At 44.0% G+C, this 117,217-nt stretch overlaps 7 protein-coding genes across 8 annotated transcripts in view; 1 reads left to right on the top strand and 6 right to left on the bottom strand.

Moving 5' to 3' along the window:
• Positions 1–11,812: 11,812 nt before the first annotated feature.
• Positions 11,813–24,842, bottom strand: LOC120052285 (tripartite motif-containing protein 16-like). Its single transcript, XM_038999113.1, has 6 exons — positions 24,246–24,842; positions 21,041–21,136; positions 13,155–13,388; positions 12,815–12,974; positions 12,630–12,689; positions 11,813–12,397 (listed from the first exon to the last, which is right to left on the bottom strand). Exons 1-6 carry the CDS (start codon positions 24,840–24,842, stop codon positions 11,883–11,885), a joined length of 1,662 nt encoding a protein of 553 aa, XP_038855041.1. The 3' UTR covers positions 11,813–11,882.
• Positions 24,843–30,722: 5,880 nt separating this feature from the next.
• LOC120052292 (zinc finger protein 572-like) lies at positions 30,723–33,554 on the bottom strand. The gene is made up of 2 exons (XM_038999122.1): positions 33,102–33,554; positions 30,723–32,992 (listed from the first exon to the last, which is right to left on the bottom strand). The coding sequence occupies exons 1-2, from the start codon at positions 33,283–33,285 to the stop codon at positions 31,989–31,991; spliced, it is 1,188 nt and encodes a 395-aa protein (XP_038855050.1). The 5' UTR covers positions 33,286–33,554; the 3' UTR covers positions 30,723–31,988.
• A 4,731-nt stretch (positions 33,555–38,285) lies between these two features.
• Positions 38,286–42,302, bottom strand: LOC120052297 (kxDL motif-containing protein 1-like). The gene is made up of 5 exons (XM_038999126.1): positions 42,080–42,302; positions 41,512–41,619; positions 41,088–41,240; positions 39,581–39,627; positions 38,286–38,942 (listed from the first exon to the last, which is right to left on the bottom strand). The coding sequence occupies exons 2-5, from the start codon at positions 41,604–41,606 to the stop codon at positions 38,674–38,676; spliced, it is 564 nt and encodes a 187-aa protein (XP_038855054.1). The 5' UTR covers positions 41,607–41,619; positions 42,080–42,302; the 3' UTR covers positions 38,286–38,673.
• Positions 42,303–44,513: 2,211 nt separating this feature from the next.
• Positions 44,514–53,762, bottom strand: LOC120052295 (SIN3-HDAC complex-associated factor-like). The gene is made up of 6 exons (XM_038999125.1): positions 53,623–53,762; positions 51,501–51,628; positions 50,982–51,081; positions 50,709–50,832; positions 50,012–50,162; positions 44,514–47,340 (listed from the first exon to the last, which is right to left on the bottom strand). The coding sequence occupies exons 2-6, from the start codon at positions 51,626–51,628 to the stop codon at positions 47,046–47,048; spliced, it is 798 nt and encodes a 265-aa protein (XP_038855053.1). The 5' UTR covers positions 53,623–53,762; the 3' UTR covers positions 44,514–47,045.
• Positions 53,763–54,195: 433 nt separating this feature from the next.
• LOC120052282 (DENN domain-containing protein 5B-like) lies at positions 54,196–100,155 on the bottom strand. Its single transcript, XM_038999111.1, has 21 exons — positions 99,816–100,155; positions 90,784–90,893; positions 82,883–83,597; positions 82,137–82,324; positions 78,469–78,969; positions 78,040–78,271; positions 76,296–76,446; positions 76,110–76,185; positions 75,646–75,765; positions 67,952–68,104; positions 67,279–67,363; positions 66,936–67,011; positions 66,321–66,449; positions 65,945–66,066; positions 63,808–63,953; positions 63,537–63,655; positions 63,014–63,201; positions 62,639–62,721; positions 60,989–61,115; positions 60,564–60,726; positions 54,196–56,399 (listed from the first exon to the last, which is right to left on the bottom strand). Exons 1-21 carry the CDS (start codon positions 99,925–99,927, stop codon positions 56,216–56,218), a joined length of 3,780 nt encoding a protein of 1,259 aa, XP_038855039.1. The 5' UTR covers positions 99,928–100,155; the 3' UTR covers positions 54,196–56,215.
• An 8,732-nt stretch (positions 100,156–108,887) lies between these two features.
• LOC120052290 (zona pellucida sperm-binding protein 3-like) lies at positions 108,888–112,435 on the top strand. The gene is made up of 7 exons (XM_038999120.1): positions 108,888–109,631; positions 109,857–109,975; positions 110,097–110,200; positions 110,487–110,664; positions 111,235–111,474; positions 111,618–111,709; positions 112,011–112,435. Exons 1-7 carry the CDS (start codon positions 109,092–109,094, stop codon positions 112,058–112,060), a joined length of 1,323 nt encoding a protein of 440 aa, XP_038855048.1. The 5' UTR covers positions 108,888–109,091; the 3' UTR covers positions 112,061–112,435.
• A 4,359-nt stretch (positions 112,436–116,794) lies between these two features.
• LOC120052293 (palmitoyltransferase ZDHHC7-like) overlaps positions 116,795–117,217 on the bottom strand; it is a 5,776-nt gene continuing 5,353 nt past the window's right edge. For both annotated transcript variants that reach the window (XM_038999123.1, XM_038999124.1), the window contains one exon: positions 116,795–117,217. This exon is cut by the window's right edge and continues 1,390 nt beyond it. The gene's annotated coding sequence lies outside the window, so the exon portion shown is untranslated.

Below are 117,217 nucleotides of genomic sequence, written 5' to 3'. Positions count from 1 at the left end.
AGACGATCTGAAAAAGAGAGAGATCCGGAAGAAAGGGGGGGGGGGGGGGGTTGGTCTACACACTGTGAACAATTTGGACTAAGTATGTATTGAGATACTGATCTTTGATTACCAGGACACTCGTGACAGGAAAACAGGGGCAGAGGGGGGCTGTAATGAGAAGAGTTATTTCCGGCAATAAAAGGATGAAAATGAAGGAGAGGGCACGGAGACCAGCATAACTTGGGCATAGAATGTAACGGATGGACGGTTCCCCAGTTTTAGTCGCATCAAGGGTGGTGTGAAGTTATTAAACATGTTTTTCTCTTTCCTTTTCAAGTCAATATGTTTTAAGGTTTTGTGGAACATGAGACTGATCATTGTGTGTTATGGGTTAGATGGAATGATATATGTGCAAAAGTATATGTAGCAGGAGGCGAGGTGTTTCAGACAGAATGTTTACATAGGGCTGTTAAGTGATGGAATGTGACTGCAGTGGAGATCTGTGGGGGCTCATAAATTAAGGTTGTGCTGATAGAGGAATATCATTCCCAGAGACTGAATATTGTTACAGGAGATAGCTCATAGGAGAGGGAGGACGGCTAACTGTACACAATATAGGGACTATTATGATGTTAACATATATTTTCCCTTCTATGTGCAAAAATAAACAAATTACAAAGTACATTTGTATATTTACCCAAAGACCAGGACCCCAGGAAACTGGTAATTTTCCCTTCGAACACATGATTCACAACGTGATTCAAAAACAACATGTTAAATCAAAAATAAACACATTTGAATAACCAATCAACTTATCTCATAAAGCAATGGTTAAATAGAGTAGAAACTGGTGTTTCTCATTCATTTTATAACTAAATCCCACCTGTTTCTATCATTTCTAGTGAGATTGATCTGGTCTCACCAGAAAGCCAGGATACAGGGCATTCGACAACATTAAATATTTCCTTTCTTTCCCTGTCCTTCAGAAACCATTTCAAAACCTTCCAAACATTTACATCCTTCTTCATACACAATTTACAACTGAATTGAAAAGACCCCATCCAAAATAAATCCCACACTATCAACACAACTAAAGCATATTCATAACCAGTAAATAGTGTGTGCGTGCTGGTGAACCGTAGGTCAAAAACACACATGAACAGGCCTCACTTATCTGGAACTCCGTTTATGGCCTAATCCAGATACTTTTATACTTAAAACTGCCGAATATCCCTAACTGCTCTCCCCAAGACCACAGTCTCCAGGGACATTCCAACGAGAGATAATGAAACCCCCTTTTCTGGAAAAGAAAGTGTACATTTCGTTAGCATTCACTATGTTACATTTTAATCAGCAAGCCAAAAGTATTAATTATAAACCAAACATGATAATTGTAAATCCACTGTCCTTACTCTAATCATTAAATGTTTGTTTCAATCCACCAATGTTTATGTATCTTTAATTTAGCATGTCCTATTCTCCATAACCACCACACCACAATGTTCATGAACTAACTGAAACAATGTCAACAAGTTCATTTTAGGTTTAGTAACACCTCTGCTAATTCCTCGTTACCCCTCCACCCTTTCATACATTCTAGAAATCTATTTCAGAATAAAACCACATCAAATGTAAATCTATTTCAGAATGAAACTACATAAAATGTAAATCTATTTCAGAACAAAACCACATCAAATGTAAATCTATTTCAGAATGAAACTACATAAAATGTAAATCTATTTCAGAATAAAACCACATACAACATCTCATGAGATAAAACCCCCCAAGGCTTTCTGAGTCTGCAAGGAGTGTTTGGCCAGGTCATTTAAATGTGTTACCTTTAGAATCCATTCCCCTTTCATTTCGCCTAGATTCTTCAACCCAAAATATGTTTTCCTGTGGCAAATTTAGCCAATTTCTTATCATAAGGAAACCGCAATATTTGATCCCTGGCCTCTACTAAAAAGTTGGGTAAGACGTGATCACATACGTCTTCCTTCACATAGAAACTGTGATCTCTATGAACCACTATCGATGGAACTGAGGCTATACACCGATATGTGACATTTCCTCTCCTGCTGCTCTCAAAAGGATTTGTTGTTGCTCTTTTGTAAAAGATGCAAACGCATGTATAGCGTCATTTCCTTCGAATGCAGCAGGTTCCAGTCCCACTTTACACTCCCTTCTCCAATGACCAATAGCCCCACACCTAAAACAGGACTCTGTCTGCCTACGCTTTGATATTTTTCCACTACATTTCTTTGGTTTACCTTGGCCATTGAAACTATAGTTAGTGACTTTCCTGTGGCCCTGATAACCCCTCACACGTCTGTGAAGTGAGCAGAGTTATATTCCACTCTCAAAAAGCTCGTTAAGTCCTGGATGTCTTGACCTTCTCTTGTTCTTAGATTTCTCCCTCCTGGTCCAGGGCCAAACCTTCCTAACAGTCCGTTAACCTGGATGTCTTGACCTTCTCTTGTTCTTAGATTTCTCCCTCCTGGTCCAGGGCCAAACCTTCCTAACAGTCCGTTAACCTGGATGTCTTGACCACACCCTGTTCCCTCCTATTGATATCCACGTTATTTTCCTTTCTCTGATTATTGCACTATTGGTTATTGGTTATTACCCGTCTCTGGGTTTTTATAATTGTTCTCTCTTTTTGAGTATCTGCTTACTTCAAATGTTATTACTTCTATGTTTCTCTGTACTGTATATTCTTCTACCTTGCAGAACAGTATGCAATTTGTAATGGCCTTACTGGGCAATCGCTGATATCGTCATGACATTTATTACCATTTTATTTTGTGATGTTCATGTATTTTTAATTTATCCTGACTGTTCAAACTTCTAGCATTATATTACTTCAATGGTTATTCATGTACATTCTATTACGCTTTCCTAAACGACCTGCAAATTCAGCCTTTTTCTGATACACTTCCTCGTCACAGAAAAAAAGCGGTATTATACAGGGTTTTACCTGTCTGAGCAGTCCTTTGCTGATTCACTTCCTCAACACAGCCAAGCGGTAACCACAGGATATTTGCCTATCTGAGTAGTCTAAAATTGATTCACTTCCTCGGCACAATAGACGGTAAACATTGGACTTTTTGCCTGTCTGAGCAGTCCCCTATCGATACATTTCCTCAACACTATAGGGCAGTAACCACAGGTCTTTTATTTAATTCTATTCGACCATGCAGATGGACTGTTGACACTCCAAACTGGATGGAACAGAACAGTCAGCAGGACAGATGAATGAGAAGGAAAAATGATGAGCGACTGAGCGACCTGGATGAATTGAATGACCCACCTGACTCAGACTGATTCAATAAGATGAATGGGTTGGGTTAAACAGGTCTAAACAAACAAGTCTGGCCAAACTGAATCAGAAACACAATCCTAACTCAAACAGACTGAACAAACAAGTCTGGCAAAACTGAATCTGAAACACAATCCTAACTCAAACAGACTGAACAGACTGGTCAGATGAACCACCTGAACAAGACAGGTGAATAACCCCACTCAACTGAACCATCCAAAACAGATGAAACACACAACCCCCAATCTGCAGCGACCACACTAATATATATTTTATACTTTCACTGTTGCAACCCTTAAAGCGTTTTCATTTTTTAATGTTTCTTTTTTCATTATTTTGGATGCATTTATTAAATTCAAAAGCTCCCGATATCTTTAGTTCAATACATTTGGAGAGACCTACTTGGTGTTTCTATTGCTTAGGCAGGCTCTCGAAACGAATCACACAAACTTTAACTATATGTAAGAACTGGTGCGGCAGGTAGTCTAGTGGTTAGATTGTTGGACTAATAACTGAAAGGTTGCTGGATCAAATCCCCGAGCTGACAAGGCAAAAAACTGTCGTTCTGCCCCTGAACAAGGCAGTTAACCCACTGTTCCCCGGTAGGCTGTCATTGTAAATAATAATTTGTTCTTAACTGACATGCCTAGTTAAATAAAAACTTAGCTTACCTCTCATCTAGGTGGCCACCTGTTTGCGCAATTCGTCCAGAAAGACCAGTCTGCGGTCACAGAGTTTTTCACCATTTGCTGGTCCCTTGTAGCCACTCCTGGCTACAAGGGACCAGGAGTGCCATTTATGCCATTTATGTCGTGGAAATATTCGCTCAATTATATTTCTCAGATACTAGAACTTGTGAATTCAAATAGACCTTATTACAAAGTAACAAGCCGAGCTGGCCCATGGACCATCTTCCGGACTCAGTCTCAGACCACTCCTTTTATACAGTTTCATGCTTATAGAAGTGTCATAGTCCCTCCGCTTTATGCTAATAACCAGATCCCCTCGGCTTTACTTCACCATTGTTTCCAAATCGAAGTTCTTTCCTCTAGGTGGGGTTTCCCCTCTCCTCTAGGTGGGGTTCCCCTCTCCTCTAGGTGGGGTTCCCCTCTCCTCTAGGTGGGGTTCCCCTCCACTCTAGGTGGGGTTCCCCTCTCCTCTAGGTGGGGTTCCCCTCTCCTCTAGGTGGGGTTCCCCTCTCCTCTAGGTGGGGTTCCCCTCCACTCTAGGTGGGGTTCCCCTCTCCTCTAGGTGGGGTTCCCCTCTCCTCTAGGTGGGGTTCCCCTCCCCTCTAGGCGGGGTTCCCCTCTCCTCTAGGTGGGGTTCCCCTCTCCTCTAGGTGGGGTTCCCCTCTCCTCTAGGTGGGGTTCCCCTCTCCTCTAGGTGGGGTTCCCCTCTCCTCTAGGTGGGGTTCCCCTCCACTCTAGTTCCTTGGATCAATTATATTGGTACCTATACATTATTTCCAGAAAATAATAAGTACAGATTACTATAGGCAATTATAAGATACATGCCATTATCGGACTATAATATTACTACGAGCCATTATAGGATTTAGTACAGATAACTATAGGCCATTATAGAATTATACCAATAAGTACATGTAAATCCCAGGATTACACATAGTGCCTTTGCTTACTCCCTTTATTGATATTCAGCCTTTTAACAAGAAACACATTGTCTTAATAGAAAACACCCATACTATCAATTGCTGCAAAGAAACCACTACTAAAGGACACCAATAATAAGAAGAGACTTGCTTGGGCCAAGAAACCGGAGGACCGGTGGAAATCTGTCCTTTGGTCAGATGAGTCCAAATGTAAGATTTCTGGTTCCAACCGCCATGTCTTTGTGAGATAGGTGATAGGCAGAGTAGGTGAACAGATGATCTCTGCATGTGTATTTCCCAACGTGAAGCATAGAGGAGGAGGTGTGATGGTGCTTTGCTGGTGACACTGTCAGGAATTTATTAAGAATTCAAGGCACACTTAACCAGCATGGCTACCACAGCATTCTGCAGCGATACGCCATCCCATCTGGTTTGCGCTTAGTGGGACTATCATTTGTTTTTCAACAGGACAATGACCCAACACACACCTCCAGGCTGTGTAAGGGCTATTTGACCAAGAAGGAGAGTGATGGAGTGATGCATCAGATGACCTGGCCTCCACTTGATTTGTTTAACACGTTTTTGGTTGCTACATGATTCCATATGTGTTATTGCATAGTTTTGATGTCTTCACTATTATTCTACAATGTAGAAAATAGTAAAAATAATGAAAAACCCTTGAATGAGTAGGTGTGTCCAAACGTTTGACTGGTACTGTATGTTAAGAGGATTGTTCACCCCAATAGAAAGGTTCATACCTCTAAATACCATCTTATTAGATGGAGCCATTTCCCCCCATTAGTTTGGGATTCAGACCTGCAGTCATCTTGATTTCAGACCACTTTGGAGAAGTGTTCCACAGGCAGTAAATCTATTGTAGAATAAATGGAACCTGGATCCATTTCATTCTAGTAACATGGTTTATGTGTGTTATAGCAGTAATGGGGTTAAACTGATATTAAAATGACAACTCCATCGGTGGTACCAGGTCAGGGGAGTTCATCTCTGCTCCCAGCATCCCTAGGACAGTACTGATCAACATAGCTGACCTGATGCAGAGGTGGACCAGTGATGTTTTCCTCTCAGTGGTGAGACTTGCCCTTCCATTTGATACACCTTTACCTGATAAGATCATACAAGATGTTACAGGCTTATTGTATGTGAAAACAGACCTGCGTTCAAATACTATTTAAAATAATGTTGAATACTTAATAATCAGTGGTTGATTGAGTTTGTTGTAATGGAACCAATAGAAAAGTCCTAAAAGTACAAACAAACCCAACCCACCTGGAGGACTAAGGAAATGCTCAAAGTATTTGTAAGATCTCAAATAGTATTTACTCTGCATGCAGAATTCTGCCCAAAATATCCTCATCAGTGTACAACGTAAAACACCAAATAATGCATTCAGAGCAGAATTAGGCCGCAACCTGCTAATGATCAAAATCCAGAAAAATAGCTGTTAAATTCTACAACCACCTAAAAGGAAGCGATTCCCAAACCTTCCATAACAAAGCCATCACCTACAGAGAGATGAACCTGGAGAAGAGTCCCCTAGCAAGCTGGTCCTGGGGCTCTGTCCACAAACAGACCACACAGAGCCCCAGGACAGCAACACAATTAGACCCAACCAAATCATGAGAAAACAAAAAGATAATTACTTGACACATTGGAAAGAATTAGCAAAAAAACAGAGCAAACTAGAATGCTATTTGGCCCTAAACAGAGAGTACACAGTGGCAGAATACCTGACAACTGTGACTGACCCAAACTTAAGGAAAGCTTTGACTATGTACAGACTCAGTGAGCATAGCTTTGCTATTGAGAAAGGCCGCCGTTGGCAGACCTGGCTCTCAAGAGAAGACATGCTATGTGCACACTGCCCACAAAATGAGGTGGAAACTGAGCTGCGCTTCCTAACCTCCTGCCCAATGTATGACCGTATTAGAGACATATATTTTCCTCATATTACACAGATCCACAAAGAATTCGAAAACAAACCCGATTTTGATAAACTCCCATATCTACTGCGTGAAATACCACAGTGTGTCATCACAGCAGCAAGATTTGTGACCTGTTGCCACAAGAAAAGGGCAACCAATGAAGAACAAACACCATTGTAAATACAACCCATATTTATGCTTATTTATTTTCCCTTTTGTATTTTAACCATTTGTACATCGTTACAACACTGTATATAAATATGACATTTGAAATGTCTTTATTCTTTTGGAACTTGTGAGTGTAATGTTTACTGTTCCTTTCTAATTGTTTATTATCCATTTCAATTGAGTTGGCAATGTAAACATACCAATAAATGCCAATAAAGCCTTTAAATTGAAATTGAGACAGAGACAGAGAGGGGACATCAGGTAAAGTTGTGGAGATGAGGGAATATGTGATCAGAACCCCTCCAGTCTGGTTAACCACAGTTAGGTCCAGTATGGACTATCAATACAAGTCACCACTTAGAATGTGACCCAGTTCAATGGGTCTGAACAGAACTAGGGGGTGTCAGCCATGAAGTTGTCTAAACACAACTGGAATATCATTAGGTTGTGATTCATTGTTAATGGATTTTCAATTAGGAACACAGAGGAACAACCTGACAACACACATAACAAAATAACAATAACAACAAAGAGGAGGGAACCACTAAAGTCATTACCATATTGTCATGTTGTAATGACAGGGAGAAACAATCTAACATCTAGAACACTACTTTAGATCTGGTCTAAAGAAGCCTAGTGCACTACGCAGGGAATAGGGAGCTATTTGGAACAGAGACACTAACTCCTGTATGAAAATCTCTCTCTCCCTCATCTGTCTGATATATCTGCCCATTTCCCCTCCCATCCTCCCTTTTCATTCTATTCTATCAGCCACACCACTAGCTCACCTCCCCACAATCCATTTACAAGTTAAAGACACACCTTGGAATAAATAACAAAGGAAAACTATTACTAGATGAAGTTTAGTGTTGTATTTTTTATTTCCCATCACCATAAATCATATTTAATCACTGAACAGTAGCAGACCTAACTTCATCTGTTCCTGACTCTGGATAGTGGATTAAAAAGACCATCAATCTCCAATGATATTAAAGTACTATTCTGAACGGCAAGTCAAGATATCTGCTGGTTTTATTGTTTGGTCAATAACACCACCTGGTGGATAGAATTAGTGCTGGTGTATCTCCATTGAACATTCTCTTTAGGCTTAATCTGTGTCCAGGAATCCAGTCCATATAGTTTAGTTACTATCTGTTCCATGTCCAGGAAACCAGTCCATAAAGTTTAGTTACTATCTGTTCCATGTCCAGCAAACCAGTCCATATAGTTTAGTTACTATCTGTTCCATGTCCAGGAAACCAGTCCATATATTTTAGTTACTATCTGTTCCATGTCCACAAATCCAGTCCATATAGTTTAGTTACTATCTGTTCCATGTCCAGGAAACCAGTCCATATAGTTTAGTTACTATCTGTTCCATGTCCAGGAATCCAGTCCATATAGTTTAGTTACTATCTGTTCCATGTCCAGGAAACCAGTCCATAAAGTTTAGTTACTATCTGTTCCATGTCCAGCAAACCAGTCCATATAGTTTAGTTACTATCTGTTCCATGTCCAGGAAACCAGTCCATATATTTTAGTTACTATCTGTTCCATGTCCACAAATCCAGTCCATATAGTTTAGTTACTATCTGTTCCATGTCCAGGAAACCAGTCCATATAGTTTAGTTACTATCTGTTCCATGTCCAGGAAACCAGTCCATATAGTTTAGTTACTATCTGTTCCATGTCCAGGAAACCAGTCCATATAGTTTAGTTACTATCTGTTCCATGTCCAGGAAACCAGTCCATATAGTTTAGTTACTATCTGTTCCATGTCCAGGAAACCAGTCCATATAGTTTAGTTACTATCTGTTCCATGTCCAGAAAACCAGTCCATATAGTTTAGTTACTATCTGTTCCATGTCCAGGAAACCAGTCCATATAGTTTAGTTACTATCTGTTCCATGTCCAGGAAACCAGTCCATATAGTTTAGTTACTATCTGTTCCATGTCCAGGAAACCAGTCCATATAGTTTAGTTACTATCTGTTCCATGTCCAGGAAACCAGTCCATATATTTTAGTTACTATCTGTTCCATGTCCACAAATCCAGTCCATATAGTTTAGTTACTATCTGTTCCATGTCCAGGAAACCAGTCCATAAAGTTTAGTTACTATCTGTTCCATGTCCAGGAAACCAGTCCATAAAGTTTAGTTACTATCTGTTCCACTGAGGAAAATTACATAGAGACAGAGAACCAATTGAGAAAACATATCAATGGTTCTGAATGACAACCAATATACATCAACACCATAATTCATGGAAATGTACTAGATTAAAATATAGCATTTTATATAATATGAATACGAAGCATTTTAATGCATGACATCTCAGAAGATCAAATCAGTCAGGAAAATATATATTGTATAAAAAAAAGAGCAGAATGAATCATCACATCTGAGGACCATCACCAGTATGACTAGTAACTATGTGGACCCTACTACAGTTTAACCAGCTCAGCTATAGACTACACCAGCATGACTAGTAAATATGTGGACCCTACTACAGTTTAACCAGCTCTGATATAGACTACACCAGCATGACTAGTATCTATGTGGACCCTACTACAGTTTAACCAGCTCAGCTATAGACTACACCAGTATGACTAGTAACTATGTGGACCCTACTACAGTTTAACCAGCTCAGCTATAGACTACACCAGCATGACTAGTAACTATGTGGACCCTACTACAGTTTAACCAGCTCAGCTATAGACTACACCAGCATGACTAGTATCTATGTGGAACCTACTACAGTTTAACCAGCTCAGCTATAGACTACACCAGCATGACTAGTATCTATGTGGACCCTACTACAGTTTAACCAGCTCAGCTATAGACTACAGCAGCATGACTAGTATCTATGTGGACCCTACTACAGTTTAACCAGCTCAGCTATAGACTACACCAGCATGACTAGTATCTATGTGGACCCTACTACAGTTTAACCAGCTCAGCTATAGACTACACCAGCATGACTAGTAAATATGTGGACCCTACTACAGTTTAACCAGCTCTGATATAGACTACACCAGCATGACTAGTATCTATGTGGACCCTACTACAGTTTAACCAGCTCAGCTATAGACTACACCAGTATGACTAGTAACTATGTGGACCCTACTACAGTTTAACCAGCTCAGCTATAGACTACACCAGCATGACTAGTAACTATGTGGACCCTACTACAGTTTAACCAGCTCAGCTATAGACTACACCAGCATGACTAGTATCTATGTGGAACCTACTACAGTTTAACCAGCTCAGCTATAGACTACACCAGCATGACTAGTATCTATGTGGACCCTACTACAGTTTAACCAGCTCAGCTATAGACTACACCAGCATGACTAGTAAATATGTGGACCCTACTACAGTTTAACCAGCTCTGATATAGACTACACCAGCATGACTAGTATCTATGTGGACCCTACTACAGTTTAACCAGCTCAGCTATAGACTACACCAGTATGACTAGTAACTATGTGGACCCTACTACAGTTTAACCAGCTCAGCTATAGACTACACCAGCATGACTAGCAACTATGTGGACCCTACTACAGTTTAACCAGCTCAGCTATAGACTACACCAGCATGACTAGTATCTATGTGGAACCTACTACAGTTTAACCAGCTCAGCTATAGACTACACCAGCATGACTAGTATCTATGTGGACCCTACTACAGTTTAACCAGCTCAGCTATAGACTACAGCAGCATGACTAGTAACTATGTGGACCCTACTACAGTTTAACCAGCTCAGCTATAGACTACACCAGCATGACTAGTATCTATGTGGACCCTACTACAGTTTAACCAGCTCAGCTATAGACTACACCAGCATGACTAGTATCTATGTGGACCCTACTTCAGTTTAACCAACTCAGCTATAGACTACACCAGCATGACTAGTATCTATGTGGACCCTACTACAGTTCAACCAGCTCAGTTATAGACTACACCAGCATGACTAGTATCTATGTGAACCCTACTACAGTTTAACCAGCTCAGCTATAGACTACACCAGCATGACTAGTATCTATGTGGACCCTACTACAGTTTAACCAGCTCATCTATAGACTACACCAGCATGACTAGTATCTATGTGGACCCTACTACAGTTTAACCAGCTCAGCTATAGACTACACCAGCATGACTAGTATCTATGTGAACCCTACTACAGTTTAACCAGCTCAGCTATAGACTGCACCAGCATGACTAGTATCTATGTGAACCCTACTACAGTTTAACCAGCTCAGCTATAGACTCCACCAGCATGACTAGTATCTATGTGAACCCTACTACAGTTTAACCAGCTCAGCTACAGACTACACCAGCATGACTAGTATCTATGTGGACCCTACTACAGTTTAACCAGCTCAGCTATAGACTACACCAGCATGACTAGTATCTATGTGGACCCTACTACAGTTTAACCAGCTCAGCTATAGACTACACCAGCATGACTAGTATCTATGTGGACCCTACTACAGTTTAACCAGCTCAGCTATAGACTACACCAGCATGACTAGTATCTATGTGAACCCTACTACAGTTTAACCAGCTCAGCTATAGACTACACCAGCATAACTAGTATATATGTGGACCCTACTACAGTTTAACCAGCTCAGCTATAGACTACACCAGCATGACTTGTATCTATGTGAACCCTACTACAGTTTAACCAGCTCAGCTATAGACTACATCAGCATGACTAGTATCTATGTGGACCCTACTACAGTTTAACCAGCTCAGCTATAGACTACACCAGCATGACTAGTATCTATGTGAACCCTACTACAGTTTAACCAGCTCAGCTATAGACTACACCAGCATGACTAGTATCTATGTGGACCCTACTACAGTTTAACCAGCTCAGCAGTACTATAACAGAGATAAAACCCAGGATAGAGCGGCTGAGTGAATGTGGTCTGGACTCTGTGGAGGAGGGTCATTGTGTCAGAGACACTGTAGAAGGACAGAGTACCTGCCTTGTGATCCAGGTACACTCCTACTCTGGAGGACTGAGGGCTTGATACTTTAGTCTTAACATTATTGTGTCTGAAACAATAACCATCACTAAAGCACTGTAAACTCCAGGACTTGTTATTATATCCAAATACACCATCTGTCTCTGTTCTGCTGATGTCTTTATATGAGACTGCTGTAATAACCACATTACCAGTCCACTCCACCTCCCAGTAACAGCATCCAGACAGACCCTCTCTACACAGAACCTGGAAGTGGTTGGTGAATCTGTCTGGATGGTCAGGATATGGTTGGACTTGGCGTGTATAGGTCACCTTTCTGTTCCCTTCAGACAGAGAGAGGCGTGTACCTGCTGTGTTTGGGTCCAATGTGAGCTGACAGGAATCTGGGAGAAGAGCAGAGACCAATGAGGGGAGTCAGAACAATAAGTTAAGTCAGATACTGTTTCTGCCCTGTCTTTGATTAGAGCACAGCAGAGATCAAATCAGAGAAATATGAGGAGTCAGATAGATACCCAGTATTTGATTAGATCTACTATTGCTATATATTTCTAGAGGGATTGTTAGGAGTGTCAGTAAAAAGAGACTGTTAGTTACTTCACAAAAAAAGAGACTCACATTGTAACAACTCTTCTCTGGTCTTGGGCTCTGGAGGCAGTACAACATCCACTATATTCACTACAGACACACAAACACATTGGCAGAGAGAGGGAATGTTATCATCATACCATATTCCACATGTATGTGACTAGTAGGGAACTTTCAATGGTCTAAAGTTGATGTTCCTATTATTTTCAACACACCTGTAGTGGAGATCTTGGTCCATTCTCCTTTAAGGAAGTCTTCTAGTTTCTCTCTCAGTTCAGACACAGTCTTACTCACATCTCCAAAGTACTGAAGAGGACGGACAACGATGCTGGGTAAGTCTGAAGATACACTGATACTGGAGAGAGACTGATAACTCTGGAGAGAGAGAGAGAGAGAGAGAGACTGATAACTCTGGAGAGAGAGAGAGAGAGAGAGAGAGAGAGAGAGAGAGAGATGGACAGACAGAGACAGACAGACAGGACAACATAATGATTGAGATGAATAGTTTCACATTAAGATAATTTCATATCACATGTAACAAGGCAGTTTAGTTACCTGGAGGAAATGGATGTGATCCTCTGTGTGTGAGAGCTGCTCCAGCTCAGTGCTTCTCTTCCTCAGCTCAGTTATCTCCTGCTTCAGTTGCTCCATGAGTCCTTCAGCTTGACTCACTTGAGCCTTCTCTTGGGCTCTGATCAGCTCCTTCACCTCAGAGCTCCTTCTCTCAATGGAGCGGATCAGCTCAGTAAAGATCTGATCACTGTCCTCCACTGCTGCCTGTGTAGAGTGCTGTAGAGAGCAAGAGCGAGAGCGAGATGGAGAGAGAGACTGACTTGCCATCCTCATTACACTAACACCCCCCCTCCTAAAAACACATTCCGTGCCACCACAACCTCCACACAATCACATTATACAGCACCCAACACCACAGTACAATACACCATCCAGCACCACATTCCAACCGTACATCCAACCCCTCCTCTCCAGCCGTACAGACAGCCCCCCTGAGCCCCCATACCTCCTGAAACATCTCCACACTGTTGATCATTTTGTAAAACTCAAACTCAACCCTAAGGCGTCAACAGTAATGGCATTACCCTGGCAACACAGAAAAAACATGATGAACAGTCTGTCATTGCAGAAAACGGACACCCCTCCCCAACTCCCAGGTCAACCCGAGCCAACCAGCTATTGGTGTCCATGGCTCCATGTATTACCCTCCACTGGACGACCCCTGACCTTTCCAGCACTTGGAGCTTATAGAGCACCCTCCACCTATACCCTGCCATGCTCTCATTCCCCACAACCCCATGCCACTGATGCCCCTTCACTCCCACTAGGCCCACCTCCGTACGGTACAGTAGCCTCTGTGCTGCTTTGAGTCAGAACGCTGCCACCCTGCTCTCCAGGTCCACCAAACCCAGTGATCATGTTATGCTGGTGAATGAGGACCCAAAAGCGACGTAATAGTAACAGAGTCTTTATTCCAGTATTAAACAAATAATGATTCTCCTGGATATTATCAATGGTCAATCCAAAACAGGAAACTGAAATCCTCTCGTCAATAGAGAGGAACGACTGGAGACGCGACCACAGACTGCAGGTCGCTTCAGGAAGGCACTGGCCGTAGCTGACATAGACACCTGCTCACACGCAGCATCTGAAGAAGGCAAAGAACACGACAGGGCGGAACAAGGACACAGGAACAGCAAACATCAAACAAGAATCCGACAAGGACAGAAGCGGAAAACAGAGGGAGAAATAGGGACTCTAATCAGAGGGCAAAATAGGGGACAGGTGTGAAAGAGTAAATGAGGTCGTTAGGAGAATGAGAAACAGCTGGGAGCAGGAACGGAACGATAGAGAGAGAGAGCGGGAGAGGGAGAGAGGGAGGAGGAGAGAGAGAGAGAGAAAGAGGGAAAGAACCTAATAAGACCAGCAGAGGGAAGCACAGGGACAAGACATGATCAAAGACAAAACATGACAGTACCCCCCCACTCACCGAGCGCCTCCTGGCGCACTCGAGGAGGAACCCTGGCGGCAACGAAGGAAATCATCAATCAACGAACGGTCCAGCACGTCCCGAGATGGAACCCAACTCCTCTCCTCAGGACCGTAACCCTCCCAATCCACTAAGTACTGGTGACCACGTCCCCGAGAACGCATGTCCATGATCTTCCGTACCTTGTAAATAGGAGCGCCCTCGACAAGGACGGGGGGGGGGGGAGGGAAGACGAACGGGGGCGCGAAGAAAAGGCTTGACACAAGAGACATGGAAGACAGGGTGGACGCGACGAAGATGTTGCGGAAGAAGCAGTCGCACAGCGACAGGATTGACGACCTGAGAGACACGGAACGGACCAATGAACCGCGGAGTCAACTTGCGAGAAGCTGTCGTAAGGGGAAGGTTACGAGTGGAAAGCCACACTCTCTGACCGCGACAATACCTAGGACTCTTAATCCTACGTTTATTGGCGGCTCTCACAGTCTGCGCCCTGTAACGGCAAAGTGCAGACCTGACCCTCCTCCAGGTGCGCTCACAACGTTGGACAAAAGCCTGAGCGGAGGGAACGCTGGACTCGGCGAGCTGGGACGAGAACAGAGGAGGCTGGTACCCAAGACTACTCTGAAACGGAGATAGACCGGTAGCAGACGAAGGAAGCGAGTTGTGAGCGTACTCAGCCCAGGGGAGCTGTTCTGCCCAAGACGCAGGGTTTCGAAACGAAAGGCTGCGTAATATGCGACCAATCGACTGATTGGCCCTTTCTGCTTGACCGTTAGACTGGGGATGAAACCCGGAAGAGAGACTGACGGAAGCACCAATCAAACGACAGAACTCCCTCCAAAACTGTGACGTGAATTGCGGACCTCTGTCTGAAACGGCGTCTAACGGGAGGCCATGAATTCTGAACACATTCTCAATGATGATTTGTGCCGTCTCCTTAGCGGAAGGAAGCTTAGCGAGGGGAATGAAATGTGCCGCCTTAGAGAACCTATCGATAACCGTAAGAATCACAGTCTTCCCCGCAGACGAAGGCAGACCGGTAATAAAGTCTAAGGCGATGTGAGACCATGGTCGAGAAGGAATGGGAAGCGGTCTGAGACGACCGGCAGGAGGAGAGTTACCTGACTTAGTCTGCGCGCAGTCCGAACAAGCAGCCACGAAACGACGCGTGTCCCGCTCCTGAGTAGGCCACCAAAACCGCTGGCGAATAGAAGCAAGCGTACCCCGAACGCCGGGGTGGCCAGCTAACTTGGCAGAGTGAGCCCACTGAAGAACAGCCAGACGAGTAGAGACAGGAACGAACAGAAGGTTACTAGGACAAGCGCGCGGCGACGCAGTGTGAGTGAGTGCTTGCTTCACCTGTCTCTCAATTCCCCAGACAGTCAACCCGACAACACGCCCTTCAGGGAGAATCCCCTCGGGGTCGGTAGAAGCCACAGAAGAACTAAAGAGACGGGATAAGGCATCAGGCTTGGTGTTCTTATTTCCCGGGCGATAGGAAATCACGAACTCGAAACGAGCGAAAAACAACGCCCAACGAGCTTGACGTGCATTAAGTCGTTTGGCAGAACGGATGTACTCAAGGTTCTTATGGTCAGTCCAAACGACAAAAGGGACGGTCGCCCCCTCCAACCACTGTCGCCATTCGCCTATGGCTAAGCGGATGGCGAGCAGTTCGCGGTTACCCACATCATAGTTGCGCTCCGATGGCGACAGGCGATGAGAAAAGTAAGCGCAAGGATGAACCTTATCGTCAGAATGGAAGCGCTGAGACAGAATGGCTCCCACGCCCACCTCTGAAGCGTCAACCTCGACAATGAATTGTTTAGTGACGTCAGGAGTAACAAGGATAGGGGCGGATGTAAAACGCTTCTTGAGGAGATCAAAAGCTCCCTGGGCGGAACCGGACCACTTAAAGCAAGTCTTGACAGAAGTCAGAGCTGTGAGAGGGGCAGCCACTTGACCGAAATTACGAATGAAACGCCGATAGAAATTAGCGAAACCGAGAAAGCGCTGCAACTCGACACGTGACTTAGGGACGGGCCAATCGCTGACAGCCTGGACCTTAGCGGGATCCATCTGAATGCCTTCAGCGGAAATAACAGAACCGAGAAATGTGACAGAGGAGACATGAAAGGCGCACTTCTCAGCCTTCACGTAGAGACAATTCTCTAAAAGGCGCTGGAGTACACGTCGAACGTGCTGAACATGAATCTCGAGTGACGGTGAAAAAAAATCAGGATATCGTCAAGGTAAACGAAAACAAAAATGTTCAGCATGTCTCTCAGTACATCATTAACTAATGCCTGAAAGACAGCTGGAGCATTAGCGAGACCGAACGGCAGAACCCGGTATTCAAAATGCCCTAACGGAGTGTTAAACGCCGTTTTCCACTCGTCCCCCTCTCTGATGCGTACGAGATGGTAAGCGTTACGAAGGTCCAACTTAGTAAAGCACCTGGCTCCCTGCAAAATCTCGAAGGCTGACGACATAAGGGGAAGCGGATAACGATTCTTAACCGTTATGTCATTCAGCCCTCGATAATCCACGCAGGGGCGCAGAGTACCGTCCTTCTTCTTAACAAAGAAAAATCCCGCTCCGGCGGGAGAGGAAGAAGGCACCACGGTACCGGCGTCGAGAGAAACAGACAGATAATCCTCGAGAGCCTTACGTTCGGGAGCCGACAGAGAGTATAGTCTACCCCGAGGGGGAGTGGTCCCCGGAAGGAGATCAATACAACAATCATACGACCGGTGAGGAGGAAGGGAGCTGGCTCTGGACCGACTGAAGACCGTGCGCAGATCATGATATTCCTCCGGCACTCCTGTCAAATCACCAGGTTCCTCCTGAGTAGAGGGGACAGAAGACACAGGAGGGATAGCAGACATTAAACACTTCACATGACAAGAAACGTTCCAGGATAGGATAGAATTACTAGACCAATTAATAGAAGGATTATGACATACTAGCCAGGGATGACCCAAAACAACAGGTGTAAAAGGTGAACGAAAAATCAAAAAGGAAATGGTCTCACTGTGGTTACCAGATACTGTGAGGGTTAAAGGTAGTGTCTCACATCTGATACTGGGGAGAAGACTACCATCTAAGGCGAACATGGGCGTGGGCTTCCCTAACTGTCTGAGAGGAATGTCATGTTTCCGAGCCCATGCTTCGTCCATAAAACAACCCTCAGCCCCAGAGTCTATCAAGGCACTGCAGGAAGCAGCCGAACCGGTCCAGCGTAGATGGACCGACAAGGTAGTACAGGATCTTGATGGAGAGACCTGAGTAGTAGCGCTCACCAGTAGCCCTCCGCTTACTGATGAGCTCTGGCTTTTACTGGACATGACATGACAAAATGTCCAGCAGAACCGCAATAGAGGCAAAGGCGGTTGGTGATTCTCCGTTCCCTCTCCTTTGTCGAGATGCGAATACCTCCCAGCTGCATGGGCTCAGTCTCTGAGCCGGTGGGAGGAGATGGTTGAGATGCGGAGAGGGGAAACACCGTTAACGTGAGCTCTCTTCCACGAGCTCGGTGACGAAGATCTACCCGTCGTTCTATGCGGATGGCGAGTGCAATCAAAGAGTCCACGCTGGAAGGAACCTCCCGGGAGAGAATCTCATCCTTAACCTCAGCGTGGAGTCCCTCCAGAAAACGAGCGAGCAACGCCGGCTCGTTCCAGTCACTGGATGCAGCAAGAGTGCGAAACTCTATAGAGTAATCCGTTATGGATCGATCACCTTGACATAGGGAAGCCAGGGCCCTGGAAGCCTCCTTCCCAAAAACTGAACGATCAAAAACCCGTATCATCTCCTCTTTAAAGTTCTGATAATCGTTAGAACACTCAGCCCTTGCCTCCCAGATAGCTGTGCCCCACTCCCGAGCCCGACCAGTAAGGAGTGATATGACGTAAGCGATCCGAGCTCTCTCACTAGAGTACGTGTTGGGCTGGAGAGAGAACACAATATCACACTGGGTGAGAAAAGAGCGACACTCAGTGGGCTGCCCAGAGTAACATGGTGGGTTATTAACCCTAGGTTCCGGAGACTCGGAAGACCAGGAAGTAGCTGGTGGCACGAGACGAAGACTCTGAAACTGTCCAGAGAGATCGGAGACCTGAGCGGCCAGGGTCTCAACGGCATGACGAGCAGCAAACAATTCCTGCTCGTGTCTGCCGAGCATTGCTCCCTGGAACTCGACGGCAGTGTTGAGAGAATCCATAGTCGCTGGGTCCATCTTGGTCGGATTCTTCTGTTATGCTGGTGAATGAGGACCCAAAAGCGACGTAATAGTAACAGAGTCTTTATTCCAGTATTAAACAAATAATGATTCTCCTGGATATTATCAATGGTCAATCCAAAACAGGAAACTGAAATCCTCTCGTCAATAGAGAGGAACGACTGGAGACGCGACCACAGACTGCAGGTCGCTTCAGGAAGGCACTGGCCGTAGCTGACATAGACACCTGCTCACACGCAGCATCTGAAGAAGGCAAAGAACACGACAGGGCGGAACAAGGACACAGGAACAGCAAACATCAAACAAGAATCCGACAAGGACAGAAGCGGAAAACAGAGGGAGAAATAGGGACTCTAATCAGAGGGCAAAATAGGGGACAGGTGTGAAAGAGTAAATGAGGTCGTTAGGAGAATGAGAAACAGCTGGGAGCAGGAACGGAACGATAGAGAGAGAGAGCGGGAGAGGGAGAGAGGGAGGAGGAGAGAGAGAGAGAGAAAGAGGGAAAGAACCTAATAAGACCAGCAGAGGGAAGCACAGGGACAAGACATGATCAAAGACAAAACATGACAGATCAGTGGGTTGTGGAAGATGGTCTCCTCCCATACCCACGGCCCAGGCACCACACCCCCCTCTCGTGTGGGTCTCAGCAGCTGCCAGGCTCTCAGTACTGCAGCATAGAAATCAGAGACCCCTGCTGTATTGAGTCTCTCCGGCCGGTTGATGAAGAGCTGCTGATCCAGCCACAAACCCAATTCCATTTTCCCTAAATGGCACCAAAAAATGTCTACATTTTTATTTGACCACTAAAACCTGTTTTTATGACAAAACTGGGGAAAAAATATAATAATAATAATAATAACTGGTTTACGTTTTAACTACCAGCAATTGGTAACAGCATTGTACGCTGCCCAAACTTACATCATTAGAAATAATAGGTTATCCTGATTAAAATGGTGTCAAACTTCAAAGCATTAAAATAAATACATCTATTAGAGTTAATTGGAGAAAAAGACAGACATGTCCCTATTTCCCCAAAACAATGTCAGTCTGAAAGTTATAACAGCAGTCTTTTATTTAACCAGCTTACCATTTATCTACTACCATTTGACTTTTGTGTTTAACAGTTAGTGGTTTGTAATCTACCGGTTAAGAGCGTTAGGCAGTAACACAAAGGTGGCTGGTTCGAGTCCCCAAGCCGACTAGGTGTGAAATGTGTCGATGTTCCCTTGACAGATTTAGGCTCTTTACCCCTAGTCACTCTGGATAAGAGTGTCTCCTAAATGACTCACATGTAAATGTAAACTTGGCCTCTGTGAAGGCGTGGCTAAAACTTACAAACTTTTCATTATTCACAGACAGACTCCTCTGAAGGCAGGCAGGCAGCACACTCCTGAAAACTAACTGCTCAGCAAAGCAAAGTCTCTTCTGAGAGCTACCAGATTTATATTAAAAAAGCTCATTTTCAGTGTCTGTGTCCAGTGTCTGTGTTTATATGTTAAGGGGGTGTTACTTTGGCAGATAATGTCACCCATCTAGATAAATATACATATTTTTATATAATTAACTAAATGTTTGGCGTTTTTTGGTTTATGTCAGTTTCATTATGCTATACATTTTTATTTTATGGTTGTTAGTGATAAAGTGAACTACATTTTATATTTTGCAATTCTGAGTAATTACTACTTTAGTAAGGATATACACTTTATTCAGTACTGCTGCAGTTGATAAATAAATCAAATCAAATCAAATTTTATTTGTCACATACACATGGTTAGCAGATGTTAATGCGAGTGTAGCGAAATGCTTGTGCTTCTAGTTCCGACAATGCAGTAATAACCAACGAGTAATCTAACCTAACAATTCCACAACTACTACCTTATACACACAAGTGTAATGAGATAAAGAATATGTACATATATGAATGAGGTAATGTGATGAGGTAGCCCCGCCTGCAGCTTCAAAATCAGTCTTGGCCCAATAGGGAATGTGCTCTTGATGTAACGGTCAAGATGTTGGTTTCTCCTGCAGTAGACCTGGGTTCATATCCCGTCGGTTACATTAAGCAGTCTATTCTCTGAAAGGGGTCCAGACACCCTGTTCCCAACAGTGTAATTGGAGAGGAGCCCCTCTCCCTCTCTCTCTCTGACTGGAGGAGAGAAGTGAAATGGTGTGTCTCCTCTGGTCAACAATACTCACCTTGAGAGACTCCACAGCCTGTTGGAGCTCCTTCAGCTCCTTCTCTCTCTCCTGGAATCTCTGCTGGACCTTCTGCTGACTCATCCCCAGCTGTCTCTGTGGAGAATCACTCTTCAATGAGCTATCAAGCTATTTTTGTCCAGTAGATCAATAGTATAGTAATGGGACATAGGGCCCATAGAGAGGAAGGTCTACAATCTTGATGGTCCATTTTCTATATGATATGTATATGTTGCTATGTGAATGATTATAGTTTTTATGTTAGGTGTACATGTATCAAGGGGTTGAGACTGAACTTTGGACTCATAAAAGGGCATTTAGAATGATAATGGTATTTGACTTTAGAAAATGGTGATACATTTGGAGAATCTGGGTTAACATATCAATATACTCAAGGTGTAATGCTCAACTGATGAAGAAGGAGTGGACCAAGGTGCACCGTGGTATGTGTTCATGATAAATTTATTAAACCTGAACACTGAAAAAATAACAAAATAGAACAAAACGAAACAGTTCTGTCTGGTACAAACACAAACAGAAAACAACTACCCACAAAAACCATGTGGGAAAAAGATACCTAAGTATGGTTCTCAATCAGAGACAACAATAGACAGCTGCCTCTGATTGAGAACCACACCCGGCCAAACAACAAAGAAATACAAAACATAGAAAATGAAAATAGAATGCCCACCCAAATCACACCCTGACCAAACCAAAATAGAGACATAAAAAGATCTCTTCGGTCAGGGCGTGACAGTAGCCCCTCCCCCAATGGTGCGGACTCCGGCCGCAAAACCTGAACCTATAGGGGAGGGTCTGGGTGGGCATTTCTCCGCGGTGGCGCCTCTGGTGAGGGACGTAGACCTCGCCGCCGACCCTGGACTAGGGACCCTCGTAGTGGGCCCCGGACTGAGGACCCTCGTAGTAGGGTCCGGACTGGGCACCCTTGTAGCGGGCCCCGGACTGAAGGGCGCCTCTGGAAGCTCCGGACTGAAGTGCGCCTCTGGAAGCTCCGGACTGAAGGGCGCCTCTGGAAGCTCCGGACTGAAGGGCGCCTCTGGAAGCTCCGGACTGAAGGGCGCCTCTGGAAGCTCCGGACTGAAGGGCGCCTCTGGAAGCTCCGGACTGAAGGGCGCCTCTGGAAGCTCCGGACTGAAGGGCGCCTCTGGAAGCTCCGGACTGAAGGGCGCCTCTGGAAGCTCCGGACTGGAGACCGTCTCTGGAAGCTCCGGACTGGGGATCGTCACTGGAGGCTCCGGACTGGGGATCGTCACTGGAGGCTCCGGACTGGGGATCGTCGCTGGAGGCTCCGGACTGGAGACCGTCGCTGGAGGCTCCGGACTGGAGACCGTCTCTGGAGGCTCCGGACTGGAGACCGTCTCTGGAGTGGAGAGACACACAGGAGGCTTCGTGCCATGGATCATCACTGGAGGCTTCTTACCATGGATCATCACTGGAGGCTTCTTACCATGGATCATCACTGGAGGCTTCTTGCCATGGATCATCACTGGAGGCTTCGTGCCATGGATCATCACTGGAGGCTTCTTGCCATGGATCATCACTGTAGGCTTCGTGCCATGGAACATCACTGGAGGCTTCGTGCCATGGATCATCACTGGAGGCTTCTTACCATGGATCATCGCTGGAGGCTTCGTGCCATGGATCATCACTGGAGGCTTCGTGCCATGGAACATCACTGGAGGCTTCGTGCCATGGATCATCACTGGAGGCTTCGTGCTATGGATCATCACTGGAGGCTTCGTGCCATGGATCATCACTGGAGGCTTCTTGCCATGGATCATCACTGGAGGCTTCATGCCATGGATCATCACTGGAGGCTTCTTGCCATGTATCATCACTGGAGGCTTCGTGCCATGGATAACCACTGGAGGCTTCCTGACATGGATCATCACTGGAGTGGAGAGACACACAGGAGTCCTGGCTCTGGAAGCAGGCACAGGACTCACCAGGCTGGGGAGACATACAGGAGGGTTAGTTCTGGGCCGAGGTACAGGACCCCAGGCTGGGGAGATCTACAGGAGGCCTTGTCCTTGGCCGAGGCACCGGATACACTGGGCCGTGGAGACGCACTGGAGGTCTCGAGCTAAGAGCCTGCACAACCCGTCCTGGCTGGAGGGTGACTTTGGCCAGGCACGTGCGGGGCGCAGGCACAGGACGCACTGGGCTGTGCAGACGCACTGGAGACACAGTGCGCAGAGCCGGCGCAGGATATCCTGGGCCGTAGAGACGTCCTGGAGGTCTGGAGAGCAGGGCTGGCACACTCCGTCCTGGCTCGATGCCCACTCTAGCCCGGCCGATGCGAGATAGCGCACTGGGCTATGAGTGCGCACTGGGGACACCGTGCGCATCACCCCATAGCACGGGGCCTGACCAGACACATGCTCTCCACGGTAAGCACGAGGAGTTGGCTCAGGTCTCCAACCTGACTCTGCCACACACCCCGTGTGCCCCCCCCCCAAAAAAAAAATTGGGGGGCTGCCTCTCGGGCTTCCTTGCCAGCCGTGTTCCCTCATACCGCTGGTTCCCTTTTCCTGCTGCCTCCGCTCTCCTTGCTGCCTCCACCTGTCCCCATGGGAGGCGATCCCTTCCAGCCAGGATCTCCTCCCATGTGTAGGATCCCTTGCCGTCCAGGATGTCCTCCCATGTCCAGTCCTCTCTTCCACGCTGCTTGGTCCTTTGGTGGTGGGTAGTTCTGTAACGCTTGTCTGATGAAGAAGGAGTGGATCAAAGTGCACCGTGGTACATGTTCATGATAAATTTATTAAACCTGAACACTAAAAAAATAACAAAATAGAACAAAACGAAACAGTTCTGTCTGGTACAAACACAAACAGAAAACAACTACCCACAAAAACCATGTGGGAAAAAGCTACCTAAGTATGGTCCTCAATCAGAGACAACGATGGACAGCTGCCTGATTGAGAACCACACCCGGCCAAACAACAAAGAAATACAAAACATAGAAAATGAACATAGAATGCCCACCCAAATCACACCCTGACCAAACCAAAATAGAGACATAAAAAGATCTCTTCGGTCAGTGCGTGACACAAGGTTTGTATTCATCTTTGTTCTGCCATGGATCGATTTCATTTGAATTCTCATATTCAAACAGTCTTAGTTCCTACTGTATCTTTAATTCTTTGTTTATCAGACAGTCACCAACAAGTTGTTCTGGTCTTACCTGTTTCTCAGTCCTCTCTGCTGCAGCTGACACTGTATCATGGCCTTTATGTTCATCCATTGTACACTGATAACAGATACACTGCTGATCTGTACGACAGTAAACCTCCAGCAGCTTGTCATGATGAGAGCAGATCGTCTCCTGTAGTTGTGCGGTAGCTTTGACCAGCTTGTGCTTCTTGAAAGCAGGAGATTCATAATGAGGTTGGAGGTGACTCTCACAGTAAGAGGCCAGACACGCCAGACAGGACATGAGGGCTTTCTGCTTTCTGGTCCCAGTGCAGAAATCACATGCCACATCTCCAGGTCCAGCATAGCACAGAGCAGGAGGAGGAGCAGCCTGGAGTCCTGTCTTCTTCAGCTTCTCCACCATCTCAGCCAACATGTTATTTTTCCTCAGAGTGGGCCTTGGAGTGAAGGTCTCTCTGCACTGAGCACAGCTAAAGACCCCTTTCAGAACATCCTGATCCCAGCAGCCCTCAATACAGCTTCTACAGTAACTGTGTCCACAGGCAGTAGTGACCGGCTCCTTCAGTACATCCAGACAGACAGAACAACAGAACTGGTCCTGGTCCAGCAGAACTCCCTTCTGAGCCATTTGACGGTTGTTCACTCTCACACAGACAGACGACACACAGACTCAGATCAGTTTAATTTCCTCAGAAGTGAGTTTTTGGAAGGTATGGACTTTCTGGTTCTGCCAGATAGGTGAGTTTAGAGGGAGGGAAGGAGGGAGGGAGTGAAGGAGGGGTTAGAGAGAGAGGGGGGTTAGAGAGAGGGAGGGGTTAGAGAGAGGGAGGGGTTAGAGAGAGAGAGAGGGAGAACTGCATGCAACGTTGAGAGACATATTTTAGTTCCTAGATTAGGACCCTTAATGTGGAATATATTAGAGTGGTTAGAATACATAAAGGGTAACAGTTTCTATGAAGTACATATTATAATTATTTTAATAACCTTTATAATGCCTTATAATACACCTATGTGTTATAACACTGATTATAAGTGTCTATAATAATAATTCAGAAGTGGTTGTAATGAGGGGGGACTTGATATTGATACAATGTACTGTAGTAGAAATGAATACTGTATGTATTGACTGATCATTGAGAATGAGGTAATACTTTACATTACAGTGTGGTTATTACTGTTAGGTCTAGGGTCAGGGTTAGAGGTACTACATTCAGCAGTAACCCTAGACATATCTAGGACTAAACAGAGAAGACGTTTTACAATCAGAGTTCTTTGTTTCTCTTCTTAGTCATACAGATCCCCCCACATCTTATAGGTGGACGGGGTTATGAACATATTCAATACATTACTTCTGAAACCAGATGAAAACAAACTGTCTTTCAGCAGGACAAGCTTCTCTAATAATCCTAACCATGGCTGGCTGTCTTCAGAGACTGAGAGGTATAGAGACACACTGTCAAGTCAAAACATCTGGCTGTGATTTCATGTCAAAACCCTTATTCTATTCTAGTCATCATATTATATTGTATTATATTCTATGATAATACTGTATATGATATCCATAGGGTCCACTCAGTATAGTGTTAATGATGACTGTTTGTTGGGTACATTGACTGAATGGTTAGGACTATCTCTCTGTATTCACAGTTTAAATCCCAAGAGACCAGGAGACCTAAAGGAAGCCTTCAACACTGCATCCCTTCATCCAGTCATAGTAAACAACCTCTGTCTGTCTGTCTGTCTGTCCGTCTGTCTCTCTCTCTCAGCCTGTCTATTGTGACAGCTGTAAACACAGCCAACTTCTCTGTAGTGGTTGTTGTTGCTATCAGTGCTGCACAGCTATTTTCAGGTCTCTCCAGAGATGGTAGATCAGGTTCAACTCTGACTGGGCCACTCAAGGACATTCAGAGACTTGTCCCGAAGCCACTCCTGTGTTGTCTTGGCTGTGTGCTAAGGGTTGTTGTCCTGTTGGAAGGTTGAACCTTCGCCCAATATTCAGTGCAGTAAATTATTGTGTTTCTAGCACCAGCAGTACAGGAAATGATTGTGTTTCTAGCTCCAGCAGTACAGGAAATGATTGTGTTTCTAGCTCCAGCAGTACAGGAAATGATTGTGTTTCTAGCTCCAGCAGTACAGGAAATGATTGTGTTTCTAGCTCCAGCAGTACAGGAAATGATTGTGTTTCTAGCTCCAGCAGTACAGGAAATGATTGTGTTTCTAGCTCCAGCAGTACAGGAAATGATTGTGTTTCTAGCTCCAGCAGTACAGGAAATGATTGTGTTTCTAGCTCCAGCAGTGCAGGAAATGATTGTGTTTCTAGCTCCAGCAGTAGAGGAAAAGATTGTGTTTCTAGCTCCAGCAGTACAGGAAATGATTGTGTTTCTAGCTCTAGCAGTAAATGCTTGTGTTTCTAGCTCTAGCAGTACAGGAAATGATTGTGTTTCTAGCTCTAGCAGTACAGGAAATGCTTGTGTTTCTAGCTCCAGCAGTGCAGGAAAGGATTGTGTTTCTAGCTCCAGCAGTGCAGTAAATGATTGTGTTTCTAGCTCCAGCAGTGCAGGAAATGATTGTGCTTCTAGCTCCAGCAGTAAATGTCTAACAGTACAATACTAATGCGCAAATACACCCCACGTCGTTTAAGAGATTTTGGCAGTACGTCCAATCAGCCCCAAAACATGTATAAGAAGAAATATCAGAATATTTTTTATTTAACCTTAATTTAACTAGGCAAGTCAGTTAAGAGCTAATTCTAATTTACAATGACGGCCTACCCCGGACGGCAATGGGCCAATTGTGCGCCGCCCTATGAGACTCCCAATCACGGCCGGATGTGACACAGCCTGGATTCAAACCAGGGACTGTAGTGACGCATCTTGCACTGAAATAGCAGTGCCTTAGACTGCTGTGCCACCCGGGAGCCCAATATATAGGATGAGCAATAGGATGAGCTAAAGTATGTGGAGAAGACAGTATGTACAGCAGTAGTTATATAGAATGAGCTACAGTATGTTGAGAATACAGTATGTACAGCAGTAGTTATATAGAATGAACTACAGTATGTTGAGAATACAGTATGTACAGCAGTAGTTATATAGAATGAGCTACAGTATGTTGAGAATACAGTATGTACAGCAGTAGTTATATAGAATGAACTAAAGTATGTTGAGAATACAGTATGTGCAGCAGTAGTTATATAGAATGAACTACAGTATGTTGAGAATACAGTATGTACAGCAGTAGTTATATAGAATGAGCTACAGTATGTTGAGAATACAGTATGTACAGCAGTAGTTATATAGAATGAACTACAGTATGTTGAGAATACAGTCTGTACAGCAGTAGTTATATAGAATGAGCTACAGTATGTTGAGAATACAGTCTGTACAGCAGTAGTTATATAGAATGAACTACAGTATGTGGAGAATACAGTATGTACAGCAGTAGTTATATGAGATAAGCTACAGTATGTTGAGAATACAGTATGTACATATAAAAGTGAGTAATCAGTTAGCTTAATTTCTCAGAGATCAAATTAAATGTCAACAGAATAATGTTGCAGAATTGCTAATGTTATCTGTATCTAACAACAGAAACCATTTCAGAACCATAAACATTATGCAAACATTAACGTGGCCAGTGTTCAATGAGTCTATGTACCTAGGGCAGCAGTCTCTAAGGTGCAGGGTAGAGTACTGGGTGGTAGCCAGCTAGTGACAGTGTCTAAGGTACAGGTCAGGGTACCGGGCAGACGCCGGCTAGTGATGGCTGGTTAACAGTCTGAAGATAGAAGCTGTTTTTCATTCTCTCTGTCCCAGCTTTGATGCACCTGTACTGTCTCCGCCTACTAGATGGTAGGAGGGTGAACAGGCCGTGGCTTGGGTGGCTGAGGTCCTTGATGATCATTTTGGCCTTCCTGTGACACCGGGTGCTGTAGACGTCCTGGAGGGCAGTCAGTGTGCCCCCGGTGATGGGTTGGGCTGACCGCACCACCCTCTGGAGAGCCCTGCGGTTGCGGGCAGTGCAGTTGCCGTACCAGACGGTGAGACAGCCCGACAGAATGCTCTCGATGGTGCATTATGTAGAAGTTTGTGAGGGATTCAGGGGCCAAGCCCGGCTGTTGCGCCTTCTTCACCAGTGTCGGTGTGGAGGGACCATTTCAGGTCCTTAGTGATGTACACGCCAAGGAACCTGAAGCTTTTGACCCTCTCCACTGCGGGCCAGTCGATGTGGATGAGGGCGTGCTCTCTGCTGTGTCCTATAGTCCACGATCAGCTCCTTCATTTTGTTAACGATGAGGAAGAGGTTATTTTCCTAGAACCACTCCGCCAGGGCTCTTACCTCCTCCCTGTAGGCTGTCTCGTCGTTGTTGGTATTCAGGCCTACCACTGTTGTCATCAGCAAACTTGATTATTGAGTTAGAGATGTGAGTAGCCAATTGCTGGTCAAAACACTTAAAAAATACAATAAAATGTACTTTCCCTCATGAAGTGGAAACTGACATCAAGCCCATAGATATGATAAATCGGTGTGTATAGGATTGTCTCAGCTCCTGTGGACACTGGAGGGCACATAACCACAAAGTAACCCATATTGTTAACACTACTTTAGCGACATCAAAACAGATATAATGTGACACAGTTTAACATAGTGGCAAAATGTAAACCTTTAAAACAAACATGTTTTATGTATAAATGGAGGATGTGGGTTCAAATGGCTTAGTGTCATCCCATAACTAATGAGCAGACTCCTGTAGCTCAGAAATCCACTACCTGCTCTCTTATAGACGGCGATGGGGAGTTCTTAGGTTCAAGCAGTAACTCACAGTGGGGGAAAAAGTATCCAATTGTCATACTTGAGTAAAATAAAAGATACCTTAATAGAAAATGACTCAAATAAAAGTGAAAGTTACCCAGTAAAATACTGCTTGAGTAAAAGTATTTGGCTTTAAATATACTTATGTATAAAAAGTAAATGTAGTTGCTCAAATATACTTAAGTATCAAAAGTAAAATAATAAATGCTTTTAAATTCCTTATATATAGCAAACCAGACAGCACCATTATACATTTTTATTTACGGTTAGCCAGGGGCACACTCCAACACTCACACTGCAACACACAGACAATTTACAAACAAATAATTTGTGTTTAGTGAGTCCACCAGATCAGAGGCAGTAGAGACGACCAAGGATGTTCTCTGTTTAGTGAGTCCACCAGATCAGAGGCAGTAGAGATGACCTGGGATGTTCTCTGTTTAGTGAGTCCACCAGATCAGAGGCAGTAGAGACAGCCAGGGATGTTCTCTCTTTAGTGAGTCCACCAGATCAGAGGCAGTAGAGACGACCAGGGATGTTCTCTGTTTAGTGAGTCCACCAGATCAGAGGCAGTAGAGACAGCCAGGGATGTTCTCTGTTTAGTGAGTCCACCAGATCAGAGGCAGTAGAGATGACCAGGGATGTTCTCTGTTTAGTGAGTCCACCAGATCAGAGGCAGTAGAGACAGCCAGGGATGTTCTCTCTTTAGTGAGTCCACCAGATCAGAGGCAGTAGAGACGACCAGGGATGTTCTCTGTTTAGTGAGTCCACCAGATCAGAGGCAGTAGAGATGACCAGGGATGTTCTCTGTTTAGTGAGTCCACCAGATCAGAGGCAGTAGAGATGACCAGGGATGTTCTCTGTTTAGTGAGTCCACCAGATCAGAGGCAGTAGAGACGACCAGGGATGTTCTCTGTTTAGTGAGTCCACCAGATCAGAGGCAGTAGGGACGACCAGGGATGTTCTCTGTTTAGTGAGTCCACCAGATCAGAGGCAGTAGAGACGACCAGGGATGTTCTCTGTTTAGTGAGTCCACCAGACCAGAGGCAGTAGGGACGACCAGGGATGTTCTCTGTTTATTGAGTCCACCAGATCAGAGGCAGTAGAGACAGCCAGGGATGTTCTCTGTTTAGTGAGTCCACCAGATCAGAGGCAGTAGGGACGACCAGGGATGTTCTCTGTTTAGTGAGTCCACCAGATCAGAGGCAGTAGGGACGACCAGGGATGTTCTCTGTTTAGTGAGTCCACCAGATCAGAGGCAGTAGGGATGACCAGGGATGTTCTCTGTTTAGTGAGTCCACCAGATCAGAGGCAGTAGAGACAACCAGGGATGTTCTCTGTTTAGTGAGTCCACCAGATCAGAGGCAGTAGGGACGACCAGGGATGTTCTCTGTTTAGTGAGTCCACCAGATCAGAGGCAGTAGAGATGACCAGGGATGTTCTCTGTTTAGTGAGTCCACCAGATCAGAGGCAGTAGAGATGACCAGGGATGTTCTCTGTTTAGTGAGTCCACCAGATCAGAGGCAGTAGAGATGACCAGGGATGTTCTCTGTTTAGTGAGTCCACCAGATCAGAGGCAGTAGAGATGACCAGGGATGTTCTCTGTTTAGTGAGTCCACCAGATCAGAGGCAGTAGAGACAGCCAGGGATGTTCTCTGTTTAGTGAGTCCACCAGATCAGAGGCAGTAGAGACAGCCAGGGATGTTCTCTGTTTAGTGAGTCCACCAGATCAGAGGCAGTAGAGATGACCAGGGATGTTATTTTGATCAGCTTGTGAATAGGAACCTTTTGTTTTCCTGCTAAGCATTCAAAATGTAACGAGTGCTTTTAGGGGTCAGGGAAAATGTATGGCATAAAAAATACATTATTTTCTTTAGGAACGTAGTGGAGTAAAAGTTGAAAAAATATAAATAGTAAAGTAAAGATACCCAAAAAAACTCCTTAAATAGTCATTTGAAGTATTTTAACTTAGTTATTTTACACCACTGGTAATTCAGTCATATATTATTCATCCAAGAGTAGTGTCCTGAGGAGCATCTACCTATCGCATTCTCCATGCCACTGACACTTTCACTGATTTCACTCTGAGCTGCAAAATAGTCTGGATTTGCTTCAGAGAATGGCTGAGAGACACTGGTTGGTTCTGATTCTCTATTGTCCTCTCCGTCAGGTTGTGTTTTGATCATTTCAGTTGTAGTACTGGGTAGAGTGTCTCTCTCTGTCTGTTAGAATGCACCTCTAAATCTTCTGTCTGAAGACTTACCCCAAACAGCACATTATCATGTTTCCTCCATCTTGTGACCGTTGTTAATGTAACTTTGTAGGAGTTCTATAATAAACATTTTAAAAACTCTGCAATCATTGCACCTATACAGTGCTTCAGTGAGTCCTCATGTGCACTTTCAGATTGATGCCAGTACTGAATACTTTTGTCTTTTCTCTCCTGTGTGAATCTTCATGTGCATTGACAGATTACCAGCAATGCTGAATCCTTGAGAAGCATCCAGCTGCAGATTATGCGGTCTGAAGCTGCCTGTCTCAGATGGTATTTTGCATCTCAGATGGTATGCAGTCTGAACTCCAGCCGTAACATAGTAAACGTTTTCTTGTGTCCCTCCGTTTTGTATGACATTACATTTCTATGTATGATTTTGTATCGGTCCCTCCAATTCGTGTGATATTAATTTAATTAATATATGTTACAAATGTGTGGCTAACGTTAGCTAGCTGGCTACATGTCAGAAGCTCTGGTCCAGGGCGTTATGTTAAGTATCGTAGTGGTAAAAGTTGGGAGAGTTAGCAGAGTATAAATTGGCTACACTAGCTGGCTACACTTGCTAGCTAGCGTTAGCTAGCACTCTCTCAGGATTCGACATCCTGTCTCAGCTCATATGTCTCACAGCGTGTGTGTCCTGAGAAGGTATCTGCTGGAGCCAGAACCTATTGGAATCCTTTGCCACAATCAGGGCAGCGATATAGATAATCCTGTGTAAATTCTAGTGTGTTTTTTCAGATCACCGCTGGTGCCGAATCCTTTGCCACAATCAGGGTTATACAGTTGTTCTCCCGAGTGTCTCCTCGTGTGTCTTTTCAGACCACCGCTAGTGCTAAATCCTTGGCCACAATCACAGCAGCGATATGGTTTCTCCCCTGTGTGGATCCTCATGTGCTCTGTCAGTTTACTGTGACAGGAAAAATATTTACTACAAATATGACAAGAAACATTAGCTGCAATGTGAGTTTGGAGGTGATCTTTCTTACTTTCTGTAGACTCCATACTTTTCCCACAGACACCACATTGATGATCGTTATCCCCTGTATGGGTTTTAACATGTCTAATTAATGTACTCGTGTAATTAAAAAATTTGCCACACACCTTGCAACAACAGGGAGAAGCAAAGCTTTGCCTGTGTGATTTCAGATGGGACAACTGTGTGGATGTGCTGCCCATAGTAGTGATACAGGAGTTTTGCCCTTTTAACATATTTTTTCTCTTTGATTTGACTTGCTTAAAATCTATCACAGGTCCTCCATTCTCCATGCCACTGACACTTTTACTGATTTCACTCTGAGCTGCAAAACAGTCTGGATTTGCTTCAGAGAATGGCTGAGAGACACTGGTTGGTTCTGATTCTACATAGTTCTCTCGGTCAAGTTGTGTTTTGATCAGTTCGGATGTAGTACTGGGTAGAGTGTCTCTCTCTCCGTTTTCTTCCTTTTGGGTTTGATAGAGATGTGAGGGGTGAGTTGGGTACTCATCACAGTCACTTTTCACATAGGCGGGAGTGAAAATGGAGTCTATGGTATCTGCCTCAAGCCCTTGAAGCTGTTCTTCTTCCCGACTGGTCCCGAGTTCCTCCGGTTCCTCTTTTATCTGTGTGGGCTGTGGGTCTTCCTGCCTCAGACTGGTGTTCCACTCTTGCTGCTCAGGGGGAACCTCCACTTCAGAGACGGAGAGAGAGTGGTCTGGAGGAAGAGAAGCGAAAGGAAGAAACTGTTAACTCAATGCTGACTCACTTTGGCATTGCTCCTTTTGTCCAATAAAATTATGATTTAGTAAGTAAGACAAACGTACCGAGTAACACACCTGCCCTGCGTAGCTTTATCTCAGGTTGAAGAACTATGTCGAGCAGCCTTTGTAGACGGACAACTTCCTCCTGATACTCTATTATAGTTTTTTCAACGACCCCGAATATCTCCTCGGCAGCATATGTTAATCTCTCGTTGAGAAAAACCCTCAACAACTGTATGTTAGACATTTTTACTTTTTAGATAACGCGAGCTGCTACCTAACGTCTGGGTTGTTTTCGTCACTAATGTAACACCCCTGATGAATGATTAACACAGTCACAAAGTCATAATTGTGGCTAAACTCCGCTTATTTCTACAATTTATGTTATTAAAAACTTATTTTAAATATAACCCTACCCTTAAATGATTACCAAAAATAAAATGTTGTAGCCAATTATGCCTTTGTGGCTGTAATATCGGACTTTGTGGCTATGCTATCTAGTGGGAAACTGTTGTTTTCATCATGTGCAGCATCAGCGACAAAGACATCCGGTGACAATAAATAATATGCGCTCTTGTCGTAAACGAGTAAATACATTTCTCTATCGCCACCTGCTGGAGTGGAGTTTGACAAAGGTTTGGCTTATCAGCGACAAAACACATCCTCCTTGATTCGTTGAGAAACATAAACAATAAAACAAAACAATAAAAGTACATCATTAACAATAGATTAATAGCATTTGAGAAAATGTATACAAAAATGGTCCAGTGATAATCCTATCAACTACAAGAGCCTTATTTAAATTCAACCTGTTTGGCCTTTATAGTACTTTATATGTATTACACATTGTATGGATTGGTGATTAGATTACTGCCAAACATTTCAATGTCTCCAATGTTTCATAATCGTACAAAACCGTCAGAGCACAACAAATTGGCCAGTGTTACCTAGTGTTGATTATTTTGTGTAAAGTTTTTCAGTGTGGATTCAGGTGTTACATTGAGACTGTAAGTGTTAAATTAACACTCAGTGGTGTAAAATAACCCCAGTGTTGGTGTTAATAACCAGTGTTGAGTGTGATTGTGTCAGTGTTACTCTGTGGAGAGTAAAACAGTCCCACCATTATCAGATTTCCCAGCATGCTCAACTGCAGGGAGACATTTTTGTTTTTAATATCTGTGTTTTTGCATGTACATTTCTTGATTGATGAATCTTATGCTACACAAAGATAAATAACAAAAAAAATCTGGACTAATCCAATCAGTTAGTTTGATTTATTGCACCCGTTACTGAAATGGTTTAGGTAGCCTCCTCACAATGTTCTTAACCCTGACAGTCATTCTAAATGCAGGTTGCAGGTGAATAAAATTCAAACTGTTGGATATCCTAACTCTGTCTGAATTCCAATAGGAATTACAGATCACTTTGCAAGCCATCATAATGTGACTTGCATGCCTGATGTAGCCTGTAAACCAGGAGGTTCCTAACACTGTGTTAGGGTAAAACATGGCCATTAAAGTAAGGCCTTTAATAATACATTGTCCTAAAGAGTTACATTTTAATTATAATGTATGCCTAGAAACTGATTTGGTAAGGTCCACAGTCCGAAAATGAATTAATTCAACACCCATGCCCCTCTCACTAACAAATAGTCATGGATGGTAACTCTACAATTTACTTGAAAAGGCAAGGCACACTGGGGAGTTATATTGGAGGCTTGGCTTAGTAGGGGGGGGGGGGGGGGGGGGAGACTTTCAATGTGTTGTTTTTGGCCATCTGTGAGTGGAAGTACAAGTTTAAGTGGTATACAGTTATGTTAAAGTTTGAACTTGTTTGCTGCCAGTCCTGAAGTATTTGTAAATATGTACATAAGAGCATGTGGCATAAAATACATACAAATATTATTGTAATATCCTTAATCAAACATTGCATAACACCATTGGTGCAAACTATATACACTACCTAGTGTTAAAAATACTAATGTGATGTGTTAATTACCTAACACAGACAAAGTATAACAGCGTCAGCAGTGTTCATTTAACATTGGAAGATGTGGACCTGTATAGACACTGGCCCAGTTTTAAAAATGCAACACTGTCCGAGTCATATATTAAGACACTTAACATGTTATTCTTTCTACTTTTCCCTCATAGTGAATATTGGCATCAAGCTCATAGAGGTAATAACAAAAAAATTATAGGATTGTCTCTGATCCTGTAGACACCAGAGGACCCATAAGCACAAAGTAACCAATATTGTGAACACTACTTTAGCAACACAATCACTTGGTTCTTCAAACCTTAAAAAAGGTTGATTTACTGTCAGGGAATGCATCTTTAAACTGCAGGTATGCCTCTCTCAGGTTGCACCGCAACAGTAGTTTTAAGACTATAATTTGCCCTTCAAATAAAGACACATCTTTTCCAACTGTCATCGCTTATGTACCAACTTTCCATTGTTTCCTTTGAGTCCTGTGAAACTCCCTTAACTTTGGGACAGGTAAAATCCCATGCGTCTGTCATTTTTTTGGCTTTCTGGGCCATAGCCTTTTATTTGCCAAACTCTTGTACGATCTTTCGGATGGTCCAGAGTTAGTGCCGAAATAATTTGTATTTTCCTTTTGCAATACGCACATTTTTGCTTCAACTGGGCAAATCCTTTCAATGCCACTTTCCTGCCTCATGTCAAACAGTGACAGGCGATCCATTTCCTTCCTCATTGTATTTTGGATTTAGCGCAACTTCCTTTTACTGTACTTTCTGATGGTTTCAACAACAAAAAAAGGTGTATCGGAGATTCCCCAATAGTAGACATTAATTGACGTTTTCAAGCTCTTGCTCAGTCTTCATTCTGATTGTCATGGCGATTGTTCAACTGGTGCATGACCTGTGGAGAACAATAAAAGATGAAGAGACCCAGCAAACTGCATTGTACAGTTTGCGCCCATTTAAATTATTTGACTATTTCACAATGTTTTGATGACCCAACTGGCCTGGTTTACACATGGTCCTCAGGAAGCTTTTTACAACAAGGTGCACAAATGCTAAACCCAGGTACAAATGGAGCAGAGGGGAATGTTGAAACTAAGGTCCCGAAGATTAGATTCAAATGTGCATTGGTCTCAAAAAAAGCTACACCTACTCTATGAAAATCCACAAGGTTGTTTAGCATATAGTATTGAGCTGTGTGTTAGAAATGCCGTCTCAAAGATATGATGTAGTTGTAATATTTGAATTCGTTGTAAAACCATGTAATGATGTCAGTCATAGCTGAGCATGGAGATGCTAGTCTATGACATATCAATTGGGCGGGTATATAAAGTATTCGAGTGCCAGATGCATGTCAGAGTGGTGGGATAAAAGGTACATTTAAAGCTTGAGTTGTCATATTTTAATAATTTAACTGTTAAACAAACCAATTCATTTCTTTAGCATTCAAGTAAATACACAACATTTTCCGATATGATACCGATAAACACTTAAAGAGCTTCAGCTAGCCACTTAAATCGAGAGATCGTTTACAGATTTACAATGTAGCCTAGTACTTGAGCTCAAGTTATCCCAACAAAATAAAATAGCGTATCTGAGAAACAATGGAGAACAACAATACTGAACTCTTCTATGCAGCAACTCACACATTTTACATTTTAAAAACAAAGTCTATTTTTCAGTGTGATGTTTCAGTAGGGTAAACCACATTTGAGGTATGTATTACTCAAAAACAAAACCATATTTTGGCAGGCCGTAACCATTGATTAAAAGCTGGCTTCCAATAGGCTTGCCCATGCCCAGAGTTCACCACCTCATTAAAGGAGTACAATATTTCCAAGCTAAACAAATAATGATAGAGAGACTCTCCTGTGCACACAAACAATGAATAACTGGGGGGCAGTCCTCCTGTGGCAGCAGTAAAGGATTCAGTTCTTCAAAACAACACAAATTCAAGTATCTTCTTCATTGCTTAGGGGAGAAAGTGCTGGACAAGCATGTCTTCAAAAGGGATGTATGGTGTACTCTTATAACAGTCTTGGCGGTTACAGGTAAACAGCAGTCAGACCTGACTAGCCAGATAGCGGGTCAAAACTCAAAAGCCAATCAATCACGTTGACCTTCTGCTGCAGCTTGGGGCTTCTACACTAAATTACCAAAAGTATGTGGACACCTTCTAGTCAAAAATCTCATCCCAAAATCATGGGCATTAATATGGTGTTGGGCCCCCCTTTGCTGCTAGAACAGCATTCACTCTTCTGGGAAGACTTTCCACTAGATGTACATTGCTGCGGAAATTTGCTTCCATTCAGCCACAAGAGCATTTGTGAGGTCGAGCATTGATGTTGGGCGATTAGAACTGGCTCGCAGTTGGGGTTCCAATTCATCCCGAGGTGTTCGATGGGGTTGAGGTCAGGGCTCTGAGCAGGCCAGTCAAGTTCTTCCACACCGATCTTGACAAATCATTTCAGCATGGACCTCGCTTTGTGCACGGGGGCATTGTCATGCTGAAACAGGAAAGAGCCTTTCCCAAACTGTTGCCACAAAGTTGGAAGCACAGAATCGTCTACAATGTCATTGTATGCTGTAGTGTTAAGATTTCCCTTCACTGGATCTAAGGGGCCTAGCCCGAACCATGAAAAACAGCCCCAGACCATTATTCCTCCTCCATCAAACTTTACAGCTGGCACTATGCATTGGGGCAGGTAGCATTCTCCTGGCATCTGGCAAACCCAGATTCTTCCATCAGACTACCAGATATGAAGCGTGATTCATCACTCCAGAGAACGCATTTCTCCTGCTCCAGAGACCAATGGTGGTGAGCTTTACACCACTCCAGCTGACGCTTGGCTTTGCGCATGGTGATCTTAGGCTTGCGTGCGGCTGCTTGGCCATGGAAACCCATTTCTTGAAGTGCCCAACAAACAGTTCTTGTGCCGACGTTGCTTCCAGAGGCAGTTTGGAACTCGGTAGTGAGTGTTGCAACTATTTTTTAAACGCTACGTGCTTCAGCACTCGGTGGTCCCATTCTGTGAGCTTGTGTGGCCTACCACTTTGCAACTGAGCCGTTGTTGCTCATAGACGTTCCCACTTCTCAATAAGAGCACTTACAGTTGACCGGGGCAGCTCGAGCAGGGCAGACATTTTATGAACTGACCGTTGGAAAGGTGGCATCCTATGACGGCGCCATGTTGAAAGTCACTGAGCTCTTCAGTAAGGCCATTCTACTGGCACTGTTTGTCTATGGAGATTGCATGGCTGTGTGCTCGATTTTATACACCTGTCAGCAAAGGGTGGTGCTGAAATAGCCGAATTCACTACTTTGAAGGGTTGTCCACATACTTTTGTATATAGGAGTATCTAATCTACAGCTACTGAGCCAACCCAAGGCCTAGGCCTGTGTTACAGAGGCTCTACTCTGCAAGTACTGAATAGAGCCCTAGGCCGGGGTTACGAAGGCTCTACTCCACAGGCACTGAATAGAGCTCTAGGTCACGAAGGCTCTACTCCGCAGGTACTAAGTAGAGCTCTAGGTCTAGATTACGAAGGCTCTACTCCGCAGGTACTAAGTAGAGCTCTAGGCCTTGGTTACGAAGGCTCTACTCTGCAAGTACTAAGTAGAGCTCTAGGCCTGGGTTACGAAGGCTCTACTCTGCAGGCACTGAGTCCGGACCCTCATCTCTCAGCACGCCCATCTCAGGGCTAGGCAGGGCTGGGTCAGAGGTAGGCGTGTCGGCCTGCTCCTGGGAGAGGTCTTCGGAACAACGGCTCACGGTCGGGGAAATGACGTCGGGGCTCGTGTCACATGACTCTGTGCTCTGCTCCGACATGGCGGTGGTGATCGTCGCGGCAACGCTGGGCGAGATGAGATCAAACTCGTCGTCGTCCTCCTCCAGGATAGGCGACTCGTGGACGTCTATGGGGAAGAGGGAGAGACAGGGTGAGTCTCAGTCTAAAGTGGCCTCCATCTACACTCATTGTTTAAAAAACAGCACCTGTCCAATTTCTTTCCCATCATTTCAGATAAAGGAAAGGAAGAATTAACGCCACTTAGATGCACCATCAGAGAGGCACTGAGGAGAAGGACTTACTGTGGTGTCTCTCGTCATGTGTGTTTTGTCCTATACTTTCTTTTTAATCTCAGCCCCTGTCCCTGTTGGAGGCCTTTTGGTAGTCCGTCATTATAAATAAGAATTTGTACTTAACTGACTTACCTAGTTAAATAAAGGTTAAATAAAAAAGACATAAATAAAAGTAGATTGAATTCAGTTACTTGGCAATGTTTCAATTCAAAGTGTGATGTGTAGTGCTAACTAAAGGGCTCTACGCAAAGTCGTATACCATCTGTTCAAAACATTTCACAGCACACAAGTATGTAGAATTACATACAAAAAGACACTCCATTGCTGCGTTTACATTATGTTGTCTCATCTTGTTAAGGCCGCAACACACAACAAAAAACACTGAAAAATGTATGATTAGCAACTATTTACAGTAAACAACATTTGTTTGTCTGCCAATGTTGCGGTCATGACTGTAAAATGTCAAACTCACTGCTGAAGGCCTCTGGGTACTGCTTGGCGATCTTGCCCTTTAACGTCCTGCGTGGACAGATAGAACCATGAATAAATGGATTATGTTCTCATTACAGAAGGAAACCAAGGTCAGAGCAATAATTGTGTGACTACTCCCATAAGCGAGTGTAAAATTTGGACAAGAGAGTGAGTGACAAAGTTTCCATTCGTAGTCGGTATAAAGTTCGCTTAGAGAAAATCTACAATCCACCAAGAGTATAGATAATCCAATAAACCAAGGGTTTGTTAAACAACCCCTTGCCCCTTATGCTTGGAACTTCATGTACAGTGCATTTAGATTCAGACCCCTTGACTTTTCCCACATTTTGTTATGTTACATACAGCCGTATTCTAAAATGGTATACATTTTTCCCCCTCACCAATCTACATACCCCATAATGACAAAGCGAAAACCGGTGAGACAGACATTCATGCACATTTTTAAAACAGAAAACAGAAAAACCTTATTTACGTAAGTAAATAGAAACAGGTGCATCCTGTTTCCATTGATCATTCTTGAGATGTTTCTACAACTTGATTGGAGTCCACCTGTGGTAAATTCTATTGATTGGAAATGATTTGTAAAGGCACACACCTGCCTATATTAGGTCCCACAGTTGACAGTGCATGTCAGAGGAAAAACCAAGCCATGAGGTCAAGGGAATTGTCTGTAGGGCTCCGAGACAGGATTGTGCAGAGGCACAGATCTGGGGAATGGTAGCAAAAAACGTATGTAGCATTGAAGGTCTCCAAAGAAAACAGTGGCTGCCATCATTCTTAAATGGATGAAGTTTGGAACCACCAAGACTCTTCCAAGAGCCTGGCCAAACTGAGCAATCATGGAAGAAGGGCCTTGGTCAGGGAGGTGACCAAGAACCCAATGATCATTGACAGAGCTCCAGAGTTCCTCTGTGGAAATTGGAGAACCTTCCAGAAGGACAACCATCTCTGCAGCACTCCACAAATCAGAGATTTATGGTAGTGACCAGACAGAAGCCACTCCTCAGTAAACGGCACATGACAACCCGCTTTGAGTTTGCCAAAAGGCACCTAAAGGACTCTTACCATGAGAAACAAGATTCTCGGTCTGATGAAACAAAGATTGAAATCTTTGGCCTGAATGCCAAGCGTCAAGTCTGGAGGAAACCTGGCACCATCCCTACGGCGTAGCATAGAAACTTCCCAAATACAGGTGTGCCAAGCTTTTAGTTTCATGCCTAAGAAAACTTGAGGCTGTAATCGCTGCCAAAGGTGCTTCAACAAAGTACTGAGTAAAGGTGTTTTTTTTTATTAAATACATTTGCAAAAATGTCTAAACCTGTTTTCAGATCTACAGAAATGTTTAGGGGGTAAGGCCTGGGGTTATTTTTTGTCGAGAATAGTGGGGCTAGAGGCCGGGTCTAGGGGTAGTCCATTGTCTTACGTAGAATGAGGCCATCTGTGGGAAGACAATGGGGGGTAGCCTAGTATTAGGCCAGGTCCTTCACCTGATTCTCCTAAAGATGCTGTCCAAGTCTTTCTTCATCTCCACCAGGGTGCGTGTGTGAAGCAGGAAGTGTTCGTTCATCTGCAGCAGCCGCACGTTGGACAGCCCGTTGAAATTGATTAGCATCTCATTGGTCTTCTCAAAGCGGTCCAGCCTGGAAGAGGAGCAAATGATGAGCGAGATAAATAGGCTTAAATTAATGGTGTTAAATTTGTATGGTGCTGTGGCAAAGCTGTGCCTATTTTGCCATAGTCTACCCACGCTGACTGCTAACCAATGTTGGGCTGTATTTGACTAACAAATCACAGTGAGTGCAAGGCCACCCATCAAGACCCCCTTGCAGACAGTCTGCCCTCTGTGAGAAATATCAATAAATCCAGCAGATGTACAATGTGGACTGTGCTGTAGTTCAGACTGTCACTCACATGTGCCTTTGGGCTTGGATGATGGCGTTGACATCCTCTGAGTTTACCATACTGAGCATTCTGTTACAGAACATTCCAGAGGCTGTGGGTTCCATGGTGCTGGTGATACTGGAAAGCAATTGGAAAATAAATGCTACACCATTAACAGTGCTAATACATGAATGTCAAACTAGGCTAACTAGCTATGCGTTTGTATCACCAAATACACCAAGATAGCTAACATAAATGTGAGCCTGTTACGTTAGGTAGTAGGCCCATCGTGGTCAAGAATTGCTATGGGCATTGGCAAGATGCAAGGCTTATTGGGCGTTATCTATAACGTTAAATGTTTGCTTAGCCAGATATCTAACCATGTAAAAATCTGTCGTTTTGCCCCTGAACAAGGCAGTTAACACACTGTTCCTAGCCTGTCTTTGTAAATAAGAATGTGTTCTTAACTGACTTGCCTAGTCAAAGGTAAAAAAAATAAATGTAAAAAACGTTAGCTGGTGCAGAATACTAGCTAACGTTACCTAACTAAGTAGAAAGACAGACCGTAGACAAGCTACGTTAGCTAACAATTACTTACGACAGGTTTCAAACACGTTATATCCGTGAATTTTCTTCAACACTTGAACGGAACTATACACGTTTACATTAAGCTACTGTCAGTCACTTCCATAACTGAAGCTAGCTGCAATTTAGCAGGCTGTGGCAAAGAGAAACATTTCTTAGTTTGGGAAAACAGAACGCTACACCGCACTTCAGTGCTGTGAAAAATGTGTATCACATGACAGCAAATGCACATCAGTCATTTCCGGTGGAAAACTAAAGCTAGTTTAAATAAGATATACACTGCTCAAAAAAATAAAGGGAACACTTAAACAACACAATGTAACTCCAAGTCAATCACACTTCTGTGAAATCAAACTGTACACTTAGGAAGCAACACTGATTGACAATAAATTTCACATGCTGTTGTGCAAATGGAATAGACAAAAGGTGGAAATTATAAGCAATTAGCAAGACACCCCCCAATAAAGGACTGGTTCTGCAGGTGGTGACCACAGACCACTTCTCATTTCCTATGCTTCCTGGCTGATGTTTTGGTCACTTTTGAATGCTGGCGGTGCTTTCACTCTAGTGGTAGCATGAGACGGAGTCTACAACCCACACAAGTGGCCCATGTAGTGCAGCTCATCCAGGATGGCACATCAATGCGAGCTGTGGCAAGAAGGTTTGCTGTGTCTGTCAGCGTAGTGTCCAGAGCATGGAGGTGCTACCAGGAGACAGGCCAGTACATCAGGAGACGTGGAGGAGGCCGTAGGAGGGCAACAACCCAGCAGCAGGACCGCTACCTCCGCCTTTGTGCAAGGAGGGGCACTGCCAGAGCCCTGCAAAATGACCTCCAGCAGGCCACAAATGTGCATGTGTCAGCATATGGTCTCACAAGGGGTCTGAGGATCTCATCTCGGTACCTAATGGCAGTCAGGCTACCTCTGGCGAGCACATGGAGGGCTGTGCGGCCCCACAAAAAAATGCCACCCCACACCATGACTGACCCACCGCCAAACCGGTCATGCTGGAGGATGTTGCAGGCAGCAAAACGTTCTCCACGGCGTCTCCAGACTCTGTCACGTCTGTCACATGTGCTCATGTGCTCAGTGTGAACCTGCTTTCATCTGTGAAGAGCACAGGGCGCCAGTGGCGAATTTGCCAATCTTGGTGTTCTCTGGCAAATGCCAAACGTCCTGCACGGTGTTGGGCTGTAAGCACAACCCCCACCTGTGGACGTCGGGCCCTCATACCACCCTCATGGAGTCTGTTTCTGACCGTTTGAGCAGACACATGCACATTTGTGGCCTGCTGGAGGTCATTTTGCAGGGCTCTGGCAGTGCCCCTCCTTGCACAAAGGCGGAGGTAGCGGTCCTGCTGCTGGGTTGTTGCCCTCCTACGGCCTCCTCCACGTCTCCTGATGTACTGGCCTGTCTCCTGGTAGCACCTCCATGCTCTGGACACTACGCTGACAGACACAGCAAACCTTCTTGCCACAGCTCGCATTGATGTGCCATCCTGGATGACCTGCACTACCTGAGCCACTTGTGTGGGTTGTAGACTCCGTCTCATGCTACCACTAGAGTGAAAGCACCGCCAGCATTCAAAAGTGACCAAAACATCAGCCAGGAAGCATAGGAAATGAGAAGTGGTCTGTGGTCACCACCTGCAGAACCAGTCCTTTATTGGGGGGTGTCTTGCTAATTGCCTATAATTTCCACCTTTTGTCTATTCCATTTGCACAACAGCATGTGAAATTTATTGTCAATCAGTGTTGCTTCCTAAGTGGACAGTTTGATTTCACAGAAGTGTGATTGACTTGGAGTTACATTGTGTTGTTTAAGTGTTCCCTTTATTTTTTTGAGCAGTGTATATATATATATATATATCTTATTTGTGATGTTAAAATTATGTAGGGTTGTTCCCCTCTATTGGGCGAGTGTAAGTGTTTTCATGCCGCGTTCAAGACAACTCGGAAACTCGTAAATATCCGATTTGGTTAACTCGTTTAAATAATCCGAGTTCTCTTGAATGTGGGACTAGATTTAGCCCTGAAACAGCATAAAGGAGCATGGCACGGTTTTTGGGAATATAATATGCAAAAAAAATAATAATCCAGACTCAAACTCACAAAATTACTTTTATTGAAAGACTAGTAAAAAGAAAAAGGTACATCGTCATGTATAAAAATACAAAATGTCTAGAGCTAACTTGGTAAATAAATGCAAGTGCATAGCTACAATACATGCATGTAGCGCTAAAGCACTAAAGCCATTTTAAGAAATGCACAATTGTAAATTGCTCTGGTGAAGAGCGTCTGCTAAATGACAAATGTAAAGCTAAATCGACTTAAATTATATTCAGGTCATATGCAACATCACAGGGCAAAGATGAGAGGAAAGTATAGTTTTAATATACATCAAAAAATGAAATTCATATTTCAACAGGCTGGATACCTGATACGGAGGTACAGGTCCAATCAAATGTTTGTTTATAACATAATAAATTACTACACGATAATGTTGATAAAAAAAAGTATTGATCCCAATATTTCACAAATACTGTTATAAGTTGTGAATTTCTGACTAGAACACTGCTTGCTTAAGAGCTACATTAAAGCTAATCATATGACAGAACTACCAAACTTTGAATAAAACATCTTTAAGTTATTACAGTGAGAAACCAGACTCAGAATACAGTAATATGGGGAAAATGCTGTAATAGAAATAAATATTAAATAAATAACAGAAAAACTGAACTAGAAAGCCGTCACCCTCCATTTAAATATGTACACATACATACAATCCTCCCTATGTTATGGCTCATTAAAAACAAACAGATTTTAGTGTCCTTTTTATGCCACTAATAGCCTGCAAAATAAATTGAAATGATCAGTTTTGCATTTCAAATTGAATGAATTGAATTGTGCTTTGGTTGTTTGATATATGTATGCCAGTATATCGTGGTTGCTTAACTAACCAAGGAATGAGGAATCATATATATATATATAAAAAAAAAAAACACACTATGATATGTAAACCATTTCCTCAAAACAATCAAAAAACAATACACTGTTATTGACAACAGGGGTGCAGATTTAGAATGTTGTGCTCATGTAGAGAAAACACTTAGAGGGTTTGATTTCCGAGGCCACCCATACATGAAATGTATGCATGCATTACTAAGTCGTTTTGGATAAAAGTGTCTGCTAAATGGTATACATTACATTGTAAGTCTAGGATGTTGCGGTAGATACACTGTTTGTATGTATGTATGTATGTGAGTTGGTTCTTCTATACTTGTGGGGATTGAAAATCCCCAAAAGGATAGTAAAAGAACAGAAATTCTCCATCGTGGGTACATTTTCCACATCCCCATGAAGACAAAGGCTATTTTAAATTCAGGGGTTAGGTTAGGGTTACAATTAGAGTTATGGTAAGGGGTTAGGTTTAGGGTTACGGTAAGGGTTAAGATAAATTGGATTTGTAATGGAAAAAAATGTTAGGTCCCCACGAGGATAGAAGAACAAAACGTGTGTGTCTGTGTTAATTACATCATCCTGTCCCCTTACTGACAGTAAGAAAAACTAAAGTATAAAAGTTTTCCAGCCTCTAGAACTCTAGAAGGAATACATCATGATCTGAACTGGTCACTATTGTATTTGCTGGTGTATAATACAGCAGATGAGACAATTTAGTGAAATTTCCCCCCCTTTTAAATAAAACAATACTTTGTGACTTCGGGGCATTAGGTCTGGATAATACGAACAAGACTTCCACAAAAATTGTAGTTATGCTTTTAAGGCCATGCAATAGCTTATTAGACTTATGCATCTGATTTACAGATATTTTGGATGAGAGGGGTTATTTTCTTCGGCATTCATGCAAAACTCACTAATGTGTTGCTTCTCTTCATTTTGAAAGCCTAAGGCCTCCATTAACATATAATAAGCAGGAGAAAACTCACAAACTTGCACTAACTATTATGTCTCAAAAAGGGACATTGCACAATTTTCAACTTCATATTCATCATCTCCAGCGCCACCTCAACAAATGCGAAAAAAGCGCACTTCGATGTTGTGTAGTCATAAAGATAGAGGCAGAGTAAGAAAAGGGTTTCTGATGACATAATCCAGAAACACTTTTGACATGATCAGGTAGTTAGTTTCCTAACCTTTGCCTGCTCATAGTTGGTTTAAAAAAAATCACGATGTAAAACGTTTTTCATCCGGAATCCATTTTCTTTTACGTCATCTGGTGTGCATCCTTTAGACTACAAAACATAGATAACTGCCGTTTTAAAATATGTTGATGTTGGGGTGATGCTGGAGATAATAAATATCAAGTTGAACCTTTTTGAAATGTCCCTTTAATATCCTCCCTTAGTACCAACACTGACAAAACACTGGCGCTGCCTTCCCTCACTAAATTAAGGCTGGTGTATTGGCTGTTGGTGCTGTGAATAGGCCTTTCTCAATCGAGGCCTATATATAAATATATACAGGCCCATATAAAGAATCAATAAAAAAATGGTATAAATGCAAATGTGTTTCAGTATAATACAAGTGCTACTGTACGACTGTAACCTGTAAAAGGTATGCTGGTGATCAGTCAGAGCTACAGCATTTCATGTCAAGGAGAAAAACACACCAAGAAAGGTGTTCGAACATTTGGGTCATATTCATTAGGAACCTAACAGAAGAAAATAGATTGCAACACGTAGGTACTACATAACTTGCCCAATAAGAAAAGCTCATTTTCCGTTGCATAACCGGCCTAATGAACATGAACCCAGGACAAGGAGAATACCAAGTACAAGACCTGATGGCTCAGTCATTCCACAAGTTACCAAATTAACAAAATGACTGTTAAAAAAAAGTAAAAATGGGTTTCAGCTGCTCGTTGACTGAAGGAAATCCGACCTAACTCATTTTTGTAAGCGCTTGTAAACCAGGAGCACTCCCAAGGCTTCCTCAAAGATGCACACACTGTGGTGCAGCGTCACCAGTCTCCCTCCTCAACCTCCTCCCCCTCCTCTACGGTCTGAGGTGTTGTCATGGTGACCTGTAGCTGAGGAGTCTCTAAGCTCTTCTGGCTGTTTGACCTCTTCACCTCCTCTTCCTCCTCCGTCACTTCTACCACCTCCACCTCTTCTTCCTCGTACCCTTCCTCCTCCTCCTCCACCTCCAGCTCCTGCCGCTGCCGTTTCTTGCGGCAGCAGGGCTTGAAGAGGTGGGGGTCGATGAGCACCTCCCCAAACCGGCCCTTGTAGATGATCCCACAACACACCCTCTGCCTAGAGGAGGATCAAAGGAGCATGGGATTATTCCTGTGATACTGACAGTACATCCAACCATGCGAGATACAGACAATTATTGTTACAGACACTAATACATGTGCGCATATAAAATACAAAATAAACTCTCCTTCGATGGCTCATCTTTCTTTCTTTTGCTTTCTCTTTCATTCATTCTTTCCTCTCTTTTATCTAACTACCAGAGCAGTGGTGAGGCTGCGCATCTGGTGAAAATTAACAAGGAAGCTTCAAGGCTGGAGATTACAGATGCAGTGTTCTGTTAGGAGGCTCATGAGCTCACCACACACACCACTGCATTGTGTGAAGTTTATTGTTTTTAGATAAACTGGGAAAGACTGGCCACACACATACAGGCCATAAAGGATAATGAATTCATGATGTACCACCTTATTGACTGAAGACTGTATGAGTGTTATCAGACATGGGGGACACAGGAAACAAGTTACAGTCACTCAGATACAACCTATGGACACATTCTTCCTGTTTATCATCCTCACTATCATTGTTCTCAGAGGAATAAATCCACTTCAAAACACTTGTGACCATGGATATGGGATCAGAAAACTTCCCACATTTGTTTCCGCACTAAATCCATACAAACACTGACTAAATAAGTACAGAAAATCTACCAGAACAAAATATATATATATTTTAAGGGAAAATGTATTAAATGAAATTAAATTAAATTCATTTGGACAAGGCAGTCATTAACATTCTACATCTCAAACAGAGTTTGCAGGACAGAAAGGGACGTTTTTCCCCAGACCCAGATTAAGCCTCGACTTCATATACCCCATTCTGTGTTTCCAAACATTGGGGCGATGCGCACAAGTTGGTGGTAGAACACGGGGAAGTTGTTATAGAATGCCAGCAAAAAAAAGCCTATATTTACATGTTGCTTATGAGTACATTTCACTCTACTTTTGGATTATAATTGGATTTTAAGGCTCGTATGAATGTCCTGCTTAATATAATGTTTGTGTCATCATCGCAAATGAACTGCATTATACTTTAAAAAATAGTTCAACTTCAACCAGTAAAATGGCTCTTTGGCTAGCTTTTGCAACAGCCTATGTCAATAAGCGTTAGCATTCTAGCTAACAACTGCTGCATCCAAAATAGTTATTTTGCAAAGTTCACAGACAAATATAATCTTAGCAACTGTTCAAGCAAGAATCGAAACACCATTGTAGCGTATGAAAACCTAAAAAAGTGATTTTGTTTAGAAGTAATAAAAATGTAAATCTAGGCTGTTGAAAATGCGCAGATGGCGATGGCTTTCTTACTGAAGCAAAGAGTCGCGCACATCTGTGAGTGACGTCAGTGTGGCGTGTACTGGAAAGGGGTCGGTTGCACTTTCAATGGATATTTTCAGCCCCGGACAAGGTTTAAACTGTGTCCCGGGAAACTGGCCCATACTGTCTATCAGGGCATGTATACTGAACAAAAATATAAAACGCAAATTGCAACAATTTCAAAGATTTTACTGAGTTATATGAACTGTAAGGAAAACATTCAATTGAAATAAATTCATTAGGCCCTAATCTATGGATTTCACATGACTGGGAATACATATATGCATCTGGAGGTCAGATACCTTAAAAAAAACAGTAGGGCGTGGATCAGAAAACCAGTCCGTATCTGGTATGAGCACCATTTGCCTCATGCAGCGCGACATCTCCTTCGCATATAATTGATCAGGCTGTTGATTGTGACCTGTGGAATGTTGTCCCACTCCTCTTCAATGGCTGTGCAATGATGCTGTATATTGTCGAGAAGAGGAACATTCTGTCATACACTTCAATCCAGAGCATTCCAAACATGCTCAATGGGTGACTGGTGAATATGCAGGACATTGAAGAACTGGGAGATTTTCAGCTCCCAGGAATTGTGTACAGATCCTTGCGACATGGGGCCGTGCATTATCATTCTGAAACATGAGGTGATAGCGGCTGATGAATGGCACGACAATGGGCCTCAGGATTTTGTTGTGGTATCTCTGTGTATTCAAATTTCCATTGATAAAATGCAATTGTTTTCTTTGTCCGTAGCTTGTGCCTGCCCATACCATAACTCCACTGCCACCATGGGTCACTCTGTTCACAATGTTGACATCAGCAAACCGCTCACCCTCACGACTCCATACACATGGTCTACGGTTGTGAGGCCGGTTGGACATACTTACAGATTCTCTAAAACGACGTTGGAGGCAGTTTATGGTTGAGAAATGAACATTCAATTCTCTGGCAACAGCTTTGGTGAACATTCCTGCAGTCAGCATGCCAATTGCACGCTCCCTCAAAACTTGAGACATCTGTGGCACTGTGTTGTGTGACAAAACTGCACATTTTAGAGTGGCCTTTTATTGTCCCCAGGACAAGGTGCACATATGTAATGGCCATGCTGTTTAATCAGCTTCTTGATATGCCACACTTGCAAGGTGGATGGATTATCTCGACAAAGCAGAAATGCTCAGTAATAGGGATGTAAACAAATTTCTACACAAAATTTGAGAGAAATAAGCTTTTTGTGCGTATGGAACATTTATGGGATCTTTTATTTCAGTTTATGAAACATGGGATCAACACTTTGCATGTTGGGTTTATATTTCTGTTCAGTGTAGTTTACTGGGAAGATCCTCCAGCCTTACCTCTTCCAGTAAGTGAGGTCCAGGAAGGAGAAGACAGGGGAACGGCTGGAGCCAGGGGAGAGTTCTGTGTCGGTGCCCTCATCTGAGGGGTTGCTGTAGCTGGGAGACTGGGCCGGCGAGGCACTGGACGTGGTGCTGTGGGCATCAGAGTCTGGAGAGGGGGTAGAACCATAGATGAAGTAAGCTATACTGTAGTGTACATTATTTGGTAGAACGCAGCAGGGGTATGTTCAGTGGGAACTTTCACACAAAGTTTGAAACATCTCATCCGCCAGAATATTTACATAATAATTAGGGGGGTGCTTATATTTGTCCTATACAAGCGTGTATAATACACATGTGTGAATTGAAAATGTGTTATTTTGCATATCCCAACTCCCCCTGAGACACCCTCGGAAAGTGGGTCCACGGCCAGCCATTATCAATGGCGACACTGGAGCAATTAGGGTTAATTGCCTTGTCAGCTCAGGGATTCGAACTAGCAACCTTTCGGTTACTGGCCCAATGCTCTAACCGCTAGGCTACCTGCGGTTAGGCTACAATACAAGGATACTCGTGAAATGAATTTTTTTTTTTGCCTGCCTCAGTGCCTCAACACCTGAAAAGCACTGAGATTGGGTCCTTATGGTTGCATTAATCTATTATTGAAGTGGTCAAACCCCATTATGTTTATGGTTGCATTGTGAACAGGACGTACTGTTTCTCTTCAGCTCTTTCTGCAGTCGGCTGATCTGGCTTGGCCTGGCTCTCTTGGAGAGGGACTTCAGCTTCTTTGGCCTGGAAGACATCTTTAGGCTGGGGCCTCCTCGGGCATCAACCACCTAAGATAAGAGGAGGGGAGAGAAGAAGAGTAGAGGGGGATAAGAAAGAAAAGGAGATAGGAGCTCCTCCCCTCTTTTTGGTGTTATTCATAACCATTTTCAACAGACAGGTAAGTGGTGAAGAGGAGATCAAGACATGTGGAGCTTACATGATTCCAGCTTTTCTTAGACCCCACTGGGAGTTTCTTCCATCGTTTCACAAGGAGTACACAGGCGTTGCAGATTTCACCAGACCGAGTTTCACACAATCTACATGAGGGGAAAACATGTGAAATATGGGTTAAGCAGGGCAATGTGAACAATGTTAATATTATGGTTCCTAATGTCATTACATTTCAGTTACCATGACATTTTATTTTAATTCAAACCATTTTAGATGAATTCACATGTAGTTGTCAACTCATAGGGACAATGTTTTGTAATTGTGAGAGTGTGTGCTTGGGATGCAGCAATGTCCCTATACTACACCTGTTTCCTGCATAGTGGTACGTAATTTACGCACCACGCAATGGAAACAGAACTGAATGTGGCATTTCATTGACCCAGCTCCGTTATTTTAAAAAAAAACTATATTTTGTACAATGCCTGCAGCAGACTACAGTCATTCTATTTTTACAACGTGGAAACACACTATAAAGCCGCGGTAATTGTCAGAAATTCTTGCTTACCCGAAACAGCTCGTGAAGTCCTTCTCGTAACGCTTGCTATCCGTGAAGCGCGAGCTGGAGGACTTAGCGCGGCAGATGCAACATCCGTCTAAACTCCGGTACATCTTCGGCTTGTGAAAGCCAAACATCTGTTTTCGGAAACAAAACAGCAAAGGCAATTTGCAGTTTATTAAAATGTTTTTTTTTTTTCAATAATCATAATGAAAAGGATTGGCCTATAATCAGGCGATGGTTAGCCTACATGCCTGTTACATTTTGGGGATATATATTCCCTATTAATGGCTTATTCAAACGCTATGCAAAATATTCCACCTGTGTACCAACCAGCGGAACAACAGGCTAACATTTCAACGTGTTTCTATATGGAGATGGTTGATATAGCTGACTTGCAATATTTGTTAGACGGTTCGCGCAATAAAGCGCGCTAGATGAAAGTGAGCGCCATACTCTGACCCAAATGGGACTGAATATAGGTCAGCTGTTTGCACGTCAGACAGATAATGTCCCCCTGCCGCCGCGCTCTTATCGCCCTCTGAGATTTGCATAGCTTCCGCACCGATATGGCAAAATATAACATATCATAAGCTAGGACAAACCTGTAAACTCTGGTTTTGATGCTAAAGGACAGACCCGCCTGCCCAGTGAATGAAAGAGGCTAATGTGATGAGACCTGCTTGTGTGAATACCTCGTGGTGCAATGAATTGTTTAAAAAAATGTTTTTTTTTTAAACATGGGGGTATGGTTTAATTCTAATCGACATTTAAAAGTAGATGTTATTTTATGTTGCCATGCAAACCCTATCACTAAGCACATGGAGGCCTTCAAAATAATCATGCGGCAAAACCGTGAGCCGCGCCCCCCATGCTACTTGTTTTGCCATCTAAGCGGCAGTCCTTCGGGTCTCTTGACAATGCAGTGGTACAACCACAGACAGTAGCAGGATAATACAGTAGGCCTATGTGCGGTAACTCTACATGGCAACACACTTCAAAGGTGAGGAAGGGGGAATGAGGGCGTGGTGTGTGATGCGCTATCATGTGCGAAATATTTCGAATTTTAAAGTTGTAAAACTGACTTAACATCGTTAATCATTAAAACTGACTGTGTTTAAAAACTAAAAACTCGTCGGTCATGATAAAAAAAGAGAACCTTTCCACCGAGGAAAGACTATTGTAAATCGATACGTTCACCGCCCACTTTCGCCAGGAAGCATGGCACACGAGCAGCCTCATGCGCACCCATTTTAAACGGAACCTTTCAACTCGTCGTCGGTCGTCTACCAGTCCATAAACTCGATTGTCGATGACACAACCGCATTATCAAACTTATTTCAGAAAACGGACATATTCCTCTCTAAAACGATACAACCATGCATTGGAATAGTCTTGTAATATGATCTTTATCCTTTGTTATTTAAGCGATGCCGCGTCACTAGCCAGTGCACCTCCAAACACGCACCAAGTTCAACGCTTCGGTTTTTAACAGTGACAACGTTCGATGTTATCGAATTGTGGTTTAACCTTGCAATCATTTGGTTAGGCTACTACTTGTTTTGTCGTGATAGATGCATCCATGTATGTGTTGACACACGGAGTAATCGCGTATAAACTCATCTCGGGTGGGCGTGATGGGAGCTCGAACTTGGGCATTAGTTACATCAGTATACTATGCAGTCATTAATCACAAACGGAACATGCATATTTCAACATTGCAAACTTAAAAATGGAGTTAGAAGCTATGAATTCACCTATTCAAAATCACAATTAAAACGAATTAATCATCAAGACACCATACAATAATGTACAAGGCATAGAGCTAGAAATCAAGAGGATACAATGCGTTTAGGGCCAAATCTGCATTAAACATTGTTGTAATCGTATCTCCAATTATTATTTCAATTTAAAACTAGCCTATAAAAAAAAGTGGTAAAATAGTAGGCATATGGTAGCCTTATTAATGCTTAATTCTAACGGTGACATCGATGTTAATTGTTCTCCTTCTCAAGTGGACAACTCGAGCTTACTTGTTTTGAATCATAGCCTACAATAGCCAAGCAAACAGACACCAAAAGCTTGCACAGTTTGAGTAGCTATATTGAACAATCGCCAACACAATTCTTACCTTGATGTAAATCGAACGTAGTTGATACAAAGTAATAACCTTGAACACGCGTCGTTACAATGTAATTACTCTCACAATTCACCAGCATCAGTAACCAGCTCTCTGTTGTTGACGTCTCGCTGGTTGTGTCTGGGACTGGGGAGTTGTGGACTCACTGCGCGTGCGCTCCATCAACGCCTCCATTTTCTGATTTTCTTCAATCAACCTAATTTGCATAAATGGCTGACGTTTCAGTGCGTCTGCGGTCTACTGGCCTTATAAGGATGGGAACATTGCGCGGGAAGAGGGGGCTCGTCTCTCGTTGCTATGGCACAGTGGAGAACGTAAGCAAAGAGGCGGAGCCAATCGTTTTACTATGGAATGCCAGATGGCTTGTGCAATTATGATCGTCAAAGTTAAAGCCATTTTGTGACAGTAAAGGCCAACTAGGCCTAATGTATGCCTAAACAAACATGATTTTTAAACAAATTATATAACCAACCATTGCGCGCGCACGCCACCTTTGCATCAAATGATAGGTCCTATCGTTGCCTACAGTTGTGAGAATTGTCACCCGACAAAACAAAAAGTCAGTTTTATATCTTAGCAGAGACTTTAATCTTTAACACAATTAATTAAATGTTGAAAATAGTAGATTAGTACTTAGCCTAATATCAATTTTCAAATAATAAGCAAGACTTCATCATTGCGGGTTTGACAAAAAGGATAGTGCAGGAGATGACATTTTCCATCTTATCAACAAAAAAGCTAAACGTAATATCAATATAATATCAAGCTTGTTTTCGAAGAAAAACCTCAATGTTTTGACCAAGCAATTACAATTAAATAAGCAACATGACATTTAGATAACAAAATGCAATTGTCTGTCAACAGAAATGTAGACAAATGGGGGGGTTCTCTCTATCAACTGAAAAGTCTATGGTAACATTGTATGACTGAAGGACAACGTCTTACAAAGCAACGTTCAAATAGTCACAGTATAAAAAAAACGTTACATTTTAAATTGACAAAAGACCATTTTCAATATTTCAAACCAATATTTTCTATATTTTTGTCAGCAAAGCCAGAATGATCCTGTAGGAGGCAACAAGTCTATAGAACGATAAACAGACAGGCCTACAAAAACAGGCCCGAGTCAGGGAACATTGAGAAGAGTCGTGGTGCTAGGGCTTCAGTCAGTCAAATAAAACCTCTGATGTACAGGACCAGGCAACTGCTGCACAGAGACAATTTCAACAGAGTTTTCACATCAACATTCATGAAAGGCATTCATAAACTATTAATAAAGTATTTTTAAGCATTACATTTTATAAGCATTTTATAACATTTATAGTTTATAAAGCATTTATGATGGTTCATTCAGGAAAGTTATATCAAGTGTTGGCGAACAAAAATCTACACCAGTTTGAGCAGAGTAACTATCCTTAATCTCCAGAATTTTTTAGTTTAGAAATAATCCATTCACAATGTCCATACCATAATAATACAGACAATCAGGCAGCAGAATAACTGTAGCTAGAGACTGCATCACTGAGAGAGGAAAAACATTGGGTGTATTCATTAGGGCACACCGGTGCGAACCATAGCAAAAATGTTTTGCAACGATAACGAGCGTTCAGTTTAGTCCCTCCTCGTTTCGGGCTGTTTGGTCCATAGTGAATACACCCCTGATATGGCCATGCATGTCAGGTTTATATGCCAAGGGCAAGCATAACAGCAATATGACTTGTGTTAAGTAGGGGCAGGACAGGTAGGTGGAGTCAAAGTTCATCACAACTCTTTTCTCCCTTGCCCTTCACAGTGTGAGCTGAGACATCAAAGCTGGTTGGTTAAGGGAATCACTCCGCCTCACTCCAAGAGACAGATCACAGTGTAAATGAGGAAAATAAGAAATGCAACACTGTTTCCTGTACGTACGTAGGGGCGCAACTTTCGTTTTAGAACTGAGGGCGACAATTATATATATTTATCCAGTTGGATAAACACTCCAAACAGCCTACTCGATCGCTCGGAGGCGTCCGCATGGTCCTAAAGCACACCGTTGCCTCGTTTTGTATCACATTCCAATAATAAAACTCGAGGGGAAGAAAATGAAAGTTGTATGTATGTATGCATGTCATTGTAACTTCAATGGATATGACATATGCATCAGCAAATGAGGCAATAGGCCTGCTGTGGCTATATAATAGGCCTGCAGAAGCTGCCAGGTCAGTGGCTTGTCTGGTGTTCCATCCCCTCCTAGATTCACATCAGCAAAAAGGTCTCCCATTGTCACTTCCTCTCTTGTCGTGAGAGTTCAGCTGTCCAGTTCTGACCAGGCAGGCGCTGCTGGCTGCGTCTCAATTGTCTAAAGTGACTTCCTGTCCTCGTGTCCTCTCCCTCACTAGATCTGACAGGATTGAAGTGATGATCCAATGATGGGCTTGTGTCACACTTCTTACTTACACCTGTCATGATCGGTGCGGAACCGAAGGAGAGGACACATGGAGAGGCTGTCACGACACTATTGAGGCCCAGCCACCCTGTGTGCGTTGCGCAGTCTGTGGATAGGGGTTAAAACGCCATTTCACCAATGTCCTCAGCGGCAGTGAGGTTAGAGGTCCACCCCCTTGACCAGGGCGGTCTCCAGGGCGATGGGGAACTCGTGGAGGGTGTGGAGGACACGGGAGAGAGTGTGGACGGCGGCACGATCCCGGACCAGGGCTGACTTCTCGTATTGAACAGCCGTCAGGTGGCACTGGGCCAATAGGTGGAGCCACTGGGGCAGCAGCCGGTCCCTGCCAACACACAGGGTTAAAGGTCAAATCCTTTTCTCCACAGGTCTGTTCAGGATGGAGCAACACTACATAACATTCAAGCAAAAATGCATTGTGTAGAACAAAAGTGATTTGCATTTATGCTATAATGGTTAAGGTCTGGAATTGGGGCTCGGAAACCAACTTGTCAACAACTCCAGGGACTAGGTTCTCATAGATGCAAGTTTGCATTTTATTTAAAATTCAACAAAAGCAAATTGAGTCAGTCTTTGTGGGTTTAATTTGAGGATTCTTCCAGTAGTGGTCAGTTTCTAGCTAGCTAGGTAGGTAGTCTGTCTCAGGAAAATGTAGATGCAATATATAGAAGACTAGATCGTAATAAAGCCACGTTTTCAAAAGCAAGCTCCAAGGTGTACCAAAGCACCTGAGACCACTTACTTCAAATTAAGTGTTGTTTTTAGTTTATTTTAATGAATTAATGGCATTTATAAACTGGGTGGTAAGAGCCCTGAATGCTGATTGGCTGACAGCTGTGGTATATCAAACCGTATACCACGGTTATAACAAAACATTTATTTTTACTGCTCCAATTACATTCGTAACCAGTTTATAATAGCAATAAGGAACCTCTGGGGTTTGTGGTATATGGCCAATATACACTGCTCAAAAAAATAAAGGGAACACTTAAACAACACAATGTAACTCCAAGTCAATCACACTTCTGTGAAATCAAACTGTCCACTTAGGAAGCAACACTGATTGACAATAAATTTCACATGCTGTTGTGCAAATGGAATAGACAAAAGGTGGAAATTATAGGCAATTAGCAAGACACCCCCAATAAAGGAATGGTTCTGCAGGTGGTGACCACAGACCACTTCTCAGTTCCTATGCTTCCTGGCTGATGTTTTGGTCACTTTTGAATGCTGGCGGTGCTTTCACTCTAGTGGTATGAGACGGAGTCTACAACCCACACAAGTGGCTCAGGTAGTGCAGTTCATCCAGGATGGCACATCAATGCGAGCTGTGGCAAAAAGGTTTGCTGTGTCTGTCAGCGTAGTGTCCAGAGCATGGAGGTGCTACCAGGAGACAGGCCAGTACATCAGGAGACGTGGAGGAGGCCGTAGGAGGGCAACAACCCAGCAGCAGGACCGCTACCTCCGCCTTTGTGCAAGGACGTGCACTGCCAGAGCCCTGCAAAATGACCTCCCGCAGGCCACAAATGTGCATGTGTCAGCATATGGTCTCACAAGGGGTCTGAGGATCTCATCTCGGTACCTAATGGCAGTCAGGCTACCTCTGGCGAGCACATGAAGGGCTGTGCGGCCCCACAAAGAAATGCCACCCCACACCATGACTGACCCACCGCCAAACCGGTCATGCTGGAGGATGTTGCAGGCAGCAGAACGTTCTCCACGGCGTCTCCAGACTGTCACGTCTGTCACATGTGCTCATCTGCTCAGTGTGAACCTGCTTTCATCTGTGAAGAGCACAGGGCAACAGTGGCGAATTTTCCAATCTTGGTGTTCTCTGGCAAATGCCAAACGTCCTGCACGGTGTTGGGCTGTAAGCACAACCCCCACCTGTGGACGTCGGGCCCTCATACCACCCTCATGGAGTCTGTTTCTGACCGTTTGAGCAGACACATGCACATTTGTGGCCTGCTGGAGGTCATTTTGCAGGGCTCTGGCAGTGCACGTCCTTGCACAAAGGCGGAGGTAGCGGTCCTGCTGCTGGGTTGTTGCCCTCCTACGGCCTCCTCCACGTCTCCTGATGTACTGGCCTGTCTCCTGGTAGCACCTCCATGCTCTGGACACTACGCTGACAGACACAGCAAACCTTTTTGCCACAGCTCGCATTGATGTGCCATCCTGGATGAACTGCACTACCTGAGCCACTTGTGTGGGTTGTAGACTCCGTCTCATGCTACCACTAGAGTGAAAGCACAGCCAGCATTCAAAAGTGACCAAAACATCAGCCAGGAAGCATAGGAACTGAGAAGTGGTCTGTGGTCACCACCTGCAGAATCACTCCTTTATTGGGGGTGTCTTGCTAATTGCCTATAATTTCCACCTTTTGTCTATTCCATTTGCACAACAGCATGTGAAATTTATTGTCAATCAGTGTTGCTTCCTAAGTGGACAGTTTGATTTCACAGAAGTGTGATTGACTTGGAGTTACATTGTGTTGTTTAAGTGTTCCCTTTATTTTTTTGAGCAGTGTACTACGGCTAAGGGCTGTGTCCAGGCACTCTGCGTTGCGCATACGAACAGCACTTAGCCATGGTATATTGGCCATATACACCACACTCCCTCGGGCCTTATTGCTTAATTATATATCGCCTTTCATTAGGCCTCAAATGCATGAAATGGAATGAGGAAAATGTATCAAGTTTAGACCATATACACCCATTAACAAACCAGATGAATTGTCATTGTATATTAAACTATTATTAGTTACGTTTGATTTTATAGCCTGTTACTTAGAAATTATTACTTATTAAAAACAATTGCCTAATAATTGAATAGTTATTATATCAGTTTCTTTGAAATTCATTGACACGGAAGTCAATATGTATGCTGTGGTAGACATACTGGTTAAATACTGGCGGTCCTCATGAGAGACAGTTTGATGGTTTAAGCTGGTTGAGAGAATGCCAAGAGTGTGCAAAGCTGTTATCAAGGCAACGGGTGGCTACTTTAAAGAACCTCAAATACAAAATATATTTTGATTTGTTGAACACTTTTTTGGTTACTACATGATTCCATGTGTTATTTCATAGTGTTGATGTCTGATTCTACAATGTAGAAAATAAAGAAAAACCCTGGAATGAGTAGGTGTGTCTAAACTTTTGACTGGTACTGTATACATTTCATATTGGTTTTCTTCTTCCACTTACTTAGCTAGCGAATGCGGCTAACTAGTTTTAGCCTACTCAAACAAAGAGTGATGCTATGTTACCTAGCTGGCTATTACTATCCAACACACACTTCCAAGGTAAGCGGTAAAAAAAAAATTGCCAGCAGGGCTTGCTGTTGTAACTGCTAAACTGCTTGTTAACTGTACTGCATGACTGTAGCAAGTTTACTCACGCATTAGTTCTATTAGCTGTGTTGACAATGACGTTACTTTAGCTAATATGGTGACAACGATGTTATGATATGGTTTGGCTTGGAAAGGTTTTTTCGCCTGGTCTCATACAGCTGATGTGTTGTGCATTGAAGTCCACAAGCAAAGAGAAAAAGGTGAGAGGAGAGCGCATAGATGCGAGAAGGAATACAACGTGGCTGCTATGAAAGTGAAATGTGTTTACGTATGATCAGGGGTGTTTTCATTCTGCAGATTCCGTTGAAAAGCGTTTCTTAAAAAGCGAAGCAATAGAAACTCTTGTTTGCAACAGTGGGACTAATGATTACACCCTAGATCAGAGATGCAGGCAAGAGTGTGCAAAGCGGTATTGAATGTCACCACCTGTGCATGTGTCACTGTCGGTCACCTCAAATTTCTCTCGACCTGTGTGCAGCTACTTTCATTCATAGGCTAGGTTGTAGCAACCTCATGATGGGTATAGGGAAAATGTCAATGTTACATTGGAATGGAATTTGAATGACAGCCATCCAATATGCTGTAACAGAAATAACGCCATGCTCATAATATATATATTTTTTAATTGTCCTCCCTCATCTTAAAGCGGCACCGACCGCCACTGTTTTGACCACCCCAACGCTGCAGGCCTGCAGCAGCCCAAATTCCTGGCTGAAATAACAGTGTGTGATGTAAATGGGTCAGGTCTATGACTGAGGCATTGGAGACCAGTCCTGCTGCAGGCCACTGCTGCTGCGGAGTGCTCAGAGGGGCTACAGGGAAAGGGAAAGTGTGTCACTCGGGACTGATCAAATTAACCACCAGAATGGTGACGTTCACATTTTTCATTAGAGGGCCCTGTTAGAATGCATCTGTCATGTCATACTTGCACAGTCTTACACAACTGGGGTCTATTCAGAAAGATGCAACGTTCAGTACGTGAAGATAGAAATAAGATGTATAGAGCTGGAATTATTCCCTATTCTGCATGACAGAAAGTCATATCTGTTCTACAAAATATGTTCTGTGACATGTTAGATCCCCTTGACCCTACCATCTCCCTTTCCATTGCCGGTTGAACTTTCAACTTTGACCTCTCACCTGACTCCCAGGCAGACCAGCAGCTGGAACTTGCCCTCCTTTCCGATGTTCCGTGGCGAAGCGTTGATGGCGTTGGCATAGTGACACAGCGAGTCACATAGTTCTGTTGACTCCCGCAGGTCACCCATCTGATCTGCAGTCTCCATGGAAACCACCACTTTCTCTGTGTGTGTGTGTGTGTGTTTGTGTGTAGGTAAAACAGAAGGACAGGGACCATGGAAATAGAGTGACTAATCATACACTAGAACGCTAGAAATTCCATTTCTATGACAAGAATATGCCGTTTACTGGGGGTACTAGGTGAATCACGCTGTGCTGCACTAACACACTGAATAATGAAACATTTAACTTGTCAAATTAGCCACTAGATGGATACAAATGACATTACTACACAACACATATTCTGTGCCCACACACACACTTACCCACAAAGTCCCATATGAACACACTCCTTTGAAATAGGCGCGAGGACTTAAAGCCGTGGAGGAGGAACTGTTCCAGGGAGCGCACCAGCCCCCCCTCTCCACAGAGCAGAGCAGTCAGGTTCCCCCTCTGAAAGGAGAGGAGACAAGAGGAGAGGTTCAATGAGTCGCTAACTTGTAGAATATGGTTCTGGTTATACAGTTACAATGGTAGTTTAAAGAACGACTGAATAAAAAATTATAATAAACACGGCCTGTGGCATCGATACGAGTCAGAAACATTTATTCTAGTGTCAAAATTAACTACAAATAAATAAAATAAATGGTAAATATGATAATTTTGGTCATAAAGCCAGGTCTCTTCCAAAACTGAGATTTGTGAGATTATTAGGGGGGGAAAGGGTATGTCACAGAATGAAGGGTACGTAACAGTTTTCTTTCGGTTGGGTGATCGTCAATTCAGAGCACATCTGCACAAGACACATTCGTAATTCCCAGGACACTGACCATGGTAAATTTGGTTTGACTTTGGATATCCCTATTGGGCTAGTTAGGGGCAATCAGTTGTCCCATTTATGTTGTGTAATATATTGACAGTCCCACATATAGGCCATCCAAAGTCAAACCAATTTTGCCATGGTTGCACATCCGCCAGCTGAAGCCAATTGGCTATCTTGCTAGCTAGCCTACTTCCAGACACAAGACCTGGTTAGACTGTTTCAAGTTATCTAGAAGGGTGAGTGACTAACTGTATACTGTTTTTGCTGAGTGAATATACAAATGCTTCCCACGTGTGAACATACACACACCCCCAAAGCCCGCCTTCAAGACCCAAATCTCATTCTCAGTTGTATTTCCTAATGATGATTGAAAGCGAGGCTAAATCAGTAAGTTCAGCCTCCCTTTAAAGATGCTACATCCCTTTTTAAGCTGGACACAGCAGAACCCTCAGACTGCAGAAGCAATCCCTCTGAAGTTTCTTCAGAAACCTTCCATCCGCATTCATTCAGTCGTCCTTACAAATTAAGCATTATCGTCTTGCCTACAGTGTTGTACGATTGTTGGACTGCAGTGTGGAGGAGTTGAATTATGGTTGCCAAGGTGACAAACCTAAGCCCAGGGCGATATTATCTAGTACATTTCCAGAGAAGGCCCTCAAAGCAACACGATTCAGCTTTCCCTCCAGGTTCCAACAGTCTAAGATGAAATAAAAAAACAAATTCAAAAGCACATGCTGTGACAGAATCTCCCAAAGCAGTGAGTGGTTTCTGGGAAGCTCTTATACATAATAATATCATTTCATGGATTTCAAGGCCCCCCCCCCCCCAATTTTCTTTAATTTACAATTCACTGAGGGGCTATGTGAATTTTCATGGCGCCTCTACTACGCCTTTTAAAAGGAACGGTCAAAACAGGCTTTTAAAGGGGAGGTCAGGGCAGGCCATAGACTAGAGAGAAAAAACCCAGTCTGCCTTTAAACTGTGGGAGATTCTGCCCTGCAGAGTGAAGGTCGTGAATCGTGCTGATGATAACCTCTAGACACACAGAGACTCATAGATCCAGACACAAACAGTAGCAGACAAAGGCTGAGAAGCTAAAGTCTCCTCTGCTCCCTCTATTTCCTGTGTTTGGAATCTCTCACACACAGCCTACCTCCTGCTCTGCTTTGTGGAAGTGCTTGACAAGGTTGTTCACTGCCTCCCTCGTATCCTCCTGCACCTGGACAGAGGAGAGCTCTGAATGGAGGAGAGAGATGGCGGGAGGGAGAGAAGTAGAATGGGAGAGAGGAATTTAGACAATGGCATGAACGACGATAAGGGGAGGAAAGATGGAGCATTAAAAGTAAGGTATAGCAATGAATTACAGAAAATGTACATGACCATAGGAAAGATAAGATATTACGCTTAATGGTTAATATAAAAAGTGTAATCTGTTTTTTTACTTTCCCCTTCATAAAATTCCAGGTAAAAACTGTTACCAGGTGTAGATGCTCAGTAAATCTGACCATCAGTGTGTGTCCATACATACTGTTGCTGCGGCCCAGAGCCCCCAGACTCCCCGTGCGCCCGCTCTGTGGGGGCGAGCCTTGCTCTGGGGGAGTCCCCGTCGACCTCCCAGAATCTTCCTCTCCTCCGGGCGACACCAGCTGACCAATCAGCACCCTCTCCAGGCTTCCGTCGCCCACACCCTTCCCCAGCCAGCGGCCGCACGGGAACCTAGGAGGAGAGCGCAGGTAGAGAGATAAGGGGGTGAGAGGATACATGTGAAACAGGGGCAAATGAGCAGTCCATTTTAAATGTGTTAATTCAGAATTTTGAGGCAGGATCACGTTCATTAGGGACCAAACAGAAGGACAACCTGGGCTTGTCTAATCCGAAACACAAATGTTCCTTTCCTGTTGGTGTTAAAGTGGTTTTCCGTTGTGTGTCCTAATAGACACAACTTGTGTACACACAGAAATTAGAGCAACACTAACTAACTTGGTCAGCAACAACAAAAGTGTGCAGTGCAATGCAGGTTTAACAGAAGAAACACTGTATGTGTTTGTTACCTGTAGGTGTGTCCAGTGATCTCATTGTGCACAATTACACAGTCCACCAGACACTTAGCCAGCAGGCCAGAGTTCTCCTGGCCCAACTGCAGGGTGCTCAGTCTGCCCAGGTTCTGACACTAACACACACAGAGAGACAGACTAGAATAAGAACAGAGTGTGCCAGCGTGCGTGTGTGTGTGTGCGTATGTCTGTTTGATGGAGAATTCCTAAGCAGTAGCTTCCATCCGCTCCACCCAGCCCAGGGAAACAATGGGACTGAGCAGCTCACCTGGAAGAAGATCTCCTGTGTGTTCTTGGGGATCTGCCTGACCCCGGAGTCACCCAGCTCGCCAGAAACACACACCCAGGGGTTGGACATTGTCATGGCAATGCTCAGCTTCTTCATGGGCGTTATGACAACACGGTACGGAATGCCTGAAGGGACAAGGGACGAGAACATTTACATTTTAGTCATTTAGCAGATGCCCTTATCCAGAGCGACTTACAGGTAGTGAACACCTTTCACATTTCAGTGCAATGTTAGATGTTTATGGACTGTTAAAAGGTTGCTTTAGTTTAAACCAGCTAAGAATGTTTAGATCCCAGAACATTTCTGGTACGTTAATGGTAACGTTCCTCTATCCAAGATGACAGTGTTCTTAAGACCATTCCTTCTTAAAAACGTACCAGGAACGTTTTCAAAACTGCAGGGGGATGCTGACTTATATGAAGATAATAGAATGATATTGCAGAAACATGAACTAAAACACTTCAATAACGTTAGAACATTCTCTCATACAACCAAATAGGAATCCAATGACATCATAGTAAAACTCCCTGTAGGCTATTTTTAAAAACACACTCAAGTTGTGGTCTGATAATGATGGCGTCCCTGATTAGCCTGAGTACCAATCTCTTTAGTGAACATTCCATTCCTTGCCACTCGTCACTGCCACAGAGACTGGCCTTATGCAGCCGGATTTACGGCGCAGTTGCTGATTGGCAGTTGGAAACAACATTAATAGTTTCCATGAAAATGTGTAAGATTGTTGTTCTTAATGTCTTCACTGTTCCCTTCTTGCTAAATTCATGCATCTCCACTGGCCTCTCTCTCGCTCTTCTATCCTCTCCCTATTCCTCATACAGCTCTTGAACCAGTAGCCTAGCCCAATGTGTCCCAGAAGTAGAAACATCGTTAGTCACTTATTTTGAGAAAGAAAATAGATAATTATCCACACAACTCTTGCTCGCTGGACATACAGTAAAATAGTCTACAGCGTTCACAATGAACTGGTGGGGAAGTTTGAATGGCGAGAGCTTTTCTTTGATGTGATCCCATTGGCTGGTGGTAAAAATGCAATAAACAGGAATCCTCTGTTCCCCCAGCGCCCAATGATTCCACTGAAATGTATTGTCAGAATGCCCAATGTTAATGTACCCACTGAAATGTATTGTCAGAATGCCCAATGTTAATGTTCCCACTGAAATGTATTGTCAGAATGCCCAATGTTAATGTTCCCACTGAACTGTATTGTCAGAATGCCCAATGTTAATGTTTCCACTGAAATGTATTGTCAGAATGCCCAATGTTAATGTTCCCACTGAAATGTATTGTCAGAATGCCCAATGTTAATGTTCCCACTGAAATGTATTGTCAGAATGCACTATGTTAATGTTCCCACTGAAATGTATTGTCAGAATGCCCAATGTTAATGTTCCCACTGAACTGTATTGTCAGAATGCCCAATGTTAATGTTTCCACTGAAATGTATTGTCAGAATGCCCAATGTTAATGTTCCCACTGAAATGTATTGTCAGAATGCCCAATGTTAATGTTCCCACTGAAATGTATTGTCAGAATGCCCAATGTTAATGTTCCCACTGAAATGTATTGTCAGAATGCCCAATGTTAATGTTCCCACTGAAATGTATTGTCAGAATGCCCAATGTTAATGTTCCCACTGAAATGTATTGTCAGAATGCCCAATGTTAACGTTCCCACTGAAATGTATTGTCAGAATGCCCAATGTTAATGTTTCCAATGAAATGTATGAATTAATTTAGGAAACGTTCTATCAGTCTAATTTGCATAAACATTGTGATTGGATGATAGCTGTGCGGGTTAACGAATCAGGATCAAATCCTCTGATCTCCTCGAGCTCATTAAGAATGTTCATGTTTGAAGATCGCTAAAAAGGCCAGTATCTTTGGCAATGACGAGGAGTGGCATGTTAGCGAAATAGACTGGTACCCAGGCTAATCCCTGATGAATTTGCTGTCACAAAAGGCTCCCCGGCCCCAAAAAGTCTGAGAACCCCTGCATTAGTGCACAAAAAAATAAATGAATATTTCTCATTGGACAATCTCAGGTACTTCTTCCGTTTGGTGCCTAATGAACACAGCCCTGTTGAATCTCCCAGACTTACTGATGGACGTGAATGTGCGTGTGAAGCAAAGGTAGTCTACAGTGTTGAGCGACAGCAGGTGGAACAGAAACTGCTCCCTCTCCTCCTCACACAGCAGGAATGCATAAGGCTTATACAGCTGCCTGTAAGGAGAGGACAGAGGTTAAGACACACTCACACACAAATGAAGCATGCATCTGAAGAGTCATCGGTCTGTTACCCTTTTCACATTATCGTGCCGACCCCAACCGTGCTGGCGCAGATATTTTCTTATCACATTGTACTTTCCAGCACGGTTCTAGCGACTATCCTGGATGTGCAACCAAGCCAGCTCAGTACAGCTTGGCTCTGCTCAGCTCAGTAGTGTGAAGAGGGTATACGGGATATGGGTGTGTACCTAATCAGGTCATGGTTGGCCAGCAGCAGTTTGAGGTGTTGTGAGAGCAGTTTCTTCTCCAGGGCCAGATGAATCCAGGCCCGGGCCTGACCCACTTCACTGAGACCCCCACTCATGGTCTGGACAAACCTGAGGTGGTAAAACACATTCCATTCTGTTTTCAAAGAGAGCAGTTTGTTGGGTTGGGCTGTCCTTTAGGAAAGCTGCCGTGGTTTCAAAACTCCCTGTAATTGACCATAGTTACTGGAATTTTCTGAAATGTTGGTTTACTAAGAGGTAATTTTGGAAATCTATGGACACATGGTCCTTTAAAGTATTTTTTTTTTCATATTCTTTATGTGTCCATTACTTTCTAGTAGATAGACCATGTGGTTCAAGAGAAAATAGCCTTCATGAAAAAAAACATATCAACAATGACATCATTTCCAATGAAATCCGCAACTTACAACTCTAGATTTTTTCCACAACTGCCAAAACATTTACAACAATGTTGACATAGTAAAAATAAATAAAAATGTTAAAATATTTCATTGTGAAACCCTTCTATTAAAAACAGCAAAAGTGATGGGTTACATTTAAGATCATGTTTTACAGCTTTGTGAATCCACACATTACCTCATATCCTGTACAAAGGAGCCCTTTGGCGGTGGAAGCCCCTCCTCCAGCCTCCTGCTGTCCGACCCATTGGACACTGTAACCAGGAAGAGCGTTATTGGCAGATGTGATCCCTTCAAAAGAGCATACCTAGCAGACAAACTACTCTATTATCTGGTTAATGACTGGTGATGCTAGCAGACCAGACCAATAAAATAATACCAGATGGATATTACTGTACATTCTTTCTAATATCTACAGTATCTAGCCTGGTCCAACATCTGTTTGTGCTGTATATCTAATTCCGATGATCGTTGTCATCACAAACAGATCTGGGATCAGATTAGTATGCATCTACTCTGACCTGGAGACTCGGCCTTTGAAGGTGACTCCATCTTCTCCTCGTTGGCCTGGTAGTGGAGCAGGTGGGACCACAGAGCCGACCTCCCCTGGACAGTACAAACACAAATCAACAGCACTCACAAAAGTTTAGGGAAACATTATATATATTTTTTTTAAGTGTATTGCAGCGTGCAGATTGCTAATTTGATGCCACCATCGTTTTGTACTTCGCAGAGACAAAGTCATCATTAGGATGATTATTGCTAATTTGCATGTCTGTTTGAATCCCGGGCTTCAGTGCACTCAGAAAGTATTCCCTTGACGACCCCCCATGCACTGTCAACTGTGGGATCTTATATAGGCAGGTGTGTTTTTTTCATGTTCAAACAATTGAATTGGCCACAGTTGGACTCCAAATTAAGTTATAGTGACATCAAGGATGATCAAAGGAAATTGGATGCACCCAAGCGCAATTTGGAGTGTCATGACAAAGGAGTGTGAATTTATTTTCAGTCAATTTGCAACATTTTGAAAAACATGTTTTCACTTTGCCATTATGGGGTATTGTGCCTAGATTGGTGAGAAAAAAACGATTCAATCCATTTTGAATTCAGGCTGTAATGTGGCTGTAATGTGGAATTAGTCAAGGGGTATGAATACTTTTTGCCGTCTGCCTGCCCATCCATGCGACTAACCTGTTTGAGCTGTAGCCCGTGGCCCCAGGTCCTCTCCAGCAGGTCACAGAGGCTGTGGATCAGTCTGTTCTCCTGCAGGCCTGTAATGTTGGCCTCGCCCTGCCCCAGCTCCACACTCTCCTTCCCCATCCTTTCCATCAGCATACGCCTGGTCTGCATCACAGACACACACAATCAGGGTTACATCATAAATCTAACACCCTTCTCCTAAAGTGTGCACTTGCACACACTCAGTAATGGATTTCAAGATTTTAAATCCATGACGAGGAGGAGTGTGCAAGAGCTTGGCTGACAACGTCACAAAAATAAAGTCATCAACAGGGCCGGAAGCTGTACGGTACGATTCTGGACGGTCAGATAGTTAGCAACAATGACAAGACGCTGCCAAGTGGGGAATTCAAGGTGGCTTGTTTCAGCTAGTTGTATCTTGTTATTGATACCATTTCTTGTTTAGAGGTGTTTTGACTGATTTCATGTCAATGCTAATATGGCTAATTCGCTATCTAGCTAACCAACCACTTTAACGTATTTGAGAGACAACAAGTGCTCATTGTGCAAATGTATTTGTTTTAAATAAACATTTGGAGAGGAAATCGTTCACAGGTTGCCAACCCAGTGTGTTTTACCCCATAGTTGGGCACGAGTCAGTTTTGTTGCTAAACAACCAGCCAGTCTATACTTCAGAAGTGTGGACAATTGGGACACACATCCTTAAAATCTTCCATTGACGTCTATGCAGGCTTCATGCAAGGGACAGAATTAAAGCTGAAATCCGTAGCGGTGAAATTGCCAAGTCCATTTCCGATATTACAACAGCAAAGATGTTACTTCAAACAACAAAACCGTTATTAGAATTTTTTTTAAATCAGTGATAGAACACTTTTTTTTAACCAGAATGCTAATATATATATATCAAAATAAATAATAGTATTGTGGTGTATATAAAAATGTTTTACCCCTCCTCCACTTTTAGAAACAATACAAAACCAACAACACATGCACCTGGGGCGACCAGTGGCCTGTTTCACCTAATGCGGATCCACTTCAGTTTTAAGCACATGCAACTTAAGTGAAGAGGACTTGGCCCTTATTGAATGTAGTCTTGATTTATGTTATTTCAAGAAGTGGATTTTTTGGATACAGATGCCCTGCAAGCAGGCATACTGCATTTATCACGAGTCGCAACACAATAAACCCAAACCCATTTCCCAAAGTTGGACCTGGGGCCCCCCTGGGTCAGATTCCTTGAGCTGAGTTGAGCCGTTCCACGTCCTTTCCTACGGCTCTGCTAAAAAACACGGCATGTGCGCAGGCAAAAAAATATATTAAAAGACTCCGGCTTCAAATTCACACTGTTCATTAAAATCACAATTTAACCACCACCAATCTATTTTTGCGACTACCTGGACCTACCAATAGTTTATGTATTGATACCATATGGATTTGAATGAAAAGCATTCGAATAAAAATGAAAAGGTGAATGTAAGAAGCGAAAATAATTTCAAAATAGGCTACATGTCATATTAAAACAGCATTTAAACACTAAATAGGTCAGGAGCCTAAGGAGGAACGAAAATGAATTATTTAGGTTATATTATTTCAAGGCTATAGCCTACAAAGAAACATTGTGAAGCATTTGCGAGTGCGACACTAGGCTGGTCGGGACATAAAGCTCATTTAATCATGTCGTTGTATAAAATCCTTAGTCTATAAATTGCACAGGAAAATAACCTCACACTCAACGTCAACAAAACAAAGGAGATGATTGTGGAATTCAGGAAACAGCAGAGGGAGCACCCCCCTATCCACATCGACGGGACAGTAGTGGAGAAGGTGGAAAGTTTTAAGTTCCTCGGTGTACATATCACGGACAAACTGAATTGGTCCACCCACACAGACAGCGTTGTGAAGGCGCAGCAGCGCCTCTTCAACCTCAGGAGGCTGAAGAAATTCGGCTTGTCACCAAAAGCACTCACAAACTTCTACAGATGCACAAATCGAGAGCATCCTGTCGGGCTGTATCACCGCCTGGTACGGCAACTTCTCCGCCCACAACCGTAAGGCTCTCCAGAGGGTAGTGAGGTCTGCACAACGCATCACCGGGGGCAAACTACCTGCCCTCCAGGACACCTACACCACCCGATGTCACAGGAAGACCAAAAAGATCATCAAGGACAACAACCACCCGAGCCACTGCCTGTTCACCCCGCTATCATCCAGAAGGCGAGGTCAGTACAGGTGCATCAAAGCAGGGACCGAGAGACTGAAAAACAGCTTCTATCTCAAGGCCATCAGACTGTTAAACAGCCACCACTAACATTTAGTGGCCGCTGCCAACATACTGACTCAACTCCAGCCACTTTAATAATGGGAATTGATGGAAATTATGTAAAAATGTATCACTAGCCACTTTAAACAATGCCACTTAATATAATGTTTACATACCCTACATTACTCATCTCATATGTATAGACTGTACACTATACCATCTACTGCATCTTGCCTATGCCGTTCTCTACCATCACTCATTCATATATCTTTATGTACATATTCTTTATCCCTTTACACTTGTGTGTATAAGGTAGTAGTTGTGGAATTGTTAGGTTAGATTACTTGTTGGTTATTACTGCATTGTCGGAACTAGAAGCACAAGCATTTCGCTACACTCGCATTAACATCTGCTAACCATGTGTATGTGACAAATAAAATTTGATTTGGATTTGACATATAGTCTGTGACTTAGAATGAAATACAAATTAAATGAAAAATGTCTTATTAGTGCCTTTGAATTCATTTTTAGAAACAGGAGTTTGGCCAGTCTCTGGATTCAGGCTCATGTGATGGTGCCTGGAGAGCAGGCCATCAGCAGATAATATCCTGTCCACACTTGCAGAGCCACTGGGGATGCTAAACACCCTTTAGGCCACTCTTTTCTTTTTCCTATAGGTAGGCCTAAAGGATTTTAGGCAAAATAACCCAATAAAAACAGAAAGCTCCTTGAACATCATCCTTTACGTGTGGATGTTTAATGTAGCCAGTGTATAACTACCATATCCCACATGTAGAACAATGACACCCGGTCTGTAACCTAATAGTTTAGCACCATAACAGCAGGTAGCATCCGGTCTGTAACCTAATAGTTTAGCACCATAACAGCAGGTAGCATCCAGTCTAATGTGGTAGCATTTTCCAGTCATCTGGTGATTCTCAGTAACTATACTGTTCTCTTTGAAGTAGAAAGAAGAATCAATATAAGTTTAAATATTAGACATATCTCAGCAGAATAAAGGCTGAAGCCCATTTGAGTGTACAAAGCTGGATCAATATCAAATTGACCATTGGACGTGTAAAAACAGAACGTAAGCAGAATCTGTGTAGATGAGGCAAGGTAAACTAACAAGACGTGACTGGTCTGGGCCATATCTGATCTTGTGAAGGCTACTGGACACGCACATGAGTAATCATACATAGACAACCTCAGCCTGAACTTGTAAAGACCTTTGGACAGGAACATTAGCTAAGGGGTATGCATGTCATGCCACCAATAGAATCTATGCCCCAATATCTGAGCCAATAAGAGAATGGAAACCATGTAACAAAAGTAAAATGGGGTGATGACATTATGTAAGGAAAAAACTGTTGAAAGGCAAGCACTAAGAATGAGGAGGCAGCTCTTCCATGGAGGTGCTCGGTTTTGTTGCTCTCTGCAATAAAGTCTCATTTAATTCACAAGCTCCGGTATCTGAGAAGTATTTGATTTAATATTTTTCCACCACAAGTAACCTAATAGTTTAGCACCATAACAGCAGGTAACATCCGGTCTGTAACCTAATAGTTTAGCACCATAACAGCAGGTAGCATCCGGTCTGTAACCTAATAGTTTAGCACCATAACAGCAGGTAGAATCCAGTCTGTAACCTAATAGTTTAGCACCATAACAGCATCCGGTCTGTAACCTAATAGTTTAGCACCATAACAGCAGGTAGAATCCAGTCTGTAACCTAATAGTTTAGCACCATAACAGCAGGTAACATCCAGTCTGTAACCTAATAGTTTAGCACCATAACAGCAGGTAACATCCGGTCTGTAACCTAATAGTTTAGCACCATAACAGCAGGTAGCATCCGGTCTGTAACCTAATAGTTTAGCACCATAACAGCAGGTAGAATCCAGTCTGTAACCTAATAGTTTAGCACCATAACAGCATCCGGTCTGTAACCTAATAGTTTAGCACCATAACAGCAGGTAGAATCCAGTCTGTAACCTAATAGTTTAGCACCATAACAGCAGGTAACATCCAGTCTGTAACCTAATAGTTTAGCACCATAACAGCAGGTAGAATCCGGTCTGTAACCTAATAGTTTAGCACCATAACAGCAGGTAACATCCAGTCTGTAACCTAATAGTTTAGCACCATAACAGCAGGTAACATCCAGTCTGTAACCTAATAGTTTAGCACCATAACAGCAGGTAGAATCCGGTCTGTAACCTAATAGTTTAGCACCATAACAGCAGGTAGAATCCAGTCTGTAACCTAATAGTTTAGCACCATAACAGCAGGTAGAATCCGGTCTGTAACCTAATAGTTTAGCACCATAACAGCAGGTAGAATCCGGTCTGTAACCTAATAGTTTAGCACCATAACAGCAGGTAACATCCGGTCTGTAACCTAATAGTTTAGCACCATAACAGCAGGTAACATCCGGTCTGTAACCTAATAGTTTAGCACCATAACAGCAGGTAGAATCCGGTCTGTAACCTAATAGTTTAGCACCATAACAGCAGGTAGCATCCGGTCTGTAACCTAATAGTTTAGCACCATAACAGCAGGTAGAATCCGGTCTGTAACCTAATAGTTTAGCACCATAACAGCAGGTAGAATCCGGTCTGTAACCTAATAGTTTAGCACCATAACAGCAGGTAGCATCCGGTCTGTAACCTAATAGTTTAGCACCATAACAGCAGGTAGCATCCGGTCTGTAACCTAATAGTTTAGCACCATAACAGCATCCAGTCTGTAACCTAATAGTTTAGCACCATAACAGCAGGTAGCATCCAGTCTGTAACCTAATAGTTTAGCACCATAACAGCAGGTAGCATCCGGTCTGTAACCTAATAGTTTAGCACCATAACAGCATCCGGTCTGTAACCTAATAGTTTAGCACCATAACAGCACCCAGTCTGTAACCTAATAGTTTAGCACCATAACAGCACCCAGTCTGTAACCTAATAGTTTAGCACCATAACAGCACCCAGTCTGTAACCTAATAGTTTAGCACCATAACAGCACCCAGTCTGTAACCTAATAGTTTAGCACCATAACAGCACCCAGTCTGTAACCTAATAGTTTAGCACCATAACAGCATCCAGTCTGTAACCTAATAGTTTAGCACCATAACAGCATCCAGTCTGTAACCTAATAGTTTAGCACCATAACAGCAGGTAGCATCCGGTCTGTAACCTAATAGTTTAGCACCATAACAGCATCCGGTCTGTAACCTAATAGTTTAGCACCATAACAGCAGGTAGAATCCAGTCTGTAACCTAATAGTTTAGCACCATAACAGCAGGTAGCATCCGGTCTGTAACCTAATAGTTTAGCACCATAACAGCAGGTAGCATCCAGTCTGTAACCTAATAGTTTAGCACCATAACAGCAGGTAGAATCCGGTCTGTAACCTAATAGTTTAGCACCATAACAGCATCCGGTCTGTAACCTAATAGTTTAGCACCATAACAGCAGGTAACATCCGGTCTGTAACCTAATAGTTTAGCACCATAACAGCAGGTAGAATCCAGTCTGTAACCTAATAGTTTAGCACCATAACAGCAGGTAGCATCCGGTCTGTAACCTAATAGTTTAGCACCATAACAGCATCCGGTCTGTAACCTAATAGTTTAGCACCATAACAGCATCCGGTCTGTAACCTAATAGTTTAGCACCATAACAGCAGGTAGAATCCGGTCTGTAACCTAATAGTTTAGCACCATAACAGCAGGTAGCATCCAGTCTGTAACCTAATAGTTTAGCACCATAACAGCAGGTAGCATCCAAGCCTTATGTTTTGAACACACAGACAGCGTTATTTCATTTTGGGTCACCAGAATTACTAATTTCCAATGAAACGCTGTGTTTGCAGTCCAACAGGGCCAATTGCCAAATAACAAGTATGCTGCTTCAGACTCAGACCAATGAAAACATAGCACACCTAGCTATGAGTTCAGGACTGACATTCTTAACAGATGTTGAACTGAAAAACAACTGTTTCCATTGACCGTTAATTATATTCCTCTCCGTTGTGTATTTATCTTCAACATATTCTTACAATACGTTGGATTTATAGAACGTATGCGTCAAACTATATTCGTAGACAGCTTGACAGAAATGGTAGCAGAAGGTGAATGTTGAATTTTTGTTGAATACATATCCAGATGATGCTGCGTACTATTTTGTGCAAAATGGCTGTTGGTGTGTTCGAAGGCTTACACATAACACATCACCGCACTCCCTCTCTTGGTTCTTATCTTGATTTAGCACCTGTGTGTTATATACGTTTCTTTATGAAAATGTTTAGCTTACTCCATGACAGTAGCTACAGCAAGGGGCTACAAATGCATGCTGGGGCAGGGATGCCCTGAGCTCCTGAAGTGAGCACTACTGGAGCGGGTGAGAAGACAGACGCTCCAGCCTTTGGGAATCTCGCTCCAGTCAAATTGGGTACGCTCCGCTCACATACTCTGCCCTGGGAGCACGTTTTGGTTTTTGCCCTAACACTACACAGCCGATTCAAATAATCAAAGCTTTATGATGAGTTGGTTGTTTGAAACGTATTGCTAGGGCAAAAACCAAACCATGCACCAAGTGGGGGACCCAGGACAGACAGAATCCCTGCACTAAACTACAGGTAATACACACCTTGACACTACTTCCATCTTGAGGACAGAATAACAGCACCCACACATTGCTTACCTCTGAAATGGCATCCTTTTCCCTATATAGTGCACTACTGAGGCAAAAGTGGGACACTATATAGGGGAAAGGGTGCCAATTTGGGACATAGACAACCATTACATTTTTAATATGCTGTCTTTACAATCCCGAAAGGGATGGGTTGCCAACTGGCGATTGACACAAAAATAAGTGTTAACAGGTGAGATTGACTTCATCACTACTTGTTTTTGTAAGAGGTGTCGACAAGCTGAATGCACAGAGTTGTCTGTTTAAACTACTAGCGCACCGCTCGGACAACCATGCATACCCCACAAGTCCAGAACAGACTACGGGAGGAGCACAGTACTACATAGAGCCATGGAACTATTCCACATCAGGTAACTGATGCCAGCAGTAGAATCAGGTAAAAATACCCCTTATGGAACAGCAGGGACTGTGAAGAGATACACAAATCTAAGATAACTCAATAAATCAATTTTATATCTCACTAAGATGTTTGGTGCAGTATTTATCAATGAAACAATTTGCATGAAAACAAGTTGTGTCTCATTGAATCCCTACTGTTGACCAATCACTGACGAAGGGGCGTAGACTTCGGCCCCGGATTTAGGCTGGCCTCCCGAAAAAAAAAAAAGTGTGCCCGAACAGCTGAATAAGTCCAAAACATCACAAATGTCGTCATAATATCTGCACAAACTCTACTGGCTGGGAAGCATTCGGATGCCTTAGGGAGACCCCTTACCTTCACACGACACTCCCTCAGCAGCCCCTCCACAAACCCACACTGGGTTTGAGTGACAGTTGAGGGGGAGGGGTCAAGCAGCTTAGACTGGCATAGGCTCCTCCTCCCCAGAGAGAACTTCTATTGGATGAACACAAAGAACAACAGCCAATCAGACAATAGTAAAAAGTTGATTCTGAAAACAGCCAATAACTCCTTTCCTGGCCTAGCCCCTACCCACCCTGGGTTTGTAGATCAGACTGAAACAGAGAGGCACTACCTGGACTTGTTCAATAAGGTACATTTTCCCGTTACAAATCGTTGTTTTAGAAATGTTTTCCATTGTGTGCCCTTATGAACACAGCCCAGAAGGCAGAATGGTGTTCACGCAAAGAAAGGTAAAGGCATTACAATATTGTTTACACCAGGTATGGGAAACGGGCTAGAGGTAGATTTTGGACTATATAACTAAAGCAGGAATTTACCTCTCTCTGGTCATTGTCCAGTCCTGAGGTGGTCTCAGTAGTCACTGGTCTCTTAGGGATGTTACGACTTGACCACCTGCACACAGACACAATGTACGGTGTGTGTTTGTGTAGATCATTTGTGTGTGTAGGTAATTGTTGTGTACGTGTGTATATATATGTTATATGTGTATATATGTTACTTACTTGTTGGTGTGGTGTCCCTGTGCCAGTACATCAGCCTGTAGCCTGGGGAAGCAGCCCTGTTGGTGTCGGCCCTGGCCAATCCTCATGTCCAACAGGTGGGGGTGGATGGCCGTGTGGTCAGCCTTAAGCAGCCTGCGCTCCATGGCCTGGACTGGGAACCAGAGGAAAATAGAGGTGGGGGATGTGAGTGGGGCCTACTGGAGAAGGCTGTAGGAGAGGCAGCCTCTAGTAACCTTTTCACACTAGTGTGCTGACCCAAGCCATACTGTGCTGCCTGATATTTTCCTGTCACAGAGGCAATTCCATGATAACGGAATTACGGCGATTACCCATTGTCATTTCCAGGAACTATGCTGGATATGTAACCAGGCCAGCGCAGTAATAACAGCCATTTAGCAGACTCCATTATCCAAAGCAACTTATATTCATGTATTTTTGTATGGGGTTGCCCCAGCGGGAATCAAACCCACAATCCAGGCATTGCAAGTGCCATGCTCTACCAATTGAGCCATACAGGACTCTGCTCAATGGTGTATTTTCTACATCATGTTACTTTCTAAATTCTCATTCCTCTGCAGTCCGACATCAAAGGACTATTTGTAGAAGCCTCCTTTCAAATCCAGAGTTGTAGATACAACGTCATACTGCATGTCTAATCTGGAAAGCACTTTGTGCAGAAACAAGGTCATGTGTTGTTGTCGTGATGTGGAAGTGGATCCCTATCTGGTTTGCTTTAAAAGTCCACATTCCTGGGAAACACAGAGGGAGAGAAACAATTAAAACAGAGACCCAGAGAGAGACTGAAGCAGATTTAGTGGTGCAGTCTCTGCAGAGCGCTTGGCCGAACTTCAAAGCTGAGAGTTGAGGGTCTCATTATAGGGACACAATGTACTGTTTTCCTCATGTGCTACTTATCCTCCACCCCTCCAGTATTCCCCGTCTCTGTCACCTTCTCCCCCATTCATCATTTTGTACCTCTTACCATCAATGCCTCTTATTCCCTTCTCCCCCTCTCGCGTCTACCTTTCTCCCTCTCTCGCGTCTACCTTTCTCCCCCTCTCGCGTCTACCTTTTCATTCTCTCAGATTGATACTGAACTCCCTTTCCCCAGAACGGAATATTCCCCATCCCTCTCATGTTCTGGCATTCTACGGTGCTCTGGCAAAGTTTTCCCTCCTTTGTTTCTCTCTTCAGTGGAACTGAGGGAATATAGGGAGTAGAAGGAAAACATGACATGACATACAATGTGTGTTCTGTGGTTCTGGAGACACTTGCATCCTTAGCTAATCCCTGCCTCCCAATGCCCTCCATGCCAGGGGTCCCCGGTTTCCTTGAGGGGGAGGGTCGGGGGGCCGGAGCATAGTTAAAGAATTTTTACACAAATTGACAGCAAGACCCCCAAACATACATAGTATTTGACAAAAACAGAATTTCAGTCTTTTTTGCTCAGAAAACGTGGGGGCCGAATAGAATCACCCACAGGCCACTTATTGGAGAACCCTGCTCTATGCTTTGGACAAAGGACAAACAGAACATGTTCATCAGGCAACAAACCCCCCCCAAAAGTGGCCTGAAACAGTGATCTAAACTTGTCCAAGAAGAAGCACTCATTGTGGTGTACTGTTGCAAAAACTTCTATATTTTTTATTCTGTTGTGTTCCCTAACAACCACATGCAGTAATAATGGAAAATATTGAATGAGTACTACTGTAGCGCCCCTGAATCCAGTTTCCCCTGAACCCACCTGACTCATGGAGCACTGTGCACTTCCTGTAGTGACGGTTGCCAGGATCGTCCTCGAATGTGTTGTAGAGGCGCTCCCTCACCAAGCGCCCGTCGAACACGCGCTGCAGTGGCTCCCGGTCTGCCCAGCGAGACAACACCTTGCTGTCTATGAACGATGAAAACATGGCCGTCTCCAGGAACCGAGACAGGAAGTGTAGGTGTGTGGCGGGCTGCACCGACAGGAAAGAACCCTGGGGATAGACAAACGCACAAGTACACAAAATGTTAACACTTCCCTTTAAATCACTAACAGTGGTAGAATATTGCTTGTATCCTGAATGACAGCTTCCTGTCCGTGTATGTAGGATTACTGACTGAAGGAGTAGGCTATGGATAGGAGAGTCTATGGTATTCATTCAGTGAATGATTGTTGATCGATCTTCATTACCTTATCAAAGTTGCTCGTTCCCTCACGGTTGCCCAGCCAGGACTCCAGGTCGGGAGCGCTGTGGATCACAAACTCTTCGTACCTCCCGAACATGGAGGTGAAACGCCCCGCGAACACCTCCCTCAGCTGCACGTTCATCTTGGCTGCCTTCAGCTCCTCCTCTTCCTCCTCGAACGCCCGTCCCAGCGTCTTCCCTCCCGCCATCCCCCCTCCTCCACACCTCCTGGCCAGTGCCTGCAGTCGTTCCAGCACGGCCAACTCCTCCCCTCCTAGGTTCCCGTTGCGCCGGTCTTCCATCAGGTCCTCCAGGACGAGGCTGCTGAGGCAGGGGGGAGCGACAGGGGCGGGCTTGGTGGTTGTAGAGCCCCCGTATGGCTGGAGGCCGAAGCGCAGCAGCACCTCGTTCAGTTCCTGGATGAGCTCCAGCTGGTCTGGGAAGAGGGGCAGGTCCTCGGGTAGATCCACGCGGTGGTTGTCAATGTCCACGAAGCACAGATTGGCCTGGAGAGGGGGATGGGAAGGCAACAGTAAACATAAAAATCTGTTTAACTATCATTATCAAAGTGCATACTTTGGGAGAAGGCTGCGGAATTGGAACCCTTGTTAAAATGTTCAAAAAGGGAACACACAGACCCATCCTGGCAGAGTGGCACAACAAGCAACTCTTCTTCATGTAGATAATTCAGACTGTACAGAGGTTATTACCACTGATAGCATTAGGGCCAAGTATGCAAACATCACATTAAGATCAGAGATTTAACTATGCTCGTTGACGTTAGACCACAATTAGCGCAGATACTGACATATTAGCATTCGCAAACTATTGCTGTTATCAGTTACAAAGGGGGGGGGGGGATAGTAAAACTGTGCAAAAGGTTAAAAAACAGCAAAGCTACAATATATCACAGGAGGTTGGTGGCACCTTAATTGGGGCGGACAGGCTTGTGGTAATGGCTGGAGCGGAATGCTATCAAATACATGGTTTGATGCCATTCACTCCAGCCATTATTATGAGCCTTCCTACACTCAGCTGCCTTAAGGCCCTGCGACAAACTAGCGTCCTGTCCAGGGGGTGTACTTGTACATCAAGTTGCCTCAAGTTACAGAAACAGGGGACAGTCTCCTGCAATATGGGCCATCCCATGGATAATAATAATAAGCAATAAGGCTTACTTAAGCAGTTACCTATGCAGCAGCCGCCACAACACCATGACCTTCTGACAAGTAGTGCACTGCCCCAGGGGAGTATGGGAGATGTAGTGAGTGAGCAGCTGCAGTGATGTGTATTCCTACACCGTTTGTCCGCAACTCCTACCTTCAAATCCCTCTTCCCCAGATCAGTCTCTTCCTACATCGCGTTTAACCTTTCCCCTCTCAAAATGCCCCCTCTATGGCCCATCTCACCTGGTCCCATAGGTCTTTGTGCTGTATAGCCAACTCTGTCCATTGGAGTTGGCTAAACAGCCCAAACAGATCTGGGACTATCACCTCCTTCAGACACACATTTTTTTATAAATGCAAAAACAGTCAGAAAAATGAGTCGACCTCTGGAGAGAAGCCGAGCAGGCACTAGCCTGAACTACGTCAGAGAAATCCCATTCAACAGCATTGACAGTGTGCTCTGCAGGATTTTTTTTTTTTTTTTTTTAAACCCCATGTGATGACTGATTCACACAGACTACCGTTTGTTTACAATTCTACTTTAAAAAGGCCCACTCCTCAACTTGAAAAACAACAAGACAGTGATATTCTTTAAGAGCGGGCATGAACAATGGGTATCATTCATTTAAGTTGTCAAACATAACCTAGAATGTGCCTTTAAAGGGTGATGTGATTCTAATGCGTCACTGCTCCTCTTCTCATGGGAAAGGCAACAAACCCTCTATGATAAACCCCCCCCTCGCAGTATGGTGACCCAATTCACCATGACAACATCTGAGAACATTCTACTGTGATGCATCAGCTAAATTCCGTTAAAACAAATCTGTGCCGTTTAAAAAGCCTAGTCTTCGGATAAGGATACAGGAAAAAAATATGATTCAATCCTGCTGGAAGGATGGGACTACAAGGAGAGGATTGTATAAAAATACATTTACAATAGAACACCCTCTCGATGCGTTCTGTCATCTGCCTAGCTACCTACCATGTTACCCGTGTCCTCTCAAGCACACCCAGAAACAAAGTGGGCAGTTCTTAAACCCTGTTAATTATTCACGTTGTCCGATTTCTCTGGAAATGTGATGTCCGGTGCCTTCCTCTTCCCACCGTCGCCCACGGCTCAGCACTCTCCTTCTACTGGTGTATTTATGGGCCAACTCTACCACTTCAAAGAAAACTCCTGAGCTGTATCCTAAATGGCATCCTATTCCCCTACATAAAGCCCTATGGGTCCTGGTCAAAAGTAGTGCACTATATAGGGAATAGGACCCCATTTGGGATGCAAACCTAGCAAAACGCTTATACAGCATGGTGTGATTTGGGGATAAGTGTAGGAGATCGCCTGAGGAGGTGTGTGAATCTCTATATTTCGTCAGCACCAGAGAGCAGGGGGATATTAATATGCAACCAGAATAGGATTAATTAGTACAGGCACTGCAAGAATGCAGCAAATGTTACAATGCTCTTTCACGGTCTGTTACAATGCTCTTTCACGGTCTGTTACAATGCTCTTTCACGGTCTGTTACAATGCTCTTTCACGGTCTGTTACAATGCTCTTTCACGGTCTGTTACAATGCTCTTTCACGGTCTGTTACAATGCTCTTTCACTGTCTGTTACAATGCTCTTTCACTGTCTGTTACAATGCTCTTTCACTGTCTGTTACAATGCTCTTTCACTGTCTGTTACAATGCTCTTTCACTGTCTGTTACAATGCTCTTTCACTGTCTGTTACAATGCTCTTTCACTGTCTGTTACAATGCTCTTTCACGGTCTGTTACAATGCTCTTTCACGGTCTGTTACAATGCTCTTTCACGGTCTGTTACAATGCTCTTTCACGGTCTGTTACAATGCTCTTTCACGGTCTGTTACAATGCTCTTTCACGGTCTGTTACAATGCTCTTTCACTGTCTGTTACAATGCTCTTTCACTGTCTGTTACAATGCTCTTTCACTGTCTGTTACAATGCTCTTTCACTGTCTGTTACAATGCTCTTTCACTGTCTGTTACAATGCTCTTTCACGGTCTGTTACAATGCTCTTTCACTGTCTGTTACAATGCGTACTGGAATGCCTGTTATTAGAATGACTGACAGTGTACATTAGACTGCTGGAAAGCTTGTTGGAATGTTTTGCAAGGTCAGTGAATGCCTGTCAAAATGTGTATCACAATGCCTACTGGAAAGCTACAGAGAATGTGAATTAAAATGCTTCTAATTCCATGTGGTAAAGCCAATTAAAATGGGATTCAATAGTGGATTTAAAACTCATTCTTAATAGAGAAATAGGAACTTAGGAATAAGTGGCAACATTGTTTGTCCTACTGCATCGCAAGTGCAATACATTCATCACTCCTTCTTGGTCAGGTGGTTATTAAAGAAGATCATGTGTTCACAATAAGTCAACTGGTTAAATAAAGCCATTTTGAGGATAAAAGGGTCTTTAAAAAAGGCCTCCATTACATGGCTACAGTCCCAAGATGACTAAGTACATGCCATTCTAATACTGTACCTCATTGGACAGATCCAGAGTGGAGCGTTGGGCGCCGTCCCACCTCTGGATACCCATGAGGAAGGGCACTGGTGCATCCAGGAGGTGGTGCAGGGGAGCGGGCAGGATGGGCAGGTAGATATGCTTCCACTGGAACGGGAACAGCAGGGTGGTGATGCCCTCTGCCACAGTCATCAACCGCTGGTAGTCTGGAGACAGAGATATGGAAAGACGGAGGGAATTGGACCTCGGTGTACTAATGTGTTGTATTGTTAAGTTGTTGTCGTCAACCTTTTGATAGTATGAAGACAGAGACGGAGGGGGAGATTTTAAATTGTCGCTGATTTGAGGAATTTGACCCTGGTGATACTCATATCATGGATACATGTGTTGCATTGTTGTGGTGAGGTTTTAGTTGTGATTAGGTTGTGGTCTGAATCTCAAAAGTGTGCACTCATACACTCACCACCATGGACTAGTGCCGCTTTTCCAAACCCCAGTCCCCCCAACACCACACGTTGTAGCCCCAGACAAACTCACCTGGGGGCTTGATTATTAGTTGAATCAGATGAGTTTGTCTGGGGCTACAACAACGTGTGCTGTTCAGGGTACAACTCCAGTACCGATCTAATACTTTAAAGTGCATGATGGGAATTGAACATGTACACACTTTAGAGTGAAGGTTAGAAATAAAATAAGAATAAGAAAATAAAAAAACCTAGGTTGTTGATCTTTCAGCAAACGCTGCCTGGTCCTTTGGTCCTCACCTTGTGAGTAAAGCAGGATCTGGGTCTCCAGTAGCACGGAGGTGAGCAGCCTCACCAGGTTCTCCACCCCTAGCAGTGAGAAGGCCTCTCCCAGTGGGTAGTCCCCCAGCGGGAGCTCCTCTGGGCCGGGCTGCTGGCACACGATCGGCCCCTGGACCCCGTGGAACCGGAGCGACCGACCAGGCGGCGGCGCGGGCACCTCATACAGGATGTTGTGGATGTAGCTCTCTAGGGGCAGCGGCGGGGCGGCGTGCGATGTCACCGCCTGGTGCAGCTGGGACAGGAAGTGGCGGGCGGCGAGGAGGAAGGGGAGGGGTGTCAGGAGGCAGAGGGCCTTGGAGACATACAGGGTGTCCCGGGCCGGCTGGAAGGAGCCCGCTGTGCAGCCCAAACAAGCCAACAGGGGACGCTCTGCCAGGGAAGCAGCATCCGACTCGTCCAGGCTGCTCACCAGAGAGTCCATGCTGGATGTGGAGGGGGAGGAGGCAGAGGAAGTAGAGCGGGATGAAGAAGAGGTGGAGTGATGCGCCACATGGTGCATCTGATGGAGGGTCTGCATCGCCGCGGTGATCTGGGCGCTCGTCACCTCCTCGTAGTACATGTGCACAAAGCCGTAGGAGTGTGTGCCGTCGTCCCGAGCGACCGTGAAGGAGTGGAAGCGGGAGTCACGGCTGTCCGCCTGACTACGGAACGACAGGCCCCGCGGCATGCAGAGCTGGGGAAAGAGAGAGAGATGATGAGGAGGGAGTATCGAGAGAGATGGAGACAGAAACGAAGGGAGGAGGAGAGAGGGGGGGAAGGGTGATATGGGAGATTTTTTTTTAAAGATGAGAGAGGAAGGAGGATGAAGAGGTGGTGGGGGAGAGATATGGACAGAAGAGTTGGGATGTTTTAGAGGACAGAGCAGAGGAACAAAGGAGAAAAGGTAGAGCGGTAGGAGGAGGGGAAGAGGGAAAATACAGAAAGAATGGCAGTGTCAACTGCCTTCAATAACATGTTCTTATATCAAACACACAAGGAATTATGGACAGGGATGAGGGGTCAAATCATTCTGAAGGGCATCCATTCTGACATTAAAAAAAAAACGCTAGTCTTCAATGTTAAAGAAAGAGGGCCCTTATTCGCCTCCCGAGTGGCGCAGCGGTCTCAGGCACTGCATGACAGTACTTGGTGTCACTACAGACCCGAAATCGATCCCGGACTGTCGCAGCCGGCAGTGACCGGGAGACCCATGAGGCGGCACACAAGTTGTGTAAAGGTTGTTCAAATAAAGAACAACGGGGTGTTATTTGTGGAGAGTGAGTGTGGCTCCATGAAAAGGTGCTCTATCCATCTGTTACAAAGTACTTCAGTGTCTGTGCTCACAACAGGCTTTAGCTTCATGAAAAACGAACATTTATTTATTGGTTCATTTAAAATGAGATGCTGTCGAGTTTCTGCCTAGTGCTTTCATTATCCAGACAAGAATGTGCCATTAAACAACTTCTTTTATTATTGAAATTCCATACATTTTGAAGGATACTAATGTTTCAAAAATGTTTCTTAAAAATTATAACACTTGAAACGGAAAATATTCTAATTTGCATAAAAGAGAAATGCATTGTGGTACTGGAGAACAAAACAAAGTAGTGATGTCATAGCAGTGCCAAACCATCAGCTTTTTGTTTATTACTTTCAATTGGTTAAATTACTAATTTACACTGACAGATTTGCGACAGCATTGTTAAACCCCAAAAACGTACATTAACAAAACAATAGTGCACAAACCGATAAAGTCCCCTAATCTGTGTAACAGAATAGAACAGAATGTCCATAATAAGCTGTACTTTAATTCAACATGACACATTTTCTTGTAATGAATGCAATAAATGAAGCTGTTTTTACATGGACACATGACAACCATCTCTAGAAAGGGCTAAAACAGCCCAAATGCCATAAAAAGAATGACTTAACCCTCTTCTCTGTATATAAGTTGTCTAAACGTATCGTAGCTCCACTGTCTTACCATGTTTTTTTTTTTTGTTTTTTTTTTCAGAAAAAACGATTTATTGACTAGTAAGGACCATAAAGAATGTTCATGCCAAACAAATGGCTCTGTGCACAAAGTCAGATAAAATGTTATTTGTCACATGCGCCGAATACAACAGAGCCAGTGAAATGCTTACTTACAAGCCCTTAACCAACAATGCAGTTAAGAAAAAAACCTACAAAAATAAGAAATAAAAGTGACAAATAATTAAAGAGCAGCAGTAAAATAATAATAGCGAGGCTATATAGAGGGGGTACCAGTACAGAGTCAATGTACGGGGGCACCGGTTAGTCGAGGTAATTGAGTTAATATATACATGTGGGTAGAGTTATTTTTTTTTATTTTTTTATAATATGTTTATTATTTTCCAATAAAAATAAAGTAAAAAAGACAGCAATACAAACAATGACATTCATTGTACTGTTGGATGGGATGGCCAGTTTAGAGGACAAAACAAAAGTTAACTCACACATACACAAAATAAAACAAAATCCTATTAGGTGGTACATGTATAAGAAGACAGCATATAGTCATTACAAGCAGTGTAGTTCAGCCAAAAATAAATATTGAGTGGAGTACAGCACAGAGTAGCAGCAGATCGTCAGCCCAGTTATGAAGCGGGACTAGACCATTTATCCAGTATCGGCTGCCATATTTTGTAAAACAATGGACTTCTATTGGAGGTGTTGTATCGAATCTTTTCCATATGGATTACATTCCCTAAATCCCGTAACCATATTTCAAAGGTAGGTACAGTCTCCAATTTCCAAAATTGCAATATGAGCCTTTTGGCTAATAGAGTACAAAGCGAGACAGCTTTCCCTTCCTGGTTATTCCCATCAACTGTACCAAACAGAGCGATCAATGGGTCTGGGGCTAGAACTCTATCAAAGGCCTTAGATAAGTAATCAAAAATGAGAGCCCAGTAAGCATGTAATTTAGGGCATGTCCAGAATAAGTGGGTCAACGTCCCCTCCACCTGCTTGCACCTCTCACACAGTGGTGAGGTGTCCGGGAATATTTTATGCAGTTTTACTTTTGAGTAGTGTAACCTGTGTATCACCTTAAACTGTACAAGGTTGTGTCTGGCATTCACTGAACTGTGGTTTATATTCCTGAGAGCTTCTATCCAGTCCTCATTTGAGATTTCTGAACCAAGTTCTTGTTCCCAAGCCCTTTTAATGGTGTCTGTGGATACCTCTATGTGGGCCTGTAGCACATCATACAGTCTAGAGACCGACCCTTTTGAATGGGGTTTGACAAGGATCAAGCTATCTAATGTAGGACTATTTGGCTTCATGCCATACTGTGGGATATGTGTCCTTAAGAAGTTCCTGATTTGGAGGTATCTGAAAAAATGTGTTGTTGGCATGTTGAACTTTGCCTGTAATTGTTGAAATGAAGCTAACTGACCGTCTATGTATAAATTACCAATTGTTGTGAGCCCCTTCTCCCTCCACTGTGAAAACACCACATCATCCAATGCAGGGTGGAAAGCATGATTCAGGCTAATCGGGCTGTCTATGTAAACAGTGGGTATGTTAAGAAAATCCCTAATCTGTTTCCAGATCCTAAGCGTATGACAAATGACTGGATTGGAGTCATAAGTGGCTTTTTTCACATATGATGGGCTATTAACAAGTGCAGGGAGTGAGGAACGTTGACAGGAGGCCTGCTCGATCAAAAGCCATGAAGGCATATCCTTCTGTCTCATCGCAGGTAAACTTTCCCTCCAGAAAGACACAATGTTCAGATTAGCAGCCCAATAATACAGTTTGAAGTGAGGAAGGCCAAAGCCCCCCTCTATCTTGTACTTGCATAAATGCTTCTTTGAAATTCTGGCTGCCTTGTTATCCCATAAAAATGGAGTTACTATTGAATCCAGTTTCTTAAAATAGCTTTGTGGTATGAAATTGGGTAGACATTGGAAGAGGTAAAGAAACCTGGGTAATACAACCATTTTAATAGCGTTTATACGACCAACCAAGGAAATAGGCAGAGTTTTCCAGAAATCTATATTTTGTTTAAGCTGATATATTTTCATGTCCCAATTCACTTTCAATAGCTGGTCAAGGTCTCTTGTCACTACAATGCCAAGGCTTGTGAACTTGTCCCTCACTGTTCTAAACGGGGTAGATTGCAGAAATTGCATATCCACAGGCCGTGATATTGGCATCAACTCACTTTTTTGCCAGTTTATCTTGTAGCCAGAGAAGGAGCCGAATGTGTTTATCAAGTTAAGTAATGGTGGAATAGAAGTTTTAGGCTTGGACAAAAACAAAAGAACATCGTCTGCATATAGGGAAATTTTGTGCTGTGTGTCTTTTATTTTAACAGAAGCTATATCGGCACATGCCCGAATGCGAGTAGCAAGGGGTTCCATGGCTATAGCGAAGAGAGCAGGCGAAATAGGGCACCCCTGTCGGCACCCCTTGAACAGGCGGAATGACTGCGACATTTCCTGATTGGTCACCACGGACGCCATTGGGTGTGCATAAATAATTCTTATCCAATTAATAAATTCCTTTCCAAATCCGAAATGCTCCAGAACCGACATCATATACTTCCACTCAATCTGATCAAACGCCTTCTCTGCATCAAGAGCTATTACCACTGCCTCAACTTTATGATCATGATACATTACGTTGAAAAGGCGTCTCAAATTGTAGTATATATGTCGGCCCGGGATAAAACCTGTCTGGTCAGGGTGTATGATGTCGGAAATATATTTTTTCAATCGGTTTGCCAATATCTTTGTCAACACCTTGTTTTCTATGGGGAGTAACGACACGGGGCGATACGACGACATCTCCATGGAATCTATCTTTTTTCAAGATCAGGGCTATTGTAGCCTCATACAGTGTTTGCGGGAGTTTGGTATTTTCTTTGGATTGTTGAAACATTCGCAGCATAAGTGGAGATAGACTAGCGCAGTACTTCTTATAGAATTCTATTACATATCCATCGGGCCCAGGGGCCTTGCTGTTTGGAAATTGTGCTATCGCTGTGTTAATTTCATCTAAGGTTATCCCTGCATCGAGTGCGGCAGCTGCCCCCCTGTCTAGTTTAGGAAGTTCACATTCAGCGAGAAAGCGTTCCATAGTTTGTGGATCAGTAGCATCGCATTTTGATTGGTATAGCTCTGAGTAAAACTGTGCAAAGCATTTATTAATGTCCTGCGGATCTGTTACTATTTTACCCTTCTTGTCTTTTATTTTGTGAATAGCTCTAGATGCTTGTACATGCCTTAGCTGTCTTGCTAATAATTTATGTGGTTTGTCCCCCAGTTCAAAATAACTTTGTTGCGTTCTAGCAAGTAAAGAGCCCACCCGTTTCGAAAGGATGGTATTGTATTCATACTTTAACTTTGTGATCTTCTCAAGGACTGTATACGAGGAATTTGTCCTAAAAACGTTCTCCTGTTCCCCTAACTCTCTTTCAATTTCTCTCAGCCTAGTATTGGCACGTTTCTTCCTCTCTGATGTATAAGAAATAATGTAACCTCTAATCACAGCCTTTAGAGATTCCCAAAGGGTGGAGTCGTCAACATCCCCCGTGTCGTTAGTACTGAGGAAAAAGGCAATCTGCTCCTTCAAATACTGACAAAAAGCCTCATCTTTCAACAGGTATGCGTCTAAGCGCCACGGTCGCCGACCTGTCGACATATTGTCGAGTTTCAGCACCATGGACAGAGGAGAGTGGTCCGTAATTAGAATGGGGTGATAGGTAACCGACTCAGCTGCTGAAATTAGTTTGGAGTCCAACAAAAAATAGTCAATTCTGGAATATGATTTATGAACTGATGAAAAGAAAGAATAATCCCTGTCTGTTGGGTGCGTCAGTCTCCAAATATCGACAATGTTAAGGTTTGTCATCAATGTATTTAGACAGACACTGGCATTTGATTGTTGAAGTGACCTTGATAGCTGTTTATCTAAAAGAGGATCTAACGTACAGTTAAAGTCACCTCCAACAATAACACTTGTATCCGAGATATTTGGTATGGCCTTAAATACCCTTTGAAAAAATAATGGATCATCGAAGTTGGGTCCATATAAATTGACCAAGGTTATTGGTTTTGAATTCAGTGTACCAGCCACAATAATATACCGACCATTAGGATCTGAAATCGAGGTTGAGTAAACAAAAGGAATGTTTTTCCTTATCAGGATTGCTACCCCTCTCGCTTTTGCATCAAAGTTAGACTGGTATATCTGACCGATCCAGCCGACTCGTAGCTTGGCCTGCGCGGAGCGTTTAATATGAGTTTCTTGAAGAAGCACTATGTCAGCACCCAGTGATTTAAGATGAGAAAAAACCTTAGCTCGTTTCACGACATGCCCTAATCCATTACAGTTCCAGCTGACTATCTTTATTCCACCTGGTCTACTCTGTGCTCGGTCACTATGTGGCATTTCTTATTTTAAAGCAAATTGCTGCTGTCATACAAAACCCAGAAGAAAAACGTCCCGCCGTGCGGGAGCTTGTCATGCCACCTGTATTAATAAACGTGAACATAAAACACAGACCCCATCCCCCCTCCCGTCCCTTTACTGAGTGACTTCCCCAAACGAAGCACTCCTTGGCTAACACACAAACGTTAGGGTGTCTAGACATAAAGCTTGAACTAACTCGTCCTCTATAGATGCTCCGCATATAAACTAATATTAAATAACACTTAACTTAACTCTCACGTTAGGGGGTGAGTGGCGCTAAAACATGACATGCCAAACAATGCTATATTAGCCACAACATCTCACCTATCATATAAGTCCCAATTTCTGATCTTCTGATCGAAAAGACATAGGCCGGAAATTCAATTCACACACATTCCTGGCCTGTATTTGGCCATTTAGCCTGCTGGCACAGCCGTTCTGTATCCTCAGCCGGGGAGCTTGCTTGTCAAGAACAGATCGGCCTCTTTTGCGTTGTCAAACGTACGTGTTGATCCCTCGACTGTCACCTTAAACCGGGCTGGGAAGAGGAATCCATATCGGATGTTGGCCGCCCTGCATTTGTTGCGTACCTCATCATACTCTTTCCGTTGGTTCCTCACCTCCAAGGTAAGATCTGGGTAGAAAGACACCCTGGCTCCGTTGTAGTTAAGGGGGAACTTTTGACTAGCCAGCTTGAGGATGAGATCCCTGGTGTGGGGATAGTGCAGCCTTACAATGAATGGCCTTGGTGGCCCGCCCTTGGCCGGCTTTGTTGCCTGTGCTCTGTGTGCGCGGTCGATCAGGATGGCCGTTTTGAAGTGTTCACTCCCCAGCAATGCCGGTATCAGCTCCGAGACAAATTCAGTGGGTTTCCCTTTCTCAGTGTCCTCCTGGATCCCACATATTCGGATGTTCTGGCGTCTTGAATGCGACTCGAGCATTTCCAGTCGGGCCTTCAGGGTTTTGTTGTCATTTTTGAACGTTGCGCACTGTTTCTCTATGTCCTGTAGCCTGGCCTCGTGATCGATTGTCGTCTGCTCAACCTCGTGCACCCTTCCCTTAGTTGCCTTCACAGTTTCGGCCAAAGTCCCAATACTCTTTGAGATATCAGCCAACCTTGTGTCCACCTTCTTGCTTAGTGCGTTTATGGCCGCCAGTATGTCACGTTGAGTAGGATCTGTGGGGAACTCTTGGAAGCTAGCCTCTTCAGCTAGCTCCTCGTGGGTCGGCGACGTTGAAATTGGTTCGTTGTCTATCTCCTTCCAATTATCTTGTTTAGCGCCCCCTTTTTTGTTGCCTTTTCCCTTTGTCATATTTGTTTGAAGTTATAGGTTGTGAGAGGTTAAGATAAATATTAATTTGTTTCAAAATTGAGCGGAGCTCTAGCAATGCACGTCTACTCCATAGCACGCTCTCTAGCGCCCCCCCTGTCTTACCATGTTGACTGCATCTCTGTTGAAGGGACTCCTGTCTGTGCTCTCAGGGTAGTGGGACAGAACCTTGGACTTGAAGGACCTCCGGATGGGGCTCTGCTCAAAGCCCTCACCTAGGAAAGAGATGAGAGAAGACGGACAGATGTTGAAATAGAGAGAGGGAGGGTAGAGACAAAGAGAGTGATGAGCATGTCAGCGTTGAAATACTGGCACAGACAAAATCAGAGGGACAAGTGACCTTCATCGCCACACTGAATTCTTAATAAAGGGACATGGTGGAGAACACTGTGGTTACCAGACAGGGTCAGGATTTAATAGAGACAGCACACCCGTTTATCCTGAATTTGACACCAGCTAAAAACCCTGTGTGTGTTTAATCCCTTTATTGAGCGAGAGGTGAGATTGTAGAGGGTTGAGGCAGAAGCAGTGAGACCAGAGAATGATCTTAAAAGGTAGCCCGCTAGCCATTTTTTACATTTACATTTAAGTCATTTAGCAGACGCTCTTATCCAGAGCGACTTACAAGTACATACATTCATACTTTTTTGTACTGGCCCCCCGTGGGAATCAAACCCACAACCCTGGCGTTGCAAGCGCCATGCTCTACCAACTGAGCCACACGGGGCCCATTTTCAGACAGGGCTAGTAGAAATTGTAGAAAGGTGAGACAGAGGGGTGGTCCTACAGTGAAGAGGGGAAGCCCTGGGAGACCCAGATCACAACCACCCCAGAGGAGCTTCCACAGCAGCTGCTGCACCCTCCACCCCCTCACGCTGCACCCTCCACCCCCTCACGCTGCACCCTCCACCCCCTCACGCTGCACCCTCCACCCCCTCACGCGGCACCCTCCACCCCCTCACGCTGCACCCTCCACCCCCTCACGCTGCACCCTCCATCCCCTCACGCTGCACCCTCCATCCCCTCACGCTGCACCCTCCATCCCCTCACGCTGCACCCTCCATCCCCTCACGCTGAAAATGAGTAAAGAGGTTGTAGAAGCAGGAGCAATGCACAGAATTGATCCCAAATTAACGGTACATGCTGAACCTGGGGCCTGATAAAAAAAAATGATTATCCTTGGTTTGGCACTGAAGGGAGGGAGAGAATTCCTTTAAAAAATTAGAGGCCGTTTGAGTGCGTCACCAGTGACATGCATTTCCTCTGACCTTGATGTATTACCTTGTCTGCCTGATGCATCTCCTGCCTCTCACTGTCCCCTGTGTCAGCTGCCGGATCCGCTTACATAGAGAGCTCTGTGTGTGTGTGTGTGTGTGTGTGTGTGTGTATGTATGTATGTATGTATGTATGTATATAAATAATTATCCTCGTGGGTACCAGAAAATCCACAAAAGTCCCCACAGGGAAAGTAAAACAAGAAATTGTACCAAGTGGGGACATTTCCCATGTCCCAAAGACAAAGGCTATTTTAGGCTTAGGTTTACAATTATGGGTTAGGGTAAGGAAAAATAGTAGTTTGAATGGAAATAAGATGTTAGGTCCCCGCAAGGATAGTAAAACATATCCTGTGTATGTAGGACACAGGGAAGTACACTCACTACCTCATTTAAAGCAACACCATCACTCTCCTTCCCTTGAGGGCACCACTCTTCACAATACTACTCTGCCTGGCATTTGGACACACACACACACACACAAAAACACTCGCTGCTCAAAAACACATCTTGTAATCTGATGCTTTGACGCATATCCACTTATCCAGCCAGATTCCAGCATTCCACCTGCTTCTCCGATGACGCACGGAAAGCCGAGAACAGTAAGGATGCCGAAGGCAAGAGACGGAGCAAAACTGAGAATTGCTTTACTTTGAATCAGGCTGGTGGGTGGGTAGTAATGAAGGTTGGGTGCTAGGAAGAAAAAAAAACATCCTGAAATGCAGGACTACCTGAAAGTGTCCAAAAAGAAACGCTTGTATTCGCTGTCCATTGCGTAACGTTCTGCTACTGTGTGTGCACTATTGAATACGACTCTGGTGGGTGGGTTGTACACGTGCAATGTTATGAGAACAGGGCAGCCATGTTGGATATCAGTGTGATAAGGAAGAGATTCAGAGCTGGTATTAAAAACAACACCATCTTGCTGAGTGTTGTACCGTACCGATTCTCTATTTGATTTTAAATCAAGGGACACGGCATGCAGAGATGTGATGAGTCATCACAGTGTGGTCTTTGTGTTAATCTACCAGGCCTTGATCTTCCTCAGGGCCTCGTCGTCAAGAAGAAAACTATGTCTGGTTGCCATGGTAGCCGTCTCCGCTGGCGTTACGGTTATCATGGCCTTGAAGAAGCCAGTCATCAGCTGACGCAATTAGTTGGGTGAACATTCACACACACACACACACTCAGCCATTAGGGGTTGACACCATGTACAGTACACACACACAGTGTGAAAGCTCGATTTAACCCGAACCATGCCTGGGATTGTAATTTGGGTTTCACTGCTCAGTGCTCATGTGGACTCGTTGAACCGGTTCTTCCAATGCCTTACCATGACCCATTTAAAAACCCAAGCACTTGAAATGAATAGCTTCCAGAGTGTTGTGTCAGAGATGGAAGGCAAATATTAGGAAGTTGCTGACCACATTAAAGATTTTAAGGAGAGAAAGAAAGAGAAATGGAGAGAGGGGAAGAGAGAAATGGTAGGAGGCGAGGGGGTTCAACTGACAGAAGTGGGATGGAGAGATGTAGGAAAAGAAAGCGGGAGATAACAGGAGAGATGGTGAAGCAGGGCGCGAGGGAGGCTTGTTATGGTTCTGTGGATGAAAGATTAAAACGGTGCCTCGGTTAGGCTGTGTGACTATCTCCTCAAAGCACTGAAATCAGCTCAGCCCACTCCAGAGAGCCTGCAACAGATCTGCTGGCCGGGGTAACACACTACCGAAACACATTTAACCCTTCATGAAGTAACACCAGGGAAAGCAAGATTCTCCTACGTACATGTATGCTCCCACCACGAGGGATCAGTGGTTACTCAGAGGAAGGACAAAAGATAGAAAGAATGAAGGATAAAGTGAATTTGCGTCAGAAGAGGGCCTCAGTCTCACAGTTCCACTCCAGGGACTGCAACGTCACCGTCTCCCAGACACTGCGCGGAATCTCAACACCACAGGATCCCACTCCAGCAGGGATGGATTTCTCAAGGGGAGTTTAGTCAGAGTCACGACAGTACTCAGCCTCAGTAAGAGGACCATGTTATGCCACATATTACCATTTCATTATCAAACTGGAGTCTTTTTCAGTAGGCACACTTACAGAACAAAAATAAAATGGGAAGGCAGTACAAGACCTTGTCAAGCCTTTTTTTATTGGACTTGGTTTGTTGAGAAATGTTTTAAAACATTTTGATATGGTGTGCCCTAATGAACATTGCTGATTGATCACAGGATGACATCTGGTTTTCATTGGTCTATAGATGTAATGTTTGATGTTAAAGAAGATTCCAAACACATACAATTTCATAGGATCTAGACTGTTAAAACACCCAGTTCTCATACAGCAGATATGCAGACAGAGGAGGGATCTGACGCCTAAAGACGAGGCGCCTATGATGAAACAGCTGACATATTTGAACATATGATTAACAGTCATACGCAGCTTTCCATCCTTCAAACAGACAGATAGAGACAGGGATGACTGGATGAGTGAGAAGAGAGATGCATTTCATCCTTGCCTAACTCAATTGCTCCACCACATTCAATTCATCATACCCTCGGAGGGGCAGATGAGGAGGAGGAGAACGAGATGGAGGTGGGTTGAGATATGAAACGACAGAATGAGCAGACACTGCCTCTCATACACTGAGCAGACACTGCCTCTCACACTGAGCAGACACTGCCTCTCATACACTGAGCAGACACTGCCTCTCATACACTGAGCAGACACTGCCTCTCATACACTGAGCAGACACTGCCTCTCATACACTGAGCAGACACTGCCTCTCATACACTGAGCAGACACTGCCTCTCATACACTGAGCAGACACTGCCTCTCATACACTGAGCAGACACTGCCTCTCATACACTGAGCAGACACTGCCTCTCATACACTGAGCAGACACTGCCTCTCATACACTGAGCAGACACTGCCTCTCATACACTGAGCAGACACTGCCTCTCATACACTGAGCAGACACTGCCTCAATTACAATGAGCAGACACTGCCTCAATTACAACAACCTCCTACGTCTGTCTCCTGGTTGAATAAATGTAGCAGATGTGGTTTGTCAAACAATGCTTTCTCAAATGATATCTAACCTTGCCCCCAGACTGGAAGACGTGTGTGAAGGCTTTCACACAGAGGGATAACACATTCTTGAGAACGGACGACTCGGGTTTGATCATTTGATTGATTGGTTACAGAAGCAACTAAGAGTTCACAAGATAAAAATGCAATGTATAGTCACCAGCCTTTCATATTCAATTGTATGGAACATAGCCCAATCGGATTTCAACAGTCCATCCTTGCCTTCCTGTTTGCGACATTTCAGCATCCCTGAACATCCCACTGTGGTTCCCGTCTGACACTGATGTCATTCCCTGTGACAGTCACCCGTCCGTTTGGAGCCGGGAGCGGAAACCATGGCGACCCGGCATTCCAGCCGGGAACATCATGTGAAATTTGATTAGGGCTGCAGAAACAGAGGCATCTATTGAGGGGCCAACAAGAGCAGATTGTTTCTTTATAAGTCACTCTCCAAATACAAACACACATGAAAATAAGACGTCTCTCAAAAAAACATTCACCATCGACAGATATGCAGACACACACACACCCCTCAAAGCAACAGATTTATCTACCGACACACACAAATCCATGAAAGGCAGTGTTGCCTTGCTGCAGCAGAGAGTAGTATGACCTGATGTTACATAAGCAGACAGGTGAAGGCCAGATCCACTAGCACCAGCAACCCCCCTCCGTTCTTTCCTATTCACTGCCAAACCTGATAAGGTGATCCTCAGCAGGGGGTGTTGTGAATGTGAGGGGGTGTAAGGGTAGGGTTTTTCACATCCTGACACAAACACCAGGCTAGATAGGATGTATGACGACAGTCTTGGGGGGTTAAATGTGTCCGGTTACCACCCCACCATGTTCCCTGGAGACCTATTCTACAGAGGATATTCTGCCTTGGATGCTCAGTCCCCTGTCCTGTCCTTCTCACCCACCTCCACAAAGAATACAGGGTGTGACTGTGTTCTGTGGATTTGACAAGATGGTGCAGATTGTTCTATTCTGAATAACGCATTCCTTGCCTCTTCCTCACTTTGGATTCTCCATAGTAAGTCCCGTATACCAGAGCTTGCAAAATACCATTTAAACACCACAGGGATTCTCTCCCAGCCCCCTCTCTTTTAATCCTGTTGGTGTCAACAACCTGAGGGATGGAAAGAGGAACATCTATTCTATACATACACTAAGGTTGGAGACATTGAAACTCGTTTTTCAACCACTCCACAAATTGCTTGTTAACAAACTATAGTTTTGGCAAATCAGTTAGGACATCTACTTTGTGCATGAGAAGTAATTTTCCCAACAATTGTTTACAGACAAAATATTTCACTGTATCACAATTCCAGTGGGTCAGAAGATTACATAAACTAAGTTGACTGTGCCTTTAAACAGCTTGGAAAATTCCATAAAATGATGTCATGGCTTTAGAAGCTTCTGATAGGCTAATTGACATCATTTGAGTCAATTGGAGGTGTACCTGTGGATGTATTTCAAGGCCTACCTTCAAACTCAGTGCCTCTTTGCTTGACATCATGGGAAAATCAAAATAAATCAGCCAAGACCGCAGAAAAAAATGGTAGACCTCCACAAGTCTGGTTCATCCTTGGGAGCAATTTCCAAACACCTGAAAGTACCACATTCATCTGTACAAACAATAGTACGCAAGTATAAACACCATGGGACCACTCAGCCGTCATACCGCTCAGGAAGGAGACGCGTTCTGTCTCCTAGAGATGAACGTACTTTGGTGTGAAAAGTGCAAATCAATCCTAGAACAACAGCAAAGGACCTTGTGAATATGCTGGAGGAAACAGGTACGAAAGTATCTATATCCACAGTAAAACGAGTCCTATAACAACATAACCTGAAAGGCCGCTCAGCAAGGAAGAAGCCACTGCTCCAAAACCGCAATAAAAAAGCCAGACTAGGGTTTGCAACTGCACATGGGGACAAAGATCGTACTTTTTGGAGAAATGTCCTCTGGTCTGATGAAACAAATATAGAACTGTTTGGCCATAATGACCATCATTATGTTTGGAGGAAAAAGGGGGAGGCTTGCAAGCCGAAGAACACCATCCCAACCGTGAAGCACGGGGGTGGCAGCATCATGTTGTGGTAGTGATTTGCTGCAGGAGGGACTGATGCACCTCAAAGTAGATGGCATTATGAGGAAGGAAAATTATGTGGCTATATTGAAGCAACATCAAGACATCAGTCAGGAAGTTAAAGCTTGATTGCAAATGGGTCTTCCAAATGGACAATGACCACAAGCATACTTCCAAAGTTGTGGCAAAATGGCTTAAGGACAACAAAGTTAAGGTATTGAAGTGGCCATCACAAAGCCCTGACCTCAATCGTATAGAAAATTTGTGGGCAGAACTGAAAAAGCTTGTGCGAGCAAGGAGGCCTACAAACCAGTTACACCAGCTTTCATTAGGAATGGGCCAAAATTCACCCAACTTATTGTGGGAAGCGTGTGGAAGGCTACCCAAAACGTTTGACCCAAGTTAAACAATTTAAAGGCAAGGCTACCAAATACTAATTGAGTGTCTGTAAACTTCTGACCCACTGGGAATGTGATGAAAGAAATAAAAGCTGAAATGAATCACTAATACCATTCTGACATTTCATATTCTTAAAATAAAGTGGTGATCCTAACTGACCTAAGACAGGGAATTTTTACTAGGATTAAAATGTCAGGAATTGTGAAAAACTGAGTTTAAATGTAGTTGGCTGTAAACCTCCGACTTCAACTGTACATACATACATAGATAAACAATCTCATATTTGAAATGATAAAGGAGGATTCAAGAAAACTACACCGTGAAGACGATTTTCTAAAAGCAGTCGGTGACTGATTACCTAACGATCAACTGCTGGGGGAGAACAAATGGTGGCGATTCAACATTTAAAAGAAAAAGAAGATTTAACAGAAAAATATGACTGACGATATTCTGGTCAGAGCCGATAGGAAGGCCACCCACTGCTTTAGACATTCATCTTCGCTGTCTTTTCTCTTAGAGATAATATCATGAAAGAGTCTAGCCATATAGCTCTGGAAGTGACCACTTCCCCCCTCAGGTTTCAGGCACAACCGCAGCAGCACTGTGGTTGACTGGCATGGTCACCATGGCAATCTGACACCCTCCACCACTGCATCCAGGAGACCTGACCAGAAGTCCGACAACCACAAAGGAGTTGGCTACAGAAGAAACAGACTGGCAGCTACTCAGGGCGGTGTTCACTACTCAGGGCGGTGACGATACCAGTATCGCAATACTTTTTCCATGGCAAAAATTAAAACAAAGCGGACTAAACTATTTGGTCCTTTAAAAACCTGCTGTATGTAAAATAGTGTAGTGTAGCATGGGACATGAATCAATGTGACATAATGGTAATGATGTTTCCAACATTAGGGCTGTTTCCCTAAAGGAGTTAAATCCGCTTTGTGTTTTGTCTCCTTGTCACGATACTAACGAGTATCACCTTACTGGTATCGTCCCAGCCTTAATGGGTATACCAGTTCCCTACAGGCACGAAACAGAAGAATCTGAAAAGGAGTAAAATGAACTTGTACTATCTGAACTTGTGAGGTCTAAGGTGATGGATTGGCGCCTCTGCCCCAGCCCATCTCCTCCCCTGATGATTCCAGTCTCACAGACCACCATCCGCCTCCCAGCCCATCTCCTCCCCTGATGATTCCAGTCTCACAGACCACCATCCGCCTCCCAGTCATCTCCTCCCCTGATGATTCCTCGCCTGATGATTCCTCCCTGTCTCATCCTGTGGTGCATTTGAGTGCTACTAGCCTGGGTCATGTTCATTGATTATGGCACAAAATTTTTTTTTTTTAAATGTTGAGCAACAGGAAGAAAATAAAAAAAGTTTGGATAGTACAAGTTAATCTCACTTCTTTTCAAATAGTTACCAGGTAGAACAGAAAACCAGCAGGCTCTGGACCTCCTAGGCCAACTTCAGTCCTGACTGGTGTCACTTTCACCCCAGCTAATACACCCAACTCCAATAATCTTCAGTTTAAAATGCAATTAGTTCAAATATTTAAAAAGCTATCTTTGCTAGAGATGGGGAAGTGTGACACCAGTCCAGCCCAGAATACCCTGGCCTACATGGTTGGTATCAGCCATTCTCCTCTAATAACTACACAACCCCATCCCCCAGGCAGTGATGTGGGTAGTGTTCAGCAGACTTGATAATGACAATAAAAACACAAATGATGCTGTAATCATGGATATATATAGGCCAGGGATGGAAGCTCTAGTTCTCAGGGGCATGGCCCCAGTCAACACACCCGACTCCAATAATCAACTAATCATGATCTTCAGTGTATAATTCTCAGCTGTGTTTGTTAGGAATGGAGAGAGCATGACAATACTCCGGACCCGAGGACTGGAGTTCCCCATCAGTCAAAATTGCATTGTGTTAAATATGAATTGATTGAGAAGGCAATTTTAAGGGATTTCTAGATCTTCTCAGCTGTGACTGTCAACACAATAAACACTCGCAGCTGACCGTCACAGTCTCAGCTGTTTTCCTGACGTCTCACCGAACCTGGATGGATAGGCACCATTGCACTTCTCACCTGACTGGGCTCGATAAAAAATGTTTTAAAAAAAAATCGGACGGTCGCCTAGTCACTTTGATAAATCAATTGATTGAAGACCTCTTTGGGATTTCACCTTCAATTGCGTTGGCAAATTCGGGAGTTAACGTTATTTTTTAAATTATTAGTCTATATTATGCTATAATAGGCTATCAAAAAACAATATTTACCAGTTAATTCTTCGGGTTCTAGACCAGTCTCCGTATCCAATCCACACACAACGAAGTACTGAGCGAAGCGGCACGAAGCCGAGCCTGTGGCAGAGGTAACCCCGCTCATCATCGGTTTAGATGTGGTAGGCTACTCCGTCCGTCTCTATTCCACGCTCTGGATCTCCATAGTGTAGCCTACGCAGGTCAAGTGAGAACAAACGTTAGACTCTTATTCACGTTTCAAACTAACTCCTCGTATTATATTTGGGATGAAATGTGCTCTTCTGTTCTCCGTCCACGGTCGGCAGCCTAGTGTCAGCCCGTTTTTGAATGTGTTGTCGAGGCACAGGCAGCCTATTTTTGGGAGGATTTCAATTGCGTCTCCTTGCATACTCTCTCCACGCCTCCTTCTCAAAACCCATTGGATGAGAAAGCCAGAGGTTCCTCCCCTCTGACCTTCTCCTCCAATGGGTTTTGAGAAGGAGAGAGGATACGAGGAGGACACTATTGAGATTTTCCCAAAGTGTGATAAGGGGAGGAGGGGAGAGAAAGGAAGGGAAGAGATGGAGGGAGAAGAGAGGGAGTGGGGAAGAGAGGGAGGGAGGGAGGGGGGGAAGGAGTGAGATTGAGAGGAAGAGAGAGAGGGAGGAGGGGGGGAGAGAGAGGGAGGGGAAAGAGAGGGAGAGAAAGGAAGGGAAGAGAGAGATGGAGGAGGGGGGGAAGAGAGGGAAGGGGAGAGAGCGGGAGGAGGGGGGTAGAGAGAGCAGGGGGAGAGAGAGAGAGGGAGGAGGGGGAAGAGAGAAAGAGAGGGAGGAGGGGGAAGAGAGAAAGAGAGGGAGGAGGGGGAAGAGAGAGGGAGGGAGAGGAAGAAAGAGAGAGAGGGAGGAGGGGTGGGAGAGAGAGAAGAGGGGAGAGAGATTGAGGGGAAGAGAGAGAGAGGGAGGCGGGGGGAAGAGGGGGGGAGAGAGAAAGAGGGGGGGAGAGAGGGAGGAAGGGGAGAGAGAGAGGGGGGGAAGAGAGAGATTGAGGGGAAGAGAGAGAGAGGGAGGAGGTTGGAAGAGCGTGAGAGAGAGGGACAGGAAGAAAGAGAGAGAGGGAGAAGGGGTGGAAGAGAGGGAGGGAGGGGGAGGGAAGAGCATGAGAGAGAGGGACAGGAAGAAGAGAGAGAGGGAGAAGGGGTGGAAGAGAGGGAGGGGGAGGGAGGGGTAAAGAGAGAGAGGAAGGGGGGAAGAGAGGGAGGGGGAGGGAGGAAGGGGGGAAGAGAGGGAGGGGGAGGGAGGAAGGGGGGAAGAGAGAGAGGAAGGGGGAAGAGAGAGAGGGAGGGGGAAGAGAGGGAGGGAGGGGGAAGAGAGGGAGGGGGAAGACAGAGAGAGAGAGGGATGGGAGAGAGGGAGGGGAAGAGAGAGAGAGGGAGGGGAAGAGAGAGAGGGAGGAGGGGGAAGAGAGAGGGGGAGATGGAGGGAGGAGGGAGGGGGGAAGAGAGAGAGCGGGAGGAGGGAAGAGAGAGAGGGAGAAGGGGTGGAAGAGAGGGAGGGAGGGGGAGGGAAGAGCATGAGAGAGAGGGACAGGAAGAAGAGAGAGAGGGAGAAGGGGTGGAAGAGAGGGAGGGGGAGGGAGGGGTAAAGAGAGAGAGGAAGGGGGGAAGAGAGGGAGGGGGAGGGAGGAAGGGGGGAAGAGAGGGAGGGGGAGGGAGGAAGGGGGGAAGAGAGAGAGGAAGGGGGAAGAGAGAGAGGGAGGGGGAAGAGAGGGAGGGAGGGGGAAGAGAGGGAGGGGGAAGACAGAGAGAGAGAGGGATGGGAGAGAGGGAGGGGAAGAGAGGGGAAGAGAGGGAGGGGAAGAGAGAGAGGGAGGAGGGGGAAGAGAGAGGGGGAGATGGAGGGAGGGAGGGAGGGGGGAAGAGAGAGAGCGGGAGGAGGGAAGAGAGAGAGGGAGGAGTGGGGAAGAGAGAGGGAGGAGGGGGAAGAGAAAGAGAGAGGGGGAGGGGAAGAGAGAGAGAGGGAGGGGAAGAGAGAGGGAGGAGGGAGGAAGAGAGAGAGAGGGGAAAGGAGAGAGGGAGTGGGGGAAGAGAGAGTGAGGGAGGGGGGAAGAGAGAGAGAGGGAACAGAGATAGAGGAATGGGGAAGAGAGAGAGAGGGAGGGGGGGAAGAGACAGAGGGGGTAAGAGACAGAGAGAGGGGGGAAGAAAGAGAGAGAGGTGGTAGAGAGAGAGAGAGAGAGAGAGGGGAAGAGACAGAGAGAGGGGAAGAGAGAGAGAGAGAGGGGGTAGAGAGAGGGAGGGGGGAGAGGAAAAGAGATGGAGGGGGAAGACAGAGAGAGAGGGAGGGGGGTAAGAGAGAGAGACCTCAAAAGGCCTGTGGTGTTGATGGTATCCTCAATGAAATGATCAAATATACAGACAACAAATTCCAATTGGCTATACTAAAACTCTTTAACATCATTCTTAGCTCTGGCACGTTCCCCAATATTTGGAACCAAGGACTGATCACCCCAATCCACAAAAGTGGAGACAAATTTGACCCCAATAACTACCGTGGGATATATGTCAACAGCAACCTTGGGAAAGTCCGCTGCATTATCATTAACAGCAGACTCGTACATTTCCTCAGTGAAAACAATGTACTGAGTAAATGTCAAATTGGCTTTTTTCCAAATGATTGTACGACAGACCATGTATTTTCCCCCCTCACACCCTAATTGACAAACAAACAAACAAACAAACCAAAAACAAAGGCAAAGTCTTCTCATGCTTTGTTGATTTCAAAACAACAAGTGTGCGGTTAAAATAGGCAAAAAAACACACACATTTCTTTCTTCCCACAGGGCTGTGGGGTGAGACAGGGATGTAGCTTAAGCCCCACCCTCTTCAACATATATATCAACGAATTGGTGAGGACACTAGAAAAGTCCGCAGCACCCGGGCCTCACCCTACTAGAATCTGAAGTCAAATGTCTACTGTTTGCTGATGATCTGGTGCTTCTGTCACCAACCAAGGAGGGCCTACAGCAGCACCTAGATCTTCTGCACAGATTCTGCCAGACATGGGCCCTGACAGTAAATCTCAGTAAGACCAAAATAATGGTGTTCCAAAAAAGGTCCAGTCGCCTGGGCCACAAATACAAATTCCATCTAGACACCGTTGCCCTTGAGCACGCAAAAAAACGATACATACCTTGGCCTAAACATCACAGGTAACTTCCACAAAGCTGTGAACGATCTGAGAGACAAGGTAAGAAGGGCATTTTATGCCATCAAAAGGAACATACAATTCGACCAATTAGGATCTGGCCAAAAATACTTGAATCAGTTATAGAACATATTGCCCTTTATGGTTGTGAGATCTGGGGTCCGCTCACCAACTAAGAATTCATAAAATGGGACAAACACCAAATTAAGACTCTGCATGCAGAATTCTGCAAAAATATCCTCTGTGTACAATGTAAACTCAGCAAAAAAGGAAATGTCCCCTTTTCAGGACCCTGTCTTTCAAAGTTAATTTGTAAAAATCCAAATAACTTCACAGATCTTCATTGTAAAGGGTTAAAACACTGTTTCTCATGCTTGTTCAATGAACCATAAACAATTAATGAACATGCACCTGTGGAACGGTCGTTAAGACACTAACAGCTTACAGACGGTAGGCAATTAAGGTCGCAGTTATGAAAACTTAGGACACTAAAGAGGCCTTTCTACTGACTCTGAAAAACACCAAAAGAAAGATGCCTAGGGTCCTTGCTCATCTATGTGAACGTGCCTTAGGCATGCTGCAAGGAGGCATGAGGACTGCAGATGTGGCCAGGGCAATAAATTGCAATGTCTGTACTGTGAGACGCCTAAGACAGTGCTACAGAGAGACAGGACAAACAGATGATCGTCCTCGCAGCGGCAGACCACATGTAACAACCCCTGCACAGGATCGGTACATCCAAACATCACACCTGCGGGACAGGTACAGAATGGCAACAACAATTGCCCGAGTTACACCAGAAACGCACAATCCCTCCATCAGTGTTCAGACTGTCCACAATAGGCTGAGAGAGGCTGGACTGAGGGCTTGTAGGCCTGTTGTAAGGCAGGTCCTCACCAGACATCAACGGCAACAACGGGGACAAACCGTCGCTGGAACAGACAGGACTGGCAAAAAGTGCTCATCACTGACGAGTCGCGGTTTTGTCTCACCAGGGGTGATGGTCAGATTCGCATTTATCGTCGAAGGAATGAGCGTTACACTGAGGTCTGTACTCTGGAGTGGGATCAATTTGGAGGTGGAGGGTCCGTCATGGTCTGGGGCGGTGTGTCACAGCATCATCGGAGCTTGTTGTCATTGCAGGCAATCTCAACACTGTACGTTACACATTATTCCATTTCTGTTAGTCACATGTCTGTGGAACTTGTTCAGTTTATGTTTCAGTTGTTGAATCTTGTTATGTTCATACAAATATTTACACATGTTAAGTTTGCTGAAAATAAACGCAGTTGACAGTGAGACTGTCACGCGGAATGACGCTGAAGAGACGAAGCAGGTACGGGGAGTAAACATTTAATAAATAACAGACATATAACGAGACAGGCCCAGCGTCAGCAAACAGAAACTAAGACAAGAAACAATAAAGGCAGCAGCCTAACATACGAAGCATCGGGAGTACTGGCGTTCCAGTTGGAATGGTGGCAGCGGCTCTGGGTCGCCATCGATTGAACCGGGGATGCCTAGCCAGCTCGTCAGGGTTCCACGCCCTAGCTGGTTCGAGAGGTTTCCTTGCCCCGGTTGGCTCGGAGGGTGCCCATCCCATGTCGGGCCTCAGCCGGATCGTCAACTTTTGTGCGCCCAACCGGTCCAGGAGTGTTTTGTTTGTGACATCGGGGTGGATTCCGCCGCCGATGGAACCGGGGGTACCTCAGCCAGCCATACGGCGTCCCAAGAGGGAGGGGTACTGTCACGTCTGCTCCCGCTCTTCCCTTCCCCTGGTGCTTGAGGGCGCCAGATTACCGTGCATCACACACTCCTGCCATCCATCACGCATATCTGCCTTCCCTCGTCACTCGCATCAGCGTTATTGGACTCACCTGGACTCACTTATCACATGTTCATTTCCTCCCCTATATTTGTCTGTTCCCTGCTGCTGCATTGATTGTTTCTTGTCTTAGTTTCTGTTTGCTGACGCTGGGCCTGTCTCGTTATATGTCTGTCATTTATTAAATGTTTACTCCCCGTACCTGCTTCGTCTCTCCAGCGGCATTCCTCGTGACAGAGAGGACATTTCTTTTTTTGCTGAATTTAGAACACCAAATAATGCATTCAGAGCAGAATTAGGCTGATACCCACTAATTATCAAAATCCAGGAAAGAGCGGTTAAATTCCACAACCACCTAAAAGGAAGCGATTCCCAAACTTCCATAACAAAGACATCACCTACAGAGAGATGAACCTGGAGAAGAGTCCTCTAAGCAAGCTGGTCCTGGGGTTCTGTTCACAAACACACCCCACAGAGCTCCAGGACAGCAACACAATTACACCCAACCAAATCATGAGAAAACTAAATGATAATAACTTGACACATTGGAAAGAATTAACAAAAAAACAGAGCAAACTAGAATGCTATTTGGCCCTAAACAGAGAGTACACAGTGGCAGAATACCTGACCACTGTGACTGACCCAAACTTAAGGAAAGCTTTGACTATGTACAGACTCAGTGAGCATAGCCTTGCTATTGAGAAAGGCCGCCGTTGGCAGACCTGGCTCTCAAGAGAAGACATGCTATGTGCACACTGCCCACAAAATGAGGGTGAAACTGAGCTGCACTTCCTAACCTCCTGCCCAATGTATGACCATATCAGAGACACATATTTCCCTCAGATTACACAGATCCACAAAGAATTTGAAAACAAACCCGATTTTGTTAAACTCTCATATCTCCTGGGTGAAATATCACAGTGTACCATCACATCACCAAGATTTGTGACCTATTGCCACAAGAAAAGGTCAGCCAGAAACCATATGTATGCTTATTTATTTTCCCTTTTGTACTTTAACCAGAGAGAGAGAGAAAGAGGGAGGGGGGAGAGAAAGGGAGAGGGAAGGAGGGAGGGAGGGGGGTGCTCTGAGTACGACGTGTAAAACAGCGTGTTCCAGTTACCTCCAGTATACAGCAAATTTGCACAGCCTTTGAGTGGGACAACATTCCATAGGCAACAATCAACAGCCTGATCAACTCTATGCGAAGGAGATGTGTCGCACTGCATGAGGCAAATGGTGGTCACACCAGATACTGACTGGTTTTCTGATCCACGCCTCTTCCTTTTTTTAAGGTCTCTGTGACCAACAGATGCATATTCGTATTCCCAATTGTGAAATCCATAGATTAGGGCCTAATGCGTTTATATCAATTGGTTGAGTTCATTATATGAACCGAAGTACTTGGGTGTATGAGATTTGACTTCAGAAGAGTTACAGCGTTTGTTAAGTGGTGGTGTCCTTCCTCCCAGGCTCTTGGCATGGTGCAAGGTTAGATAGGGTTAAAGTAGTGCTATAAAGTGATGGGTTTTAATGAATATAGGGTTAGTTGGTATTGTACTTCAAATATGTGTATTTAAATTGTATTTATTTTAAAATGTTCATGGTTCCCCTTTCTCATTTTGCATCACAAAGTGTAATGGATCTACAGTCGTGGCCAAAAGTTTTGAGAATGACACAAATGTGAATTTTCACAAAGTCTGCTGCCTCAGTTTGTATGATGGCAATTTGCATATACTCCAGAATGTTATGAAAAGTGATCAGATGAATTGCAATTAATTGCAAAGTCCCTCTTTGCCATGCAAATGAACTGAATCCCCCCAAAACATTTCCACTGCATTTCAGCCCTGCCACAAAAGGACCAGCTGACATCATGTCAGTGATTCTCTCGTTAACACAGATGTGAGTGTTGACGAGGACAAGGCTGGAGAACACTCTGTCATGCTGATTGAGTTCGAATAACAGACTGGAAGCTTCAAAAGGAGGATGGTGCTTGGAATCATTGTTCTTCCTCTGTCAACCATGGTTAACTGCAAGAAAACACGTGCCGTCATCATTGCTTTGCACAAAATGGGCTTCACAGGCAAGGATATTGCTGCCAGTAAGCTTGCACCTAAAATCAACCATTTATCGGATCATCAAGAACTTCAAGGAGAGCGGTTCAATTGTTGTGAAGAAGGCTTCAGGGCGCCCAAGAAAGTCCAGCAAGCGCCAGGACTGTCTACTAAAGTTGATTCAGCTGCGGGATCGGGGCACCACCAGTACAGGAATGGCAGCAGGCAGGTGTGAGTGCATCTGCACGCACAATGAAGCGAAGACTTTTGGGGGATGGCCTGGTGTCAAGAAGGGCAGCAAAGAAGCCACTTCTCTCCAGGAGAAACATCAGGGACAGACTGATATTCTGAAAAAGGTACAGGGATTGGACTGCCGAGGACTGGGGTAAAGTAATGTTCTCTGATGAATCCCCTTTCCGATTGTTTGGGGCATTCGGAAAAAAGCGTGTCCGGAGAAGACAAGGTGAGCGCCATCAGTCCTGTGTCATGCCAACAGTAAAGTATCCTGAGACCATTCATGTGTGGGGTTTCTTCTCAGTCAAGGGAGTGGGCTCACTCACAATTTTGCCTAAGAACACAGCCATGAATAAGGAATGGTACCAACACATCCTCCGAGAGCAACTTCTCCCAACCATCCAGGAACAGTTTGGTGACGAACAAGGCCCTTTCCAGCATTATGGAGCACCTTGCCATAAGGCAAAAGTGATAACTAAGTGGCTCGGGGAACAAAACATTCATATTTTGGGTCCATGACCAGGAAACTCCTCATACCTTAATCCTATTGAGAACTTGTGGTCAATCCTCAAGAGGCGGGTGGACAAACAAAAACCCACAAATTCTGACAAACTCCAAGCATTGATTATGCAAGAATGGGCTGCCATCAGTTAGGATGTGGCCCAGAAGTTAATTGACAGCATGCCAGGGCGGATTGCAGAGGTCTTGAAAAAGAAGGGTCAACACTGCAAATATTGACTCTTTGCATCATCTTCATGTAATTGTCAATAAAAGCCTTTGACACTTATGAAATGCTTATAATTATACTTCAGTATTCCATAGTAACATCTGACAAAAATATCTAAAGACACTGAAACAGCAAACTTTGTGAAAATTAATATTTGTGTCATTCTCCAAACTTTTGGCCACGACTGTATACTATAGTTCAGTTGAGGGTGGTAATGAAACATATTGGATGTCAACCGCCGTTAAACAGAAGAAGAAGTGATTCCAAGTCAGAAACTCTAGTATCTTTCTAGAACTCTGACTTTCTGACCTAAAGATCACTGACGTCATGATTTGACCACATTTGTTTTTAGTTCCCAGTTGTCTTGAAAGCATGAATTGTCTTCCAAAAAACACACTAACGGTCCGTCCCTTCACTTATTCAACCCGTCCGACAGTAGTTGACATAAGTTGTACTTTTGACAGACAAAAACAGAAAATGATGTAGCCTAGGTAAGATGGTCACACCCACATCGATCAGGCCCCACCTCACCACACCTACCAAACGGGCGCAAATGTACCTCAAAAGCTGTTCAAGAACGCTGTGCACCGTTTTGGGAAAAAGTGTCTTTCAGTGCTGTCACGCAACTTAGCAACAAACTGAGTCTTTCAGTACAAACTGTCACTCAACATAGCAAATGTTGAGGTAAACTGAACACACCCCATTGAGTCAATCGCCATTTTGAAGTAGTGATTTTCTTCTTCACGATTGGTTGATCCCTCCTGATGATCAGCCAATGAAGTTGGAAGTCCCCACCCAGTTGACTACATTAAAATGGTGGAAGCCCTCAATGGCGCTGGCCATGCTGACATGGCCTTTAGGCCACAAGAGGCCTCTATCATTCTCTATGGCAAGGGTGGTTAATTCCAGTCCTTGAGGGCCTGATTGGTGTCACAGTTTTGCCCCAGCTCCAGCTAACACACCTGACTCCAATAATCACCTAATCATCATCTTCAGTTTAGAATGCAATTTGATTAATCAGCTGTGTTTGCTAGGGATGGAGAAAAAGTGTGACACCAATCAGGCCCCCGAGGACTGGAGTTGCCCACCCCTGCTCTATGGGAAGGATGCGTTTCTTAAGGATTCTACAGGGCCTTTTAATGAGCACAGTCTTGAGGTTGATTACACTAATTAATGAAGGGGCGGGCTCACGTTCAACCAGATGGCTTAAAACAGTTCTTCCTAGACACCAAGGAGATGTTGTGAATTCAGCATTTGGTATTTGCAGACATGGGATCAAAGCAGGTGCTAATTAAGGTTTTGGCAGTGGTTGCTGCGTTTGTATGTTTCTGGGATGCTGTGTTGTCAACTCCTTGGGCTCATGCAGCTCTGAAGCCCGGGGCCTTCCAAAAGTCTGCAGTGCTGCAACCCAGGGGCTTCCAGAACCAGAGATCTGCAGTGCTGCAACCCAGGGGCTTCCAGAACCAGAGATCTGCAGTGCTGCAACCCAGGAAGCAGGATTCAGTGTTCCAGTCAAAACAAGTCTTTGAAACCCCGCTGACCTGGACGTTTCCTCATAATCCAGTGCTGGAGGCCAAGCCTGAAGTGAAGAATTTTGAGCTGAAACAACCTGTCCCTGCCAACACGGTGCAGGTCAAATGCGGGGAGAATCTGGTCCAGGTGGAGGTCAAGCAGGATCTGTTTGGTATCGGCCAACTCATCCAGCCGGCTGATCTCACCCTGGGGGGCTGTGCTGCAGCTGGGGAGGATGTCGAAGCCCAAAGGCTGATCTTCGAGTCGGAGCTGCAGGGATGTGGCAGCACACTGAAGGTAGCCTTTGTTCAAATCTTAATGTCCAGTTCAAATATTTTAAATCTAAGGACTGGTTTCCTGGACACATAGTAAGCCTAGTCTTGGACTTTATTCTTTTACATTACGTGTTTCATTTGGTCCACACATTTACAAAGCATGTGACAAATAAAACATGATTTGAAGTGAAATGGGGAGTCATTTAAAGCAACTGCTTTAAACGTGTTTTTTGTTACCACTTCTCAGATGCTAGAGGATGCCTTCATCTATACCTTCCACCTGCTCTACAAACCAAGCCATATTGGTGACACCCCTGTTGTAAGGACCACTGAGGCTGTTGTAGGCATTGAGTGCCACTACAAGAGGTGAGAATTCTCCAGACGGCTGACTTGTGGTGCATGGACATTGATTTATCAGAAGTAGGCCGACTTAACTCAGGACTTGAGTTAATTTTGCAGTGGCTAATGTCCATTTCTCCCCTTGCAGGAAACTCAATGTGAGCAGCAATGCCTTGAAGCCTACCTGGACCCTCTTTGCAGACTCTAAATTAGTTGAGGCGCAACTCTACTTTTCTCTCAAGCTCATGACTGGTGGGTAGTTCCATGTCTGTTAATTATTATTAGTGTCTGTATGGTTGCACCCTCAACCAACACCTAGCAACCTCACGAAGAGGTTTGGTTCTCTTGGTGTAACGGCTAAGGTGTTGGGTTGACACTTGCTGGTCCCGGTGAAGGCTACACACATCTCGCAGCCCTGAAATGACTGACATGAGGTTATGTAACATTGTAATGTAAACTCTATATTTTTTTGTTCCTAGGTGACCTGGTGTCTTTGTCAAGATGCTATTAAATTTCACGTATTTTTGCTGCTTTCTAGACGACTGGCAGATTGAGAGGCCCTCCAGTCAGTACTTCCTAGGTGACCTGATTCGCATGGAAGCCTCTGTCCTGGAGTACCACCATATGCCTCTGCGGGTCTTTGTTGAAAGCTGTGTTGCCACTCTGGTGCCTGACATTAACTCAAAGCCCAGATACTCCTTCATTGAGAATGACGGGTGAGTCGGCGAGGGCACTGTTCAAAGGTGGCGCGTACCAGGTTTGGGATCCATTTCAATTCAGGAATTAAACTTACACTGTACTTTTGTTCTTGTCTTACTAGCACTGATTTAGCTGAGATGCTATATTGAGGTTTCTGCTTGCGGACTGTCATTTTAGCTACGTTAGTGTAATGCACTGGATAGGAGTGATTCCTAAATATAAACTGAAATTCCACATTTCTCAAAGTATTGAAGAGAATTGTCCTCAGTTCACTGAAAATAATTGACCCCCTCCCCCCAATCCTGGTGTGCACACCCAACAAACTATGACTATGTACAACCAGTTTCATACAGCTTACTGGAAAAGGCCATCAACAGTTTCCTGATAACAGATGAGCCTAATTCTGGACAAATACCTTTAATTGAGGTTCTCCATTGACTATAATATTTTGTCCAGGACTAGAAGTAATCTTTATCTGGTGAAATGGTCCATAGAATTTGCAAATGTTACTATTAAAGGAGCAACTGGAAGGTGTGCACTGCACATCCTCCTTGTGAAATGTCCTCCAATGGTTTCTGGTTCTTCAGGTGTCTAGTTGATGCTGTGTTGATGGGCTCTAGTTCCCAGTTCCTGCCTCGCTCACAGGACCACAAGCTTCAGATCCAGCTGGAGACCTTCATATTCAAACAGCAGTATGCTGGCCCTGGAAGCAACAGCAAAACTAGCCAGAAAACAATGGACATGATCTATATAACCTGCCACCTGAAGGCCACTGCAGCTTCCTCCCCAACTTATGCTGAGGGCAAGGCCTGTTCCTTTGTCAATGGGTAAATGTATAGTGTGACTTTTCTGTGATGGGTGTGTTCATTTTTGCAATGGAAGCAGACATTTCTTACTGGACTGGCAGGATTGTACTTGTCTTTGTAGTTTCAGGTCTACTGAATACTGTAAAAGCTTTTTCTTCTCCCAGGTGGAGGTCTGCAGACGGGGATGACCAGGTGTGTGGTTGCTGTGACACCACCTGTACCATGAGAAGGGCCAGAGCTATTTCCATGGATGCTGGTATGATTTGAGTTTTCAAATTCACTGGCTCAACACAAATGATCTGGCAACCTGAGTGCTGCTGTGCTCAGATCATGAGAACTTCTATCCTTGTGCCCTTGAGGAAGGCTATTAACCCCACCTTGCTCTCCCCGTCCAGTGGCGCTGCACTGCGGCTTGACCCTGTGCGCCTAACTGACATGTGCAATCATCATTCAATTGGATGTTTGTGCGTCTTGAGGGACTTTGTTTTGCGCATTCTTAAACATTGGCAATACATTTAATGTTTATGATAATTCTAGTCCTCTACTTCTCTCCCCAGATGTGCAGTGGGAAGCTGATGCTGTCCTTGGCCCCATATCCATCCAGTAGGATCTTGTGTTGACGTGATCTACCTGAGTCATGACAGTAAATAGGCTATAGAGAAATAAACAACTTAATGGTTATATGCTTCTCTTGGTTTGTCAGTATAGTAGACTACTATTTTTGGTCTCTGTAGTATCATTATAGACCAAGTTCACATTGGGTTTCTTGGATGCTTAACTGGGGTTTGGTTAAATTGACAGCAACTTTCCTGTTGCAGAAGAGTGACACTTAAGAGTTAGTTTAAAAGGTAGGGTTGTCTATGCTCTTGACATTTGCATGCTTTTGTAAGGAACCTTGTTTAAATGCCCATGTGACTACAAATACATTGTCTCTGCTTGTGTGGGAAGACACTGTCCTGCCAGAAGTGATTCAATAAACCAAGTGGCCTCCACTCATTGCTGTTCTGGTACTTTAATTTCATCAGTACTATACCTGTAACTTGACATGGCTGCATTTTCTAACCAGTAAGAATGGGCACTAAAACATGTCATTTCTAAAACTCCTCAAATCAGTTAAACCATCCTGAGGTTTAACAAAAAGTGGCAGAACTAATTACACTTGCATGAGGAGAATTATCTTCACTTCTCCTCGTGCATAGTTCTGCCACTTAACCTTTATTTAACTAGGCAAGTCAGTTAACAAATTCATATTTTCAATGATTGTCTAGGAACTGTGGTTTTAACTGCCTTGTTCAGAGGCAGAACGACAGATTTGTACCTTGTCAGTTTGGGGATTTGAACTTGCAACCGTTCAGTTACTAGTCCAAACATTCCAACCACTAGGCTACGCTGCTGTCCCAATGACATATATGACCTTGTCACTCTCCTAGAGAAGGTTAGTTTTTTTTTTTTTTTTTTTCCCCCCCCCAATAGAACAGATTTTGATCCAAACGTAACTGTAAGCCTTAACAATGGCTTAAGACACAGCTTGTACAACTGGACAATGGTTGTGATGCATGACATGAATTGTCCAGAACCCTCTTGAGTGGGGACAAGACTGTATTGTTTCTACACTCTCGCTGCATATCTTCAGAGCCGTTGACAGACTCGGACCCACCGATGGTTTTAGTTCCCCAAGAACATCAACTGCAATGGATCATTAACAATGTACACTTGTGAACATGACAAAGTGGGAAATGTCACTTTTGTTTGGAAGTTGATTTGATCAATGGTGTTACCTGGGTCCATTTTCTGGGAGATGGAAGGTGACAAAGATGGTCACCCACTGGACCTGGTCCCCTTCGGGGGACATGGAGGTGACAGATGGTCATTGGCTAGCTACACCAAATATATGCACTGTAATGACAATTTTGTCAAATGTGAGACTTTAATACATTCCAACATTGATATAAGGCGTGTAGATCCCATTAACATTCACAAAAGGGTCGGGATCAATTCCATTTGAATTCAGAATGGAATGCAATGTCAGTTCACTTGTTGATGGAACTGTTAATGGTTGACTGAAATGGAATTCATCCCAACCAGGGAGCATGAGGGCTCTGGATAGGTAAAGAGAATCCAGGGTGTCAGCAGTGAGTTTTCTCTGGTGCCTCAGTAGTGGGCTTGGTGTTAAAGACCATCTTGAGCAAGAAGAGATGCAGGTAGCCCGCCATGACCATATCCTGTCCGCAGACCAACAGGTGAAGTATTTGGAGTTGGAGAGGAGGTAGTAGACAGCGCTTCTCCTCATACTGCCAAAGTTCTAATGCTGAAACGTGGAAGACGTAGCCCTCCACACGATGTCTCCTAAAAGTAGTTTGGAGAGTAACGTTAACTTTATTTCATATTTCCATGAACACTATATTATTTACATTACTATATTATATATACATTAATACTATATTACATTGCTGTATATTATATTACTTTATTATCTCACATATACAGATATTTTTACTTTATGTTGTTTGGGTATGTTTACTTTTTGGTAACATAGGCTACCACCATTCTCACACTTTGTCGAAGGTTTCGTTACGTGCATTCAATTCAATGATTGCGGTCAATAAAATGAGTGAGACAGACATGCAGTCAATCCCAAATAAACCCATTATCTCTATGGTGGACCGAGTGTTATTCAGGTCTTTCTGGGTTTCCGCCATTTTCTTCTTCTCCTTCTGTTGGCGTTCTGAACCCTCGTAGTGCAACTCAATGTTGAGAAAGACCTACATGCTGCCAAATGGGTTGTGGAAGTTGTTGAAGCACATTTGATAGAAACCTAAAATAAATAAATGACATGTTCCCACAACATTTCAAAGGGGAAATGCATTTGTCATGCACTTTGTGCACGTGCGTGCACCTGCATTCAAAGGAGGAACAATATACCCATCTTCCCAGCTATGAAGTTGATTTGACCCGTAGCTTCGTCAATTTTGGACACCAACAAGCCTTTAGGAGAGGACACATAAGCACACAGACCTTGTTCACCATCATATGGGACAACCATGTGCCGCAAATCATATTTTAACTGCTCTGTAGACTACCTCCTTAAACTACAATGGACTAAGCCCTGTTAACAGATTCCCCCCCCCCCCCCCCCTGAATATTATATATATATATTGTCATTTTAAGGGTCAATATCACTAAAAGTGTTATTTTTTTGGTCTTCAAGATAAATCACTGGATCAAATTTCAGAAGGATCCTTATGTGTGTATGCCTTCATGATAATAGAAGCATAATGACAGACTTCAAAGTTAATTTTATACATTTTAGACTATATTATTTCAGTGGAAGGAGGCCATTTTTCAATGTCCCAAGTGCTGCTCAAACAACTTCAACGAGAATAATTAGTAATACAATTATACATTTAAAATATATTTCCAAATTTTCTTCATTCAATTTGATCTTATGTATAGTCTTATGTTAACTGCTGCACTTTTTATAAGAATATTGACTATTTTCTGTACATCCTCAAAGTTGTTGTCCACCCTGTTATATTGTGGTAACTGGCACTTTATTTTAATTTTTTTTATTAACAAATATCAACAAACAAAAGAGGAATAGTCACATGCAAACAAGCATACAAACTATTTGCATTGCCAGGAATCCTAAACAAACAAATCATATTCATTAATAATACAACAAGTTTTAATTGCCTTTTTGTTTTTCATTTTAGTTAAAGTGGTGCCATATTGTTTAAACTCATTTATAAAGTGAAAAAAGTTAGGTTTTGAATTAGACCATTTGCATTTGTGAATATGAAATTGACCTAGTATAATTAGCAGTTGAATTAAATATACTACATCTTTATCTATGTCAGAATTTCTGAAATAAATCATTATATCAAAACCATTAAATTGTACAACCGGTCCTATTTTTTTTGTAACAAAACTCTGTATGTCAATCCAAAACATTCTACTATAAATACAGGCAAAAAACAAATGCAAAATGGTCTACTTCTCCATTCCACAGAAATCAGTTATATTCAATATTCAGCTTGAATCTTTCCAAAACATGTTTCACAGGATAAATTCTATGTAATATTTTAAATGAAACTTCCTTTACTTTGTTACTGATAGAATATTTGTTAGCAATTTTCCATGCTTTCCCCCATAACTATAGTATGTTAACAAGAAATTTGTGGAGTGGTTGAAAAACGAGTTTTAATGACTCCAGCATAAGCGTATGTAAACTTCTAACTTCAACTGTACACACACACACACATATCCTGTTATTGTACTACTAAACTGTGGAATAACATCTTACCATAATAGCATCTTACCAAGAAGCACTCCAGTCCGGAGGCACGCAGCACGACGGCAAAGTCACACTGGTCCACTCCCCAGAACAAGTCCTGGTCCGCTGGTAGGTCAGGATGGGGGGTCCGCCAAGGGATCACCCAAACCCAATAGAGCCAGGAGCACTACTACAGATGCCCCACATAACATGGGTGGTCTTCTTGAAATGAGGAGTTTTTATAGCAATGAGGAGCTGCAGTTAGCCACTGTCTGCCAGTGTGGATATGTTGATTTGGCCCGTGGGATAAGACATTCTTCACTACAACTTGTACATTTGCTTTACTATAGGTCCTGGGTGAAGTTTACCCTGGGTACAGATCTAGGATCAGGATCTAGGACCTAATCTTAACCATTAGTGGGGGGAAATGCAAAACTGGCCACGGTCAGCATCTAAGGGCAACTTCACCCTACTACCTATGATGGGTGGAGTTCAGAAATGGGAAAATCCAGGTCCTTTCACATATGGTGTGGAGACACCCGGTCCTAATTCCATCTCGAGGCCTTCTCCTCAGCCCTGACCCTTATATGTTACCAGATCTGAATAATTGTTGTAGTTATTTTTTTTATTTGACCTTTATTTAACTAGGCAAGTCAGTTAAGAACAAATTATTATTTTCAATGACGGTTTAGGAACAGTGGGTTAACTGCCTTGGTCAGGGGCAGAACGACAGATTTTTTACCTTGTCAGCTCGGGGATTCAATCTTGCAACCTTTCAGTTACTAGTCCAACGCTCTAACCACTAGGCTACCTGCCGCCCCAGGTAGCCTAGTCTGGATAGATATCAGCAGTGTAGAGGTGAAGCTTCCAACATATTGCTTCTACCTTACAGATCTGCAAACATTAAAAGGGTTACAGCCAAGGGGAAGGGAGGGAATTGGGACCAGTGCTTCACATACAGCTTGCTGTGCACATCAAGTCATCCACCAGTTCCAAGAGCTGCATAGTGGGCTCCCACTCTTATCATCTAGTCAGTAATATGGACAAATAGATCTGGATTTTAGGAGGTAGAAATGAAGTTGATTTAATGGGAGCACAGTAAATGTAGCTGCGAAAAAACTGAAATGTTTCAAAACAGAAGTACATAACATCTCCATACAGAACATAAAAATAAAAAAAACTCAGTCCTAATACATTCCTTTATCCAGTCCATCACTTCTTCAAAACATTTATGTCAAATAAAAAAAGATACAATTATAATGGTTAATCAGACTTGCTCAGAATCATACACCTTACAATCAGCGTGACAGGAAAGTCCCCTGTATACATAGGGGAGTGTACTGTAGTGGAATACTTGTGAGGAAGTCAGAGTTTGGCCACGGGTGTTCTTCACGATGCTACAACGTGGTAGCTACAGGAACAAAACAGCAGAGAAGTTTAGCCTTGAGCTTCAACGCTGTTAGTTGTGGAAATTGGACCGATATCGTGGTT

Source organism: Salvelinus namaycush, chromosome 8 (genome assembly GCF_016432855.1).
Source record: "Salvelinus namaycush isolate Seneca chromosome 8, SaNama_1.0, whole genome shotgun sequence".
NCBI classification, from domain to species: domain Eukaryota; kingdom Metazoa; phylum Chordata; class Actinopteri; order Salmoniformes; family Salmonidae; genus Salvelinus; species Salvelinus namaycush.
Note: the sequence above shows the minus strand (reverse complement) of the source record. Positions and strands in the feature narration are given on the sequence as shown.

What these genes read in the sequence shown, in the direction of transcription:
- LOC120052295 (XM_038999125.1), bottom strand. Translation starts at nt 51,628, where the DNA reads ATGTTTGGCTTTCACAAGCCGAAGATGTACCGGAGTTTAGACGGATGT. An exon ending in GACTTCACGAGCTGTTTCGG is followed by an intron (nt 51,082 to 51,500) that starts GTAAGCAAGAAT and finishes CCCCTCATGTAG; the next exon opens with ATTGTGTGAAACTCGGTCTG. An exon ending in CTAAGAAAAGCTGGAATCAT is followed by an intron (nt 50,833 to 50,981) that starts GTAAGCTCCACA and finishes CTCTTATCTTAG; the next exon opens with GTGGTTGATGCCCGAGGAGG.
- LOC120052297 (XM_038999126.1), bottom strand. Translation starts at nt 41,606, where the DNA reads ATGGAACCCACAGCCTCTGGAATGTTCTGTAACAGAATGCTCAGTATG. An exon ending in ATCCAAGCCCAAAGGCACAT is followed by an intron (nt 41,241 to 41,511) that starts GTGAGTGACAGT and finishes CTCCTCTTCCAG; the next exon opens with GCTGGACCGCTTTGAGAAGA. An exon ending in GTACCCAGAGGCCTTCAGCA is followed by an intron (nt 38,943 to 39,580) that starts GTGAGTTTGACA and finishes TCTTCCCCATAG; the next exon opens with ACGTCCACGAGTCGCCTATC.
- LOC120052282 (XM_038999111.1), bottom strand. Translation starts at nt 99,927, where the DNA reads ATGATGAGCGGGGTTACCTCTGCCACAGGCTCGGCTTCGTGCCGCTTC. An exon ending in TGGACAATGACCAGAGAGAG is followed by an intron (nt 75,766 to 76,109) that starts GTAAATTCCTGC and finishes TTCATCCAATAG; the next exon opens with AAGTTCTCTCTGGGGAGGAG. An exon ending in TGAGGGAGTGTCGTGTGAAG is followed by an intron (nt 68,105 to 75,645) that starts GTAAGGGGTCTC and finishes TCTGTGATGCAG; the next exon opens with ACCAGGCGTATGCTGATGGA.
- LOC120052290 (XM_038999120.1), top strand. Translation starts at nt 109,092, where the DNA reads ATGGGATCAAAGCAGGTGCTAATTAAGGTTTTGGCAGTGGTTGCTGCG. An exon ending in GATGTGGCAGCACACTGAAG is followed by an intron (nt 109,632 to 109,856) that starts GTAGCCTTTGTT and finishes ACCACTTCTCAG; the next exon opens with ATGCTAGAGGATGCCTTCAT. An exon ending in TCCTTCATTGAGAATGACGG is followed by an intron (nt 110,665 to 111,234) that starts GTGAGTCGGCGA and finishes CTGGTTCTTCAG; the next exon opens with GTGTCTAGTTGATGCTGTGT.
- LOC120052292 (XM_038999122.1), bottom strand. Translation starts at nt 33,285, where the DNA reads ATGTCTAACATACAGTTGTTGAGGGTTTTTCTCAACGAGAGATTAACA. An exon ending in CAGGGCAGGTGTGTTACTCG is followed by an intron (nt 32,993 to 33,101) that starts GTACGTTTGTCT and finishes CTCTTCCTCCAG; the next exon opens with ACCACTCTCTCTCCGTCTCT.
- LOC120052285 (XM_038999113.1), bottom strand. Translation starts at nt 24,842, where the DNA reads ATGGCTCAGAAGGGAGTTCTGCTGGACCAGGACCAGTTCTGTTGTTCT. An exon ending in ATCACATCCATTTCCTCCAG is followed by an intron (nt 12,975 to 13,154) that starts GTAACTAAACTG and finishes CTCTCTCTCCAG; the next exon opens with AGTTATCAGTCTCTCTCCAG. An exon ending in CAGAGAAGAGTTGTTACAAT is followed by an intron (nt 12,398 to 12,629) that starts GTGAGTCTCTTT and finishes CTCTTCTCCCAG; the next exon opens with ATTCCTGTCAGCTCACATTG.